Here is a 103,394-nt window from a genome sequence, read left to right on the forward strand (position 1 = left end):
CCGGGGGGGGTCAGGAGCACACCGCCCCGCGGGGTTCCGTGGGGCTCCGTGGGGCTCCGTGTCACACCGTCCCGCGGGGCTCCGGGGGGGGTCAGGAGCACACCGCCCCGCGGGGTTCCGTGGGGCTCCGTGGGGCTCCGTGTCACACCGTCCCGCGGGGCTCCGGGGGGGGTCAGGAGCACACCGCCCCGCGGGGCTCCGTGTCACACCGTCCCGCGGGGCTCCGGGGGGGGTCAGGAGCACACCGCCCCGCGGGGTTCCGTGGGGCTCCGTGGGGCTCCGTGTCACACCGTCCCGCGGGGCTCCGGGGGGGGTCAGGAGCACACCGCCCCGCGGGGTTCCGTGGGGCTCCGTGTCACACCGTCCCGCGGGGCTCCGGGGGGGGTCAGGAGCACACCGCCCCGCGGGGTTCCGTGGGGCTCCGTGTCACACCGTCCCGCGGGGCTCCGGGGGGGGTCAGGAGCACACCGCCCCGCGGGGTTCCGTGGGGCTCCGTGTCACACCGTCCCGCGGGGCTTCGGGAGGGGGGGTCGGACGAGCCCACGCCACGGCGGTGGGGGGGGGGGGGAGCTGTGGTGAGGGTTGGACGCGCCCATGAGCGGCGGGAGGGGGGGTGGAACTAGCCCTGCGCCGGGGGGGGGTGCGCGCGGGGGCAGGAGTTGGACGAGCCCATGCCTCGCGGAGGGGGGAGCCAGCCGTATCCCCCGCTGTGTTTGCGCCCAGCTGTTGTCGGCCGTAGAAGCCTTTCCGTCCCCGCTCCGTGTGAGACGGTGAGAAAGTCGGGCTGAATCCTGCGCGTCCGGGAAGGCGGAAAGCGCGGGCGGCGGCGCGGCCCTTGCCGCGGTCCCCCCTGCGGTGGGGAGAGCGGTGGTGCGTGCGGCGCGGCGCGGGGCGGGGCGGGGCGAGGCGGGGCGGGGCGCAGCGGCCGCAGCGTTGCCGGCTCCCTCCTCCCGCCGCCGCATCGCCGTCGCCATGGCGCTGTGCGGCCGCTCCGCGCTCCTCCTGCCGGCCCCGCGCCCCTCGCCGCGCCGCCCCCGGGCCGCCGAGGCCTTCGTCAGGTAACGGGGGGCGGGGGGCAGCCGCCGGGGGAGGGCGTTGAGGGTGCGGGGCCGGGGCGGGTGGGTGGGGGGGTGTGTGTGCGTGTGAGGAGCTGACAGGGAGGGGCCGGGCCTTGGGCCGCACTGAGGGGGCTGGTGGGGTGGGGCCGGGCCGGGCGTTGGGGAGCACTGAGGGGCCAGGGGCATGAAGGAGGCTGGGGGCGTTGAAGGGGCTGCATGGAGCGGGGCTGGGGCATTAGGGGTGCTGGGGGCACCGAGCAGAGGTTTTGGGGGAGGTGATGGGGAGGGGTTGGGGGCGTTGGGGGGTTTGGTGGGGGAGGAGATGAGGTGTTTAGAGGGCTGTGTGCACTGAAGGTGGTGATTGGGAAGAAAATGCGATGTTAAAGGCGTTGAGGGGGGCTGGTAGGAAGGGTGGGGGGGTTAAGGGCTTTGGAGGTGCCGAGATAGGCTAGAATAAAGGGGTTGGGGTTGTTAAGGAGAGGTTTTGTGGAGTGCAGGGGGCATTAACGAGTTTTGGGGGGCATTGCAGGGGGATTTGGAGCCATTAAGGAGGTTGGGGTGGTTATGGGGGGCTGGAGCATTAGGAGCAGCATTTGAGGGGCTGGGGCTATGGGCGGAAGGGATGGGGCGTCGCGGGGGGGGGCTAACTTTGCAGGTGGCTACTGGGAGAGAAGTGCTGATGGCCTTGACAGGATGGCAGCAAGGGGCCTGACTTGACGTTGTGGGTGTAGGGATTGGCGAATCCTGAATCCCACTGGAGGAGGGTGTGTGGGAGGCTATGATGGACTGGGGGACAAAAAGAGAGGTTTGGGCACCTTGGAGAGGGGCTGGTCTGGAGAGAGTGGGCTTGGGGTAGTGTTGCTGCGGGGAGCTAAGCCTGGGTCTGGTTTGGGAGGGGATGGGTGTGGAGCTACCTTGGAAGTAGGGAAAAAGGGCTTGGGAAAGGTAGGAAAGCCAAATTAGGGTAGGGATAAGCAGAGGTTTGGGAGGGGTTGAGGGATTCTGGAGGGAAAGGAGATGGTATATTTGTGTGGGCACCTGCTGGGTGGCTTGCGGAGAACTGCTTGAAGGTATGAAGGCAATAACATTCTCTGAGCTTCAGAAATATGGAGGATAGAGCTTGACAAGAGATGGGGCGTGGGGACGTGTTAGATGATAGCGTTGGCTCTGTGGGAGCTCGGGTGTCAGTTCAGGTATTATTAGGTTGCTAGAGCTCTATTTCCTTTTTAAAGACTTAAGGTGCACCCATGTGTGTGTTTTAGGCTACTGTGTATTATCTGAAGTGTCTGAATATCACAAAGAACAACCCGGGAACTGAAGTGCTTGATGCTTTCAATAGTTATAGCACAATACATGGAAGTATTCACCAGTGTGAAGTCAGATAATAGAGTAACTGGGACATTGCATGTAAATTGCAGAACTGCATGTAAATCGTAAACAAATAGTTGGCCGAGCTGCCTGGGTATTAAAGTGGTTATATGTTTGCCATAGCTTTTACATTTTTTAAGAAAAAAGGTTTTGATATCTTGTTCAAGGAGGGAAGAAAAGCATTTTTACTTTTCAGACAATATGCCTGTGAAGTGAGAAATTCTGCACTGTGAGAGAGAAATGGAGGTCGTTCTGTTTGCTTGAAATACATGAACATGGCTGTTCTGTGATGCTTGTGTTCCCTCTCTGCCTGCAGTTAGAAATTGAATCGATCAGAAGAGGGAAGGAAAAGTGACCTTTTCAAATTTTTTTTTCCACTGAATAAATTAATCTTATTTGTTTAGAAAGAGCTTAGTATTTGTTTATAGCTGGAAAGTATCTCAAAATTCATGGTCAGTTACAGAATACCAAGATGGTAAAAAAGAAACAAGCTGAAAGAGAAAATGGTTTCCACTCAAGCCCCTCTCTTTATGAGTGATTTTGTAATCTGAGATCCTGTTTTAGAGTTGTCATGAGAACATTCAGACTCTCCGTGAACATCTGCAAGCTTTTGAGCTCCACTGGGAGATCCAGACAGCATCTATAATTTGGTGTGTTTGTAGGAGGCATGTCATCCGTTATTTTTTTTTTTTTCCTCTTCAACATTCATTCTTGTACAGTTTTGTTTTTTTTTTTCAGGCCAGATGGAGGCAGGGAGGCCAGCGTTTGCAATAAATTTCCCAAGCAGTCAGCAGATACCAGGCAGTTAATAAAAATAACTTAAAACAAAACAATCCGTTACCCTCCTCCCCCCGCCCCCAACTCCCAAACAGGAATGGAAAAATTCTTAAGACTATATAAAGAATAGAGAAGCGGCCAGAGATAATTCTTGGAGTTCTTCCACGTACTTCAGAGTTTTGGTCTGCCATATGGTGTGTTGGGAGCGGGCGTTTGCCACAGCGAGCCTAGGCTTTGTAACAACAAAAGGAAGTAAAGAATGGTTTTGTAAATAAAAAGAAAAAAATCCCTTAACTAAGAGATGAGTATTGCCCAAAAAAGGGTATGCCTTTTTAGAAAATGATGTCATGTTTCACGTGTCCGCGTTTAGTGGGGAACGAGTGTTTTCCTTAAGAATATGTGCATTTCTGAACAAAATTTCTATTAAATGCTTTGGTTAAATATCACCATCTAAAATCAATATAAACTTGTTCTATTTGGTAGGGCTTTGGACACACCCAATTTTGCATTACCTTTATGTACAACAGAGTAGGCAAATCCTCCTTATTGATTACCCATGTTTGTAACGTAATACCGATTAGTTCTCGCTGCATGTCTATGTGGGGAAATGCAAAACGCGTGCTTGGGTTCATTTTTATGTTGTCTCTGCCTGTATGCCTAATATTATCATCCTCTAAACCATTCTGTTTTTAATCACGTAGCGGTTAAGTACGTGGCTTTTTTCCTACGGCTTCGGAGGAGCAGTCAGCGCAGTCTTTGGGAGCATGGTGGTGCAGGGACGAAAGAGTTGTGGTTTCCCAATCGGTTTTAGCAGGGGACGTATCTGTGTTGAAAGATTAACAGTTTGTATCCATGTGTTCCTTATCTAATTATGCTGAGGTTCAGGATTTTGTAATAGCACAAGTTTCACCGAAATTTTTTTAAGGAATGCACTGTATCTTAGCTGTGCAAAGAGAGAGCTAATTTAACTTGCTGAAGTACCGGAGGAAAAAAAAGAGAGAGAAACCCCATTCCTTGAATATGGATGGTTTTCTGCCGTGTTAGGGAAGTAAGATGGCTTAGGGTCTGTCAAGCGCTAGGCTGCAGCCAAAGTTAAGAGGGATGTGGGACTGTATGGCTGATAGGAATAGGAAGGTAGAAGGAGTGCTTGGGAAGGAAAAGTTGCCAAGGAGAGGAGCAGAGCTATTGCGTTAACCCAGCTGCCTCTGGAGCTTCAGCCGAATTTACCCCTTTGCAATCGTTCAGCTTGAACTGATGGCAAAGCATCTGGCTTCATGCTTTGTGGCGGCGTGGCTGCGGTGGTTGTGGTCCAGTACTGGGCTCTGAAAGTAAATTTAGTCTTAAGGCGCTGTAGCTTAACTTCTGATTTCTGCTGAAGTGCTGGACACTTGCTTTGTCTTTCTGATCAGAGATTGACTGATGGCAGATAATTGCACTGCAGCTTTTTTTCCTGCTTCTTCAAATATTGTAATTTGTAATTTTCTCTGGTGTTAATGTTTTTTTGGGAGAACAGTTGGCATCCTTCATAACGTGCTGCAATTTAAGAAAGTGAAAATACAGAGCTGGTATTCGTAAATCAGCCTGTTAAACAGAGAACGTGTCAGGGCTGCAGGTCTAACTGGCACGTACGTTTGTGTAGGTGATGGGCACCCTATCATTTGATTGCACCCATGGAAGAATTTCACTTCGTTTCCAGCCCATTAGCTGCTGTTAAAGTCCTGTCTGTGAGTTACTCATAGTAAACAAGTATGCCGAGGGGCTGCACTATCCGGCGTGGCTATAGAAAATACCAGTATGAATATTGATGTGCGTTCTCAATAAATAGTGCTACTGTTCAGATGTGCTGAAGTGCCAAAGATCCTGAACAAGCTTGTAGTTTGCAAATGGCATCAGGTAGTCCCAAATGTTTAGTAAGGAGAGATTCGTACTTGTTCCTATGTGCTTTGAGATCTCTGAATTACAGAATTGAGTATTACTGTCCATTTAAAGTCAAGAAACAAGGAATTTGGTCCTGTAAAATGCACACAGAGTTGAAATTTCTTCCTTTTTGTCCGGTTTTAATATTTGCTACTTACTGTTGCTAAACATGCTAAGCGTTTTCAAAGTTGCTAATCGCCTATTTACAGTCAAGTTCCCTACGTTCATTGTAGAGAAATTTTGAAAATAGCTGGAAAATTATCATGTATTTTAAGGTGGGTGAATGCCATTGTCTTTTGTGAGTGCCAAGCAGTAAAACAGAGTTATTTTGGTGAGCTAAGAAAAAAAAAAAATAAAACAGAGAAAGCACGTTTGTTCAAGCTAGATGGTAAATTTCAAATAAACTGTTTTTGAAATTAAAGAAATTCTGAAAGTCTTTAACTCAGTCTGACTCCTGGTTTCTGGTTTCACAAATATGTTAAGATGGTAATAATGTCAGACTGTGGGAAATGCAGGGATATCCTGTACTCTAATATAAGCAGACAATAACAATGTTTCTGGTAGAAATTGTGAGGTCAACAAAAGGCCCGTGAAAAATAAACTTGATTTTTTGGGGCTAGAGTGGAAACAGATGGCAGTAGCAGCAAGTTAACAAGAAGTGAGATCTGGGGGAAAAAAAAGAAGCTGTTTTATCTTTCCATTTTATTTATTTCAAAATCAAGTCCTTAATGTTAAAACCAGTGTCTGGCTTAGGTAGACAGCATGAATCTATTCAAGTCATTCCCTGAAGATGAACCCTGTTAATGTGAGGATTTGCAGAAGCTTGCCAGGGGTGTCTCAGATTTTTTTCCCCTTGTTCGCTGCTATCTATCAAAGCTGGACCACGTGTGGGATTTTAAGGCTGCCTAGCCTTTGTGGGGGAGGAGGGTAACATCTGCCGATATGAAGCAAAACGTGCTCAACACAGTGAAATCACATCCTTTGTCAGCTGAATTGCACGTTAACCACAGCTGCGGCCGTCCCAGACATATGGTAAGCCTGCCTGTGGGAATCCATCGGGAATCAATTGGGGATCAATGCTAATATCGTGGCTGCATTAGTACTGCTGGATTACAGTGTCAAGAAGAGGAAGCTTGCGCGCAGAATAAATTCAGCTAGCAACAAGGGATGCAGAAAAAAGGAACGCGTTGTGGAAGCATAAATAAAATGAAAATTAAAATACTGTGTGGCATTATTTAAAACATGTATCTGTTCTTTCTGATTGAGAAAGGCACAGTTGTTAATATTCTCTTTATTTGCCAACATACGTGGCTTGCAGCGCCGTGTCTGTTACTAAGTTGTGACAGCCTAGACTGTTGTAAAGCAAGGTACTTTGCATAATTAGTATGAAGGCATGTGAACAGATGAGCACTAATTCTTAGAAGTTAATGACTGTCAATTATCTTCCCCTTTTTTGGATCTAGTCCAAGATTAGCAGAATATCAAGTACCTCAACGTATAGTTTCTTAATTGGCCCAGGCACACTTTATTGCCAGATGCCACCCCAAAATGTGGCTTTGCCTTCTGACCTGCCTTCGTCGGCAGTCAGATCAGCTTACTGATGTTTGAAAGTGTTGTTTTTTTTTTTTTAATTCCTGGGCTAGAGTTTGTTTGGATCCGTAAGCTGATCTGACTTGACACATGGCTTCGAGATTGTTAGTGCAGATACAAAGGCAGTGAGAAGGGCGAGACTGTTGCTTGCAGCACCGTGGGCTCTTATACTGGCTTAAGATGGTGTAGAAATCGCATCTTCTGTTCAAACGTGCATGCTGGAAAAATTCTCACTTCACCAACTTCTTCTCCACTTCTAAAGCAGTCTGGTTGTCTGTGGTTCTCGTTGGATAAGTAGCGTGCAGCTCATGTCTTGTCCAAGTGTCACTGAAGTCCAGGTATTTGGGGCTTCCTTAGAAGGGCTTCATGTAATTGTGTTTTCAAACACACCTAATGCTGATTTTTCAGCAGGAAGCTACTGTAAAATTTATTTGTGGTGTTATGTATGTAGGTGGATCCAGAGCCATATCTTCCAGGAAAGCGTCCTGAAGCCCAGAGGATTACGCCATTGTGCAGATGTCATTCTTCATTGCTTCTGTTTGAAATTGTGTTACTGTGGTAAAATGAAAAGGAGTAAAAGTCAGTACCTTTGCTAGGGCGCTTGCTTGGGAGGCAGGAAAAAGTCATGGATTTTTGTTCCCAGGATAATTTCATTGGTTTTGTCAGATGACTGCTTAATGTGAAATGCAAGAAAATGCCTTTTTTTTTTTTTTCTCTGACTTTATACACAGTTTAGCCTGTATTGTTTAAAAGCATGTAGTAAGAATTCTAATTATTCTCTTCAGTATTTCTGAATAACGTCTTTCTTCAGACACAGAAGTCTTCTGTTTTTAATGTCAGCCTTTGAATGTAATGATTTATACACACTTGAAATGATGTTGAAAATATTTCTGTGAAGAAGCCTTTCCGAAGATTTCTTGCATAGAAACCACTTCTTTAAACGAGGCAAGGAAAAATATTCTGCTGGAGGCTGTCTAATATGAAGATGGAAATAAACATCTTTATGGTCATAAATCTCATTAGGAAATAATGAACATATAATTTGCCCTATGCCTTTTCCTTTTATGTCAGGACTGTCTCCCGAAGGAAATGTAGCACTGACATTTAACTTTGCTTGGCAGAAATTTCCTAGCAGCTTAATCTGAGAACGTTATATATTTTTAAGGGGTGCACCAAAGTTTTACTTTCAGTATCCTTCACAGAAATGAATTCTAGGAGAGTGAAATTCCTAACCTTAAATCAAAACTTAAGTAGGGAAAGAAATACCCAACCCAGAACAAACATGCAAGTACTTTCCTCCCCCAATTCCTCTTCCCCTTTACTCCCACCGCAGTTTACTTGTACAGATCAGAAAATACTTGCCCAGAGCTCAAGAAGACAAAAGCATTGTGTATTTTGCTTTGCTCTGCTCTGGTCTCCTTGCACAGGCTCATAACACTACTTTTTCTTTTAAATGATAAACGTACTTGATCAGGTCTCCCTTTCGTTGAAACTGTTAGTGTGAAATTAAAATTTAAAGGTCTTGGGAATAATTTAACCTCGTATCATATAATAATAATTTTTAATAAAAGGGAGTATCTTCCCCCACGAGTTTCTTACAAGGAGTTTCCGTACTTGTTCTTTGCCAAACTGAGTTATAACCGTTCCTTTCTTTTAAAAGTGATCAGTATCGGGGGGGGGGGGGAGGAAATGATAGCAAAATCAAGGTATGTATTCATGCTGTGTTTAAAATGCATAAGAGGTTTTAAAAATATTTTACAATCCAGAAAAACCCATCTTTGACTGGATAATTACTTAAATTTGCTGCAAGAGTAAAAGTTGAACACGAGTAGTAGAAGGATTTTTGCATCTTGTTTCTGAGGAGTTGAATGAAAATCTTCCTCTTGTGCCTTCAGATTGGAAGCATTCATAATATTTTTTCTGATGACAGTTTCTCTTCTCACTCTGAGCAGAAGCAGGAAGATGCATCCTCTGATACGGTAAATGTTTTAATAGTCAGTCTGGAAGCTGCTGCTGGTGTCACTGCAGAAGTCCTTGGGCGTGCTTTCTCACAGTCCTTTCAATCTGTCCTTCAGATAGTCTCGGGAAACATGGGTTTCTCTTAAACAAGCCTTTGCAGATAGGTTGAGAAGCATCTTTGTTTTCATGTGGACTTTGTACATAAAGTTGCTTCCATTTTCTTGTGTTTTACAGAGGCTCTAGCAATTCTACTTGCCTGCAGCTGGTCCTTAAACAACTGTAGGCTTGTTTGCATACTAACAGATGAAATAAGTCAAATTTGTTTGTACCCACAGTGAAAAGTCTAGCAATTTTTTTTCTACTCGTGATCTTGTGACATGGGAAGTATAAAAGTATGAGCAGTGTATAGCTTGCCATAGTGGATCATCTCTCACCTAGCTACTCTGGGGTCCTGCTTAATGATGGGGCGAAAATCTTCCAGAATAAGATACAAAACCTTAAGTTTGGATAGCTGTGAGATTCAGTTTTAGCTTAGGTTTTAAAGAACTAATAATTAGAAGTTGCTAAAAGGTGCAGCATAAAGTTCAACGTTTCTTTCACGGACTTCATAGCATCACCTACATGGGCAACAACATCTGATAGTACCTGATTAGGTGTTTTTTTGCTGTCATCAGTGGCTTTAATTTCTGTTTCTGTATCTAAGACTGGATCAAAACATCTATTCATACATACAGTGGACTGGGATACAGTACAGTATATAATATGAATTGGGAAGTTTCAGGCAAAAAGAATAATTGAGGGATTCGGAACTCAAATAGGCAACCTAAAACCGGGAAAAAATAAAACTGGAGTGGTTTGTATTGATTTTGTACTTCCTATGAAAGTATCTTCAAATGTTGTCTGTCCTTTGCTGTGGATGTTCGAATTGCACTTAGATTAGCTATAACATAAACCTTCTGTGTTCATTCTGTCTTTCAGAGAAAGTAGAGCATGATAATTGTAGTATTACTGAAAAGATCTATTTGCTTTTTACTTGGCTTATTATATGAAAATAGGAATACTTGACCTTACTTTCTTGTTTGTTTGAGCTGGTCATAAATTTAGCTCTGTTTAAGTGTTTCTGTAAGAGACGTTTGTTTCCTAGGGCTGCACAGCTCATAGTTATATAAGCAAGACTATAAACAAGAAAACACATTCAGTAATATCAGTAGTAAAATTTCTTGCCTCCTATCTGTATTAAAACAAGCTCACAAAATGTTGCCTAGAAGCACAAATTATGTTGTGTGCTCTCTGGCTATTGTAGCTGAATTTTTTGCCTGGCTTGAAGATGCATGTTGGACAACTAAATTAAACTTTATATAAAAAACCAATTCATTTTGATTATGAAAATCTTGGCAAGACTTGGTATGGTTACATTTGTTTTTAATGTAGATTATCAAAGATTATACTTTAGGCTTATAACTTTCCTTAACTGTTCATTTTAGAAAAATTTCATGGTTTTAATACAGAAGTCATGAGAGAGGTAACATGCATCTTATGAGAATGATCTAGATATTTCTTTGGGTATAGAGGGGAAAAAGTTTCTGCTTTTATGATTGCATTAAGTACAATTCATTTAGAGTTGTTCTGAGCTGTGGTTTGCTTTCTGAATGGAAACCCACTAGTACAAGTTCAGTTTGTTAATTTGTCTTGCAGAAAAAAATCTTTCTTAAAAAGTGACACTCTTCTGGAGTTCAGCTTTTGAGTATTGGTTCTATGTTTTTCCATTATGGACTAAATAAAATTCTAGACAGTAATGCCAGATGCAAGGAACAACTGTAGCAGCTGAAGCTTAAATAATAAGAGAAAATCCCCTGGTCAGGAGCTGTCTATCTCAGAGGGCTCACTAAAATTAATGATCTGGATGAGGGGATCGAGTGCACCCTCAGTCAGTTTGCAGACGACACCAAGTTGGGCGGGAGTGTTGATCTGCTCGAGGGTAGGAAGGCTCTGCAGAGGGACCTGGACAGGCTGGATCGATGGGCCCAGGCCAACTGGATGAGGTTCAACAAGGCCAAGTGCCGGGTCCTGCACTTGGGTCACAACAACCCCATGCAGCGCTGCAGGCTTGGGGAAGAGTGGCTGGAAAGCTGCCTGTCGGAAAAGGACCTGGGGGTGCTGGTCGACAGCCGGCTGAACATGAGCCGGCAGTGTGCCCAGGCGGCCAAGAAGGCCAAGGGCATCCTGGCCTGTATCAGCAATAGTGTGGCCAGCAGGAGTAGGGAAGTGATCGTGCCCCTGTACTTGGCCCTGGTGAGGCCGCACCTCGAACACTGTGTTCAGTTTTGGGCCCCTCACTACAAGAAGGACATCGAGGTGCTGGAGTGTGTCCAGAGAAGGGCAACGAGGCTGGTGAAGGGTCTGGAGAACAAGTCTGATGAGGAGCGGCTGAGGGAACTGGGGTTGTTTAGCCTGGAGAAAAGGAGGCTGAGGGGAGACCTCATCGCTCTCTACAACTCCCTGAAAGGAGGTTGTAGCGAGGTGGGGTCGGTCTCTTCTCCCAAGTAACAAGCGATAGGACGAGAGGAAACGGCCTCAAGTTGCGGCAGGGGAGGTTTAGATTGGACGTGAGGAAAAATGTCTTTACTGAGAGAGTGGTTAAACATTGGAAGAGGCTGCCCAGGGAAGTGGTGGAGTCCCCATCCCTGGAAGTATTTAAAAGACGTGTAGATGAGGCGCTTAGGGACATGGTTTAGTGGACATGGTGGTGTTGGGTTGACGGTTGGACTCGATGATCTTAGAGGTCTCTTCCAACCTTAATGATTCTATGATTATATGAAATTGCTTTCTCTTTTCTGTCTGAAAGTTCCCTCGGTTCTGTGTTTCTGCTTATGTATGTGCTTGTAATAATGACAGGGTGACCCATCTGAGTCTTCGTGATATTGGTGATCAAAAGCATCACTGGGCCACCGCAGATAGCGTGACACTGATGCTTTATTAAACGAGGACATGGATGAGACCCTGCAGGTTTGCGAGTGGAGGCGGAGTTTTCTGTGCCTTCCCGCTTTCTCCCCTACAGGAATATCATGCTTTTCACTTTGGTCTTGTAAGAGGTCTAGGATGTGTCCATATTATATAGTTACACAGGGTGGAAGCGGTCTGATGGTGCTGGACGTGCTGAAACTCATCGTTTGCAAACTCCTCTTGGGGTGTAGGAGCTACTGCAGTCCGTTCCCTTGTCAACTTTCTACTTGGGCATCACCTGCCCCATGTTTATTTGCTCTCTACTTCTCTGGTAGAGAAAGGAGTGTTGCTGGCTTGGTGAGAGGAAGCTTGAACAGAAATGTTTGCTAGAGGTTAGAGATTAACAGGGCACTTGGTTAGAAGGGATAGTTACAGGTTCTAGTCTTCTCTCAGGGCTATGTACTTCATCTTTTAGTGGACAAAAATAAATAATCTGGGATTGGTTTGATATGAGATCTGAATGTATTTCAAAGAAAAGATACAGAAGTTGAAGTGTGTCCACTTAGTTTATATAACAAAGAAAAAAGCTAGGTCAACTCTTTAGCCTACCAAATTTGAGCACTTCAAAACACTGACTTTAAGGATGAATTCTCTTTCTTTTGCAGCTGCAGCCGCCTTCGAAACATTCAGAGTATCCTGACACAGAGCAGCAAATCTCAACCTGATGGAATCCTGTGCATTTTAGGTTAGTTTTACTTTCCCCCCCCTCTTTTCTTCTCACTGTACTGATAAAGATAGCATAAGTTTCAGAAAGATGAAGATCAGCTCCTCCATCGTCCCCCAAGTCCCAGCCCTCTCTCTCAGCAAGAGGACAGCTATCTGATTGTTACACTCTCTTGTCCCTCAATAATTATTAGGTCTGTTTACTGATTTCAGGCAAACTTGCTACAATAGTAATACCATCAATATTCTTCCAAGCCTTATGATTAAGACCACTTCTTAAGTGGCTGGAGGGAAGAGAGTATCTTTGTTAATGTCGAAATTGAAGGAAAGATGGGGAGAATTAAATCCATATCTATTTGGAGTAAACATTCAGCTGTCTAGGCAGTGTTTGCTTTCTAGCTGGTGCTTGGCGTAAAAGCTCAAGGCTGAAGGCACATGCGTTGCAGCTGGTTTCCCCGTGGAGGTGGGGAAGTGGAAGGGATTAGAAGGGGCTGAGGTTAAGGGGGTGGAGAAGAGCAGAGGAGCACCAAGGTTAGGGGTCATGATATACTACGGAGGGTGGTGGTTGAGAACAGGCTTGGTGGAGAGGGGAAGGAATAATCAGAAAACTGACAGAATTAATAAAACCTGAATTTAGGGGGAGGGAGGTCTTGCCTCCAGGGAAGTAATTCAAAATGCACTTAAAGAGTTGCATGAGAAACCCGGGAAGCAGTTACAAGTTAAGTGGTGGCATATAAACAGCATGTGGTTTCAGTGCTTTATTTCTTCGGGGTTGGGAGAAAAGGGTGATACGAAATAAAGCTACATGTGCAAGTATGCTATAGGAAAGTAACATTTTTTGTGCTGCTTTAATATCATTTCTGTATGTAACATTGACTCTTGTTTCTTATTATATAGTCAGCATCAAGATATTAAAGGAAAAATTCAGGAATGATGACTGAAATTCCTTAGAGCATAGGACTAAGGAGCGATTGTTTAAATTATGTATTACAGTTAAAGATGGAGAAATCTAATGTAGCCCTAAAGAAGCTATGTGTAGTAAGAGGCTTGCGTTAAGAAATGATACAACAGCCTGGTGTGTGATTTGGGTTTTGTTTTGTTTTGTTTTTTGTTTTTTTTAAATGATGTAACAAGAAAACTTGAAGAAGCTCATTTACTGAACCACAAAAAAGTTGTAAAGGTGTATAACCTAGTTCTCTTTCGGTTGATGCTAACTGTATAACATGACTTCCTATCCCACATTCTCTAGGGTAAGAGTTTAAGAAGTCTTTGGCTAAGTAGTAACTTTACAGCTAGAAGGTCTATATGGTCACTGTATCAAACTTCCAATGAAACTTAATCATACCGGATAAAGTACTAGTTTTTTGCCTTTGCTAGTCTAATTTCATAAAATCATAGAATCATTAAGGTTGGAAAAGACCTCTAAGATCATCGAGTCCAACCGTCGACCCACTAAACCATGGCCCTAAGCGCCTCATCTACGCGTCTTTTAAATACTTCCAGGGATGGGGACTCCACCACTCCCCTGGGCAGCCTCTTCCAATGTTTAACCACTCTCTCAGTAAAGACATTTTTCCTCACGTCCAATCTAAACCTCCCCTGGCACAACTTGAGGCCGTTTCCTCTCGACCTATCGCTTGTGACTTGGGAGAAGAGACCGACCCCACCTCGCTACAACCTCCTTTCAGGTGGTTGTAGAGAGCGATGAGGTCTCCCCTCAGCCTCCTTTTCTCCAGGCTAAACAACCCCAGCTCCCTCAGCCGCTCCTCATCAGACTTGTTCTCCAGACCCCTCACCAGCCTCGTTGCCCTTCTCTGGACACGCTCCAGCACCTCGACGTCCTTCTTGGAGTGAGGGGCCCAAAACTGAACACAGTATTCGAGGTGCGGCCTCACCAGGGCCGAGTACAGGGGCACGATCACTTCCCTGCTCCTGCTGGCCACACTGTTTCTGATACAGGCCAGGATGCCCTTGGCCTTCTTGGCCACCTGGGCACACTGCCAGCTCAAAATATGACAAGTTGTGCCATCTCTTAATTCTTGCCATTGACACTGTAGTGTTTCTTGACTATTGTTAATTCTGAAGCTGCAGGAAGTCCCAAGCAAAGAATAATCACTCAAAACATTGTAGGGCTTTAGGGAAAACTTTACAGGCAAAAGGAATAGCTTTGTGTAATCATCAGTGTAATGTGGAGTATTTAAGTCTGTGCCTAAGACCATACCTCTTAATAAATAAGCATTTCTGTTACAGAACTATAGAAAGTGTGTTATGTTATTAGACTTGTGCTTTGCACTAATCTCAGCACCCACAATGGGACTGTTGTTGTCTAATCTGACCTGTCTAATGTAGCCTGCAGAGTTTCTCGCATAACTTCTGATTAAGCAGGCATGTCACTCTGTTATAAATGCATTAAATCTGTGTTCAGATACAAGGTTCAGATGACAAAAAATATGTAGTCTTCCGTTTTGAGTCCTGTTGACTTGTATGCAAAGCAGGTACTCTTACAACTATGGTTTTTTTTACAGTCAGTGCATGTTATATTTCACTTGACTGTCTTTAATGACCTGGAGTTAATGCATTTCCCTCACCCCAACTTTAATTTTACATACTGGGCTGTGAGATAAAAACAATATAAACTTTCATAGCTTCACTTCAAGTAGGTTAACATTTATACTGAAATTAAAGCCAGCATTGTAAGATTCGAAAGAGAGATGAGAACTGACCTATTATTGATACAATTATTTAAATGTAGTTACAGCTGATGTTTTAAAAGAATCCTGTCATCTTACTTTAAAGTGGTTGAGTGGTAGCATTCCTGCATTCTTTGCCGGGGAGAAAAGACACCACAACTGGCAGGAAAAAGAAACTTGGAGGTTGGCATGGCAGATGTCTTTAAAAAGCGGTGATGTCTCAGCTGGAGTGTGTTGCTGTTGAAGTTGCTAAGAAAACAGTGTATCAAACTACTTAAATTCTACTCTAAACTATTTTTTTTTTTTAACAGTGCTGTTTCTCGCATCTTACCTTTCAACAGAGATTTTCAGCTCACAGTTAAGTTGATCTGATTTCTGAGGATGTGTATTTAGCTTCAGTAGGTTATATCTATAAATCTGATTGTAGTTGTAGCTGTTCTGGTTGTAGATCAAACTGTTTTGCAGTTCAGCATAGCGAAGCTAAATTTTTACAGACCTTGATATTTAGTTTTTATCCCCCCTGAAGAGGATACGAATGCTTCACAGGCTGTGCCAGTAAATCTTTAAGTTTATTTTACCTTGGTTTTTATATCCTTCCCACACAGAGCTCTTGCTCTTAGAATGTGGAAGAAACCTCACCAGCGTTTAGTGCGTTGGACCGATTGTTCATCCCATTCCCTTTTCCAATGGAGACTGTTTTAATGATTATTGTGCTACTTCTCTTAGATGGCAGTTCCACAACTGCATGTTGGTTTTCGGCAGCTGTCTAAACGTGATCTGTCCAGTCTCTCCAGCCTCACCTTCCTGCTACCTCCCTGATGTCCCTAGAGCTCACATGGCTGTTCGGTGTGTTATGGAAGAACTATTTGTTTTGATACTCAGGGGTGTGTCAGAAATACACGGCTGGGACAAAGAATGCAGGGCTTTTTTTACCTGTAGGCTATGTTTATGTCAGCTTAGCAACTGTGAAATCACAGATATGACAGATGGCTGAGCTGAATACTTTTTGCAGCTCAAAAGGGGAGTCTCAGCCTGCCCCTAGACTGCTCCTCTTCCCTTTCCTCTCTTTCCTCCCCACATGCATTTTGCATCAGTGCTGGTGGTTGGTACCTTGCACCCGGTTCATCCTACTGAGCAGACAGATTCCACACACACACCCACACACACCCCCCCCCATATTTGGCCAGACTAGTTTTCTGCCAATTTAGCAAACGGAATCAGCTTGTTGAGAGGTCAGATAAGCTCTGCCCGCAGGAGAAGAAGGAGCAGGAATGGCTCCTCGGGCAGCAGTGAGCTGTTAGACTGAGTCATTGTCGAACTACAGCCTTGTGATGAGCTGGGAACAGGCTGGGAGTTACTAAACTCCCAGCTCAGCTGGAGACAGGCGTGGGGGTTTCCTAATTAATAGCTTTCCCCATTGTTCTGTTGAGGACTCCTGATATGCTTTCTGGAGGTATCTTATCTTTGTCATTGTTTCATTTCCTGTTTATTTTCCGCTGACTATATCTGATCATTTAACTCCATATGTTTCTGTAGAATAGTATTAAAGCCTCAGTATGAAAGCTCCTGTCTGTACTGGATACTAAAAACAAAACCAAAACCCGCAAAAAACAATTATTCTGCAGAATTAATTCTTTTATGGTAAGCTAATTTCTTGCCTGCTAGCCTGTCAATGCTCTGCAAGCAATACATTCACCCATGTCCTCTATTATAGGAGTTAAGCTTATCAGCTGCCCCCTTGTTAATATCTTCTTTTTGTCTTCCCTTCCCCTTCTGTCATTAACTGAAAAAGCGGGGTTTTGGTGTTTAGCTTTGAAGATCTTCTCTGCTTCAACCCATATAAAACCTCAAACTCTTCAAGTGATGGTGACATCTTAACTTTTTTTTTCTGTGAGGACAGTTTCTCATTTTTCTTCTGATCTTCCAGACTTTATAATAATCTGTTCCTTTTCCTGCGTCACTATGTGTTATTCTGTTACCCTCTCCCTGAGCGCACCACCTTGGCTGTTGAGGCTTTGGAAACCCTAGCAATGAGCTTGATAAAAGAAAGTGCAAATGCCACGGCACCTTCCATCCACACTGTTTGGCCTGTAGTTGAGGGTGCCTTGATAGATTAACATTTGATATGATAGGTGGTGTTTGCTTGTGAAACATAAGTAATGCTGCTTGCAGAACGACTGATCTAACAGCTTGCTGCCACTGAAAGGGACTATCCTAACTCCTACTTTGTGCCAGATTATTGCTCATCTGATTGCCTTCAGAAGTCGCCTCAGTTAGGCAAGTAATCAGTAAAACAGATTATCATCAGGACATTGTGTGCGCTAGCTTTCTAAGGCTATAGCTGATTTCAAGGAGACTGATTACATTTAAATGGAGCTCCCTAGAGCAATGGCATGGTTACTTCCTGGAAGAACGGCATCTCCACACTTGATTGTAACTAAAATCCCACCTAAAGATGTGGGCTTTGGCAGATATATTAGTGTGTTGAGTCCCATTGAATTCTGGATTACATTGGTACGCCTGCTTTCATGGGGCTGGAAATGTAAATGAAATAGAGAGACAGTGTGTTCTCCCTCTCCTCCCTCTTTTGCGCCTCTCTCTCTCTCTCTCTCTCTGAGTTCCCAGATCCAGGGCAATCTGGTTTTGCAGAAAATTATTGGCACAGCAAAGACAGAACATTGCAGCAGGGGGGAAAAATGAGAGACTGGGCCTGAGCATTCTTTAGCTGAGTCTTATCGATGCCATGACATGAGTTACAGGTTGACTGCTAAGGCTCTTGATACTCCCTTTGTCAAGGGCTGCCTCCTAACACACAGAATTGTGACTTGTTTTGGAAAGAGCATGCTCCAAGGACACACACACACACACACATATATATATATATATATATATATATATATATATATATATATATATAAAAACCCCATTCCTATATATATGTCTGAATGGGAGATCAGTGCTAGAAGCTGGATAGCAGAGGAATGAGGATTCAAAGATTGTGGCTGGAAAGATTTTTGAGGGCTGAGAAAGCTGGGGCAAGTGTGATGCAGCTTCCCCCTTTCCCAACACGGTTCAAGGAATGCAATGCTATAGTGTGTTATTGGTGCTGATAATCATGAAGCCATGAGCGGGGAGCAGTATTACAGAGGTTCATAGCTGCAGCACAATTTGAAGTGATTGTTCCTCTTCTCTAGGCTTAAACCAAATATCTGATACCTTGGAACATACGTTAGCTATCCAAAGGCCAATTACTACACAAACAAGGGAGTTTATTAAGATGTGGGATTCAGTAGCTGGATGCAGACACGGCATTGGTTAGCACTTTAAAGCTGAAGCATAACATAAAAAAAGGAACGTAATTAGGAGAACCTAGGGTTTGTTCCAATTTCTCGTAAGTTCAGATGACTCTTGGGTAGTTTGGTTTCCGATGCAAATCCTGAAACCCAGACATCCAGGCTGTGTTATTACATTATCAGTGTACTGATCTCTCCTTTGGACAGTGCTAACAAATCTTGATTTGTTGGCAACCATCCAACTGTATCCTGATATAACTTGGTAGGAAAACTTGATGTTAGTGTTTATGAGAAATTTTGTAGCGGTCAAGACTGGTGACCTCTGTCAAGCGTGGATGTCAAGGATGCTGCTTCACGCGTAGTTTTACTTGTGGAGAAAACTTGATTTATTACAGTAGCATTAGGAATTATGACTGTGACTGTCTTCCTAAATCTGTGGCCTGTTTCCTTTCTTCTTGTATTTATCTTCTATCTCTTCATGCTCCAGATCTTCAATTGTTTTAATTTTATTTTCCCAAGGACCAGAAAAGGCTTTCCTTGGAAGCTGTTCGTATACCATATGTTTTGTCAGAATACCTTTTCATGATTTGTTAGAAGTCTGCACTGGCTTTCTGGTGACTCAGGGATTGCACTGTAATACTGATAAGATAATGTTTAATCACGTATTCTAAAGCAGGAGATTTAGGTCACAGGATTATTTTGTTCGGAAGCTTCAATCAAGAACATATTAATTAGAATGCATACTGCATACAGACAGATGTTTAAGTTTGAACTACTAGATAAAATTGAACTTTTATGGATGCAGAGCACTGCAGAAAACTAGACTCATTTAATATTTTTTAAGCAATGCCTGTGGATTTAGGTCGAGTGGAATGTCAGCCTGTGGCAATGAACTTGCAAAAACTCCTTTATCCCTACCCTCTTTTCCCAGTATGTTCTACTGGCATAAGCACCCACTGACTACGTAAGGGAGTTGAGTTAATACTCCTGTTTTAAAGTTTTCTTATTAGGGAACAAAACAAACTTTTTGGGTGTACAATGTTAGGACATAAAACGCTTCACATATGGTTTTGCTTTTGCAGGAATAGATAGTCGATACAATGAAGGTTGCAGGGAACTGGCCAACTATCTGCTTTTTGGCTTGTATAACCAGAATAACAACGACTTTGAAAGAACTGGGTTTCCTGAAGAAGTTCTTGATGGTGAGTAACATACTCAGCATTTTTACCTATTCTTTGTTGGGGAGATCTTCTTGCAGCCTATCAGTACTTAAAGGGGGCTTATAAAAAAGATGGGGGCAAACTTTTTAGCAGGGCCTGTTGTGACAGGACAAGGGGGAATGGCTTTAAACTAAAGGGGGGGAGATTTAGACTAGATAGAGGGAAGACATTTTTGACGCTGAGGGTGGTGAAACACTGGCAGAGGTTGCCCAGAGAGGTGGTGGATGCCCCATCCCTGGAAACATTCCAGGTCAGGTTGGACGGGGCTCTGAGCAACGTGATCTAGTTGCAGATGTCCCTGCCCACGGCAGGGGGGTTGGACTAGATGACCTTTAAAGGTCCCTTCCAACCCAAACTGTTCTGTGATTCTATGATTCTTCAGTCTTTCTGGAGGGAGGGTGAGCAGAAAAAGGGGCATACCTAAAAAAAAAAAGTCAGTAAATCTCTAATTGTGTATATACACCTGAAAAACTGTTCTTAAAAACGCTGCTGAAGAACTCTTGTTTTTAAACACATCCCCCCTCCATACATTCCCCGAGGTGTTCTAAACCTAGACAAATACAGCCCATTATGAGAAGTCCTAGTTCAGTCATGGTATGTGTGTACATGTGTTATCAATTATTGTGTGATCACACCTCTGGAGTTCTAAAATACTTGAGCTCCTTTACTTTAACATATTAACTCACTTTTGTAATATTTGAAAGGTGGCCGATCACCATGATCATAGATTATTATTGCCTTATTTGCATGAAACTTTGAGTATCTACCCCATAGGCTGTGGTGCTAGTTTTTAGTTGGAGCAACCTTCTGATGTAATATCAGGCAAGAGCAACTATAGTTTACAGTTTTGTAAGTGCTCTGTAAGGACTCATCACTGACACTCTTGGCTTTTCAAAGGACAGGCTGATGTAAGTTCTGTGCAAGACTTCAGAATAAACCCACAATTGTTCTGAACAGCAAGAAGTACTATTGTACTTGGAACTGTATATGGCTGCCAACTGTTTCTTTTTTAAAGAAGTGGGGAATGATTGTGTGTTCAAATAGTTAAACAGTTTTCTTTTAATGAGGTACATTATAGGAAAAGGGGTTTCTGTTCAGTTTCTGTAGGGGTTTTTTTTGTGCCCATATAATTCTTCTGTGTATGGAGTCTTGATGCTGGAATAATATTTGTTCTGCTTGTTGCAGATATAATCATATTAATAAAACCTGACAGTGTTCATCTGTACTGTAACCCTGTGAATTATAATCATCTTTTGCCGTATGTGGCATACTGGAGGAACTTGCACTTTCACTGTCTAACTGAAAATGAGGTAAGTGGAGAATGAATGCAGATGAGATTTGTTAATGAACTGATACTCGAAGTGGAACTTTTTTTTAACATTCCTTCCAGAAGTCTTTTCTTCTTTTTCATACTCAGCAGGGGAGTGATCTGCATATATATATGGGTATTAATCATTTTGCTAATCTGTGCAAGAAGGATATGTTTTTAATACTTTGTATTTGTTGGAGCATGAAGATAAATTGCTCCCCTCTCCCACTAATTACTATTGTTTTGACATGAGCCAATGATCTTTTAATAAGGAAAAACATGTGGGTTGTGAGAAATACAGAATCTGAATCAAGTTCCACAGTCAACACTGAGATTTCCAATGATAGCCTTATTTGCTACCAAAGCAGTGTTTTAATGCGTTCTTTGCCAATAGTTTTAGAATATTAGAAAAGATCAGCTTAGTAAGCCATTTAAAAATCAAGAAACTTTATTACGTATTTTCATTTTAACTTTCAATGCTTCCTTTCAAGATCTATTAACCTTGCTTTCATTGGACCATGTGAGTGATGTGAGTTTCACCTTGCATTTAAAAGTCAAGGTATTCTTAGAAAAGCTATGTTTATCATGGTGAAGTACTGTTAGAGGAGTAAAAATGAAAATGCTGTTTGTCTAGGTGTAGAATAAAAACCTTTTTATTCCAGTTGAGACTGGAAATGCTTCTCCCTAAATGCCATCATGGGAAGCTTCCCCCCCTCCCCCGACCCCGTTCAGTTCTGTGTAGTTCCTTTTCTGAGTTAGAATTATATTGAAATCTGAAGGGAGGGGGTCAGGAGCCTGCGATGTCAATGGGTGAAGCTGGCGGAAGAATGCTTGGGGAGGTCAGAGAGAGAAACCTTTTGTTCCCTTGAGTTTCCAGCTTGAAAGCGATGGGGCTTATGATAGGTTGATTGTGTTTTTATGTGGCTGTTCGATATTTCATAATTCTGTCATCTAAACTAATTCAGGTTAGAAGGGACCTCTGGATATCATCTTGTCCAGCCTCCTGTTTAAGGCAGGGTTAGCGATGAGATCAGATCAGGCTACTCGAGTTTTTTTTGCAGTTGGATGTTGAAAGCGTCCAAGGATGATGACTGCAGAACTTCTCTTGGCTATCTGCTCCATTACTCGACTGTCCTAATAGTCAGAAGGTGTTTCCTTTTATCTAGTCTGAACCTCTCTTGTTTTAAATCATGCCTTTTGCCTTGCATCTCAATAACGTTTTTGTGGGTGTTGAAAGGCAGCTCTGAGGTCCAGCCATTGCCTCCTCCGGGCTGAACAAGCCTGGGTCTCTCCTTGTAGGACAAGTGCTCTAACCCCCTGATCATCGTGGTGGCCATCCACTGAACTTGCTCCAGTTTGTCAACATCTTTCTTGTACGTGGGTCCTAAAACTGGATGCAGTGTTCTAGATACAGTCCCAGGAGTGCTGCACAGAGGGGGATAATTACTTCTTGTTAAGATGTAAACAGCTGAGCTACAGGTTAAAGCATGCCATAGCAAAATCTAAAGCCTGGCTTCGTAAGGTTTTTGTGTTGCCAAAATCCCTACTGAAAGGCCAAACCTTGAAGCATACCTGAGGGTGGTAAAACTCTCACATTTTGGAGTCAAGACTGGAGTAGTTCTTAACACGTTATTGCTAGCACAACTGTAATCTCAGCTATTGAATTTTAAGCTGCATCTGCTTATGGGCTTTAATATGATTTATCATGGTAAGTAGAAACCTTAATCACACAGTACTGGCTTGAAATAGTGGTGTAACCAGAAAGGTAAACCATATGCCTTGCTATTTGTGGAAATGAATGGAAATGTTTGATTTCTGAAGTTGAAAATACAAGGTTTGCTTCATTGCTGTTTCATGTGAATGAGCTGAGCGATGCGCTTCTAGTCACATTTCTAATGTATAAGAACTGCCAGTTTCCTAGATTACTTCTGGAAGAGAAACCAAAAACCGTTGCTGTGTCAGGCTTTAAGTACATCCTGTTTACGGGAGGATTGCCTGTAGTGGCTTTTAAGCTTTTTTTTTTTTCAGTGATAGAAACAACTTTTTCTTGCTTTTGTAAAAATGAAACCTAAAAACCTCAAGAGCTTCAGAAATAAAGAAAGCGATGCCATACCTGGCTCTGTGCAGCTCTTGATGAATGTGGCAAAACCTATAGCCTCTCCTTCCTTTCTTCGTTCCCACTTGCCTTTAACTAGACCATAGGCATTTAAGTGAATATCCTAGTTATCGGCAGAGATAACCTGTTATTAAAGAATGCCTGTTTTCAAAATGGCCAAATAAGATAAAGTACTGACATTTGATGCATACTGTGTCAGCTTTCTGGGCGTCATGACTGTACTGTTCATGGAACGGGCTGTATTTATACCTGCAATAGCAGATAGTGAGCAAGCCTTTAGCACCCTGCCAAAACCCAAGTTCTTATTCTAATGGCATTTTAAGTCTTGAGAAACTGGCAGTTGTTTGGGGCTTGGCTTTGAACTGACACTTTGATCTGGCTTCCTGGGATTGAAGAAAGAACACATCATGGAGGAACTTGGGCTGCGTCTTAAATTCAGGCTTGTCTTAAAAGAACTTGTTCTTAAAGTAAATTTGTTGGGTGTACCCTGAAGCTCACAAGAGCTATATACAAAAAGTTCATGATCATGTAATTTACCCTGATATTAAGTTCAGAGCACTGTACATTAAAAAAAAAAAAAAAAAAAAAAAAAAAAGAGACAAAACGCCACCGCCTTCTGATCTTGCTCCAGAACGCAAGTGACTCTTGAAGTAGCCAGCAGTGCTAGGCCTGTTGGTTTCAGACTTGCTACTAAACTGCCTTTTCAGATAAAAATCAGAGAGCATTTCTAATTTTTTTTGTTCTGTTATAAAAGTGATTTTTGTGTGATTTGTCAGTCTAGTTTTTATGCTTTTCTGAGCCATAAGTATGATATTTGTTCTTCGCTCCTGCTCTTCAGTCTGCTACTAGCGTGAAACAGCAAGATAGTGTTGCATGGTGGTGTCTCCTCTTCTTTCCTCCTCCTTTTCCTATATATGCCTCTCCCTCAGACAGCAATTGGTTCTTATTGCTTGTTCTGTGACTTGAGGCGTATCTTGTCAGTTGGCTTTCCTGGTTTAATGTTGTTAAGCTGGTAAATTCCCTCCCCCCCCCCCCCCCCCCCCCCCAGTGGCAAGTTTTTTGTGGCGGATCAGTTAATAGTCACAAAATCTTTTATTGTTTAAGAATTGTCCAGAATCTAGTAGATGATGTCGAAAGACGTCACTGAAAGCTGAAAATAAAGTATATATTTATGCCTTTGTAAAACCTTATTAAAAACCTTGCTCTGAAGTTTGATTTTTAAAGAACAATTTCCATTGGCTTGAATACATCCCTGCCATGACGGAGTTTTCAAAATATAGATACTAAAGAGGTTCTTTAGCTTCTGGAAGCTGTGGATAATAAGTTAGTGGATTACATGACATTTGCTATGGAATTACAACAGTACAATACATATTCTCTTTAGTGCAAAACTCACAATCAAATTAGGCATGCCTAATCAAACTTTATTTTAAATGACTTCTTTCAGTATGAAGATGAAGAAGCTGCAGAGGAATTCAAAATTTCCAGCTTTGTAGACATGGTTCGAGACTGCAGTCGCATTGGTATTCCGTACAGCTGCCAAGGTAGGTTAGCTTGTTTTATAGTGTAAGTGTTTTGCAGCACGCAAGTCATGCGGTTCAGGGAATGAAGATTTCCTTGCCTTTGGTAAGAAGTAAGGATTAATATGTCAATAGCTTCCTTTTAGCCTCTTTTTACTTAAGAGTTGGGTTTCTTTCTGAAAAATGTAAGCCCTTAGACTTCATCTGAAGAGTGAATGCTCACAGCATGAGGCAAAGAAATAATTCACATTCAGAGAAGTGTGTTCTGCCGCTACAGAAGTTCTCTGTTCAGATGGGAGCTCCGGATAAATACTTCTTTATGTAAGGAAAGACTAAACATTTCGTTATGCGAGTTTCCTTTTTTAGCACTGAAAAGACTGGACTGCATGACTTCCTGTTATGATCTGTAGCCAGCCTTGCAGCCTGAACAGTGTAATCTTACATTGTTCAGTAAAGTGTACTTTGCAGTATCCCCAACAGTGAATAATGCAAAAGCAATGCAGTGGATGTACTTCACCGTGCAGCGTGAGCGTGTGGGGTTTTTGGTCCATGGTACAGTAGGTGAGAGGCAAACAAAACAAAAAAAAAAAAAAAAGAAAATTGCTTTCTATTTTTGAACCATGTAAGTTCAAACCAAGCTAATTCAGTTTTGGTATGGGTTTGTTTTTTTTTTTTTTAATTCCTAATTCCTCATTGCTTCTCTTGAGGAAAGGATGGTATGCTCTGACTGCCTGAAAAATCATGAATGGGTCAGGGCATGGGGGGAGGATGGTGGTTCTTTGTTAGGAAGTATCTAAAGAAGGTGTGTAGCTTAGGGATGATAATCACACTTCACTTCACATGGCTCACAGCTTCACCGATGAGTACCAGGCTGAATAGCTTTCCTCTCCCCCGACTTAAAATTCTGATTAATATGGGGATGATGTTGACAGTATTTGACTTAAGGCCAAATATTTAAAGAAATTGGAGTAAGCAGAGCTCCCTGTTTAGTATTTTGAATTTTAACGGGCACAGTTTTGCTAATGGGCTTGGAATGACATTTGCAAGGAGATGTTGTATCTCTTACTAGAGTGGTAGCTGGAAAAAAGGGACAAAATTTGGGGTGTAAAGAAAGGAGTTTCTAAAAGCTACCATCTTCACAAAAAACATTTTTCAATTACAGATTTTAAGTTGTACAAAGACAGGATAATTGAGATCCTTTATTAGAATCTCAGAACAACCCTAAGATCTCACAGAAAATTAAACTGACAGTATTCGTGAGAGAATGTTTCTGTGAAACATTTCTTTTGCAGGTCATCTACAGATATTTGATATGTTCATTGTTGAAAAGTGGCCAATAGTGCAGGCTTTTGCACTGGAAGGAATTGGGGGTGATGGCTTCTTTACAATGAAATATGAAGTAAGTAGTTACATTTTTCATTTTCTTCCATTTCCATTCTGAAGCAGAAATTGAATCATGGAATAATTTCAGTTGGAAAGTACCTTTGGAGATCGTCTAGTCCTGACTCACCGCTCCAAGGAGGCCAGCTTCTAAGTTGGATGAAGTTTTTCAGGATCTTAGGAGGCTGAGTTTTGAATCTGCAAGGATGGAGACACCACAGTCTTGCTGAGAGACTGTTACGAGCTACACAGCACTCTGTCCTGGATAAACCATGATTGTTTGGTGTGTCCCCAGCACCCCTGTTGAGATTTAGAACTTTTTTCCTTCTCCTCTAGAGCTTCCTCTACCAATAACAGAAAACACTTTTTTAACTCTGCAAGATGGGTATAGATTTTCAAGAGCAGTGCAGGAGGAGCTGGTTAGTGACAAGTGCCTTGAAATGAACTGAGAAAATCAGAAGTGACTATTTCTTGGGTCATTAGTTCTGACACAAGAGATGCATCTACTTTTCTCATCAACCTATATTCTTAGGTCATCATAGCCTGCTGAATACAGCAACAGCCAAGATTTTGGATGATGTTCCTAGTTTTAATAATGATTTGCTGTTCCACTCTGAGCAACCTGTGTAATTTGATTGGCCTATTTATTAAATACACTCTAACAGCATCTTCAGAGGACAGTTTTGTATTTATATACTTGTTTGAAGCTTCTTTCATTTAATTTTCTTGGACGTCTGCCACAGAAATGTAGATGTCCTATTTTTCTTGTCACTCCTCCATTTTTACAGCCAGAATGTTCTTTGTCTGACTTCTGACAACTGGAAAAACCCCCAGGAATTAATAGTACCATTGTTAAAGTCTCATCACATGTAGTACTGTACATGCTTGCTCAAAAATTATGTGAGTTCAAGCGTGCCTTTCTGAGCACTGTACTCTTTCCACCGATACTGTTCTTCATGCTTTTTTTTTTTCCTTCATTCCATCACTAGTACTGTAATCATCTTGTTGCGTGACCCTGTCAAAATCATTAAATACAAAGTGCAAATAGGTGAGCATCCTTGTGGAGGTCTGCCTAAGTATCAATAGCCCTTCCCGATGTCTGAAATTAGTCAATGAAAATTTGACTGTGAATTCAGGAGTTGTTTGGGTCTTCAATTACCCTTGCCAATTCCTTTCATGAATCCGTAGAGGCTTTGAGAAAACGTGTAGACACAGTGCGGCAATGACTTTGTAAAGACAGAGCCTCTCCCGTTTCATTGTGGCAGTTGATACTGGCTTTACAGCTCTTTTGCGGACTTAAAAAGGAGCAATGAAAATTCTCAGTATCTGTTTTTAAGAGTAAGCCTGTTAGCTCTGGCGGTTCAGCCAGTTCCAGCTTGAGTTCTTGCTTTCTTCCTCCTTAAAGTCAGAAGGGGATTTCAAGTGGGAAGTGGCATTTTTAACTTTTACGTAACTGTTTATGCATGGTTATCTGTTAGGCAGCTGCTATATGTCACAGATGGGGAGGAAAAACCAATCTATGGGAGGAAGTACGTTTGGGATCACTGTAAATCATCTATAAATGAATATTTCTGCCCTTATTAAAAGGGGTGTTCTCGGTTCATTTTTAGCTCCTCAAGCTGACTTTCCCTCTGCTGTGCATTCTATGCTGTTAGACTTGAAGATAATCTAATGATGATAATTTATTAATATCTTTTCAGTGTTTTAAGGGCAGTTGCTCTATTACTCTCACTACAGAAGTCACAGTTGCTCCAGATGCTGTAATCCAGAGAATTTACTGTACTGATAGGTTTATGGAAGTGATGTCTGGGAAATCATTGTTGCCATATCTAATAATATGAGTAACTGGAATAACTGTAAAGCAGTGGTTTAAGAAAATTCCAGTCAGTTGCATTTTTAATTAAGTGGGTGGTGGGGAACCCTGTAAATACAGAAATTATTCAGATACAAGTGTCCCTTAAGAATATATTTTTGAATAGTGTTCTCATACACATCATCTTACTACTTGGAAGAAGGTATTGCTAATTGCTAGGTTAAACTAGCTTAGCCTAAATTTACATTACGCTTACAGCAAGAATTGGCTGGTACATAGGATGAGTAACCTTGGAATCTGCTTCTTGTCTGTCTTGTTTCAGAAAACTGATCTTTCCCTTTTGGTTGCACCAGCTGATACTATTCTTTGCTATTAACTCAATTTTGAAAAACTTAACGAAATGATTCATTTGAAAAATGCGAGCAAAACTTTGCGCGTGCTTTAAACCCTCACTTGAGGAGATGAGTCTCTGAAGCATCCAGAAGACTTGCATTTGGTCAATTCTTTTGTAACCAGTAGTGTAAAAATATTTCTGAATTCAGAGTTAAGGAGGACTCTTGGACTGGGCGGTGTGCTGCAAGTCTGTTTCAATGTGGCATAAGCCTGAATCTGTGGCATTCTTCATGGCGTTTTTCACAGGAGTGCCTTTAAAATATTTTTCAGTTAATGGATGTCAGTGTTGATTTGTGGAAGACATACAGCAAAATGGATCCTGTTTCCTTGGAGGACTTGCTCTTTGAGGTAATGTGTGTGAAATACTCTGAATCGACTTCTAGTCTTTCAGTGTAGCTGCAGAGCAAAATTGTTATTTTGTTTGTTTTTTAATAATGCTTGTGTACTTAATCTACTGGCTCTGCATACTGTTGTTCGCAGGGTCTCTTTCCTTTCTTCAAATCTACCACAAAGTCTGCAAAACTTTGAAATAGCTCATCTTGAATTCCTCGAATTTCTTAATTTGCCTGAAATTCTCCTAAAAGTTCCTCTAAATGGTGCGACTATTTTTCAGGTCATAGGACTGTGTACAGAGTCCAGAAAGTTGGTATGTTTGTGTGTGTTAATCCTCCTTTTGCAGCAAGGGGGAAAAAATCCACTTTAACGTACAGCCATTCTTCCAGGAAAAACCCACTTTCGTGATTGCTTTGTAACTACTTTAAGTGGATAACAGTGACACACAGTGGCTGCCCTGGTGCTTTGTGAAATACAAACATACAGTGTAAAGTGATTCCTCATTTTAATGCGATGGTCTGATCTCAGTGCTAGAGAAGAAAGCAATGTATGAGTATTAGTATATATTATTTTGTTGTTAATTTTTTATCAGTTTCTAGCTTGGCAGCTAAGTAGGCTTCTAATATGTAGCAAGTTCAGCAGTAAGTATCCTTTATTAATAAAATATTGGTAGTTCACACCAATTTGGTTGTTTAATCAACTGCTGTAATGAAAATTAAAATGTCATACGGTTTACAAGGCTGTCAGTCTAAATAGTCACTCTGTGATACTTCACTTCCCCCTTCCTGTGGAAGCGAGAGAAATGTTTGGGACTGTTTTCTTGTGCCTGGTAAGTCTACCCATAAACAAACTTATTTATCCTATTTTGAAATTTTGAGCCTGAAAGTTGTTGTTAAATTGACTTCAAATTTTCTGGGGAAAAAAAAAAAAACAAACCCAAAAACCCTAATGAATGGGGTTTTCATACAACTCTGGTTTCATAGAAACTGGTGATTTTAAAAATGATTCATTTTCTCCATGAGGATGAAGCTAGGTGCGCTTAAAGAGCATTTGAAGGTGGTATATATTCATAGGTTTTTTTTGTTAACACAGCTTTGATTCCAAGAAGTTCTGATTTTAACTCTACTTGGAATTTAAAAGAATATTCTGTACAATATTGGCATGTTCCAAATCAGCTGATAAAAGCATTTTTTAGTTCTTAGCTTCTGTGAAAAGCTTATTTGAGACTGGAATATTCTCCAATGATAGTTCCTCCCCTTAAATATAAGCCTTCATTTTAAACCTCTAATACAAGCTTTATTAGTATTTTGGAAGGCTTGTAAGATTTCATCAACATTCACTCTCTAAATTTCGTTCATTATTGCATTAATGAAGTGGCTGAAGTCAAACACTGTGTAATACTCATACCACTGCTAAAATCATAGTTCTAGTTTTGCCTGCTGTATGTCTGAAAAACTACACTTTCTAAAACCAGGATGTCTCTCATCTTCCAAGTTAGTATGTGACAAGTAGCTGAAAGTAATCTTGAGAGCATTTTAAAATTGCCTAGTTCTGTGAGGTTCCTGCTTTATCAGCATGACACACTTCTCTATTTATTGATTCTCTGATTTTTTTAATTAATTTGAATGCAACACTTACCTGTGGTCATCTTCCTTTTTTATTCTGCTGTAGTGAGGTGTTACTGATATTTCCTTTTCCACTTACCAATTTTTTTACAAATGCAGATAAATAAATGACTGTCTGCCACTTGCATATCATGAGCTTCCCAAATTTCCCACCCTGTTCCTTATTTTCTGACCATAAACTTACTTAACGTCGGATACAAATTACTGCAGAACCATATGCAGGTTTAAAAATTGAAAATTAAATCTGTCCAAGTGTTCATTTTGGAAGTCTTACGGGAATCATGAGGTCCGAGTTACGAGTGATCTCAAAACAGTGTACGTCCTTAGGTTAAAAGCAGATAGTGCAGGGCTCTGGTCCTTTTCCCTCTCCTGCCTCTTCTCTCTCCAAAAAAAACCCCACCAAACCCAAACAAAAACTCCCCACCCAGAAAAGACCCCCCTAAAACCCAGCAGAAAGTCTGTATCTTTTAGAAGATATTTATTTTCTTGTACTTATTGTTTCATTGGGCAGGCTGCAATAGCACACGGCATAGTGAAATGTAATCGATGTTGTTCTAAAGTAATTGGGGTTCATTCAGTACAGTCTGTGACTTCCTTTCTCTGGTATTACACTTGCCTTATTAAGTAATGTTGAATATTTTTCTTCTAGGATTTAATGATTTTTGAACACCAGTGGACCAACTTTTTTGCTAATTTTGATACTGAAATTCCCTTCATTCTGGAGCTATCAGAATCTCAGGCGGGGGAGGTATGCCTGCTTCAGTAATCCTTTTGAAATGCTAGTGTCATCCATGCAGAAGTAATACGTATTCAGCATTGGGTTTTGTTTGTTGTGTGTTTTTTGTGTTTGTTTTTTTTTTTCTTTTCTCCCTACCCCATCTCACCTTTCATGTCTGAGGACTAGAAACCTGTTGTTTTTAAGCTCACCACCCACCTTACCTATCCATGGTATGATGGCTAAGGACTGCCTGGTGTAATTCAGCTGGAACATTTGTTCACTGACAATTGAGCTTAGTTGATTTACATCTTCACCACAGATCCCTATTTGTAGGTAGATTGACTTTCATTTTGGTGGAAGCTCTGGTATGCGCACTTCCTAACAAGCTGAGGTTGCGCGTGTCAAATGTGAAACATAACTGATGGTAACATACAGCACGGGGAAAAATAGCACAGTGCTTTTTGGTAGTGGCTGTTGCTTTTTAAGCATATACGAGACTGAATGGTGTTTGGGTTTGTTTATGGAGGTTGGAAGCAGTTTTGGGGGGCTCAGGAGTTTTCTCTGAGAAGGATAATTCAGGTTTGTTCTTAACAATCGTGAGGATATATTACACTTTCTGTTCATTTACTTGTTAGTCAGATTTTTTTTTTTTCTTCCTCACAGCCTTTCAGAAGTTATTTCAGTCACGGAATGATCTCAAGCCATATAACAGATAACAGGTATTACTCATTATTCCCTGTGAAATTGTGGTGTCACTAGTACCTCAATACATTATTTCCATACCTCTGATGCCATAATGCTTATAATTCCTTTTGGGACCATCTCAGTATATCACATCTCATCTTTGCATACTTAAAAAAAAAAATAAAAATGCAAAGGCATTTCTGGCTGGGATAAACTGAATTTTCATGGGATTTAATGCTATAGTTATTACATATACAATGTCAATATGTTTGAAACCATTCACCTTGTGCATTCTAATATGATCCATTTCTTCATGGTCAGATATCTAAACAAACTCAAACTTATTACACAGGACGGTGTTGGTCCTATTTATATGATACTCAAAACCAATTAAAATATGAAGGTTGAAGAAGTCAGTATACCTTTGTGAGTCACAACATGCACAAGACCAATGCTTAAGTCAGGGTAGTTAAAAACCCAAATCTTAGCCCATGTAAGCTGGGCAATGCAGGTCAGCTTTATTTTATTTCAGCATAGAATTTTAACTGAGAGGGAAAGGTTGTTGTCATATGTTGCAAAACCAAGCGTTCTGCTGTTTGAGCTAAATAAAGGTTGCTTAGCTACTTGAATGTCTTTGCAGATTCTTCTTTATTTGGAATTAAGCAGTGGAGTTCAATGTCCTTTATTGCTTTCAGCATCCTATGTTGTTTGCATTTAAATAACGAAAAGAAAAACCTTGATCTCTCCAGCTGAGTCTTGGGCCCAAAGCCAGAACTGAAACCAAAATAGTTTTGTTTAATTCCAATATAGTCATTTCAGGGTTTTTCGAGATGGTACATTTAAAACTAGTCAGCTTTTCAAGGCAATTTACTTTAAAAAAGAGGAAAAAAAGCCTTCTAATAGCATTTGGGAAACAGCCTTGAGGTATGTTCTTGTATATGAAAGAAATTATAGTCCTGTTAATTCAAGTAGGTTTTTTGTCTTTGGAACTTGGTCTTTTCAATGGGAAGCTTTCTGCAGCTGTAGTAAATTTTTTTTTGTCCTACTCTTTTAGTGAGAAATTCAATAGTTGGTCCATCAGACTTGAAAACTTTGTTTTCCTTTGTTGTTTGCAAGTTTTCTTCAAGTCTTTTGGTGGTGATACCTTCTTTTCTCCTTAGCCCTAGCCGGCAGCCCTTTGTTCTGTTTGGTAGCCACTCAACTAAGGAAAACTTGAACTCTGGTAACTTTAATTTTCCATCAGAAGGACATCTTGTTCGAAACACTGGCCTTGGTGGAAGCACTGCTAAGCATATGGTAAGGCTTTTAAGTAGTTATCTGATATTTTGAAGCAGTGTATATTTTCTTTTTATTCGTACATTTTTTTTTTTTTTGAGCCCTTAAAATGCTTACCTTCCATGAGTTAAGTACCCAATTCTTCTTAACATATAAAAGCATATGTTACCTTAACAGTCGGTCAGTTTAAGGAACAAAGTTCCTTTTTCTTTCTTTTTCCAAGTCAAACTATACTGGATGTTTAATTGGGGACTGCTGAATGAGTTAAAGTATTTTTTTCCTCTGTAAAAAGACAACTTTTTAAATGCTCGTGGTGCTGTAAATGTGTGGGTGGGGGAGAGGGAAATGCTGTTTGTGAGGACATTTGTCCTAGCCATAAAGTGAAAATCTTCCGAGCGGTAGCATATGATGTACTTAACTCTGACACACAGATTTTATTTTAATCAGAATTGTTTAGCCATTTCTTAAAAAGAAATGGACAGACACTTTTTTTGATAACGACTTTGTGAATAGACACAGGATACTTACGTGTATCCAAATTTCAGTATATGCTTCAGCAACTGAGCAGTTTATGAAACCCTGAAAATCTTTCTGGTGTTCGAAGAATGTTAAGATCAAGTTGTAAGATTAACTTGTTTCCATTTTCAAGTAAAAGCTTAGTTTTAAAACATATGATGAGGTCGATGGCTTGTTGCACCGCCGCGCAGGGGACGTAACTGGGGAAGCGACCCCAGGGAATTCAGATCCTCTGGCTGGCTGGGCTGGGTGCATCAAGAAGGTAACTCGCAGCGAAGGAGGAGAGGTAGTGTGCAGATTGCGTTGTGTAGTTCTCCCTGCTAGCCGATTTCCGCAGGCTCTGGGAGTGTCCGTCAGTTGTGCGAGTCCAAAGTCTGTGCTGCTGAGGAGATGGATGTGGTTGAGTACAGGTCATCGTGGAGTGAACGTATGATTGAGGGAATGAATTTATGATCTTGTCATGACAACATTTCATGCATAGTTGCCTTAAGGATGGATGGACGTGGGTATACTGGACACATTGCATGTGTCAAAAGCCTGAGAAAGGATTATTTTAGCATCCCAGTGAAATCTCATCCTCCATTTGCTGCTCTGTCTAACCCTGTTTCTGTAAAAACACTTCCGATTTTGTTTTTTTCTCCCCTTGTTAACATTCCCATTAAGACCACTTGATATCTTTCAAAATGCAAGTACAATTTTATTCTGATGTACTTGCTCCATCTGTTGTCCTCAGATTCTGACATTGTTCTTAAAAAGGTGGTTTATTTACAGGTACAGGTGATACTGTTTTAATAGGGTGTCATGAAAATAGTAAATAAGACCAAGTGCAAGCATAGTTATGGGAACGTGACACACTTTCCTCTTCATGAAAAGAGCAGTTGACATAGGAAATTGAAAACACGTGCTTAACGCTTATGGAAGTCAGAGCTCATCTCCTTTCCAAAGTCTTTCAACCATTCAGGTCAAGTCAAAAGTGAAATATACCTTTGAAAACGTAAGTTGCTTTTTAAAAATCCAGTTAAGTCTGTGTTGTACACCTCCTGTAGTGGTTAGAAGACTAAAGGGGAACTTAGCTTATTGTTAATTATTGCACCAATATTTTTTTTACTAAGGTCTTTTTGTATCTCATTACTACTGACAACTAGGTAGTGCAGTGTGTATCTCCAAAGGGACCTCTGGCTTGTTCAAGGACCTATTTCTTTGGAACCACTCACATTCCTTTCCTGGGTAAGTATATTAAAAATACCAAGCAGTAATTTAAGGCAGTTATTCTTTTTTAATTATTTAAAATTTGTAGTGATGAAGATGGCTTTGATTCCTCTATTAGCATTAGGCCACGGAGTGGTAGATACTCTGTAGTTCTGTAGCCAGCGCATGAAATCGTAGCAGAACATTGTTCCGTTGCACATCCTGCCTTCATGTGCGAAAATCGGTCAGATATTCACAAAGAACGATTCAAAGGTCAAGAAGTGTATTTGTGTTTGCATCAGAATGCAGTGTGCAGGTAGAGAGCACCTGAGTGTGCGGGCCTTTTACAAGTACTAGATAAACACTTAAGTCCATGTTCCATACAGGTTGATAGAAAAACAGTCCCCCAAAATACAGTAATTCAAAGTGGTAGTTGTCAAATACCTGCTTTTTTTTGGTGTTGCCCCCACCACCACCCCCCCCAAAATATTTGAGGATTTTTAAAAGGATAGAGAAAATTCTTTGACTTTTATCCTTTATCCTCTGGTTTGGATCCAATATAGTGTGTTGTAATAGCTGTCTTCCCTAATAAACGCAAGCCGTGTGAAATTTTTAAAAACAATTTCCTCACCCATTTTAAATGGCTGCATGAGTCCATGGATAAAGTCAGTCTCCTTAGGGTTACTATGTATCTTGAAACCATATCCAGCTCAGAAAGTATCTGAAGAAAAGATGGTTGGAGGCTTGCAAAGTGGAAGGAATTACAGCGTATGTTTGCTCTAGTTGTGCTTTTTCCTGGGCATCCAGGAATGGCCGCTTTGGGAGACAGGGTACAGCGTGAGAGCGCGCTTTGTTCTGACCCAGTGCAGGTGTTTTTAGGGGATGCAGGTCTTAGTCTTGGCCTTGGTACGTACTGGCTGTACTGATACAAGTTAACCTGTGCTTTGCTCTTTTTTTAAATCTACAAACAAGCTGCAGTTGTATAAAATACTGGATAAATGTCATGTAAGATATGCAGCAGAAATGTTATGCCCGAGGAGTTCTGTGTGAACGCTTCTTAAAGTGCTTAAAGCAAACATTTTTATTTTTAATACAGGAAATGACAGTGAGATGCACAAGCAAGCTGAACAAGTGTAAGCTGCCAACTTTTTATTATTCCTTAACTCTTCACTCTTTCTACCTTGTGGCAGTTGGTCAAAACCACTTTTAGTCAGCAGTGGCTGTTGGCATTTGCAGAGCTACATTTTTATTTAGAATAACGTGAATGTGAGAGGGTTTCAAAGGCAAATTGCTTATTGAGGGTTTCAGTGAGCAAACTAGGAATTGTTAGTGTGATATCCCTTCTGCTGTACAGCTACGTATGAAAGGAAATATTGGTAAATTTTGCTGAAATTTTATTAAAACTTTTTTATCTTAACACTTATTTGAATCGCTTGAAAATGTACTTCATATACACTGAGGGGGAAAGTATCTATAACTGAATGGGAGCATATTCCACAGATAGAAGTAAAAGTAATTTTTAGACTAGTTTCATTAAGCTAAACAATGTGTAAGATTTATAATGGTTAGTGAAAATGCCAACAGGGAACACTCAAACTTGCAAAGAAATTTCACTACGTTTAAGGATAGATAAAAGTTAACTTCTGAATTTTTTTTGTTAATAAGCTACAAAGCTTCCGCACATTTTGACCTTCACAAAATAAAACTTTGTTTATGCATGTTGACGTCCACTTCTCTGCATGTTGTAGATACCTGTCAAGCTTTAAGAACATGGTAGATAATCTGCTTTGGTACTGCTCTCGATCTTGATAAACCAGACCTTTCCTTAGAGGTTTTGTCCTCCTTGCTAGTTGGGATAAGTTTAGGAGCCTGTTCTTGCTTCTGCAGCAGAGCGGTTTGCAAGCCTGCGTGACACGTTAGCGAGACATTAAAGGTGTGTCAGAGGCCGGTAGCGGTGACCTTTCATGCTAAGTGCTGCTGACTTTTTTTGGTAATTGTGATATGGTTCTCAAAGACGTAAAGGTGAAGTTACTAGACTGAGCAGCAGATTTTTCATTTTTTATAGTAAAGTTAACTTTGACAGGTAATTTTGCTTACGTATATGTTCTGCTGAAACACACAGGATATTTCTCGTCCCACTTCTAAACGACTTTGTGCTAAATACAGTTCTAACAGAGATGGCTAGAGAAGTTCTGAGCAAAGCGGAGGTCAGCTGATAGAGGCGGTGTTTTTTATGAGAATATCTTTTTCTTGGAAGCGGCCCTGTATTGGATCAAACAATCTAGTTTCAACAACAGCAGCAAAATTAGCTTTTCTGGCAAACCTGACCTCATGATTTTGGAATTGGTTTGCAGCTGAGTCCTGTAACTGGTTCTTATATTTGTCAATGTTTTCCAATGAAATAAAAAGTGGAAAAATATTTCATAAGCGCTACTCAGTCCAAATTTGGCTGTATTTAGGAAGCAGAACTGCAACCTAGATTGCAGACTGGCTGGAGTGCATAAACTGACTGCGTAACTTTAAGTATCCCTGGGGTAAACTTTGTATTTTTACTTTTTTTTAAGACAGTACCATTTTCTGGTTTGCATTGTTAGTGTTAAAATTTTAAAATGGGAAGAAGAGTGAGGTAACTGTAGCATATTAATATAAAGCACAGCCCACTGTGAGGTGTTTTCATGCAAATATATATGTCAATTTGAGTGAAAACAGGAATGGTTACAGAGTTAGGAAGAATTATATGTGTTTCCTGTAGCGAGTGTGCACTGAAAACATAAGTTAAATGTGTGTGTACATGAAATTACGTGGAAGAAACCTCAAAAAGTACTAAGGAGGTTTGATTTTAAAATCTCTTACTGCTATTGGGGATGAAGTTCAAAGACAAGTATTGGTGCATTTTGAGGTTCCTCCATGTTGGTCCATGTTTGGGAGCTTCAGATGCTTTTTTCCATCCTTCAGGAATGCTTTGCACATGGCTTAAATGCTGTATCCTTCTCTTTCCTCCGCCCTTTTCCCTCCCTCAACATCTAGCAGTTGCAGAGGAGTAATGAGAGGAGTTAAAGTTTGGGGAAGTAGGACTGTTTTGTCGATCTGCTAATCTTTTTGTTCCAATTTAGCTGGAAGACAGAGGCTGATGTTTCTTAGTTGGGCACAGGTGGTTTTTGTCCAATAGTTCTGGAGCGATAAATATGTCAGTATGTGTGAGTCGCTTCTGGCTTTGCCTAACCTTTGTTTATTCCTGTACAATTTTTTGAATTTCCTTTTAAGAAGGGAATCAGACTTAGCTGTGATGTAGATGTGCTCAAAAGGTTGAGGTGACTGGCTTGTTTTGGTATCTTTTTTGCTTGACATGCTCCAGAACAAGTCAGTCTCTGAAGTCGGTTCACTCTGTTTTCCAGTTTTGCTTTTGCGGAACATGGGGCTACTGTTCTGTTCTTGTTGGAATATTTAGGATGTGATCCTCAGCACAACTGCAGCGAAAGTCAACAATGAAACTTTTTTTAGTTCTTGACTGAAGAGAGCAAGGATACATTTGTGTCAAGGGTTTTTTTCCCCAAGATACTCTGTAATTTGAGCAATTTACTTGCTCTAATTTATTTTTTTTAAACTGAAAGGTTAAGTATAAAGCTATTTCTATGCTGAACAAGGACTATTTCTATGAACAAGGACCCCTTCCATATAAGGGAGTTGTGTTATGAGAGGAAAAACTGCTCCTTTAAACGGAGGAGGAAGAAAACTCTATCTGTCTAGTAAATGTTGTGTTTGTATTTCTCTTCAGTACGCTGTTGTCGCAAATATATACTGCTGTTGTAGAGGCTGTGCTTGCTGGCATTGAGTGCTATGCTAAAACTTCCACTGAATCCAAGGTAAATGAAGCCCCGATTCTGTACGCTGTAATTGTTGATTTGGATTGCTTGCACTATAAGATTACACGCAAACCAAAATAAAAAAAAAATGCAGTTGACTGAAACATTTATTTATAACATTAATGAAGTTAATACCGTGGCCTCCAACCAGTCGCTCTGAATTCTGTTTAAAAAAGAGAAATTTCAGAGTATATCTAATCTTATCCATCTACAGTTGTTTTTCCATCTTTCATGGATTTTCCTAACCTTATAGTAAGGAAAATCAGCTATGTGAAAGAACAAATTTTAGCCTGGTGCATCAGTGTGTTATTGTTTAGTGTACGGTCTCTTGTTTATCTTACGGGTGCTCCTGTAATTGCTGGGATTTGGAAGTAAGGGAAAAGATACTTTATTCTGAATTTCCTTTTTTCAGGCAAAGGAGGTAGCAGAGCAGATGCTTATGTCTGTGTTAGATACCCTTCATTTAACACAACTTAAAACTGCATTACGGTATGTATTTTCAAATACTTATTGATTGATGTATTGTGTCAATGTATTAGCTTCTTTGGGGAAAAAATATGTCAAATGTTAATTTTAAACTGAACTTGCCTGACTGCCAAATTCCAAGACTTCATAATGCATTCAGGTTATTAAAATCATTATAACTATTCCATTTTTCTTTTCCCGCTTTTTTAATCACTTCAGCAGTTATTTTGCTTTAAATCTATTACTGCTTATTTTTCACATGTAGAAGAAGTATAAAACACATTTTTCACCAGTACAATTTCTGTTCTACAGCTCCAAAATCGCTTTTCAAATTCAGGCTGTGAATAACCACGGAAGGTTTGTATCGCTGTCTTACACTTCTTGTTATTAATTAGTGTTTTTAGTACAGTAATAAGTTTATTTTTCTTGTCTTGGAACTTCTGAGAAAACACTGCATTTAATTATTTCATACAAGAGGTACTAAATGCTTTTGTGTATGAGTTTAATGATTTCATATCTGTAATTCTGTGGAATCTTAAAAACATTTTAAAAAAATCTAAAACAACTGGGCAGACCAATTTTATTAACTGTTAATGAGTAGAAGCAGCATGAGCCCATTAAGAGATTCCTTTTAAAACTGTGCTTTTAACTTAGTTGATATCACAAGCTTGTGCTTTTTTAATCCCCGTGCTGTCTAATTGACTGAAATGGCCTACACAAATAAGAGTTTGTTTTAAAATGAAATAGCTTTTTTGGCTGCTCTGAAGTCACTCAAAATGATCTAACCTTTAAATATTTAATTATCATTATTGTTCTAGAATTACTCCATTAGATAATGCGGATAGCCTGAGTTTGATTAAAACGGTAAGTAAGCTGTTCAGTATTCTGATTATACATTTTATTAGAAAATAGAGCTTGAGTGGCCTTTTTCAATGGGGCGTGCTGAGGTTTTTATCTATGTGAATACAAACGTAAGGGGAGAGACGAGCTAGATCTCAGATGCTGAAACTGAGGTAAGATTGAGTTTTAACATGAAGTCAGACAGTGGAATTTGGAATAGAACATTAACATAGAGTTACGATGTCAGACTTTCCACCACAACACAAAAGCGGTGTTTTAGGAGGTTTAAAACATACGAATTTTGCTGCTTCCATTGAAATGTTTCAAGTTCTGCTTTCTCTTCCTTTCTGCCCAACTGTTTGATTACTGTAGGCGTCTATGATGGTATTTGACATTCCAGACTTCCTCACAGGAAGAGGATGCTTGGGATCTGTTGTCTTTTCGGAGTCCTTTCTAACATCACAGATACAAGTAAAAGAAAAAGGTAACTAATTTTAAATTCTAACACCAGCGTTGTCATTCTGTTAGCTTTGGTGTGACGGAAGAGCAAAAAGGCTTCTGATGGATGTCACTACTATTACCATTATGGTTTTAAGCCTTTGGGTTAATTAAAAGACCTAAATGTTTTAGCTTGCTAGTAATGAATATGTTAAGTGTCAAGTTTCTCTAATCTCACTGAAAGGACTTTGGATTTTATAGCTGCCTTGTGATACAGCGGGGCTGAGGTGTAAAAAATTCAAGTGTAATAGTACCCTTCCTAAATTGTCTTCAATCTTAGTGAATGTTTTCTATTGCATGAGGAAATTCGAACAGCTCTCTTCCATCACTTTTGTAACACTCATTTTATATGATACGTTTTAATTTCAGTTGCTCTTTGTTTGGAAGAGATGAAACAAAACTAAAAAAGGATATGATTTTTAGAAAGCTTTTTGGAACAGTCTTACATTTAAAATACGGGATACTGAGTAACTTCCATAACTTCAGACAAGTGCATATTTTCCAGATTGTTTACATGTGATAAAGGTAGTTATTGAGGTTGTCTGAACAATATTTACGAACTCTTGTATCCAGACAGCCTGTGGGTTTTTAACCGTGGGAGTTGGAACACTTTTGGCGGGGAGGAGAGCGAAGGAAGAAACCATATACTAAGACCAGAATAAAAGCAGCGTTTCTTCGGTATTGTATAGCAGCTCTGTGTATGTTACAGCACAAGAAGGCTGGGAGCTAGTCTGCTGTGAAAGCTTCACTTAAATGCTAATAAGTCCTTAAAATAATGAGGAAGTTTTCATATTTCCTAAAGAAATTTCAAGTCGCAAAAGTAACTTATGGAACAGTCTGAAGTATATGGATGGTATTATACTACTTTGCTTTCCATTTACTTCCCTGCAGATGGCAGCATTAATTCAGAAACCAGCCACGTAATACTGACTGCAGCTATCCCAAGATACGCTTCTTGGCTGGTTAGTACACTAAAAGTTATTTAATTTTTTCCTATACATACAGATTCATAAATGAAAACTTGTTACAAACGTATGGATGTATGAGGAAAAAGTATGGAACTTGGGCGTTGAAACGCCCAATATTAAAATATTAATACTATTCTGATTTTTGAATTCGGACATGAAATGAAAAACTGATAAGTGGGAACAGGCTGATGGTTCCATTCATAACAGAAGTTTTAAATTATTTCATTTTCACCACTTCAGTTTTTTAGCTGTGTAAAGGCCTGGGTGTTTTTCAGGTACACAGTGTGACTTTTGAAAATTCTGTTTGTTGTGGGGTACTTCAGACCACTTAAATGCCTGCCCCAACAGAAAGGAAGGTCTGCTTCCAGACCTCTAATGTACCACACTGTGTTAGAGGTAGAATTCCAATGAATGTTATGAAATTGGGCAACATTATACCCTTTGGCAATCCATACTTCTTAAACACTTTAACAGTAATAAAAAATAAGACTGAATGGGGTACACTACTTTGTGTCTATACAATACTATTTTGGTCTATAAAACAATCTAATGGGGAGTATCCCTTGAACGTGTTTCAAGGAACTATTTCAGTCCCGTGGTAACACAGTGTTGAAGAGCACAAAGCTGTCTTTGAAGCACTCTGGTCTCGGGACTTTATCTGTCTGTGGTACCTAAGATTCTTGTTTGCCTTGAATCTTCTTTAATGCTTTTTAGTATTTAATGCGTTTAGCACGTTAGACTTGCTGTATCCACTAACAATACAAATGGAAACTGTTTCTGGCTACAGGTTGAAGATAGTGATGTGAAACTGTCTGAAAAGGCACAGCATATATTGAAGGTAAAATTTTACATTTTTGTTAAATGATAGAAGTTACACTTTCAAGAACCAGTATTCAAAAAAAATCTTAGCTGCTAGCAAAACTGGCTTTTATTATGTTTGTTACTCCTCTTCTATGAAAGGCTTGTCTGTTCTACCCTGTCTCTGTCAAACTTTGACCTACAAAAAAAATACATTGTGTGTAAAAGTTTGAGGTTTTCTTTATTTCAAAGAACGACAAAACCCAAGAGCAAAAAGAGTTCTAATAAAGCTACGATTTCATGGAAGTCTCACTAAGTATTACCCATGGAGCTCATGTGTTTCAAAAAAAATCCCCAAAACTTAATGCCATTCTACATGCGACTTTCTTTTAACTTAATTAGCATGCTAAATGTCTAAAGGAAAACACTTTAAGCACTATGAAAAAGAAAAGAATTTGGGATCTTGGGAACATCTTAAACCACACAAGTTTCACATTTGTGGTTTAATTTGTGGTTACCAGAAATCTTCATTATAATTAGATTTATTTTCCTGTAATATACTTTTAGTTCAGTAGATTGACAATCTAAAAACAAAAAGCTGTGCCTTGTGGCTGTGACAATAACTTGTAACTTAATAGCTGGTGGCAAAACCAAAACCGGGGCAAAGTGCTTTTAAAAATTATACTCTTGACATGCTGTCTTTCACTAGTTCTTCTGTATCAATGCGATTTAAAACTCTTAAAAGTTCTGACAGATGCCATTTAAAAATAAAACTCTCTTCTTGAAGCAAAAGCATGAGAAAATATTCTTGCCTGGATCACAGTCCTCAATGCAGTCTGTGATATCACTGTTGGTTTTTCCTGTTTAGGAAGACAAATCTTTTCTGGGCACTTTACTCACTGGAGGTGATGGAGCGTATATTTATTCTAGCAATCCACAGGCCATGCCTGCAGAAGGTGAGATGTGTTTCTTCAATTACTTATAGAGTTGGTCCACTTTTTTAAAAAAAAAAAAAAACATGAGGTGCACAGTTTCTGGGACTTACATGTCTGGTGAGCGTACCTATGCCATCGTCTTAAGCTTTCTTTCCATTTGCCTTTGCAACTTTCTCTTGTTAAACTCCATGTTTTACTTTTTTGTCCCCAACCTCTGCTTGAAACTTCTAGTCCTAGAAGAGGGATTCCTGTCAGAGCCATAGGCTTGCTTTTGAGGCACACGAGACTCGTCTCACATGATTGAGAATGAGTCTTTGCAGAGCTGGGAGATGGCTTTCTCCCGTAGTTAAAGTTCGAAAGCATGCACAAACTGGCTTCTTCTATCCTTAATGGATGGTGTGCCATGTTTTCTGCTTTTCCTGTACCTATATGAACATTAGATTGGAAAGAGTGGGCATTACAGTAGTGACAGTATGCCATGGGCTCTCAGCTCAAGCAGTAAAGGCAAATATGTTCCTTTTGGGCAACGTGACACGCTGTCTGTGATGTAGGAGGGGATTGGAATGATTTGCTTCTAAATTTATTTACAGCCTTGTGTTCTTCGCTCCTACGGAAGCCTCCTCCTGGAGCTGCATGCTGTTCCAGTTTTTTTCCATTGTCATTTTCACTCAGGAACTTCAGTGTTCATTAGCACAGATGCTCACCGTGTTACAGAAAGATGCTCGATCTTGGTCCTTCTCGGGTTCAGTCAAGTTACTGCTTTCTGATGCAAGATTACTAGCAACAGTCTTAGATCACTCCTCTTCTTTTGGTGCCTTTTCCTTCAAGAACTTAAATAATTTGAATATCCCAATAATATGACTAAAGACAATTTGGCAGGACTGTTGGGAGGGGTTTCCCTCACTCCACAGCCTTGCGTTAACGTGCCTTGCTTTGCCTTGAGAAAACTCACGGAAGAATAAATAGAAGTTGTTGAATCAAAACATATTTCTTAAGGCACAATATTTTTATATTCCGCTGTCCAGAGAACGTACTGTTGTCACAGTATTGATGTACAGCAGAAGATAACTAATATCTGACATCTAAGTGCTTAGTATAAGCTGATGATCTTTAGGGGAAAATCTTTAGCTTTATTGTTTTTGTAGTTATGCAAAGAGAGTATTGAGGATAAACAATGATGTACAAGGCAATTAAATAGTGACTTTCACATAGTGGAATTTGCTTTTGCTCTAACTGAACAGATTTTAAAGAAAGAAGGTTAATGCAGAATAACATACTTAGCTATTTTGCAATACAGTACTGTGGGCACAGGTTCACTCAGTAAATAAGGAAAAGAATGGTGATTTTTTTTTTTTTTTTTGGCTTTGTGAAAACTGGCTGTGTCTGCCCCAATGGAGCAACTGACTTTTTTTGCCTTTTTTGGGGGGAGGTTTGTGAAGTTAAATGTTTTGATAACTATTGGGATGGAGAGTTTTAAGTAGGTGGTATAAGGACTATTGTGTAACACTTCAATGAGCGAGATATTTTCTTAGGTGTCAAGTGAAAATGAACTTGATCTCGTTCCCTTTCATGTACGCTGCAGGACAGTTTGCTGTGCTCTAATTTGGGCTCTACTGAGGTTGCAGCTATGTAGCGTTGCAAGAGTAGGTGAAAAAAGGTGCTGTCACACAGGTGCTCATCTTCCTTCTCTGTCACGCGTGTCTTACTGTAATAAGGTATACATTCATGAATAAAATGCATCAAAAAATTTCAAGCTGTCAAACCTTTTCCTTAGTATGCAGATACAACTGCTGTGTTAATGGATTTTTGTAGGCTGAGCTTAACTGAGCAAGTCTTGCCAGTTAAACTCTGTTTTGTGATTGTGTTCTAGGCCAGATTGGACGGGGCTTTGAGCAACCTGGTCTAGTGGAAGGTGTCCCTGCCCATGGCAGGGGGGTCAGAACTAGATGATCTTTAAGGTCCTTTCCAGCCCAAACCATTCTGTGATTCTATGATTCATCACTTGTAGAAAATACACAAGTAGTATATCAAATTGTTCTTGATATAATTCACTGACTTTCATGTTAAAGGAAGCTGGTTTAGTTTGGATTAATTAATACTCTTTTCGGCTTGCTTTTCTGTTACAAAAGAATTAACATCTCTGATTTCCTTTCTTTCCCCATTGACACATTCTCTGTGAAGTGTGACATTCCGTGAGATTTGACAGATACTTGTACTTGAAGTGTTGTATTTTGCATTTTTCTTCCTCGACCACTCAATAGAAGGCACATACCTGTGCTGTGGCTTGGATTTTGTGAGCACTGGAAGCATCGGCAATGAACATCTTGTATATGTTCATTAAACCTCCACATCTATGTAATTATGTATGGCTTTGTCTCCATTCTACTTGCTCTGAATTTGGACCTTGAATTTGTGATTGCCTCTCTTGGCTGTCACTAGATGGTTAGCTTCCAGGGAAATTGCTAGCCCAGTAACAGTTGTCTCTATACGCAAAAGAAAATGCAAGTCTGCAGGTAAAGGGCTTTTCTGTTTTTAAACTTTGTCTTGGTGAGCAAGTGAAAGGAAAACTGTCGTCTTACACCTTTTTTTTTTTTTTTTTTACTGTCTGCATGGCATGTGTTAGTGTGGTGACACTTTGCTGAAAATCTGACTAACTTTAACAGAGTTACAATGTTTAAATTTTCAGTTGTTTTGGATGTAAGTTTTTCTTAAGCTCTTGTTTTGTCAGTTTTACATTTCTGTAAGTTTGCAATTCAACATGACGGAATTTTTTTTGGCTTTAAAAAAAAAAAAAACACAGAATATTTACGATAAGTGGGCTCTAGGGGATAAGATTAAGTCAAATGCAATCATAGACATGATTCCTGCCTTTGATAGTGAGATCCAGTAAAGATCAAATGGTTGTGCTCTGAATGCTGTCTAGATGCTATCCCAAGTCTTTACTCAAATGTACTGCATGTTAAATATAAAAAAAATTCTGCAAGAACATAGATTTCTTCCTCAGAAAGAAGAGGCTTTCGTCACATGATGCTGAAATATTGATGTGTACCTAATACAATTTTTTTTCTTTCAAATTCTAGGCAAATTGTACTACTTTTCCGATGGCATTCTCTTTTCTGATCCCCACCATGGCAGCATTTCCATTTCAAAGAACCACATGAGTTCCATTTCTCTCTATGATGGGGTGAGTATTTTGTTTGTTCCTACTGTCATAAACTTTTTATCAATTTTTATCGATAATGCCGTAGGGTACTAGTACAAAGTTTTAATTTCAGTTGCAGTTTTACAAGTGTGTGTGTGTAAAACTGTAATAACTGATGCAGATCTCTACACGTTTGGTATTGGTTAGCTTAACCGATTACTGATTAGCTAAACCGCAAGGAGTAGAGAATTTTGTGTTAGACTGAGTTATCATTGTGGTCTTAATAGCGTGGAAAATGGCTTTTTATTAAAAGAAAAATTGCAGAATGTAGCATTCGTAAAGCATCTAGCAGTCTTAAGTGATGGATAGGGAAAAGTTCAAGGCATTGTGAAGTCATATGGTGTATTGGAGGGTGAAATGCTGCCTTCTATTCAAAATATATTTAACCTTCAGTCAAGTGTTCGTGGCAGTGTACTACTTATCTCTGGAGAGGTCACGAGCAGTGTCTGTCTACTGTCGCAGAGCGTTGTGTAACTGACAGGGTGAAGGGAATGACTGGTTCATGTTTCCCAAGCTGAGAAGTGAGAAGGAAGGGCATGTTGTGTGTAATTACACATATTCTGAGTAATTACAGTAAAAGACACAATGTGTTAGGCGTAGACTTTTGCCATTCCTGTGATCAACTTACTTCACTTGGCCAACTTGCCACGCTAATAGTTTGGTCTTCTGGCTTAGTGGGAATTAAGAGTTAGGTTAATGATGGCAACTCAGCTTTTTTTTTTTTTCCTCTTCAAGGCAGACACGCTGGGTTAACTATCACTTTTTCAGAATGGAAAAGAGATTATTTTGGTTGGTTATTGTCTCTAAGCACTGAAGAAAGTAAAAATTCCCTGTTTCCTTTAGTTTCTATTTTCTTCAGGTACAGTATTAGACATTTGTTTAGTGACCTCCAGAAATCATTGTGTTTGCTATGATTTCATCGTATAATGGAGGAAACCAGTAAAGTACAATGAAAGTGAGAGATTCAATTGAGATGAAAACACAACAGTGAAGAGAATCTTGCCTTAGCTGCCTTTTCTTGTATATCATATTGATTGCCCCTTGGTAGTTTAAGAAGCTATTTTAACACTGACCTTCCTTCTATTGTTTGATTCAAGACACTCACTTTCATAAAACTAGCTATTTATGGGACCTGGCTATCATTCTTGAACTGATGCCACATTTTTGTGTAAAGCTAAACCTTGACAGAGAGCATTTTATTGTTTAACTGACTTGGCATAATACAAGGGTGGAGAGCTTAAAATGTTAAGAAGTGACAGGAGAAGAAGGGTAATTGTTAGTATGCTTTTTCCAAAAGTTATTGCAACAACAATATTGATGGAAAGGAAAGGATAATTTAATGCTTGGATTAAAATAAAAGATACAAATAGTTTAAGTGAGGCAAAGTACAGTTTCTTAGCAGCTCTATCACCATGCCTGCTAGATGCTTCTCTTTTTAACTTGAAAATGTCTGCACTTCTGCCTCCAACATGTGCTGCAGGCTTCTTTATTCTGGGAAGCTGGGCACCTAGCTGCCACCTAAGCTCTGGAAGTCCTTGAGGCTCATAGACATCGAGTGCATGGAGGACGGGGTAGATTCCTCACAAAACTGTACCATGAAGGTCTAAAGCAGAAACCATCCTAATCTTAGCAGAGTCAAACATAAATCTCCCATCTCGTAAGGCAGCACTATTCTAGCTTAGTACCAGCCATCCTGGGAATAAAAGAAAACCCAATAGGCTACGCTGCCACCCAGTCTCCAAACTCCCAGGTTTTATTTCTTCTGCAGCTGTTCATAGAATCATAGAATAGTTTGGGTTGGAAGGGACCTCTAAAGGCCATCTAGTCCAACCCCCCTGCCGTGGGCAGGGACATCTTCAACTAGATCAGTGTCTCGATAAACTGTATAAGGCATCTTTACTGTATAGTGCTTAAGACGTTATGTGCTTGGTTTTAAGGTCTTACTTAAGACCAAGTATTTCAGCTTGTAAGTACCTGAATTCAGCATTCATTTTGGCCATTAATCGCGTGAACAAATATTATTAAGTAATACTTAGATTTCACAACAACATTAACATCTTGTAAAACTTCGAAATGGATTCTTTTAACCTTATGACCGTGGGGATTATTGCTGCTTCTTTTCAGCTTTTTTCGATTTGTGAAACCCTAAATGTTTTCCAGGAGGAGGAGCACGTTCTGTTGGGCACTTCACATGCAGATTGCAGCATGTGTGAGTTGGCCTCTTAGTCGCTCCTCATGAAATCTGCAAGCTATCCTGCAGAATCCAGGGTCTGTGGACCGTGTTCCAAAAGCCGTTTTCTCATAAGAGAAATTGTTCTCTTTTAGGAGAGCATTTTTGTATGTTCTTCAGTAACCTCAATGACTTTGAGAGGCTTACTTCTATAATTAATCCCTCAGTCAGCAAAGGGTAGAGATTCTGTTTGCAAATGTCTCTGAATTGATACCGATTCTTGTGTAAGTGTTCCCCAACTTGAGCTTTTTCTTCTCAAAAATTAGTAAGTAGAGGTCTTTGCCCACTTCTGTTGAAAGGGAGATGGATGTTACTCGATTTCTGATTTGAACCCTAAGTAATGGAATCCCTGTCCTCCAGGGATATTTCACACTGCTGAATTGTACTGTATTTCTAATACTTGGTGTGAAAAGAGTTACCAGTCAAAGCTTGAGCATAAAACACTTCAGCATCCTGCAAAGTTGTACATAAATGCCTATCTTGAAATCCAGAAAACCAAGGGTCAGTGTTGTTTTGTTAGGAAAAAAAAATTGGACAACCTGAGTTCAGTGCTTCTGATGGAGACTGATCTTGAGGGCTTCAGCTTCCTGTTGGTGAAGACATAATTCAGGTGAAAGAGCAATAGATTTAGTAGAACTGTGTGAATGTTAAAGAATCCGAGAGAAACAGGACACTTCCAACATGCAAGTGACCTACACTTTAAATTGCAGGCCTGATAGTTGTATCTCATTGCAGCATGGTTCCTTTCAGATCAGAAACTCAAGAGCATGGTATAAAAAAAGTTTGCAATAGCCCCATGCCATCCTTCTAATCTCTTTAGCTGATATTTAATTCATTCTGCCAGGGTATCTGTGTCAGAGGAGATGTGTGGGTATAGATGAAGGTGGCTTTGTTGTGAAGCGTTAGCGGAGGGAAGGGCTAAAGGTCTAGTTCCTGGTGGAGGGAAAAGAGTAGATATTAAAATGCAAGCTTTTCTTTTCAAGACAAGACAAAGCTTAGGTGCTTAGAACAATCTCAGATGCTTTCTTTAAAGCTTATGATGTTTCTAATAGCTGCAAAGTAGAAACCGAGGAGTACTGTAAGGGGCTGCAGTTGATCCTTCTGCTCCATACCCGCACTATGCAAGCTAACGAATGTTCAGATCTTTACGCGTGCCCAGCTATGACTGTAGTAGTTCTCTTCTGATCTCTGCTATTTAATGTATCAACGCTTTTCTTCACTTCCAATAACTGTTAATTATAATTTGTCCTGTTTCTTCCTTTTCTAGGATTCAACCAGTATTGTTGCTGCTCTCTTTATAGACTTCAAAAGTTCCTTGCTTGCTCATCTACCAATTGAATTCCATACCCGAGACAACTTTTTGATGATTGCACTTTTCCCCAAAACAAAGATTTATAAAGCTTTTTATTCACAGGTAAAGTAAAAAAAGGTTGGTTTGGGTGGGAGGAAAACCACACAATTATTCTTTGTGTATCAGATGAGAGGCAAGGGTGAATTTGTTGATGTCTGTCTTAACGAATTACATTTGGGAAGAAGGGATTTGTTTCTCATGTTAGTTGAGCCACTAAAGCTTGTCACCTGATAAGTAAATACAGGAAAGGTTAAAGTTCAAAGTCTTTATTACATCAGTCTTCACAACCGAAACCCTTTCCTATAGCTATAAACAAGCACAGTTTAGAAAGGAGAAGGGGCAGTTAATACTGAGGGAGCAACAAGTTAGGAAATACATTGAAAACCTCCTCTATGAAGTTGGATGGGATTCACCGAGGGTACTGAGAGAGATGGCTTATGTGATTTTGAGGCTGCTTATCATTTATATAAAATCAGGGTGTTGCAGTAGGAAGGATGGTTACAGATAACATAACAAGGGGCAGTAACCATAGATTGCGGCTTTGAAGATCGGACTGAATGTTCGCAGGAGGTTGGTGCAGTGACTGGAACAGGTCACCCAGGCAGTGAATCTCCACCTTTGAAGATTTTTGAAAACTTGGCGGGACGAAGTGATGGCTGAGCTGATCCGTACTGCCAGCAATAGTCCTGCTTTTAGCAGGAGGTGGGTCTGGAGACCTCCAGAGGCTCTCTTCCAACTAGAAACTCTGATTCTCTCTGACCTATGGCATCTACCTTGCAGACTCGAGATTGTTGCGGACTGCCCTGCCGTGTAGACCTACCTAGTCCTTCCCAGGAGCATGATTGCTCCTGATCTTAGGACCTTGCATGTGTGAGAAACTTCAACTTATGTATGCGTTTCTAGTGACTGTGTTGCTTGTTAAGTTTAATGCTCACCATGTGCTTTCATTTTGTCTTCTGAAGCCAGCGAGTGCTCTAAAAGCTTGTTTTCTAGTAGTTGCATTTTAAATGTAGCACTGGTGTATAATTGGCTACAGCAATTGTATGTAGTGGCAGAGGTTCTATTGTGTTTTTTTGTGGTTAGACACATTTGGATCATGATCCTTGGGGAAGTTTTGTTAAAATCTTTAAGTATCCCATATGGCATTGTATTATTCTCTAAGTAGATTGGCTTCATGCATTGTAATGCAGAGGCTTTTAATAAACAAAACTTCATAACAATAGCACTTTTGAGGAAGTGAGCCTGGAGATTTTAGGACTTCACAAGGGTTTTAGTATGCGATCATAACACTGGATTGGAAAAGACCACCTAGCTCAGTGAGTACAGTCCCCACTGGTAGTATTAATCTTACCATAAAATTTTTCCTCCTTTTATCTTAAGTGTTTAGATTCCTCCCACTGTTCCACTGTGTGAGTGGTTGGGAATATTTTATTTGTTTGTTTTTGAATTTTCAGCCTATTTTATTAGGTCTACTTTTATATCTCTGTTTTTTTTTCTTTGGCTCCACCAGCGGACATCCTTGAGGTATTCAGAAATTTCGGACCTATTCTTTCTGGCTTATTTGGCCTGATAAAATAAAACCAGATCCTTTTTCATCTATGCTTATAAAAAGTGCTCTTTTCCTCTGATCGTTGTAATACTTTTCTTTTGATCTGTTTTTTGGCTGTAGATTTCCAGACTGTGTGTAGTATCTGAGATGAGGGTATTTGTTTCTTGTACAGAGGCATTAATAGTTCTCTCTTCTGAAAATGTTCAGAGGTACCCTTTACTTCTCACTGCTGCCTTGAATTAATAGATCATGCTCTATTTTTTTTTTTTTTGAGAGACTCCTTCAGGTCCTTTCTCTTTTGCTACCCACTAATATTCCAGCTGATTCTAGAAGTATTTGTGTGCTCATTCTTGCTTTCATACTTACCTTCCTCCTATTTTTCTTTCTGTTTCTTCCATTCTTAGTTAGATCTATTTTTCTGTGAAGCATCCCAATGCTGTGTAGACTGTCTCCCAACTTGGTTCCCCAAAATGCTGTCAATTCACTTCAGTCTATGGCAAATTGACTGCAGAGGGTGTCATGGGGCATTCCCTAAGCAACTCTGCTGGTGAATGTCCCCAGCCTTCTCCTGCTTTTTTTGGTGCTCTTTAGACCTGTCCTCCTTTGAGTTAGCTTTTTGCCAAACAGTTCTGTACTGAGTTTCAGTTTCTGCGATTTAACAGTTTCTCATCTGGCACCATACCAGTTACTTTGCTCAAGTTCAAGTAGATGAAACATGTCCTTTGTCTTGAAGGTGTTATCTCATGAACGAAAACTAGTCGTAAGATCAAGTGTACCTGATTGTGTAAGCCATGGAAATGTACGATTGTATTTTGTTAGTATTTATCTTCAGGTATTTATTGATTTCCTCCAAAATATTTTCTAAAAGTCTGCATGCCATTGAAGTCTCACAGACATAGTAGTCATTCTACAGACCTGTAGTTACAAAGATTCACTAAAATGTAGGTACTAGTTTTACTCTTCTCCACTCATATGGCACGATACCTCGCTTACTGGACCTATGCTTTAATTATTCCAAGCCTCCTTGAAATAGGGAATGGCAACTACCTGTTCCTCCAGATCTGAGTGTATCAAATTCCTTGTAACTGAGACGTTTGCAAGATTTGGAGCACACAGAACTGGAATCTGGTTTGCAGATCCTGCAAAGACAGGACAGTACCTTTCATGTCCTCGCTCCAATTGGTAGTGAAGGAAAATTTGCTTAGGCTTTGGAATGTATTGATTTCTCCGTTTTTTTCACCTTCTCAAATGCCATAGCAGCTCTTTTTTAAACGTTTATTAAGTTATACAAAAAAGATTGATTTATTTCCTTGGAGTTCTGTCTCAGTCTGACCTGCGTTTTCGGTTTATCCCTAGCCCTTTGCCCTCTAAAGAATACAATTTTCTGTTGACCAGTCCTTCTTTCCATTCCTTGTAGGCATTTTCCTTAGTCTCTCATACGTGTTTTGAAGTGGTTATTTGTTTGGTCGCGTGGATCCTTCTACACAAGCAATATTGTCTTTGTTAATATCAAAAGTTTATTTTATTTTGATGGTTTTTTATCTCAGTACCCTTGTGTTTAGGATGCCGATTTGTTAATGGAAAGCAGTCTTTCCCCCCCAGGTTGTTTTGTCTTGCAGCAAATTATTGTGAAAAATGACAATGGCTGTTGCCTTTACTTATTAAAAGAAGGGAAATACCGAACACTTAAATGACTGTGTGATTCATCTGAATCTTGATTTCTAGGTTCAGAGTGCCATTCATATTAATGTGACTTGGCTAGAGCAATCGGATGCGAGCCAAAACACTGTTCCCTAGAGGAACGAAGAGCTCCCTTTTCTTTTGCGAAGGAACAGAGTTTTTCTTAAATTTCTAGAAATGATTGCTGCAATCTTACCTCATGGAAATTACAATACTACTTAAATGAGACTTAGATTAACTCAGTTCCTGCTGTACTGCAGTTGGACTGTAAATACCTAGCATGTGCTATAACTAAAAGATACATGTGAACGTTACTGTTACTTTGGTGGGTAAATCTTTTTCCTAGAATTTTTTTTCCTAGCTACGAAGATGAGGGAAAACTAGACCATTTCAGTAAAGTTACTTCTTAAAGCAGTTCCAGTCTAGCCGAAGAGAAGTTTATAAAATCTGATTTGTGGAGACTTCTTTCATATTTTGAATTCTTGCAGCAAAACCAGTATTGTGAAATATTTAATGGCTAGTTAAAATGCATGTATTTTTTTAGGTGAACAAAACCAATTCCTAAACAAATTCAAAACAAATTTTGCAAAATAATGACACTTACGCGTAGGTCTGGTTTGTTCCAGGTTTTCTCTTCATGGCAAAACCAGACAAACTCAGGATTATCTTTAAGGGTTGTCCAGGAAGAATTCCTGTCTGTGGAACAAAAGAGACTGTGAGTTCATCCCCTTACTCCAGTGTAATTATACGTCAGCTGTGTGCTACAATCAGAAAAATGCTGTCATGCATTGAACATCTTGATAATGATTCAAAAAGGAATTGTTGCATTCTTAGTGCAACACTTGCTTTATTTTTTTGTACTAGTTAATATGTAGCCACCTAGTTTAAAGAAGATAAATTTCTAGGTTTCTTTTTTAACTAACCAATTAATTTGCTTGTTTTAGGCATTCCAGTGTTCAGAGGCTATTTAATGCCTTGTCTCTTCCTTCTGGGGAGAGATGCAGGGAGCTGAAAATATCTGCTGCCCTTCCAGAATTAGAGAGGTGAGAAATTAATTTTGTTTGCAAGGGATCAGTGTTGTCAGAAATAATACAAAAATATTTTGGTATATGTAATACTTGTCTAAAAATTGCTTATTTAATAACTGTCTTCGCACTAGATATTTTTTTTTCTGAGATGAACTATTTCCTCTCGAGGAAGCCTCTGTTTGACCTTTTAACAATCTTATTTTAGTAACTTCCCAACTATTTACATGAATGAAGTCTTTTGGTCTTGATTGTAAGAAAATAAAACTTTTATTTTTGAAAGGTTTGTCCAACATTTTACTGTCAGCAGCGTCAGTCATGAGCCAATAATGAGAGCACATCTTCCTATTTTATTGCAACAGTCAGAAATCATTCCTGATAGCAAAGCAGAGAGTGATAAGGTAAGGAAGCAACCCAACAATACTTCTTATCCTTAGCGTAGAATATTTAGCAAATATTCTGTCTGTCATTAGTTTTGTTGCAGGCAATGCAGTAAAGTACTGATGTATGTTTAACCATGCTCTCTGCCCCCTTATCCAACACCACCAGTTCACACTGAACTTGCTTCAAGTCTGTTTCTTAGAATAAATTGTTCTGCCCTGTTTTCCTGATGACACTACTTTTTTTTTTTTTTTTTTTTTTTCATTTAAACAATCTTTTGGAAGTACTAATGGCCCTCCAGCCTGATAAAATAGAGGCAGAAAATGAGGCATAGATCTTCAAGTGAAGAGTTTTCTCTAATGTCCAGAGAGAGTTAGCCCTAAAGCAGTAGCTCATTTTTATGAATTGCTGAATAATTTAACTGAATTGTTCTCTGGAACATAAAAGTCCTTTAAATAGCATAGAGGTAGCACATGATATTTAACATTTGCTGATATTATCTGTAGAACACTCAGTTCTCTATAGGGGCAATAACAACTGTCAAACTTAAGGAGTGCTTTAAATAGCATTTTTGGAGACAATTTTTACTTGTAACTTTCCAGCATTTGAAATCTGCTGTAAGCAAGGAGGCCAAAGCAGCAGCGATATAGTCTTTCTCTTTGAATTTTGCAATATGGTGGCAGCCTTATTTCCTGGGATCTAGTTCAGAGACCATACTGACACTTAAATTAAGTATTAATTAGTAAACCTTTATTATGTTTTAAAATCTGATTTTAAGGTTACTTTAAGTGTTTTTGTGTATGTTTTTTTTAAAAAAAAAAAAGAAAAATCTTTCTATAATGTTCATACCAAATTCTATAAAAAACGTGAACTTAGTACCTCTGATTTTTAGGAGTTACTTCTCTATATCTATTATCATGAATACTCATTTTCTGTGAGCATCCGAAAGTGATTTTGAGGATAGGATACAAATAGTCTGCAATGGCTATCTTCCAGTTTCTGCAGGATATTTGAAGAGGCAATTTGTCTGTTAGTGACAGGATGGTATGCAGTGTGATGGCTGATTACCAGTGACATAATTTCTTAAGTTCAGCGCAGCACAGGGAGTTGTTCTAGTCGTGTTTCCTCCAGAACTCATTTGCTTACTTCTGTAGCACGCTCCAGTATATAGTGCAGAACTATATCTATATACTTTGGAGATAATTCTCTGACTTCTTATCAGTGTTCCTTTGCTATGATCCCTCTCTAAATACCACCAGAAATACACATAATGGAAACAGAGGTGCTTTATGCAGAAAAGCTGTTGGTATGTTAGAGCTGTTACAGTGCAGCCTCTTACCAATCCTACTCAAAATGCAGCTTTGCTGAAATAAATTTTGTGGATAGCGCGCTCGGTTCAGTATCAGAAGCCTAGAGTTGCTCTTTGTGTTTGACACACACCATCACCTTTTGAACCATTTTGCTCAAATCCTGTTCTATGTATTTGAACATACCCTTTTCACCATAGGAAACATAATCTATTTGGTGTCTCTTGCAGCATTTTGTCTGACGTTTGCATTAATACTTACACTGCAGACTAGGTTTTAATGTAGGGGTTTTGATGATACTGTTTGCTGTATTTGTTAATTGTCCTTTCGTTGTATTTAAGGTATGAAAACCAAGAGAAAACGCATCTTTCTAAAATGATGCATATCTGAGTAATTGCATAAACACAATTAGAGTTCTACACTATCTTGCCATTTCTGTGGTTAGTCTCACTTAATTTTGTGTTCAGACTTAAGATTTTATCAAGATACAGAGCTTTATGTGTGTGCAATTGTTGTAGCTCATTTCTAGTCTTCAAGTTGCCCCCCTTCTTATCTGTTCCCTGCATTTTAGGTGGTTATCACCATTATAACTGGTCTTCCAGGATGTCGCTGCAGCGATCTGTGCGCTTTTCTTGTGACTTTTAACAAGGAGCATGGAAGGTTTGTACAGTTCTGGTTTTACAGTCCAAAGCAATGGTTATACTAATCACCAAAGAACTACTCAGTGTGAAGGAAATGCAACTATCAATGTTTCACTTAATTTATTTAATTTTTTAAAATCTCAGTTTCTAATTTGTAAACAGATGTGTTATAAGAATAAATTCAGTAAATATTATGAGGCACCATAACTAGTTCTACATAGCACACTGTAGGGTAGGGTATATTACTTCAGTTCTATTACTTCAGGTGTCTCATTTAACTGTGTTATGCCAGGTAGATTTGCCCTTAAATTTTAGACATTTAGACAAGAAAAATGGCACAGGAGATTTTTTTGTTGGTATTCCATATTAAGAATACCACAGGTATCACTGTAGATCTGTGACGTGTGTCTGGAACTGACACTGATGCTACGAACAGGGTCCAGAGGAGGGCCACGAAAATGATCAGGGGGATGGAACAGCTCTGCTATGGAGAAAGGCTGAGAGAGTTGGGGTTGTTCAGCCTGGAGAAGAGAAGGCTTCGGGGAGACCTTCTTGCAGCCTGTCAGTACTTAAAGGGGGCTTATAAAAAAGATGGGGACAGACTTTTTAGCAGGGCCTGTTGCGACAGGACAAGGGGGAATGGCTTTAAACTAAAGCGGGGGAGATTTAGACTAGATGTAGGGAAGAAATTTTTTCTGCTGAGGGTGGTGAAACACTGGCCCAGGTTGCCCTGAGAGGTGGTGGATGCCCCATCCCTGGAAACATTCCAGGTCAGGTTGGACGGGGCTCTGAGCAACCTGATCTAGTTGCAGATGTCCCTGCCCAGGGCAGGGGGGTTGGACGAGATGGCCTTTAGAGGTCCCTTCCAACCCAAACTGTTCTATGATTCTATGAAACAGTTAAGAATGATCTTAGAAGGGCCAAGTGAATCCTGCCTTAAGCAAGCACGGAAGTCATCACAACTTGAAGGAAATGGGTGAAGAGCTTGCATTTATTGACTTGTGGTAGTGAGTCTAAAATGCATTTTTCTGTGAGAAAAGACTATACTACCAGTCCTTGCTACAGCATTGTTTTTAATCTGACCTGGTTTCTATTCTACATTACCAGGAGATATATTCAGGACATAACTGTATGGCAATAAGAGAAATCTACTGTAGGAATTTGCCACTCTGTGTGTTGATAATAGCTGCTGGAAAATCAAAAAAAGAAATTCTTGTCCTTTTAAATCTTACAGCCAAACACCTTAGCATTTAATCTTAGTAATGTTCTGGACTGTTTTTTTGTATTACTTCTAACTCAGTGTCTTAATACTAGCAAGTTGATTCAGAACAGTGTTGTGGTTCTGTTTTTAGGGCAAACGTGTAAGGTGACTTTTGAATGTTCTGCAATAATACACTTCATGGTTTTCCTGCAAATGTCATCATTACTTTTTGGTTTTGCAGTGAAATATTTTCATGCCCAGAGTCTTTTGAATTGGATTCATATAATTTTTGTTTACTGCATCACTAACAAAGATCAAAATTACTCCTATGATGTGCTGCTTTGAAGAAGCTGTTGAACATTGTTTTATTAAAAAACAACAACAAAACCCCACAAAACCTTTTGGCAGTAATGTAAAGAATGTGCTTATGCTGGGAATGATAGAAAGCCAAGTAAATTCCTCTTTCCCACGTGGTATGAGAGATGTGGAATCTTAGGGCTTGTCAAATTTATTTTTGGTCTGTTGGTTCAAAATAAAAAGAAAACAGAAATACTATGTCATAGAACATTAACTTCTTTCCTTGTTTTCTGTTGTTTAGGTGGATAGTTTACCGTCAAACTATGGATAGTCCTGAATGTTTCAGTGCAACTCACTTCCAGCGTTACCTCTCCAGCGTCCTGGAGGCTCAGCAGAACCACAGCGTCCGTCAGTCCGCTTATGCTAAAAAGAACAAGCGTCTCCTAGTGGTCTTGCAAGGGTAAACGTTTGAAACTGTTTGAACTGTTGCATAAAATCAGGGATTTTCTGTTCCCTTCCCATTTCCAAGGCATTTTTAAACTTTCCCATCACTCTGAAGCAGTCAAATTTCTGTGCTAAAGTGTGGTATTCTGTGAATTCTGTTTCACATATGTACTAAACTCGGCTTTTCTGCAACCTGTTAATCTTATTGCTTGTTACTCCATTGGAGAAAAGGTGTCCGTAGTATTCCTTCGATCATATGGAAGGAAGGACTGCATTTGGTGGTTCTTCCCTGTTTAGGAGATTGGCTGTGATTTTTGGCTTCTCAGAAGAAGTTTTCTTGCCCTTTCCAGCTGCATCTTAGACTGTTGTTAAATGGCACTTTATTTATTGGTGCAGCTGTGTGTGGTTTGGTTTTGGTTTTTGTTTCCTGCCCCCTCCCTGCCAAGAGGTCCTAGATAGAGAGGTATTTGCCCTTCAAAGGCTGGTGAGACTTTACGTGCTGGTTATCTGTCTTTAAAGACTGCTGGAGTACTGGTTGTCTGTCTTTAAAGCCGTAGACTTAGATGAGGGCAACAGAGCAGAGAGAGCTTGAGATTGTGTTGCAAGTTGCACTCCAGAGCTGCAGGTGAATATTACTGAATATTATCTGCTGTAGCATTATCTTAATATTTAGAGGGAGTGTTGCGTCTTGTAGTCCCTGTTAGTACGCAAAAGAATGATTGCTACTTTTTCCCAACAGACCCGTATTTTGCCGATAGCAAGACAAATAACCATGAGTTCGCACCCTACCTTTCACGTATAATTTTTTTTGAAACTTCACTAAAACGTGGGAATTGTTTTGATGAAAAATGGGTGTGGAGCACCTCCCTATTTCTATCAGAGGAAGATCAGTTGTCTTTAAGGCATTAGGTGACTGAGCGTGTTTTGGTAAATTTTAGTTTGAGTTGCTTCAGAATAGAAATTAATTTTAGGAAGTGTGATATGGTGTGACATAAAGACTATAATTGTATCTCTCAAGTGCTTACAGTACCTTAAACTTTTGAAAGATCAGTGAGTGCTAGAGAATCTTTAATAAATAAATTCATAGTTTCCAGAATTAAATGGTCCATTCAGTTTGCAACATTTTTTCCTCCAAATAGAAACTTAAAAGCCTAAGCTACTGTGATTCTTACGGAATTTTTTAAACAGAGAACGAGTGTGCTACAGAAAGCGTAAGAATCAATCTTTGCTTTTTTCCAAGTATTTAGCATCTTTCTGTGCACACGTGCTTGCTTTGTCTTTGTATTTCTGGTAGTCCTTGCTTTGACTCTTTGGCAGTATTAGCTACAAAAAATGTGACACAAACTTTCAAAGTTCCAGTTGATAAAAGATATGAAGAAAGAGAGGCAATATTGCACGCATGTGCCTTGTTACACAAAAAAAAAATTGTGCAAAAATTGCACAACACTTATGTGGTATGTTTTGAGTCTCTGTACTTCAAAATGAACGGCTCTGTAAAGATTATGACCTCTTAAACTGCCAGCAGAAAGCAGGCTGTCAAAAATATGCTATTCACTCGATACAGCAGGAGATACAGAAGTAAGATTGATTAACATGTTTCAGATAAATGCCAGGGTTTTTTTGTGGTATAAAGGTGAAGACTCTGAGCCATCTCTGTTTGACATTTCCATCTCACGTGTAGCACTTGAACTAGTAGTGGTTTCACCACTAGTGGTTTCACTAGAGTGGTGAAACATTGGAACAGGCTGCCCAGGGAAGCGGTGGAGTCCCCATCCCTGGAGGTATTTAAAAGACGCGTAGATGAGGCGCTTAGGGACATGGTTTAGTGGGCATGGTGGTGTTGGGTTGACGGTTGGACTCGATGATCTTAGAGGTCTTTTCCAACCTCAATGATTCTATGATTCTATGAATTCTATGATTCTAGTATCGTCTACAGTAAGTTTGCCCACTCTGTTTCTGAGTCGTTACCTGCTAACATAAACTAGCTTGAGGGAAGTACTACCCTAATCTGGCTGGAATGGTTTTGGTTCCCAGGCTACCAAGTGTTCATCTTTTTCACTAAAGGCATATATATGGAGCTTAGCATTTTCTTCATTATGGTCCATTCTGATAGTGCTAAAAAGCATAATTTTTTCCGTGTTAGAGTGAGATTTTTTTTTTTTTCTTAAAATTAGGAGGAGTGGTATAAAGTCCAGTGATGTACAAAGTAACTGATATTCTGGTAGCAGCACTGGCTTCAGGAGTGGTTAATTATAGGTTTTCCATTCTTTTCTGAGTAGTTGAGTGTTGGTATAGACAGCTTTGGAGTTCTCTAAATAATCCGATAACTCACAATAATACAGTTTTGAGAGAAGGTTGTAGCTGGCTGAGAAATAAACATTTGGAATAACAACTCAGGTTCATCTAAACTTTGCTATCATACAGAAGTACAATACAGCGGTGTCTGGAGTACTGATAAATAATGGACGCGTTAATTATAGAAGCAAGTTTAAATTGGAAGGCTGAGAAGTGAGAGGTGTTGCTTTTTAATTTCTTTTTTTACTTGAATCATATTTAGTGCTTAATATGCTTTGCAGTAGGCATAACGTGCTAGTATTTATATTATGCTTTTTGTGCTTCCTGAAAGCTGGACCTTCTCAGTTGTTCAGTGCAAAGTTTATACTGCTTTTCTCTGTAGTTGTCAGTAATTTATTTCTAACATCACTTGCAGTCTGCTTCATTTGTCTGGATTTACTAAGTTTTGAACTGCTATATAACTATTTTGGTAGGCTTTTTTAGAAATCTAACCTTCTTGCAAGCAATTGATTTCTTACTAGATGTTGAAATGTGTCGTTCTGTTTCTCTGAAACCATATTTCATTTTGTTTTCTTACAGATATACTGATGTTATTGATGTTGTACAGGCTCTACAAACTCATCCTGACCCAGATGTGAAGTCTTCTTTTATCATTGGAGCAGTTAATACTTGTGTAGAGCCACTGAGTTGCTATATGGAACATAGGTATACTTTAAAATATTTTTACTAGTTTGAAAATAGATATATAAGTTTATGAGATCACTTTTATAATAGAGATATGTGGTGGTTAAATGCCATTGAACTGTCTTAAATCTCATAAAACTGCTAGGTAATCCATCTTGGATGAACTTTTGAAGTGCTGTTTGGTTTATAAGGATGATACTTGGTTTCCACTAGGTATATAATTATATATAATATTAACAAAAGTTTAGCTCGTGCAAGAATAAACAAAGATTGTCGTTAGCATACTGCTTAAATACGTATACCCTGGCTAAGGACTATGTAAAATCTGGACAGTCAACTGGCCTCTCGTGTGCTTTTTAAATCATTCTTTTTCTTACGATCTTTTTGTAAGTATGACTAAAAATTGAGACGTGCATCTCAGTTTGGGTTATTGATTGTGTCACTACTTTTGGATATTAAATGAAGACTTTACAGATTTAAAATAGGGAACTTATGGGAAGCAGTCCCAAATTTAGTGGAAGAGAATGACAAAGCACGGAAGCAAAAGCATTACAAGTATTAAAATCTGATATCCTGGGTTACTGCAGCGGCAGGGTGGGGAGGAAACGGCAGCAAAGCCAAGTCACTGACATTTTAAAATAGTGTGGTATGGTTGCTGTTTCATAGTATCCGTACGTGCTCCACACTTCAACAAACGTGGAACTAATTTCATAGACCTATCTGTAAAATTATGATACTTAAATTTTGCAATTATGCCTTGCAGCTGATTTGATAAAAGTAGGTTAAAGCAGTTACAATTTTCAGAGTTCTAGCGTTGCTGCTATTTGTGATAAAACTCTGTGCATCACAGGTTAGAGGTGAACTGCCCAATCATTTTATAAAAGTGCATTCCTTAAACTTCCTAGCGATTTTTAAAACACTAACCAATATGCTTCTTGTGCTTCACACTGGTCAATAAATAGACATTACCTTACTGCATCTTTTTGTCTCTGTGACAAAAGATTGTAAATAAAAAAAAAAAACCCTACATAAAATATTGTTGAATTGATGCTGGAGTGCTGTTTCAACTTATTCTTTCCATAATTATAGGAAAGACAAGTTCCAATTCCTAGGTTTTTTTAAAACTTACTAACAAGTTACTGGTCATGGTACTGAGTAGTATTTATAGCAGCAGTGGCCTGCAATCCTTTGACTAACATTGTTTGTCTCCTGAAGTGCAGTAGCAATTGAAGGAAGAGGCTTAGCCTATGCTGTAGACTATTTGTGTCTCACTTTGAAGTTTCTTCTGATAAGAACTTACCAAGCAGCCACGTACTGCCAATGACAAATCTTACAGTTGGGAAGCTTTGGCAATTTCACTGTGAGAATCAAGAAGAGCGATTTTAATGTCTGACTTGAAACTTTTGCAGTCAAGAAAATCAAAACCATTTCCTGTCTTAAAGTCCATTACTGTAGAGATCTAGCTCTTTCGTGAGCCTAGGATGAAGCTCTTCCCCGTGTTGAATAGCAAGCCAGGGGCAGGGGAGAGGTATTTGAAGGGGGACAGATAAAGTACTATCTCTGGAGCTTTTGTGTGCATGATAAAGCTCATAAAAATAATTGTCGCTTGTCTCACACAGTACCAGAGGTTGGTACAATATGTACAGAAAGCATTATGTACATAAAATCTTTCCATGAAGAGTTCCCACCATGTTTGGAAGGCACAATTCTTTAGGGCAAGCTTAAAATGCCTATTGTTTAAATAGGAATTAAAGTAATGTTGAAGCCTTTCTGACTTCCTAGAATACAGAACAGATTGTGTGGTGGGAATTAGCTCTTAAATCCATTAAAGAATTAAAACCATCTACAAAACTAATTTTTGGGGAGGAACTCCTGAAAGACATAACCTGTGGGGATGTTCCAGTTACTTGGATTGAGGAAGGAAAACATGAAAATGGGTTGGATAGTAAGACTCCAGCTGTCAGTGTCCAAATGAATGTAAACGCTTTACTTAAATAATAATATCCATTCTTAATATACAAACTTCTGGGTTTTTTAGGCTTCTTTTTCCCAAGTTCTTGGACCAGTGTTCACAAGGTATGTGTCACTTTTCTTGACTTTGAGCTTTACAGAACAAGTAGCTGAGCCATATGGCCAAACAAATACACTGTAAATGCATATAGTCAGAGGATGATGATAAACTCTTGGAGGTAAGAACCGTCTGTGCAGAACAGACAGTCTCACTCTGCCTACATTATTAAACACCGTAGGCGCCTGGAGAAGGTCTGAGAATCTGGAACATGATGCATTCTGGTTGTCCTCATCTGGAGGATGGGTTTCCTAAGCAGTTTAACTCATGGTCTTATCTGGAACTATTGTAACTCGTGCTGTGTTGTTAACCTAGGAGCAAAATGGATTGGATTTGAGTTCCATCCTCTTCTGGGGAGGCATGAGGACACGGAGCTCTCCTTTCATTTCTGCTATTTTAGAAGGGGAAAAATGAGCTGGCTACCTTGTTCCCCATATCCTCTTCTTAATGCAGCGTGGAGGATCCTTGCAGGGTTCATTTGGCATTGCAGTAGACAAAAAAGCTCACTTGCAGAAGAACCGTTTCTTACCTGTATATTTAGTTTTATATCCTGACTCTGAAATGAATCATTGACTGCATCGTCCTCCTTGTCGGGCTTGGAACTGAGAGCAGCTGTTGGCGTAAGTGGGATGTCATCCTTCCTGACCTATCATCAAATAAGTTCTTTAAGTTTCAAGAGCAGAAGCAAATTCGACTATAGCACCTTTACAGTTGTTTTTAACAGTTGTATAGCTGATTCACAACATTAAGACCAGTACATGTGGTGTGTGTATATATGAGAACAGATCTCTCCAGTCAGATAATCTTTATTTTAGGCAGACCGTGAGCTCAGCCTGAAATTGGATAGACCAATGACAGTTAAGATACTTTATTTTTTTTAAGTCGGTGTCGCACCACAGTTACTGCAGGATGACTTTCTGATCTTATGCTTATGTCTTCCCAAGTGAACTGCAGGACTGTATTTTTTGTTTGTATTTAAATGCAGTTGTCAGAGCAGGATGCTGCATTTTTTCTTGTGGCCGTTTAGACTCTGTAGTGCTCTGCTTTGCTGCCAGAATTATGCCACCTCCTGTTCATGTGTGAAGGGAGCCCAAAAGAACAAAATCCAAAAGAACCCAAAACAATGAAGTTGTGACCAAGCTGGGAAGTATGTAGGTGCTATTATATAAATCAGTGTTTTATTCTTATTTGGAAAAAAAAGTTGGTGCTAGGAATTGAGGAACTGACCAACAGATAACTATCATGATTATAACCACGGGTGAAATTGAAGAGAGCAGGAGAATGTTAAGAGGGAAGAATATAATGACGTGTCAATAACCACTGAGAAGTTAAGAGTGCAAGCATGCCTTTTTGTTTTATGACAGAATTAAAAAAAAAAAAGTGCAACAATAGCAATATTTGGTGACACATTCACTTTGAGAGAGATTTGTCCTACTTCTTTTTTGTGTCACGCACCCCAATATTATTGTTTGTGTTACTGTAGCATCAGTGGGCCAAGACGGTGTCATACTGGGTGTACAAATCTGAAAACAGGAACTTGCAATGCAGGTATAAGACAAGACAAGTACAGGTATAGGCAAGTAGGAATTAATTAGACTTTTGGGTGGTTACCTTGTCCACATAACTATCTTGCATATTTTGGGAGTGAGTAGGGTTAGCCTTTTGCTGCTGCTTTCCAGGTCCCTTCTATTGTGTGGCTTTCTGAAAGGGTACCTGTGCATATTATCAACATGACATCATTTGACAGCATGACATGACACTTTCTGCTTGGAAAGCCACAAGACTAACAAAAACAGATGAAGATCAGGGAGAACTGATAAAGCCTTGAGCAGAGTGACCAACGTTAGCAGTTTTGTTTTGTCTCCCCTTTGCATGCTCATTTAAACACTTTAAAAAAAAAAAAAAAAAAAAAGAAATCTTGCCACTATCTGTGTGCTGTAATTTCCTTTTGTCTCACTCCTTCCAAATATACCTCTCTGTTTTTGTTTTTTTCTTTTTTTTTTATTGCTTTCTTGCACAGAAGCTGTAAGATGACAGCTTACTAGTCTAAGGGCACATTGGCATCTCTTGTGTTGTACATGAAGTTGTTTTACAGATTAAGACATCACCATTGTTAAATATGCCCATTGTACGTTTGGGAGCGAAGAGGATCCATTATTTTTGTAAAGCATACATATTTTTAATCTATCCCTCCTGTTTCTTTACTGCTTCTATTGAACATGCTATTCCCCAGGCTGTAAAGATTTTTTTTTTTTTCTTCCCCTTTAGAAGAGTGTATAAATAAGGAATTAAACAAAACTGGGTGGTCTTCAAAATGCAGTAGAAACAGAGATGGCAGTGACAATTTAAATAGAAAAGGTCAAAATTATTTGTTACTAAAGCTATGTAGGCATCTTCAGTTCTCAGAAAGCTATTTTCCTTCTGGATTACACTACCTGTCGGTCAGTTCAGTATCGTGGACTGTTGCCTGCTAACCCAGGGACAATTTCTGTGGGATACTGGCACCTACAAGATTTATGCATAGGTGTGTGCAGAGCCAAAGCTTGCAGGTTCCCCAGGCTCTGAGCAGTCTTCTGTTACTTCCAAGGTTGCGTGGGAGTTTACAAGAAAGAATGACAGCTAGTGCCCGAAAGCTGTTCCCCTTAGACAAGCGCAAGTGAAGTGGGGAGTGACAGAGAAAGAGTATGGGTGAGGAGCGTGAGACAAGATGCATAGGTTTCTGATTTGCTAGATATTTTATTCCTTGAATCTTTTTCTTCTTAACTTTAAGCTTTGCCAGCTTAGTCCTTGACAATTACCTATTTTCTCCAAGGCATAGTGCTTCTAACTGTAATATATGCTTCATAGCATGTATGTTATACAGCCTTTTTATTGTTCTGTGCCGACTTCGCAGAAAGTATAACTATGTTTTTAACTCAACTTGTCTTTTAAATCAACGTCGAGTTTGGGGATATTAAGGAAAAACCCCACTGCGTGTAGCACACCCACAATGTGGTGGTTGTTGATTAGCTTATTCATAGAATCATAGAATCATTGAAGTTGGAAGAGACCTCTAAGATCATCGAGTCCAACCATTGACCCAACACCACCATGCCCACTAAACCATGTCCCTAAGCACCTCATCTACACGTCTTTTAAATCCTTCCAGGGATGGTGACTCCACCACTTCCCTGGGCAGCCTGTTCCAATGTTTCACCACTCTTCCAGTACAGACATTTTTCCTCACGTCCAATCTAAACCTCCCCGGCGCAACTTGAGGCCATTTCCTCTCATCCTATTGCTTGTTACTTGGGAGAAGAGACCGACCCCCACCTCGCTACAACCTCCAAAAGTATTCATACTTTTCATCTTAATTGCATGATCTACATAATAATTTCAAGCATGCGTGTGACTTAAATTTCTAAGCGTGCTTGCTGTTCTTCCCCCCTCCCTGTCTCTCTCAAGACCAACTGTGTATTGGAGAAAACTTAGATGTTTCCACTCCAATTTCAGAAACTTTTGTGGGGGATTAAAAAAAGAGACATACTAATGATGGAAATTTGCTTGGGCTATTATTAAAATCCTAACTTGAAGGGGTCAGTGATGCAAGTAACAGTGACTGGGAGCACGTGGTATAATGTAAGTAGCCCAGAAACGTTTGGTATAGAAATGTCTGTGTAAAGAAGCCTCTGCAAGGATTAGTGTAATTTAAAGGCTTCTGTAAAGATCGGGAATAACTGTAGACAGCAGTTCATGGTGTGAGCTTCATTACATATTCTGCTTTAAATAGTGATGAGCTGGGGGCAGGGGAAAATGCATCCTGGTTCAATCATTCGTGGATAGTCAAGAGTTGATTGTTCTGTCTTAACTGTACCTGTAGTTACAGGAAAGTGTCTGAAATGAGCTGCGTATCTTGAGCAAAGAAATAGCATTCCTTACACATTCTGGACAATATTGGCATCCTAGGGAGCCCCGAAGGGTTGGCACTGCAATCTCGTCGGGGAACTGGGCTGACATTCATTCAGATGTAGTGCCTTCTTGATATAATTGGAAAGCAAAGATCCTATAACACTGAAATTAGTTGGGTGGTAAGTGCGAGATGACATCTCGCATTTTTTCCTTAATGAGATCTCTTCCAGTGCCCAAGGCTTGACGGCTGTGATCGTTGCTGTGTTATTTCTGATTGCCTTCAGAGGCATCTGCAATAGCAGCAGTTGGTTCTCATTTAACATGAAACTCATCTTATACCTGGCAGGACAGCAGGTATAACATGAGGACTGTGTTGCCATCTTCAAATCTTGGAAAGTTTTTGCTTAAGAAGAGTAACCGTTTCTTCAGTGAAATTGGTGGCACCAGGTGCAAGGTGAAGGGGATACTGTTAAGTCTGAAAAAGGAATTGCTTTTCTGTTGACACAGTTGAGTCTTTTTGGAAATTGGTGCTTGGGACAAATAGTTATGCTGTTGTTTTTTCTGTTATCTTTTTTTGATGCCTTGTGGGTTCAGACGTGCTGTCTGAATACCATTTCGGGGTCGTTCTTTAAAAACAGAGGCAAAAAAACCAACCCCCAAACGCTTCTCTTGTTTTTGGAAGTGGCAGCTGCCACAGTCCAAAATACTAATTTTTAGCTGTTTAGCCTATTTTTCTACACATGGAATTTGCCAAGAGGCTTTAAACGTTAGTGTTTTTATTAAACTAGTTCTTCTCCAATTGATTCTTGTATGAATTTATTCTTTTAAATAATTGATTCTTTTGATTAATTGAGTCTAAATTGCTTCTGTTACACGGACTGTCTAATTGAAAGAAAAATGTCTTGACCTGGTATAGCTGTGTTTTGGCAAAGCAGGCCTTCCTCATTAGTTGAGTCATCGTCAGTGACTGGTGCTGTGCTGGTAGGCTCATGTTTTTAATTTTTTAATTTTTTTGTAAGATTGTTTTCACTGAATCATAAGAACCCACACATTACAACATCCTGCCTCTTTCCCCTTGAGTCATTCCAGTGACTGAAAAGGGTTGTCTCCTTCAGGAGGTATCATTCCTGCGTGTCTACGGGTTGGGACAGAATTGGGCTTCTGAGCTGGCTGCCCTCTAGATGCAGTTGCAAAATAAACAGTTAACGATAATTCTGCGTTTGGTTATTCCACAGCGTTCGTGTGTGAAGTTAGATGGGCTTCTGGGTTTTTGCTGGGCAGGCAAGAGATGAAAGGTTCCTTGCTTGTTTGTTGTTGTTGTTTTTTTCCTTAGTAACATTAATGTAGTGAGATGGAAGGAAAAGAAAAGAATGGGTGTTATATTACTTAATTGCTTATTAGTCACTGTTGCATACCTGAATTCTGTAAGCTATTCTCTGATTGCTTTACACAGGACTAGTGAGTAACGTGGTTTTCACAAGTCATGCTACAGAGCAGAAGCATCCACTCCTTATGCAGCTGCAGAGCCTTATCCGAGCGGCAAATCCTGCTGTTTCATTCATCTTGGCAGAAAATGGAGTTGTAACTAGGTAACACTAATCACTGTCCAGTACTTGTCACTTGGCAGATGGGACTCATGCGCTTAAACTTGTATTCTCTTGTTTTACTCTGGTAACGTATACAAAGGAGATACAGATTTTTCTTAATTGCTTCTCATGCAAAAGGCATCTTCCCTTTACATTTATGGACATACAAATATAGGGATTAGGAAGTGTATATTTTGTATATGTATAAATGTATATGTTTGCAGAGTATGACTTATGTTACTGTAACTGTCATACTAAGGGAAAAATGCTCTTATTTTTACTGTGACTAATACATTCTGTTTTATGTAAGTAGCGTACAGATAGTGGCCATTTTATTGAATTTATAAAATTAAAAAAATCTTCATCTTTATCTCTTTATAGGAATGAGGATATTGAATTAATTCTCTCAGAAAGCAGTTTTTCAGATCCTCAGATGATGAGAGCTCGATATTTAATGTATCCTGGCTGGCAAGTATCTAGACTGAGAAATATTAAAACTATTTTTCTAATTAAGTTGAAGATTAAAAAGTCTCACTAACTTAATTTATATTTTTTCAAGTCTACTCATTTGGAACAGGCAATAGCTTTGTAAATCATTTTTAAAAGAGAACTGATGAGTATTCTTAGTAGATACACGATTGCTGTCCTTTTATGGGGAAAACGATCCTTTCTGGACACCACTTAAATCAATGGCCAGATTACTGTTCCTTTTCAGAAGAATAGAGAAGAACCCTCTGGGAATAAGCTGGGAAGCATTGGGATGGGTGAGGTCAATAATGACTAGAGTAATTTCATTCTGACAGCTATTCAGCCTTACTGGAACGAACTTGCTATGTCAGTCTAGCTATTAGCAGAACAAGTATTCATAAAAACCAGCAACCTTATTGACAGTCTTGGCAGAGGCTAAGGGCACAGTAATACATGGTACCCAGCTTTCCATTTAATACTGAGGGATATTTTTCATGGTTCAGGGTTCTTTACACATCTTGTTGCAGTTATCTGTGCTGCATCTATTTGGCAGAAAATGTAAACCTGTCAGCCATTATAACTCCTGGCTGACTGTTTTCTGGTTAGGTTTATAGTGTTGGAAGCACGGTTTATTTACCATACCTTGCCAGTCCTGTATGTGTGTATATCTTTTTATTCATAATTCTTGCTCTAAATTGGATGCAAGTAGGGCTCCTAAAGTAAACTGGCACAAAGCTTGGGATGTCAGAGCTGCTTGTGGATTGCGTGGAGCCAAAGGGAGAGAGAGAAAGCAGGAAAAGAAAGTGTTTAAAACTTTTGGACAACTCATAATCTATTTGATGATAGTATGCAAGAATAGTATGTAGATAGTATGTAAGGAGAAAAAAAAACTTGCAGCAGGAAGAACATCAAAAGGAGCCCTGACCGCTTTGAACAACCTAATACTGTTAATATCGCATTTTCATGGGTGTCTTAGAGAAGAAAGCTTAGTATTTTTCTTCCTATGAGCAAGGCTTACCTGTGGTGAAATAATAGATGTTCCTTTTAAGAAGTTTGTTAGATGAAAAGCACAAGCGCGTGTGTTTTCTGTGTGTTGAAGGTGTGTGTTTGTTTTTGTCTTAAGGTATGAAGGTAAATATGGAGCTGGGTCTGTCTTCCCTCCAATGGTTCAGATCTGTGTATGGTTTAATCGTCCTCTAGAAAAAACACGATTTGTGACCAAATGTAAAGGTACAAATGAACTTTGACTTGATTTAAATCCAAGTTTGAAAAACTGAGGAATAGAGGGGAAGGAAGTCACTGACGTAGCACAGTTATTTAATTACTGCTGAGGTAAACTTTTAATTGAAAATTCAGCTTTCCTTCCTTAAAGTACAGACACTACATTATCTTCTGTAGTGTCTGCTGTGGAAAACTGGCCCATGATTTTCTTCGGATGAAAATCTGATTTCATTTTTGGTTTCTGGAGGCTGAGACACTTACCTTTATACGTTTGCTTTTTATTTTATGTTTGATTTTATTTAGTAGTGTTGAAATACAGTTTATAAGTGAGCATCGGCTTCTACTTTTTATGCCGAATAATTATTTGTAGTTACTAGAAAATAGGCTCAACTCTGTGTTAGGCTACTAGAGCAGATATATAATCATGCCTTTCCTTCTTTTCGTAGCAAAACAGTGTTAAGGAGCACCATTTTACTTTCCACACACGCTGTAAACGTTCATTATGCCAAACACATGTTATTTCTCACCTACCCCATAGCAAAGAAATGAGAACATATAGAAATGTTACGCAGTGGGGCTCCGGGGCACACTACAGCTTTTTCCCCTGAATCACTAGGATGTGGATTAGAGACCTGTAGCATAGGTCTGACCAGAAGCTACACCAAGGAGAAGAAAAATAAGCGAGATAATCTGTTTGTCTTCTATTTCAAACAGCGATTAAGTCATTGCTCAAGCCAAGTCCTTTTTCTGGAAACATTTATCACATCATGGGCAAAGTTAAGTTTTCAGGTAAGGGGACATGACTGCTTGTGTGTTGTCTTGTGATTGCGCTGCATGTATATGTATTTGAAAACCTTTTAATGTACTGTATTCTATCTACACCAATGTGGTGATGTTAAATTAGATTGGCAATTATCAAGACATTTCTTTCTTCTGTCTTCTCCTTGTTAGATTCTGATAAAGTAATTGAAGTCTGTCACAACACATCATCTAATTCACTAAGCCTTGTGCCTGTTCAGGAGGGGCCAACTCCTCCTGATTCAAGAAGCGATAACAGAGATTGCAGCAGTCAACAGGAGTGCTTCCTTGTGTTCATTGGCTGCTCTCTGAAGGAAGAGGATATAAAAGACTGGCTCAGAGAAACTGCAAAACAGGTTCGTGGGCATGTTTATTTCTGTTCAGTGTGATCTGTTTTGGCATTTCTTAACAACAAAAGGAGAAATCTGAGTGTCTCGAGGAAACCTTTTTTTTTAATCTCCTTTCTCTTCTAGCAAAGTATTAGCATTCCAGGGTGTAAATATATTTCAGACAGAGGACTAACAGTTTGCAAATGTGTATTGTAATTTGTGTATTGTTTTAATATCTGCTACAGCATATTCATGGATGGATCTACTTTTGAACGCTTGAGCAAATGGAGTATGTCCAGAATAAACACAAGATGATTTAGCTGATGCATGATTGCCAAAAGCTAAAGTGTAGTATGCAATAAATCTTCTTGAAGTACCTGAACGCTGCAAAGCTGAAAACTTGTTTTGATTCACTAAATTAAACCTCCTTGGAAGTAATCCACTGAAATGGAGGGTATAGTTTTTTCATTTTGTCTTGCTTAATTTGTCAAGTGTGCAGCTGTGTAAGACTTCTTGTATCGCTGCATGGCTAACATACCTACGCAATAGAAGTTGGAGTAGGGAACAGGGAACATGCACATCGTAAGAAGCCTCGAAGGCACATTTTGCAGTTGTGGTGTCTTGCTAACTTCGTGCAGTGACTGGCATGACCTGACCAGGAGTGCAGGACAAGATGGTTTGTTGCTACTCACCTAAGTGATACCAGCAGATAATACTTTTGCCAGGCTGCACATTAAGGTCTTAGGAAGTGAGTCCTGAGGTTTCGTTCAGAAATATATTTGGACAGAAACTGTTCAACCATACAAATTGCATATTTTAGCACTCTAGTTGGAACCTGAGCCTACAGTTCCAACTGTGCCCTTTCGTGATGCCCATTTTTGAACATTTGTTAGTTAAAAATACTCATGGTTACTTCTTTATGGCTTAGGATTTGCATAGTGTCTCTAAAAAGTTGTGTAGGAAGGGAAAAAAGTTTCCTACAGACCGTTGTTGGAACTGTTTCTAAGGATCTTCAGGTTCTCACCCCTGTTCTCCTAGCAGGTGGTGTTACTTCTGGGAAGTATACATTTTCTGTGATGATCTCATGCTCTGTATATATCACATAAGTAATATATGGACACAAATGCTTTTGATGTGTAAGAAAGCACTCTATGGAATAGTATTTTAATTTTATGAAAACTTGGAACTTTAAATGCTATCTCAAGTGTGAAGTACTTCCTCTCTGAGCAGTTCAAGACTACAAATAGTCTTTGTACAGTCACACTAGTCAGGGCGAATTAAGGGTTTCAGATAGTTCTGAGTTACTGCATGCTGCATGAAAGAAATGAATTATAGAACTTTTCAGACTAAAAACTAGATTGCTTTTCTGCTCATGTGCCATTTTTTCTTTTTTGCAGTAGAGCTGTATTAAAATTGAATTATTTAAAGTCCTTTTAGATTTGTCATCTCTAATGATGCCCTATGTAAGGTCACTGAATTTTTACTTTTGTTTTCAGAACATAGTTGTGAGTGCCTTAATATAAGTGTGCACCCTCAGTCAGTTTGCAGACGACACCAAGTTGGGCGGGAGTGTTGATCTGCTCGAGGGTAGGAAGGCTCTGCAGAGGGACCTGGACAGGCTGGATCGATGGGCCCAGGCCAACTGCATGAGGTTCAACAAGGCCAAGTGCCGGGTCCTGCACTTGGGTCACAACAACCCCATGCAGCGCTCCAGGCTTGGGGAAGAGTGGCTGGAAAGCTGCCTGGCGGAAAAGGACCTGGGGGTGCTGGTCGACAGCCGGCTGAACATGAGCCGTCAGTGTGCCCAGGCGGCCAAGAAGGCCAAGGGCATCCTGGCCTGTATCAGCAATAGTGTGGCCAGTAGGAGTAGGGAAGTGATCGTGCCCCTGTACTCGGCCCTGGTGAGGCTGCACCTCGAATACTGTGTTCAGTTTTGGGCCCCTCACTCCAAGAAGGACGTCGAGGTGCTGGAGCGTGTCCAGAGAAGGGCAACGAGGCTGGTGAGGGGTCTGGAGAACAAGTCTGATGAGGATCGGCTGAGGGCACTGGGACTGTTTAGCCTGGAGAAAAGGAGGCTGAGGGGAGACCTCATCGCTCTCTACAACTCCCTGAAAGGAGGTTGTAGCGAGGTGGGGTCGGTCTCTTCTCCCAAGTAACAAGCGATAGGTCGAGAGGAAACAGCCTCAAGTTGTGCCAGGGGAGGTTTAGATTGGATATTAGGAAAAATGTCTTCACCGAAAGGGTTGTCAAGCATTGGAACAGGCTGCCCAGGGAAGTGGTGGAGTCACCATCTCAGGAGTTATTTAAAAGACGTGTAGATGTGGCGCTTAGGGACATGGTTTAGTGGTGGACTTGGCAGTGTTAGATTAACAGTTGGACTTGATGAGGTATTTTCCAACCGAAATAATTCTATGACTCTGTGGTTCTATAATTGAATAATTCTGTCTAGAAATTAATTTTTTTAAATACATGCTTCTAAAAGGGCTGGGCTTGAGCATGATAGCATGTGATCATAGTTTTCACTGCCTTTACCCACGTTTTCAAGAAAGAACTTATTTTTCCATGGCTTTGGGTTTTTTCTTAATGTAACTAAACTGTAATACCACGTTGTCACTCAGTAGGTATATAACTGGGGTCTAATTCTTCATACAGAAACCTCAGAGGAAAGCCCTGAAAACCAGAGGAATGCTAACCCTTCAGGAAATAAAGAACATTCACGTAAGTAGAAGCAATTAATAGCAAGTTCTTCTTTTGGCTGATTTTCTTAAATAATCATTTGTATGATAGAGCACCTCCCATACTTGCCATAACAAGTGTGCTGAGCACTAAATTATTGACTGTCTTTTTATATACTCGAAACACAACTGAGGCTGTCCAGGAGGGATTTGAGATATAAATCTTGGTGTTATCTCAGGGTTGCAAGTTAGCTCTGAAAAGTAGGGGGAAGTGTAAGGTGTGGGACAAGCGTACCCTTCTCGTTACTGTAATGGTCTTTCCCCGTCTTTTCTCCCTGCTCTGTCCTGTGCAGGTTGTCGCTTGCAAATTAGGATCCCAAATGCCTAATCCTGCCCTCATCAGCTACCTTTAGGTTGTAAGTGCTGTCTTTGGAGTTGGGTTCCTAAAAGTTTGGCTTGGCTATGATTAGGGTTGCTGTACCTAACTCCCCTAGCCTATATGGATGTCATTTGTCATGCTGTCTTTTCAGAGCGCTCCTTTATAGCCAGGAGCCATACCTTCCTCCCTGGCTGCTAAGTTCAACAGAAAGAATTTTTTGTTTATCTATTTAAGTTTGTTAGGACTGTCTCTAGGCAGTTTTGAGTTTTAAATGTTTAATGTACTGTATATTCTTTCTTAATGTAGGTGAAGCGCCACTTGGATCCGCTTCCAGCTGGTTATTTTTACAACGGGACTCAATTTGTGAATTTTTTTGGTGACAAAATGGATTACCATCCACGTATCCTTTAAAATGCGGGTTTTTTTGGTGAAGGTTTTAGGTAGGCAACAGGCTTTGCAAATCTGAAATGTAGACTGTCAAAGCAGATGATATGGTGAAGAGCCAGTTTGATTTGGAGGTAATAATATGAAATGAAAAGCTTTGTTCCTTAAATCTGTGCATGGCTACTAGCCATTTAAAGCTTACTATTAAAACACTTTTTCAGATATGATCTAAGAAGCAGAATAGAACCAACGAAACAATCCCAAAACTGTACATGAGCTCACGCAGGGAATAATTTATGGACCACAGCTTGTCAAAGAACTATTTTTCAAACCAAATAGTGCTGTAATATTGCTTAATGCCTGGTCATGACTGATAAAACTTCCAAATGAGTATAATTTTGTGTGCACGCACATGCGTGCACATACTCAAGTAAAAACAATCAGGGTTGTTTTAGGTTTTACTACAGTATTCTTTATTCTGCCACATATCTTTGCGGTGAAACTGATGGTAAATGATTGCTCTCGTTTTGTAACTCAGTATGAGAAAAACCTTATTGGATGCAATGCAGTAATATGAACAGGATGTTCAGAATTAGGTGTGGAGGTGCATTTTTTCTAATCGCTTGTTAAACTCACTTAAGCAAGTAAAACCTTATTTTAAAACTACTTCGGCTTAGCAAGCAGTATGATTTACTTATCAAATTGTGGCATATACCCCTTTGTAAACGCGCTGTCCTTGCTGGTCTTGTTTGGTATCGGTTACAGAACATGAACTACAGCTGAAGTAGGGTCCTCTGGATTTCTTTCCAGAAATTTTTATTTTTTAATTTAAACCTGATCATATTTTTGTCTTTGGCAAGAAACGCTAGAGTAATACTAATGCTCCAGTGTATTTCTGTTCTTCTTTCTTGTTTCCATAACTTTCTATTGCGTTTGTCTGGGTTTTATTACTGAAATTTCAAATTTGGTTTTATATTCCCAGCTTACCTTTAACTTTGGCAAACTTTACAAAAATCCAAGTGGGTTCTGTGATTCTGTTTTAGAAGAAGAACAAACAGTGATTTCCTATGCCCTATGGGACAACTTTAAAATTTTAAACCAGCAGACTTCTGTCTGCATGGTAAGCTCCTAGTTGTGGTATACCGGCAGAAAATAGCCTAACAGCAAACTTGGACTTCAGTATTCAATGGACCTCTACGGCACCACCGTCTTGGTGTTTGGCAATAAAAGATACCGGCACTGGTTAACCGCTTCTGGATGATGTGAATTTTGGGCAGAGGTTTTTTAGACTTCCACTTAACCAAAATAGCTGTAAACATCTGCAAACCTGCTGTAGTTTCGCTGTTCTTATATTCTTTCTCGTGATTGGGAAATGTCTGTTGTGCAACTCCTTTATTCCCCAGTAATACAGAGTAGTTGTGGTTGGGTCTGACTGCGGGACTCCCGGAAGGTAATAAATCGAATTTCTGCTCTCAGTAAGTGTCCCTGAACTGGCACATCCTTCAGACCTGTATGTTCTTTTCTAATGAACGCTTTGTGCACAAATGTTTTTTCCTTAGTTTTTCAAAATCAGTAATGGACCAATTCATGAACGATTACTTGGAAGAAGCCAACAGGGAAATAGAGAAGTACAACAGAGAACTAGAAGAACAAGAGTATCATGATCTCTTTGAGCAGAAGACATAAGCACGTGCGTTCTGTGCAGTTCTGAACCACCTACTGTCAGTAACCAAAAATGCTGTTGTCCTTGCTGGTTAACTAGAAAATTAAGTGAAATGTCAGTTTTCAGCACTCCTTTTTAAACTAAGAGATCATTCCTGTAAGGTTGGCATTTTAATATGGTAACTGCTTAGCTGTTTGTACTGTCAGGTTTGCTTCCACTTCACCTTAATTCCAGACTGTAAAAAGCGTCACCTGGAATCTCTGGCTAGTAGTGGAAACTTATTTAAAAGAAGAAGAAAAGCAGCAAAACTGTATTTCCTTGTAGGTCAGAATGTAATCGTGGAATTGGTCTGTCGTGCAGATAATCAAACCATTTTAATCTCTAGATGTCCCTTGAAACTTGTTGCACAGGAGCATTGATGAGCAGTGGTATACTTCAGTATGTGGGATTGGGGGATGTTCCTAAAGCGAGAAATGGGGGAACATTTAAGAAACTCAGTACCTAATCCTACAGCTGTTAAGGTGTTCCTAAAGCGAGAAATGGGGGAACACTTGAAAAACTCGGAAGAGTACCTAATCCTACAGCTGTTAGGGTGTTCCCAAAGCGAGAAATGGGGGAACAATCAAAAAACTTGGAGGAGTACCTAATCCTACAGCCGTTAGGGTGTTCCCAAAGCGAGAAATGGGGGAACAGTCAAAAAACTCCAGAGTACCTAATCCTACAGCTGTTAGGATGTTCCCAAAGCAAGAAACAGGGGAACACTTCAAAAACTCGGAAGAGTACCTAATGCTACTGCTGTTAGGGTGTTCCCAAAGCGAGAAATGGGGGAACACTTAGGCACCTGCTTTTTTCTGAGGGGACAGCATGTCTCATAACCTCTGCACAGTTTGAATCTGCAGTTGAAATTTTGACTTTTCTAAAGAAAAGATGTTTATACATTTCAGGGTGAAACGAGATAAGTGGAGATATCTTGCTTTCTTCCCAATGTTGTTATTGGTGTTCTAGAAAATATGACATGAATGGCGGTAATCTGCAACTTGCTGTTGCTTAAAAGATTCTCTCTGAAGGATTTATTTCAGTACTAAAAACTAAGCAAAGCAAAAGAAGAGGGAGATTCTTTAGCTAAAGAATTTCTTTTTCATGAAAATGACTTACTTCCAAAGGTAAAAAATATCAAAAGATATACTTGAAATATGAAAGAACTTGTTTGTGAAGCTTTCAGAAGAATTTGCACGCCGTAACATTTCACTAAACTGATACACCAGGTTTTAAGTACTTGCAACAAGGCTTTTATAGTTACTAAATGATATCATAATAGGAGTTCTGGCAACTTGTCCTTTGACTTAATTTAGTACAATTTTAAGTGAGACTTCGTAGATCACTGACTGAAGGATTATAAGGTACCCTAGCAGCTACTTAAAGGTAATTATTGAAGCTCATTTGAACAAGCAGGTTATTGTAGCATGCTGTGTGTTCAGAATTTAGTCAAGTGAAAACAGTCCAGGAGGAATTTTTTATTTTCATATTCCTTTGCCTTAGGAACAGCTCAATCTTTTAATACAACTGCAACTTTTCTTTTCGGTCAGATGTATGTAATGCAGTAAGAAATTGAATGAGTAATTTCTTACAGTACACTTAAAATACTTATAACACGTCCACGCAGTCTCTTTCTGTGGCAGGAAAGTGAGATTTAACTCCCGCCGTCAAACCTAAGGCTACATACAGTTTTATGCCTTACTTAAGAAATATATTTTTTACCTTTGGAACCTGAAAGAGCTGAAATTTCAACAAGCCTTTCAAAAACTGAAACACCTTTTAGGTAGACTTTCAGTACACGTTGCTACTAGCTGGCTCAGTGCCTGTGCTGTGGTGGTTATACAGCGCAGAGGTGGAATTCCAGGTGCTGCATATTGGGATATAGATGTTGATAAGGTTTCGTTACTAGCTTTCCTACTAGATTTAAAAAGTTGTCTGAATTTAAGAATTTTTTTTTTTTTTTGCACACCACGAGACTTTATAAACTACTTGTATCCTGTTAAAGTACAATAAAAGCCAGCGATTAGTTTGCATTTCTAGGCTTTCTGGGGTAACCCGTGTTACAGGTATAGAGCATCATGATAAGGCTCGTGAGTTTATCTATGCATGGCTATACTTTAGTCTTAATATACTGTAGTGCCTGGTAGAGTAAACGTAGCTAGCAGTGGATTTGGGGGGCTAGCGGGTGTTTACAAACTAAGTACAGTTGGTTGCATGAAACTATTTATCAGACCAGGATTATTAGAGTACAAAATTCTGGTCGTAACACTGCAATAAAAAGGGGCATTAGACAATTCTTAACAAATGATAGTTCTTTGCCAGTAAACTTAGTGTAAACCCAGTGTGCTCCTTTTCAGTACAAGTTATCTAATCTGCAAAGCCATATTTCTAGAATAGTGGTATGACTATGTAATGTGAGAAGAAACACCAGTGGTTGGGACAGCAGGCGCTTCGTTGATGCTTCGTCTCAACTTGTAAGTCAGTAACAGAGTAGGTTTAAGTGCAATTGATTGAACGATAGATGAAGATACTGTAGCTTATTTTGCTCTGCTGAACTCTTTTTAAGAACTCCAATTTGTGCAGCTCTCGAAAATAAATGTTGACGGGGCTAATTCATCTGGGGTTGGCGTCGCGAGTTGTAATTACAAGTGAGATGCCCTGTGAACAAAAAGGAAATCAGTATTCAAAATCGGCGTGCTACTGTGCAAATTGAGCTGTTCCTTAAAAACTGAAGCAGGAGAGCTCAGAACAAAGGCCTAGTATACTTATATACTGTACTGCATGCTGTATGGTAATAGCTGTGTATTATAAAGACCTTTCACCATACTGGTACTATTTCAATTAATATATTTTGGTATTAAAATAATTTGATTACCTCAATTTTTCTTTTAGTTTTTAACTGTGACTTTAAAACAGAAAAAAAATACCGAAATAGTGAAACTGTGACAATGGTATCCTTTAAACATAGTAGTGCCTTGCAGATGACACCATTTATTCACGAAGCATAAAATAAATGGATGTCATGGGTTGTATTGCTTGCACCCTCTTTTTTTTTTTTAAAGGAAAAACGGTTTTGGTGAAAGGACTTAAAATTAACCTAGTGAAGAATATTAGCACAAACGGTTAAACTGTTTAAAAGAAAACTCTTTGAGGACTAAAATGTGTAAATGCCTGATGCTGCTGAGAGTTTAATAGCGGTTGCTGATTATTTTGGAGTTACTCCTAACAATCAGCATCACTTTTTTTTTTTAGGAGAAGAGCATAACTTTTGTACTCTGGTCAGAGATGTTTATACTGTATCAAACCCCATCTGTAGGGTAATCTGGTTTCCTCACTCTTTTGAAGTCGAGGTGAGGATTGAGATACTTCTAAGGATCTAGTTTTGAAAATTTTTTTAGCTACTGTAAAACTAAAAAACAAAAACAAAAACAAAAAAGCACCATTTCTAAACCACAAATGTTTGGATATGGAAGAAGTGCCATTACGCTGTTCCTTTGTCTTTTACTGTATTTTGGAAATGGGTAACAGTAACTTTGTGTCCAGGCATTTCTGATATTGTGAAGAAGTGCTGAGAGTCCTCAAGGGGTTTACATGCTTCGCTGACCTTCATGTTAGCAGCTTGTGGTGGTGGTGGTTTGTTTTTCCTCACCGAGAATGAGTGTGGTCAGAAGTTACTGAAGTTATAGGGAGAAAAATGTGATAAACTTAGGAGAGGAACGCTCGCAACTTGAACTGCGCTGCAATCTCGGAGTATTTTATATTAAGCTGTGCAATTTGGTATTAGTCCAGTTTTACACTTTGCAATTAACAGAGCTGATTGCAGGGAGGATTTAAGTTGCATGTAAAAGTTCCCTAATAAGTTTTTTTTATTATTATTATTTTTTAATTGAAACTTTTCTGAATTTGCACAGATTTAAGCTCTGGAATACTTTGGTATTCTTAAAAGGGAAAAATTGTAACTAGTATAGTGAATTGTAAACTGTGAGTTGTTAGAACCGCGTTGTTGGTCTAATTTTAGGTTGTTTAAAAATGTACCTCAGAAAGCTAGTGAGAAATCGCTTCATTTTTACACAACGGTCAGATACTAATGTAACACTTCTCACTTTACAATGTGCCAAAATTCACTTTTATACTAGTTCTCAATGCTTTAATATTTGCAACTTTAAGTTAAAAACTTGTATTTACAAACACTACTGTAACTTCAGTTAAACTGAATTGTGTGATTGAAGCTTTTAGCCTATGGTATTTATTACACAACTTGATCCAGTAAATATAAAATTACCTTTCCATTTATTTTTGTATTGTTTTACATGTTTATACCTGCAGTTCGTGTGACTTTTACACCTGTAACTCAGATGTGATGGAAAGAACCAATAAACAGTATCCATCTGCTGTCTGTCTTTGACTTCTTTAATAAACTCACTATTTCCTAAACGTGACTTTTTAAGCATTGAGCGGTTTTCTTTTAAAATTTGTTAGTTTTCTAAACTGGCAGAAAGGTGACTAGTTTATATTCAAACTAAAATGTAAAGATTTAAGGAAATGGGCGGGGGGTTTGTAAGCTGCTATTTTAGGTTTAGACCTTCTTTCCTGGGCTTGAAACTGAGTAAAATTTAAAACCAGTTGTAGGATGAGGGACCTTCATCTGCTTCCCACCTGCCGTCTCTGTCCTTCAACAGCTGTACTTAACCAGAAGTTGGTAGCTGCATATACACAACTGCGGGAGCTAAATCCTGCCCCTTGTATTCATACAAATGAGGATGCAGTTTCAGGATCAGCTGAACTAAACTAAAATCAGGCTGCCTTCGAGAGGGAAATCCCACCTTACCCTCCTTTTTCTGCTTCGGTCGCTGAGTGGGAGGCTGCGTGTGAGTCAGATCAGTTTGCTGATTAGACTGAATCTGTAAATGATTTCTGTCTCCGTTTGACAATGCTTTTGCCTTTTTTTTTTTTTTTTGGTAGGAAGGTTTTGCACTCGATTGATTTTTATGAACTCTTTATGTAAAGACAGCATGTTAAATTCAGCCTGTTTTGCATACCCCAGGTGTGCACACGAGAAATGGCAGCTTCTTGATGCATGGAGTTCTGACTGAAATCCAGGAATTCTCCCTTGCTACGCGGCTGGTTTTGGAAAGCATGGACTCTTCCACTTGTAGATGCACTTGGGCTGCGCCCACTGCTTTTGAACTGCTGAGCACGTGCGGTGCCCTTTGACTTTGTGGTACATGCTGTCAACACAACAGAGAAACCTTCCGTGTCGCCATATAGCGATCGTCTGAGAGAAACAGCCAGTTACCGCTTCAGTATTAGGCTACAGGGCCCGCAAAATCGTTCATGTGTCGGCTTTGCCAGGAGCGTTCGGGTCCTGATACTCCCAACGTGGGTGTGTGTTCTCAGCGCAAGCCTTTGGGCTAGGTCTTAGCGCTGGCCGAGCGACTAGGAGGGTTTCCACCATCCCTCAAGTGGTTGCGTAGGGAAATCTAGAGTCTCGGCCCATGGCTTCGTTCATGGCCACAACAACCCCATGCAGCGCTACAGGCTTGGGGAAGAGTGGCTGGAAAGCTGCCTGTCGGAAAAGGACCTGGGGGTGCTGGTCGACAGCTGGCTGACCATGAGCCGGCAGTGTGCCCAGGCGGCCAAGAAGGCCAAGGGCATCCTGGCCTGTATCAGAAATAGTGTGGCCAGCAGGAGCAGGGAAGTGATCGTGCCCCTGTACTCGGCCCTGGTGAGGCCGCACCTCGAATACTGTGTTCAGTTTTGGGCCCCTCACTCCAAGAAGGACGTTGAGGTGCTGGAGCGTGTCCAGAGAAGGGCAACGAGGCTGGTGAGGGGTCTGGAGAACAAGTCTGATGAGGAGCGGCTGAGGGAACTGGGACTGTTCAGCCTGGAGAAAAGGAGGCTGAGGGGAGACCTCATCGCTCTCTACAACTCCCTGAAAGGAGGTTGTAGCGAGGTGGGTGTTGGTCTTTTCTCCGAAGTAACAAGCGATAGGACGAGAGGAAACGGCCTCAAGTTGTGCCAGGGGAGGTTTAGATTGGATGTAAGGAAAAATGTCTTTACTGAAAGAGTGGTGAAACATTGGAACAGGCTGCCCAGGGAAGTGGTGGAGTCACCATCCCTGGAGGTTTTTAAAAGACGTGTAGATGAGGCGCTTAGGGACATGGTTTAGTGGGCATGGTGGTGTTGGGTTGACGGTTGGACTCGATGATCTTAGAGGTCTTTTCCAACCTCAATGATTCTATGATTCTATGATTCTATGTCTTACCACGCGGTTATTCTGAAGATGCTCTTCACGTGCCGCTAAGTTGCTGATGGTCAAGGAAAGAAAAGCAACTTCCTTTATTACTGTTAGAAGCCTGCCTGGATTATCTTTCAAGTGAGAATTTTTGCTCTTTTCTCTGGTGCGTAACTCCGCTCGCTGCCTCCGTGCCCTGGTTTCTGCATCTTCCATTCACTTTGGATTTTCGAGATTTAACCCAAGATTAGTTTGTGGTTGATGATTAAAATGTAAAAGTCATCATCTTACTAGGATTTTAAGAGGTGTTCTTTGCAAAGAAATGCTTTTACAAGAAGGCTACAGAAATTAGACTGTCAGCTCAGTACATGTAGTTCTTTGGAGCTCTGGCCGGGAGGAGTACATCTCTAGATGTCATGCTTCTCTGTGACAAGCGATGAGTTGTTTGTGATGTGAGAATTTCTAGAAATTATCCCAATACTGAAGTATTGGGATTTTTTTCAAGGAGAGACACATGTCCCTTACCAGACTTGCTGGAACATCTGGTGGTGAGGACCACTGGCTTAATTATGGTCCCCTCCATGAACACAGCATGGTTTTAAGCAAGCATTTTGGGCTGGATTCAGGATGCTCTCCTCCACAAAAACACGAATTACAGCTTTCTTGTGTGTTGATGTGATACTAGGCGCGCTTTTGGTTGCACCCTAGAGGTGCAGTCAGCAGTGCTGGGCGCTTAGCAGAGAGCTCAAATCTGTTGCCTCCATCCAAGTACCTGTTGCAGACATCAGCCCTGGGCTTAACAAAGGCACGTTGCAGCAGAGCTGTCTGGAGCGTGTAAAAGGAGGAAACATCACCTACAAACACAGGGCAAGCTGATTTTTATTTTATTTTTATTGCTTTGCAGATACCAATTTCTGTCTTTACAGTTTTATTAGTTGTATACACTTGTAACGTACCGTAAGATTTGTTGTGGGGAAGCTTTTAAAGCAATGTCGTGGTTTAATTTCAGTCGGCAACTAAGCACCACGCAGCCGCTCGCTCACTCCCCCCCACCCGGTGGGATGGGGGAGAGAATTGGAAGAGCACAAGTGAGAAAAACTCGTGGGTTGAGATAAAAACAGTTTAATAATTGAAATAAAATGATAATAATAATAATATGATAATAATAATAATACACAAAGCAAGTGATGCACAGTGCAATTGCTCACCACCCGCTGACCGATGCCCAGCCAGGCCCCGAGCAGCGGCCCCCCCGGCCAGCTTTCCCCAGTTTATGTACTGAGCATGACGTCCCATGGTGTGGAATGTCCCTCTGGCCAGTTGGGGTCAGCTGTCCTGGCTGTGCCCCCTCCCAGCTTCTTGTGCACCTCCAGCCTTCTCAGTCGGTAGAGCATGGGAAGCTGAAAAGTCCTTGACTAGTGTAAGCACTGCTCAGCAACAACTAAAACATCGGTGTGTTATCAACATTGTTCTCATCCTAAATCCAAAACACAGCACTGCACCAGCTACTAGGAAGGAAATTAACTCTATCCCTGCCGAAACCAGGACAAGCAAGCACTGTATCGCCTCTTTACATGCTCTGCTAGCGACCGATCCCCCACTTCTGTGCTTCCTATGACTCTCCCGTAGGACACAGATGTGCCTTTCTGTCTGAGGCTTTTGCCCCCTGTTTGGTAATCCTGGGGTGCTCCATCCTACTGGATTATTTTTCCGTGGCAGAAGTAAGGGGAAATCATTTTTCTCCATCCCAAGAATACTTAGCTTGAAACTCTCCGAAAGCGGTGGTCGTAATTGGTAAGCTTTGAATCGCCCGATGGGCCAGCGCTGCTTTCCCCCGGGGACTCAAGTTGGATTCGGCTCCTGGTGGCCTCGGTTTTGTGAACATTTACTAACATAGCTCCTGCAACCCGGAGGGATTGAAGGCGTCTGTGAAAGTATGAAGTTACGTCAACAAATCTTACAAGAAAAGAGTGTTTGGGGGAAATTCCTGTGTTATAGGATTGGAGGAAATATCCTTACATTTGTGCGTTAGCAAAAAAAAAAAAGAAGAGCAATAAAAGCTTTGAGCAGGAGAGTACAGAAGGTGTGATTGTTTCATCTGCCCCCGTTTTTTAAAACCCTTGGCCGTCCTCTGGGTAAACTGGCGGCGCTGGCTCAGTGCTGCATCTCTCCCGCTGCAGTTTCCTCTCCCTGCCCAGCCCCATTGCCCTCGCGTTGGGCCCTGATCTACAGCTTCCTCCTTCAGCCTCAGACTGTTGAAACGTTGACTTATTTTTAGCAGCCAAAACCTTAGAGGGAGACTGTGCAACGTGTTTAAAATATCGAGAGCCCTTTCATAAGCTTGTAGCTTTTGCAGCCTCCTTTTTTTAAAGAACAAAATACAGAGGTCAAAGAATGTCCCTTCTCCCCTTCCTGTAAGGGGCTGTGCAGGTGCGTCCTTCTTCACTTGTTTTAAGCGGCTTATTCTCCCTCCCTCATTCTCCACTAACTGTGGAGCAGAATCAAGCTTTCCAGCTAACGTATATTTACTCTTCTCACACCGCCATTTAGGTTCAAAGGTGTGGGTCCCATTTCTCCCCAAATCCTCGTTCCAGTCCCCCTCACCTTGAGGACTTTCTTCTTCCCCCCCGCTTCCCGTCAAAGGAGGATCTCGGGCCGTAGCTGTGCATCTCCCTGCTTCAACCTCTGTCCTCTCGTTTCCCCTTTCAGATGGGTCATCTCACCTGATGGGATCTGCAGGCAGAGCTCAGGTGGAGCTCGGGTTGCCTAACCCATAGCGTGGGTGCCAGAAGCTGAGCCCCAGGTCCCTGGGCTTCAGCTGCTTCCAAATTTGGCCAACTGAGGGATGTTTCTTTCCATAATGAGTCTTATACCCACGTTTCGGTGCTGACAGGGGGAACGTAACAGGTAAAATCTCTGTTGTGGCAGGTCAGGCAAGATCAAGCTGAGACTCTCAAGATCTTTTCTGCCTTAAAAATCTTAAAATTTAGTTTGGTTTTGTTTTTTTCTAGTCCAAAATAACTTCTTACTCTCTACCGGCATGGATGGAAGGGATGCACGGGGGGGTGTCCTAGGAGCTGCAAAATCTTGGTTGGGAAGGACCTCATGAGGTTGGCTGGTTCGTCCCCCTTATCATTCAGAGCGTTCCCTACATACTCGAGTTTCTCCTTCAATAACTCCTTTTCTAGGCAAAGGAAATGTGGAAGACCTCATCTACCTGGACTTGGGCAATGTATTTGGTATGTTTTGAAGATGGGAAGCTGTTAATCTGGAGACCAAGGGGGTCGGTGGGAGAGTCACAAGGTCAGTCAGGAATTGGCTGAAGGTTTGATGAGCGTGGTCAGTGTTGCAAGGAGAATTGCCCTGAGGGAAGGTTACGCGGTAGAGCTCATGAGGAACATGCGCAGTGAATACTTTTACGAAAATTATCAGTCACGAGGTTTTTATACAGTAAATTCACTCAGGATGTAGAGAGGACTTTTATGGACAGGGGAGGGTTAAGAAATGGTGGAGAATGAAGTGGAGGACCTAGGGGTACCACTGAAAATCAAATAATGAAGATATTGATAGAGGGATTTGAGCTCATATCGCTCAAAGAACCGAGGAACAAAAGCTGAATGTGAGGCTGGTGCAAAAGCGTCTCTGAAAAATGCAAATAGGTGCTGGGAAGCAAATGGTGCCAGTATTTCCAGCGTGGTAGGGGATGACCTAGACACTTGTAGATCACTGGGATAGCCTGTGCTTTTCAGGTCACTTGTGCTCAGAAAATAAATACTCCAAAAATGTGTAAGCAAGAGCAACCAGGGTGGATGGAGACCCTGTCTCATCCGGAGACATTAAAACGAGCCTTGCTTTGGCCTGACAACAATCTGAAAGATTAGGTGCTGGGAGGAAGGTCTCAAATAAATGGCGGGAACATCGTGCTCCCTTACTAATAGAAATAGGTGAAGAGCAAAACCCTCAGCTAATGGAAAGCTTAAAATGCTTTGAAAGGGAATAGATAATGGGGATGCCTACTCTATGAGTTTCATTTCCGAAGAGAGATGAGTTAGGTTTTCCTAGATAAATCCGAACGTATCCCTTCCCTTGAGGCCGGGCGTTTTAGCCCTGTTCCTTGCTCTCAATTCTCTCTTTCATTTTGGCGAGTCTGGTAGCATCTGCAGAGGTTTCCAGTTCTGCTTAGCTTGTCGTGAGCTCCTCTGCCTTCCAATGTGCATTGATCTGGAATTTCTTCGCCTACGTGTCCGCAGACAAATGGTGCCTTGTTAGCTTCATAAATTGCTAGCCTAATTAAAGTAATGAATTCACAACAGGAATTGCATGAAAATGGAGCACTACTTAATTGAATAGCCCTGGGTTCGGCTCCCATTGTACACTTTCAACAAGGTGCTTGTGTGATCCCTCCTATTGAATTTGCTTAAAATAAACCTTCAGGGTAGTTTGATGTCTTGGTAGGAAAGAAAACACCCAATGGGCAAGGCCTGGAGGATTTCAATAGCTTTATTGCTCCAGGACAGACAAAAAAACCCCATGGAAAGTAAAATCTGAGTGACCCATTCATGGCTAGGAAATCATTAGGCACACAATGTATTGTATAGATCACTGTAAAACCGCCCGACACGAGTAGAACAGGAAATTTATAATAGTTAAAATTGAGCCTTCAGTTAACCCCACCAAAAATCTTCTATTTTTCTGTGTTATCAAAGTTAGTTCAATATTTGCTTTATATACATCCTGTTCCGGACTTTGATTCCTCTATATAGCGCACCTTCCTGCCTTCTAATATCTGATTTATTACATAACCGTTTTTCTTCCGAAGCTTTGGCTTTGCCTGCTTTAACTCTTTATCTTGTCAGCCTAAGAGCTGGTTTTGTCCGCAGTCTTTCCTTGTGCCTCTGCTCGCTTTGTGAAGCCCCAGAGAAAGACTAACTGAGGAGCCGGCAAAGAGGGGAGGCTACAGGGGACACGAGGTAAGGATGGGCTGCAGGTTCTTCTGGAGAGAGACGCAGAATATCTAAGGTGGCTTGCGTGCGTCAAGTCAGAAGTTGGGTGGGTTTGTCCAGGTCGTCTCTGAAGGCAAAGGGTTGCAAACATGCAGGATGTGCTCAGTCTCCTGCTGCTGGAGCTTGGACCGTACGAGCACAGGAAGGAAAGCAGGTCCTAGCCCCATGCGCCCACCCTCTACATCAGTCTCCTCTTTCCTAAAACCTGGCGTAGGATGTGGAGGCTTCGCGCGCCCTCCCGGCTGTGGTGCTGGGTTGGGGATCGCTGCCCTCCCGATGCTCTGAGGCTATTTGCAGTCTTGGCCATGTCGCGGGGAAATGGGGAGGAAGCGCTTTGCTCGAGGTCAGAAGGGATGTCACCAGCAGACGGGGAAGGTCCCAGAGGCAGGTTTGATGCCGAAGACTGCTGAAAGATGTGTTTCCTGTGCAACAATAGAGAATTTTGTTGTATTTCCCTGTGGAACCTCTTGAGATAAGGGCTGAAGTTCATCCTGTACCAGCAGACACATCCCTTCTCCCTTTGTTGGCACGAAGAACATCACAAAGACAGAATTACAAATTACGGTGCCTCTTATATGCCTTGCGCTGTCAGAGGTGACCTGCCTCTATTCAGTGAGTGAATAGAGGTGAACGGGCCACCAGGATGACGTGCATCTACCTAACACACATCTTCATGTGCACTAGTGACTACAGATGCTACTAGAAGTTGCCTTGGAGAGAACAGAAGACTTCTGCTTTAAATTTCAGGAAGAAAATGAAGAAATCGCTTGTTGTTCCTGGACTTGGCTGGTCCTGAGCATGGCAGAAAGGGAGGCAGCAGCCATCCTGCTCGCAGGGAAGCATCTTCGCATCCTCCCACGCCTCCCAGCTGCCGGCCCAGCCTGGGGCAGGGATGCAAAGGTGGCTGGCTGTAGCTTTCTGCTGTTTAGCGACGCATCCCCAGTGGTGGGAACGGCTCAGATCTCTTTCCTCTACAGAAATGGCTTAGCTATGTGAGCCCTGAGCCCTTCCTTCAGACCCAGTTCAGGTTGGCCAGGAGCTCAGAAAGTGTTACTGGAGAGTGGCAAAACTACAAACCATTCCCTTTCTTTAAGGAAGAAATGTTTTACGCCGAGGGTGGTGAAGCACTGGCCCAGGTTGCCCAGAGAGGTGGTGGATGCCCCATCCCTGGAAACATTCCAGGTCGGGTTGGACGGGGCTCTGAGCAACCTGATCTAGTTGAAGACGTCCCTGCCCACGGCAGGGGGGTTGGACTAGATGACCTTTAAAGGTCCCTTCCAACCCAAACTGTTCTGTGATTCCCTGCAGTCTCTGCAGCTTTGTTTCTTCAGGAGATGGGGTTAAAAAACTCCTTGAATTATGCCTTTTTTTCCCTAAAATAAATCTGCTAAAAGGCCATCTTGTCCCCCTGCCCAAGGACCTGCTCCCTGGCAGTGGGACGTGGTCATGACAGAGTGGGGCTGATAAGAGATTTCTCAAAGCAAAGGCCTACGGCTTTCTTCTCTCTTTGACTGCAAGACTGGAGAAATAAGTAAACTCCCTAAGTTCCCCTCCCTGAAATGGGAGAAGGAAGCAGGGAAGGGATGACTGTGCTTGCTTGGTCTGTGCCGCAGATTAAAATCACTGCTGCAAAGCAAATGAAACACAAACAATTTAGGTTTGGCTTGGTTTGGGAAGGGTGTCCCTTCCGCTGGCGGCTGTTTGTTTGGTTAGGTTAGGTGGGTGCAAGCTCTAATAATAAACTTTCCTGGGAACACGATGGCTCGAAGAGAGGTCAAAGCAAAGGAACAAACCAGCATCAGTCTTGGGATGGGACGCTGTGGGGAACGTGGGAGGATGGGGTGGGCACATAAAGAAGTGTGGTTTGCTCCTTCCCACCGTCCCTGTGCGTTGCCTGTCGTCTTACCCATCTTGCAGGCAGCGATGGGCATTGCTTTGGCTCTTGAGTCCTTTCAGCCTCTTCTCCCAAGCTAAGCGGTCACTGAAGGGCTTAAAGCAGTGTAGAGTGAGAGGAGAAGGGATGAAGAGAAGGATGGGGAAGACCCATGAAAAGTCATCTCGTTTATCCCCATTGCCCCAAGAGAAGGTCGCTGCTGCTCCTTGGGGCATCCAGCCATGGAGTTTTCTCCACCTGAACTGAGTATTGGCTTATTCCTCCCTGTAAAAGGCTTTTCTTGGTGTCTGACTCACCTCTCTTGAATGGTAGAGCTGAATGGGGACCCCAGGAGTTGTAGGAGGAGGGGGGCCTTTTGGTACAGCCAAGCAGTTTGACTCTGAGTCCCCACTGCAGGCAGCAGCACAGCTCCTGCGAACTAATAACAAACCCTTCGTGCCACTCCTTGAAAAACACCCGTAGATCAGCCCTGGGGCAATATCGCCTGTGTAGGTTGGGGAAGGGTGGTGTGATCCCTCTGAGCCCCTGGTGATGGGGCTGTCTGTCAGGTTTTCTGTCCTTGCTGGGGACCCTGAGGAGCACCATGCTCCTGCTTCCCGCCAACTTTGGCATGAACAAGCAAACTATTGTTTGATTCAGTAACGAAGTGGAAATATGCTCCAGATGTGAGAACGTGGTTGGTGCAGATCTGCCAAAAGTGGACAGAGGAGGAGAGCGTCATGCCTGGAGTGAAGAGGGGCAGATTGGCCGTGGTGGGTCAGGTATTGCTAGGGTTCATTGGAGTAATGTGAGATATGGGGGACCAGTGTTTTCACGGTCTTATCTGGACATGACTGCATAACTGCATCTACACCGCACCTTGCAACGATGTTAGCATGAGGCCAAGCCCAGATCAATGCATCCAAGCAAGGAAAGTATCTGCCTTGATTCCCCTTGCAGGAAAACCCAACGGGGCTGCTTTGCTGGGTGTGGGGAGGAAAGGTGTCGGGATTCACTGCTGGAAGCATGGAGGTGTGCAGCGTCACCCTGGTGGGAGCCTCCCTTGGTAGTGCCTTGTTGGGATGGACATGACGTCCCAAAGCAGCGGTGAAGGTCAGAGCTCATCTCCAGTAGGAGGAAGGGAAACCAGAAACGTTGCAAGCCCAGGGTGTTGGTATCTAGGAAGGGATTATGGCATCGAGAAGCAGAGTGAATGTCCTTTCATGTGGCTAGAGCCATGGGGTTTCTTTCTCCCCACTGCAACCAGAGTCAAACTGCAAGTTTCCTTCCTTACGGATCTAGATGGCAGCCCACTACCCACGTGGGACGTGGTAGCAGGGGAGGGACGCACCAGCGTCATCCAGGATACGCTAAACTCTGTCCTGAACTTGCCGGTCCCTCTGGGACGCAAGGAGGAGTTCACTTCTCGGGGAGCTTCTGATTCAGCTGGCTCGCAGACAGTGCTGAGTTCACCCATCTGCCGCTTTCTTGGCAGCCGGTGAGGGTAGGAAAATAACGATCGTTTTCAATCAAAGTTTAATGTGTACAAAAAGCAGCCTGGAGGATTCCTTTGGCAAAGCCTGCCGCGGGGGAAGACAGCCGCTGGAGTGGGCCAGGAAGGCATTTTCCCCCTGCCCTGGGTCAACCTCTTTGTTGTAAGTGAACAGTTCTGATTGTCTGCAGCAAGTCTGCCGTGACCAAGTGTCTCTTGCTCACCATGGAGGTGCTCTCGTCCCTTTTGTGCCTTCAGTAGTCCTGCCCGTCTGACATTTCAAGCACAATTTGTGCGCTTGTTGCAGACAACCTTCAAAGGCTGAGCCATGGTTGTGGGGCTCACTGTCTTCTGCCTGGGTCCTCTCCCGGCAGCTTTCCCATTGCTGTCCAGGCTAGCAATCTACACTCGTATCCTACTTACAGGATGGTGAGGAGCAAATCAGTATTTTCTTTGTGATCTGGACATTTGAGAGGTTTTGTAATTGTTTAATTCCCTGTTTTTCTGCTCTGGATGTGCAGTTGTCCATGCAATGCTGTCCCCACCCATGTTCTCCTTCCAAACCGTTGCCCCCAGAGTCCCCTGCCACGAAGCATGGGGGTTGCTGGAAGCGGCAGCACCCTTCCTTTGAAGGCGAAAGGAAAGCTCAGTAAACGTGAAGGATGCTCTTAGCTTTACCTGGGGAAGGCATTCCTTAATGCGTTGCAGCAAGCCTTGAGGCTGTCAGCCAGCCCTTGAAGAGTTAACTGATACCCGTACAAGACTTAAGCTCACAGAAAGCTGGTCTCAACCTGTCAACTAGGGCATCACGCCACAGATTAATTTTTGTAACTTAATTGAATTGGCTTTTTTTTCTCTTTTTTTTTTCCCCTCTTTTTTTCTTTTGTCTCTGTAAGTCAGAGGTTTTCAATTAATCACGTATCATATGCGGCCAGATTTTGTCTTTCATTTCCAATGGAAGAAAAGGGAGCTGGAGAACCCTGTTCAGAAAGAAAAGCTGCTGGGGTTTGGGGGAAATGATGGCTGCTGATTCAAAGTACAACCCTGGTGCTAAGTTGTTTGCACCTTTGCTTCATCACCAGCTTTTTGCCGCCGTATCATGCCCGGTTTCTACGGCTTGCCTGGTAGCACCAGGCTTGCTGAAGGCTGCCCTTAGCTCGCATGGCTTTGCTACCCTCTGGCTTCATCCTTCCTTCTCTGCTTCCCCCCACCTGCGGTGCGCATGAAGACTCATCCTTCTTTCCATGGATGCGTTCGGGCAGCCATGCCACACAGAGATGACTGTGATCACTTCTGCTGTGTTAGAAATAATACGCTTTTAGCCTGAATGCTGTTGTAGAGCTGCCTCCTGTAGGAGGAAAGCAGGAAAGAAAGCAAAATAATGGGGAAAAGTTGTTAAGCAAATCTCCTCTCTGGCTTGGAAGGGAAAGCTCAGATAAAGAAGACTCTGAGCACCAAACCTCTGCTTTCCTGCTTTCTAGTTGACCCTACAGATGATGTAAGGAGGAGGATAGCCTTGATTCAGTGTGATAAATCCAGGTCAGAGCACTTGAAAGACCCTAGCGTGTGTCTGAAGTCATGTGGGGCTGCAGATCCCTGCATGGGGCCCTTCCCCCAAATTAGCAGAGTATTGCAAGGCCAGGAGCAGAGGTTACTCCGTTCTCCTCTCAGGCGAAGATAAAAAGAAGGTAGGAGAAAGAAAACAAAGTGCACAGCTGTTTCCTGGCTTCTGTGTTGCCTCTTTGATGGCAGCTATTTTGGGGATCTGAGCTGTGTTTTGTTTCCATTTTGAGACACCTGAAATGTTCAATTCGGACTGTCTTTGGGGAAGGAAAAGAAAAAAACCAGAACAGATTAAGAACATTTCGAGCAAAGAGAGACTGGAATAAAAACTGAACTTATATATTACACAGGAGCTGGGACTGTGACAATAACATGACCTGAAAACAGACCCCAAGCCTGGCTGTCCCGTCTTGTGAGGCCACCTTGACCACAGCGGACCAAGTTGTCCAAGGAAAGGAGTATTTCTGGAGAAGAAAAACCTAACAACAATGATTTTATTTTTTTTAAAAAATCCTTTCTGCTGTGTTTATAATGCATAGGTGAATAAAAGGTCTGTGTGCAGAAGCTGGATGTTCCCTTGTGTCCTCTCTTATCTTGGAAATAGGAAACCAGAGATATGCTTGGTTGTCCTTGGAATTTAAGGTTAGGAAGGGCCCATCAGGGTTAAACAGCCTAACAAGGTTTGTTCACCACTGGCTCCCTTGTTGCTGCTTGAGATCTGCCACCCTCTTCCCATGAGGTTCACAGGTGCTTGGTCCTTACTGGCTAGATCGTACTCGGCCGTGCGGAGCCACCGTTACTAACCATGCTCATTGTCATGCCGAGTAACGAGAACACAACATGCTCTCTTCCAGCCAGATAGTCAGCATTGCCATTAATCTATCATTACTTGCAAGGACTAAGTCAGTTCTTACTGTTCCTTGCAGCAGGAACTGCCTCGAGATCAGAAGACCTCGCTGCGGCTGACCTGCAGAAGCGATGCAGTAATTCCCAGCAGGGCTGGGTTTAGCTACCAGGATCCTCTTTGGGATCTCCTTTGTGCAATCTGCAGTTCAGCTCTGGAACTCCTTGCTACATTTTCCTGGGGGCAAAGCCAAAAGTCTAACTAGGTCCAGAAAGCCTGATTTGTAGAAGAAATGTTCCATCAAAAGCCAGTAAGCAGAATAACAGAGAGCTAAACTTGGTGTCTGCCGGGGTGGGGACAGCAGATTGCTGGAAACTAGAAGGGTAGGGCAAGGTGACCATCACTGTACGGCTGCAGTCTTTCCCCTAGAACTGGTTCTGGCTCCTGCCTGGCCTTGGTGAGCCCTCGGTCTGATCCAAGACAGCTATTGCATCAAAAACCCCTCAAGACAAAAAGCTAATTAGCGATATGGCCGTAACAGCCCAGGTGTCCTTCTGCAAATGCTGGTCCTGGGGAGAATTGAGAGGACTTTCCCAGGGCTGTGCCGCCGTTCCTGGAGATGTTGCAGCGGGGTCTGGGGGAGAGCTGGGACAGCTTAGCTTGTCCTGGAGGTAACTGCCCAGGAGGCACTGGCCTCCACAGCCACCATGTGAAGGCTGCCAACCTCTGGAGCATCTTACCCCAGGGTACCTGCTTATTTCTTGGCCGCAAGATCTGTTGCGGGGGTGGCGGTGGGGGAGGCATCTTCCTGCGCTCATGCTTTAGTACAATGGAGCCCTGTTTCATCTGAGGGGTTGCTGTCAGTGCACCACCAAAAGGAGAGTATATTGCTTTTTCTGGGAACAAAAATCACAGGAGCAAAACCCAAGTAACCTTGGTTACCACACTTTTATTCGTGGTAAACAGAACGGCTGATAGCAAAAGTCCTTTTCTTACGTATGTACTGAGTACACAGTGTACCCACGGATGGAAAACAGCAGAGCCAGGGCAAGGAAGATTTTGGTAAAGCAAGCAAAATGTTGTAAATGTGATGTCACGGTTTTCTTATCACTCCAGTGCTCTTGGCGAGTCTCTCCTAAGGAGGTCAGCTCTTTGATACAACGCGAAGTTGTTCCTTCTCTCTTTTGTTCTTGCCCAACTTACGTCCCGTGGCGATTTGTTTTTGCAGCTCCTAGAGATGAAACATCTTTGGCTGCAGTCACGAAAATGCTAACGAGGTGTCCATGGTTGGATAGCTTTGTAAAATGGGTTTGTAGCTTAAATCCTTAATAATGTAGGATTTGGGAGATATGTTTGCCCGGTGCTTAGCCTACCCAGGAGCTAATCTCTCGGTTCTGTTGTTATAGAAATGCCCTTTGTGGCTTTCCCACCAGCCTTCGGCTCCAGAAGGTCTCTCTCCTGCCGTGTGCAGAGCTGCCTGCTCATCATTTCCTCCCTTTTTCTGTGGAAAGTGAGGCTTCCATGACCGGAGTCACTTGTGCTACATCTTCATACTCCTCTTCAGGGATTTTCCGGATTCGTCTTTTCTGCGTCATCAATATTACGTTGCCAGTCTGGAGAAGAGGAACGGTACCTCCAGCAGAAGTCTGTTTATCTCCAGTCTCTCTTGTACGCCAGCCTGCGGAGACACAACCCGCAGCCAAGCTTTCTCTGAAAAATATTTTTAACGTTTCTTCCCTCCCACTCGCCTTCCCAGCCAGATCCCCGGGGACTTGCTGAACAAGATTGTTCTCACTTACACGTCTCTTGTGACTGTATGAAAAAGCTTAGCTCTGCTTTGAGAAATACACTTACATATATTCTTCTTGTCTATACCCATTTTTTTCTTGCATCTTTGCCATGAAATCCCAGCTGTCAGGCCAAAGAGGAAAAGTTTGACATCTACTTGACTTTTTACTTGAAGTAGATTATTTTTTTCGTCTTTCCATATTTTGAAGGCATTTGGGCAATGTAAGGACTGTTTTTCCTGGCATATTCTCTGACCTGATTGACCAAAGTACAGCAGTTTTTGTGCTGTTCTCATACTCATTGTGGGACTTATTTGACCATGTGCAGGCATTTAATCTGGGCTGGCCTGGGCTTTCAAAGCCAGCGAATCCTACCCCAGTGCAGATATCCCCACAGTTGGATCCTACCCTCGATACCTAGCTGTAGGATCAGCACAGGATGTAAGGACATCCACGCCGGAGCTGAGCCAGGCTGGTTCATGATGTGCGTGAACATGCAGTGCACGTGTAGGCGTACGCATGCAGCCATGACCTGCTCCAAGGGTGGAAGAAGCGTCGTTGTATCGCCATGTCGACTTGCGGTACTGCAGCCTTGGCTTGACCTCCTGGTGTGGAAAACCCATGGACACATATGGACAGGGCTGTGCTCTGAGCATACAATTCATCCCAACTGCAGCGTGCAAACGGGAAGACTTTAACTCATGTCCCGCTGTCCTGCTGTTCATTTGCTGCAGTCTGACGGCATCTGGCACATCTCTGTTTGTTTCTGCAAACTCCAACACCCTCACTCCCCACCCAACACACTCAGTGAAGTCCAAATACAGGTTGGAAAGGATGGCCATCTCAGGTTTTAATAGGACTGAAGTGAAGAAGCGCAAGAAGAAGCCAAAGAAAACACAATTTGCATGGATGCCTCAACGGTACAGCCTCATTGGATAAGTTCAGCCTAAAAAAATATTAGCATAATTTACTCTTAACGACAAGATAAACACAGGCACAGCACAGGGAAAAGTGTAAAGCCGAGGAGTCTGGGCACAACGTTTGGTGGACACCGTGTATGGGTCCAGAGAGGAAGATAAAAGCTCGGTCCAGCTGGTCACTGCTGCCTTACCGTACTTAGGAAACGCCCGCCTTGTTAGTATGCAGGTTTCTGGTTCAGCCCTTCCTGGTCTTACCTGCTTTGACTTTGGTTGTAAGGGAGTCTCTCAACTAAGATGGCTCGTAGAGTTGGGTGTGGCCTCCTTGTATTGGGTTTGCGTGGCAAGGTTTTGGTAGCGGGGGGGCTACAGGGGTGGCTTCTGTGAGAAGCTGCTAGAAGCTTCCCCCATGTCCGACAGAGCCAATGCCAGCCGGCTCCAAGACGGACCCGCTGCTGGCCAAGGCTGAGCCCATCAGTGATGGTGGTAGCGCCTCTGGGATAACATATTTAAGAAGGGGGGGGGAAAAAACCTGTGCAACTGCAGCCGGAGAGAGGAGTGAGAATAAGTGAGAGAAACAGCCCTGCAGACACCAAGGGCAGTGAAGAAGGAGGGGGAGGAGGTGCTCCAGGCGCCGGAGCAGAGATTCCCCTGCAGCCCATAGTGAAGACCGTGGTGAAGACCGTGGTGAAGACCATGGTGAGGCAGGCTGTCCCCCTGCAGCCCATAGTGGTCCACGGTGGAGCAGATATCCACTTGCAGCCCGTGGAGGACCCCACGCCGGAGCAGGTGGGTGCCCGAAGGAGGCTCTGACCCCATGGGAAGCCCGTGCTGGAGCAGGCTCCTGGCAGGACCTGTGGTGAAAGGAGCCCATGCTGGAGCAGGTTTGCTGGTGGGACTGGTGACCCCGTGGGGGACCCACGCTGGAGCGGTCTGTTCCTGAAGGACTGCACCCCGTGGGAAGGACCCACGCTGGAGCAGTTGGTGGAGGACTGTCTCCCGTGGGAGGGACCCCACGCTGGAGCAGGGGAAGAGTGGGAGGAGGAAGGAGCGGCAGGGACAATGTGCGATGAACTGACCGCAACCCCCATTCCCCGTCCCCCTGCGCCGCTGGAGGGGAGGAGGTAGAGAAATTGGGAGTGAAGTTGAGCCCAGGAAGAAGGGAGGGGTGGGGGGAAGGTGTTTTAAGATTTAGTTTTTATTTCTCATTACTCTACTCTGATTTTGATTGGTAATAAATTAAAGTAATTTCCCCGAGCCGAGTCTGTTTTGCCCGTGACGGTAATTGGTGAGTGATCTCTCCCTGTCCTTACCTCGACCCACGAGCCTTTCGTTATATTTTCTCTCCCCTGTCCAGCTGAGGAGGGGAGTGACAGAGCGGCTTTGGTGGGCACCTGGCCTCCAGCCAGGGTCAACCCACCACACTCCTGTTTGGTTTTTGGCCGTCCACAGCTCGATGCATGCCTGGAGGCCTCCTAATGACTTTTTGAACTAAGTTTGCTCAGAACTAGGTGTGTTTTATAGCTGCAGGTATGTGTTGTAATCTATCTTTACCTAATTTAATCCTGCTGGGCAGAGGGGGTGAGAGGAGGAGAGACATACGGGTTTGTTCTTTCGCTTATCGTTGTTTTTTCATGAGTGACGCTTGCCCCAGGGCTGTTATTTTTGGAGAGTGGGTGCTCGTGTTTATTGCGAAGGCTCCTAGAGCTCTGGGCGCAGGCTTTGAGGTATGTAAATCTAAATAAGAATGACATTTAAAATAGGTTACATGCTATACCTGAGTGTGCACAGAGAGGAAATATGAGTAGATTGACTTCAGATCCTTGAAGTAAAAAACCCCCATGGGAGTATCATTAAAGTTCTCAGCACCTCCAGGTAATTATATTCTGACATAAGTTGTTTGGACCCCAATTCAAGGTAACTCTAATCTGGACCTCATTATGATGGATAAAGAGGAATTAATCACTGAGCTGGAAGCTGGATTTTCCCCGGAGGCATGTGATCATGACCTGCCTGCTTAGATTTGGGCAAAGATGTGACAGTTTCAGCTAACAACATGCGTGTACACACAGATACGTAGCGTGGCTCAAGAAGGTCAGAGGGGCACAGCTGAGAAAAGTTAACAGCAAAAGTGACTGGAAAGGAAAAGGACAGGGAGAAGAAGATGGCAGTGGGAACTGAGAGTCATTTCACTTGTCAGTCATTTTTGATTGCCAAGCCAAACCGCTTCCACAAAGCACAAGCAAAAATACAGTCTTTGGGAGCCTGCTGGGTCTGCAGATATAATTGTACTACCGGTGCTGTCTGTGGACAATGCACAGGTTGGGAAGCACCGAGGAGGTCTGGAGAGTTGCACAGCAGCATCCCCATTGCTCAGGGCGCACAGCGTGGTCAGAAGACTGTTGGTCATGGAAGGTGCGTGCAAAGGTACTCAGCTGATGGGGGGAGTCCGGAGGACAACACCGACTGCCAGCAGCTTTATGGGCTCTGGCTCTTTTCAGGCTGGGCTCTGGATTGTCTGCTCAGCCTCACAGGGAGCAAAATTTTTTTTGTCTATGGTTATTCTGAAAGACACACAAGGGAGCTGAGTCACATTGTGCTTCTCCTTCCTTTATCCATCCAAGTGGATGGCCCAATATGGAGTAGCCAGAACATGGGTCAGAAGAGAAAGATCTAGGGATCTGTACTTCTTAAATTGTTTCTAGCACCAGAGGCAAGAGTCTAGCCTATGTCTACCATTGCAAGTGCTTCCCTTAGTTCAAAGTAGTCCTTGTACTTTGTTCTTCAGGGCAATCTTCCAACACGTCAGCGTGGTTCCAGCAAGTTTGGTGTGAAATGTGGATCTTGATACGTTAGCTGCGTTAGCTGATTTCCAGGCCCAGAAGTTGTTCAAATCTACTTGAACTTTTTCTACAAGTCAAATTTAAATTGCCGAACCCAAAGAAAGCAGACCATGTTCCCCCACTATCTTTTGCGCAGCATCCAAAAATAACCCACAGTTCTTGTTCTTCATTATTGCAACCAGAATCCCCCTTTCAAGCATCAATCTGGTGCAGGCATGCAGAAGTATTTCCACTGTGTATCTTCTAGCCCACCTAAGTATGAACATCGAGTTTGCTTTCAGAAAGTCGATGTTCGTGGTGCCTTGCAGCATGTGTCAGAGTTTAAGAGCAGAGCTGCTTGTGCTTTCTGCTCAGCAATTAGGTGCTTTGGCTACAGAGCTGCTTCTTTGCCTGTTCCCTCTCTTTGTTTCAAGCCCTCAATGCTCTTAAGTATATATCTACATGTCATCCTTGATAATAAAGACCTGGAAGATATTTTAAAGACATAGATGATAAAATACAGCATCTCTTTACTTCCTTTCCCCTTTCCGCTGCCCAAGCACAGAGTCTCTCTGCAAGGAGGTCTTACTTGCTTCACTATATATTTACATTTTAAAAATCTTGCTACCATCTGAAGCTGTTGGCTCCAGTTTGGGCTTTTTTCTTTTTTTTTTCTTTTTTTTTTTTTTTGTTGTTGTTGTTATCCTCTCAAGAGAAAGAAACTATGTGGGTTTCCAAGTTCTTGAATAAATGTCAAATAAAACATTCCAAACAATTATTCAAGCTGGTAATAAGCAGTGAGACATTCTTCCTGTAGAGAGGCTGAACAATGGTTTCCTCTGACAGAAGCAAAATATTAGGAGCCTTCCATATGTTGGTGCTGATTTAAACGGCGGCAACATCTCTGAGTGGGATAGGAGGCCCCAGCAAGTATCTGGATATCCTGCGGGAAGAAGGGCTCTGCGGGTAACACCCAGACTCCCCCCGACATGCCATAAAGTTCTGGGAGTTTTCTCCGTTTCTTCTCAACATCCTCCAGTTTTGAGAGCATTTGCATCCTTCCTTTGCTTTTTTTAATCCTTCCCAGCACATCCAGCACTTTTGTGGCTTACCCTGAACACCCCAGGGAGGCAGGTGAGCCACCCTCCACCTCAAAGGCCAGGATGACCTCCAGGGAGGAGCAGTGCTGGCTGAACTTGGCTGCCAGCTTGACCTCCGTCCCCGCAGCCCCGGTGAACACGTCTCCTTCCCAGACCACGTTTGAGGTCTGCTGCAGCACAGTCTTCTCTTGCCCGAGGACGACGGCTTGGTAGGCTTTCGGCACCTTGACCCTGAACCGGACCCAGCTCTGCTCTTGGAGCACCCCCGTGCGCGGCTCTAGCAACACGCACCCTCTCTTCCACCGGCTGTACACCCTGGGGAAGGGAGGCCAGCTGGGATCGGAGAAGCAGCGTATAACGTAGTCACAAATATGGACAAAGTCCTTGTGGTCCTTGCTTCTCCCAAAAAGCCCCACTTTGTAGACGCCCGACTCGGGGAGCACGACGCACACGCTGACTTTAGTCCTCAGGTGGGTGACCAGGACATACCTCTCCAGGGGGTACCTGGCGCTGATGACTTTGTCCTTACTCAAGCTGGCGGTCACCTCGACGCTGGCGGGTGTGTGGAAGGTGATGTTGCACTTCCCCAGCTTGGTGGTGATGATGGGAGCAGAGTGGCTGGGGTTGGAGAGGCCATGGCCACTGGAGCTGATCCCACTCCCACAGTGCATGCTCAGCCCTGAGGGGAAGAGTTCGTTCTGGTTGACGGGCCTCAAACAACGAATGAGGAAATTGGCCGCGTTCCTGAAGGTGCTGCCTCCTAAATATTTCACAAACACAGAGAGCCGGTAGTAACCCTGGAAAGGGCAGAGCACATGGCAACTCAATTTCTCCTCCTCAGCTTGAGAAGCCAGGCATTTCTTGCTCAGAGCAGCATCTAAATCTTTATTAACCAGCTCATACATGGCAAGCAAGGGTTGGGATGTCTGGAGAGTCAAGAGCAAAGTTCCCTGTGGAGCAACAAGCAGCTCCCCTTTGTGGCTGCTCTCCTTGATGCCAAAATCTCTCACCTTTTGGTGAAGGCCCCAGAAATGAAATGGGTTTTCAGGCAGTTTCTCTCCATTGTGTGGCTCCACACATTGGATCTGATAGGAGCACACCCAGTTGTATGGATCCTGAGAGTCGGCATGGCGCGCGAAGATCATGAGGTCGAACATGCCCTCGGTTGGAGGAGTCACTTTGATGGTCATGTTGTTCTCAGACACCGTCATCATCCCGTGAACTGTGCCTACATCCTCTGTGGTTGTGGTGCCCTGGAGTTTGGAGAGTTGGTAGGTGAACTCTGTTGGGTGGGTGCTCCCCAGCATCACTGACACTTCCCCATGGGCTGCAGAAGGGTGAACAAAACACCTTTTACAACCCTTTCATCAGCAGTGTAACACATTCACTTTTGCAGTGTTGACCCAAATCATCTGCATGAGAGACAGAGACCTGATTCTCCTCCTCTTTTTGCCTCTACCTACTGAAGGACCTTAGCGAGACCCTTCCTTACCTTTTACCGTTTTTCTTCCCTTGCTGAAAAGAAATGATGATACCACTAGACCTGGAGATGAAGGGGACAGGTACAAATAGTTATCCTTTGGGCCCTGAGATACCCAAACCTAAGCTAATGGTGTCCCATACAGGGGTAATTCTTGCATGACTTCTGGAGCTGGAGTCATTCCTCTAAGCTGCAGGTCTTATGCTGTGGTGTCAAACCGCCAAAGCAGCTGGGAGGCTCGAAATATCCCGGCCTGGCTGCTGGGAGATCCCACATCACTGCCACATTTTAGGAATGAATTTAATTTTTCCCATTTTTATTATTAAAATATTTTTTCTAAATTTTGGCCTCACCAAATCACAAAAATCCACAAGCTTCTGGCTTGGAGTGTGCGCTAACCAGGGAGGAGGGGAGAGCAGGACTTCCAAAGGAGAGGTGCATTGGTACAGGTAGCTGGTGGTTGTACCGTGATTGGTGGATAAGTGCTGGGGCTCTTTCCCAATGACTTTTGCTCCTTGGTGGACATCAGCAGTCTTCTGCTCAGGGCCACCACACACCACACAACACCTCCCCAGCACCAAACCAACCTGCCCGCCCCCCCCCCCCCGCCCCAACAGGCTGCAGCAGGCGGTTTTAAAGCCAATCTGAACCCACCTTCACACCCAGAAACGAAGCACCTCCGGAGGAGGTCACCATGGAGGAGAAGAGTCGCGGTGTGCTTGGTTTCACCCCCACCCTCCATGTGCCACGTCTTGCTGCTTGTAAACCCATACGGCAGTAAGAGAGGGCACTTCTCAGTGCAGCAAGCCCTCCCAAGGGATTTCCATCTGCTCCGGGGCAGAAAGGGTGGTTGGGTTTTTTTGCAATGGGGACAGGGCAAGGTTTCGCAAGCCTTGAAGACTTGGCCCTGAAGAAGACAGGACCGTCTAACCAGCAGACAGCAGGCTGCTTTCAGCACGTGGTGAGCTACATCATTCCATGTGAAGCCACAGGTACTGGGGCAGCCTGGGTAGAAAACCCTGGCTTAATGGCATTTTATACCTTTTTTTTCCTCCAGGTCTAGATGAAAACATGAGAAAAATGGCCACAGAGAACAAGACTTCGAGTCCTTTTGCCCTTGAAGTATCCCAGAGTGCTTCACAGAGCCCGGCACTGGCACACCGACGTACTGAGATGCGTACTTAAACCCACCATCCTCAAGGTCTGTGGAAATTAAGCCTGCTCTTCGTTACCCAGGGTCCCTAAGTGCCCAAGGATGGCTTGTCTCATGTCCAGAGTGTGGCTGCTCTGCATCGTCCCATCCTTACCACGTTTTTGCTGGAGAGAGGGGAGTACCGAGCAATGGCACCGCGGGAGCCCACGGCTGGTATCAGCACCCGCGCTGTGCACAATGTTCATCTGTTTTGGGTGCTAACATGAAATGACAAAAGACTCCAGATTCATGCTGAAAAAATTGTCCCTTGCTAATTGTTAGATTATGAAATGTGTTTCATAATCTAATGAATAATGGGGGGGACAACTTTTTTTTTTTTCTGTTTGAATCTGGATTTTTTCATTGTTTGCCCCACAGTTTTTGTTGATAGGTTGAAACAGAGATGTGAAAAGAATGGGAAGGCTGGGTTTTATTTGTGCCTTGCCTGTTAAAGCTGTGACTTGGCTCACACAGTAAGTGCAAACAATTCTCTCCTGGCAAGTGTTCAGTGGAGACATTACTGATGACA

The 103,394-nt window shown here is 41.7% G+C and overlaps 1 protein-coding gene across 1 annotated transcript; it reads left to right on the forward strand.

Annotated features, from left to right (window-relative positions):
* Positions 1 to 972: 972 nt before the first annotated feature.
* On the forward strand, positions 973 to 80,996 carry DNAAF9 (dynein axonemal assembly factor 9). Its single transcript, XM_076337514.1, has 37 exons — positions 973 to 1,058; positions 12,278 to 12,357; positions 19,401 to 19,520; positions 20,724 to 20,848; positions 24,411 to 24,507; positions 25,776 to 25,882; positions 28,340 to 28,417; positions 30,677 to 30,775; positions 31,409 to 31,464; positions 32,590 to 32,725; positions 34,366 to 34,447; positions 35,505 to 35,541; positions 38,184 to 38,271; positions 38,684 to 38,760; positions 39,049 to 39,093; positions 39,555 to 39,600; positions 39,949 to 40,060; positions 40,966 to 41,036; positions 41,830 to 41,880; positions 42,709 to 42,796; positions 45,856 to 45,959; positions 49,475 to 49,621; positions 53,414 to 53,502; positions 53,732 to 53,830; positions 54,096 to 54,213; positions 56,072 to 56,160; positions 57,941 to 58,099; positions 60,958 to 61,083; positions 63,101 to 63,138; positions 68,472 to 68,607; positions 68,986 to 69,072; positions 70,196 to 70,302; positions 71,008 to 71,082; positions 71,245 to 71,447; positions 74,073 to 74,138; positions 74,781 to 74,874; positions 76,432 to 80,996. Exons 1-37 carry the CDS (start codon positions 973 to 975, stop codon positions 76,542 to 76,544), a joined length of 3,531 nt encoding a protein of 1,176 aa, XP_076193629.1. The 3' UTR covers positions 76,545 to 80,996.
* The last annotated feature ends 22,398 nt before the right edge of the window (positions 80,997 to 103,394 follow it).

Source organism: Aptenodytes patagonicus, chromosome 4 (assembly GCF_965638725.1).
Source record: "Aptenodytes patagonicus chromosome 4, bAptPat1.pri.cur, whole genome shotgun sequence".
Taxonomy (NCBI): domain Eukaryota; kingdom Metazoa; phylum Chordata; class Aves; order Sphenisciformes; family Spheniscidae; genus Aptenodytes; species Aptenodytes patagonicus.

What these genes read in the sequence shown, in the direction of transcription:
- DNAAF9 (XM_076337514.1), top strand. Translation starts at nt 973, where the DNA reads ATGGCGCTGTGCGGCCGCTCCGCGCTCCTCCTGCCGGCCCCGCGCCCC. An exon ending in TCTTTACAATGAAATATGAA is followed by an intron (nt 25,883 to 28,339) that starts GTAAGTAGTTAC and finishes AATATTTTTCAG; the next exon opens with TTAATGGATGTCAGTGTTGA. An exon ending in GAAGCACTGCTAAGCATATG is followed by an intron (nt 32,726 to 34,365) that starts GTAAGGCTTTTA and finishes ACTGACAACTAG; the next exon opens with GTAGTGCAGTGTGTATCTCC.